This window comes from Thalia democratica, chromosome 3 (assembly GCF_965202585.1).
Source record: "Thalia democratica chromosome 3, ktThaDemo2.hap1.1, whole genome shotgun sequence".
Classification (NCBI taxonomy): Eukaryota; Metazoa; Chordata; class Thaliacea; order Salpida; family Salpidae; genus Thalia; species Thalia democratica.
In genome coordinates, this window is record NC_139167.1 from 48551968 (window position 1) to 48696146 (window position 144179).

The following is a 144179-nucleotide window of genomic DNA, read 5'->3' on the forward strand; positions in this document are numbered from 1 at the left end:
CTTAAAAATTATTCTTAAATAAATGTTTAATGTGCTTGGGTAAGGTGGGTTAGGGATAAGGTAAGGGTATAAAAAAAATTAAAAAAAAGCTTAAAAAATTCCTGACTCAGTTTTATTAAGCTCAGACTGACATTTAAATATTCTTTCCGAATTCAATTAGATTAGTTTTAGATATAAAATACAGGATAAAGTTAATACGAATCAAATGTTCCATTTTTAAGTCTACATTTTTAATGTATACACTATAAGACATTTATTTTTACTCAGTAAGTTAATAAATCTTTATATTTAGTAAATAATGGCTCTTTACCTTATTTTTTTAGACTTATAATTATGAAGATATTGTTAAAAATTAAATTTTAAATTTTAATTGGAAAAAAGAAAAATAAAGGATCATATAAGTTATAGTTAGAAAAAACTACAGTGTCAATTTTTTCATTATTATATTATAATAATATGTTTTTAAAAAATTACAAACTCTGTTTTATTACCGTTTTAAAAAAGTTAACAAAATATAGTTGCTTACTCAGAATTTATAATAAATGGAAGTTTACAAATAATAAACTCTGCGAAACACAATGAAGAAAACTAGTTATAGAAAACTACTTTTACTTATCATATTGATTGTTTTCTACAGTTAAAAAAATTGGTTTCTTACTCTTATAGTTTTCATTTTGTTGTAGTGTATTTTAAACTCAAAAATATCACATTCTAATCTTAGCGTACATGGGTAATTTATTTTAATGATGTTTCTAGTAGGGAGTTTTTTGGCCGGACAAGTTTTAGGAATTCTTTATTTCCGCTAATTTTATAAACTATTTACCAATATTGGTTTATACTTTATAGTAATATTCTATTGAAAAATTTCACCCAACTATCACTTAACATCTTATAATGTAGGTATATATATTGTTTATTGAACGACAGATAAAAGCCCTCAAAATGTTTCGTCCTAAGATCTAGTGCAAAAAAAAACCTTTTCAGTTATCGAGTCGCACACCACTTGGATACCTTTTAACGTCTTGTCCAGGTAGTCGTAGTCTATAAACTTTACTAAGAGTAAGTTAATTGAACAAAAAATAAAAATAATCAACATATTTTTGATAAGGGCCTGAGTGCACAAAAAGACATCACTGTCATCGAGTCGCACTCGGCACACCCAATTCAAGTCAAATTTAAAATGAGTTTGAAAATTAGATAATTTCAAAATTTCAAATAAAATTTTTAAATCAAAACGAAAAACTCTATGAAACTATGAAATTTGAGACAATGAAACTAAACAATATATATATAATCTTTAAATATTTATCAAAAACTAATAATCTGATTCATAAAAAAAATAAGAAAGGCTATCTGACCTTAAAAAAAATTTAAATTAAGAAATACAACTAAGTAAAGTACCAAAATTAGTGATTCAAAAGTTATCCCACACGGTTGTACAACTGTGCTTTTTTTAATAAAAAACTATGTTTAAAAAATACTCAGATGAAGTCCTATTTAATTAACTATCTCACCATGGTAACTAAATCTGTAAACTGGTTATAATAATTTTTCTAGGCAAATTAAACGAATTTCAGCCCGTAAGAAAACTTTAGTTTATACCGAGGTATTGCACTAAGTAAAAGCATTCTTACAGAAAAAAATAAAAGCTAAAAAATGGTCTACGAGACTGTATATCTAAACAGATCCTTAAAATAAAATTGGTTTAGCAACAACAAAATAGATTTTTTTGATTTATCACTTGAATTTCATAACTAATTATATCAACCGTTTTTATATTTAAAAAGCACAATTAAAACAAAATTATGTACACAAAAAATTAATTAATCCTGTATCAATCTAATAAATGGTTAGTTTAATGACAAAAACATTATTCTATATATTAAGTCTTTTATGGCCAAAGGAGGCGAAGTAAGCCATGTTTTTTACAAGTTGATATTATTTTATAGAATATTTCTAAGGTTTAAGACGTTTTTTATCGTTTAAAAAAATTCGAATTATTTTTGAGATATGACCGGTCAAAGTCGGGCCGCATAATATGTTCCCTATGGGATGGAAAGTTAAAACAGCGAAAAAAGACTAATTTGTTTAAAATCTATCTCCTCCTACATTTTTCAAGCAATCTTCTTCAAACTTTTACAGTCTAATCTTTATAAATTTACAAAAAAACGTTACTTGTGATCTAAAAAAATTTAGAGTAAATTTTTTTTTTTTGAAAAAAGAAAACTTTAAAAATTTTTGTCATAAAACTTTTTTTTTTTTAGTTATCAAATTTTTTAAATAACGTTTTTTTTCTAATAGTGTAAGGAACATTTTCTGAAAATTTAAAGAAGATTGCTTGAAAAATGAAGGAAGAGATAGATTTTTAGTGGTTTTTAAAATTTTGCTGGAAAATTGACATCAAAAAATTTGCGGTCCATTCATTTGTATCGGAAACTTTTTACAAAAAATAAAATATCTCAAAAGTTATATGTATTGTTAGTATTTTTCAATTCTACAAAAACTGGCTTATAGTTTGTATTTTAAGCTTTCATATAAACTCCAAAGTAATTTTTGTAAATTAGAGGTACAAAATAATAAAAAACATCAACCAAGATTGAGACTTATATGCCCAAAGAAAAACGTTTCAGATTTTAAGAATTCGATATATGTCTTTAATATTCGGTTTTAAATCTATCTTTATAAAAAAAAAAGATGCTTATTTAACAATGTTTGACAAGTCAGCTTTGTGATACCATGTTTTCAAAATTCTAATTTTTAATTGTATGTACAGTACAGAGTTATTTAAAATAATTTGTTGACTGTTTAATTTACAAAAGCTATTGTTAGTTAAAATCATTATATTAGTATGTTTTTATAACTTGTAAGCTTTTAATATAATTTCAAAGTTTTTTTTTTGTTATTATCAAACTTCTATTGACTCGGATAAAATTTAGACTAAAAAATTTTATGTTTAAATTTACAATTAATAATTAAACTTTTATTACAGTAATTTAGTTAAGCTGGTCATTTTAGATGGGAAAAAATTAAATTTAAATGAATGAACTAATAAAAAAAGTACAATATAAGAAAAATTTCCTGATCTAAAGAAGCATTTTTATTTAAGTTTTCTAATAATGTTTTTTTTTAGCTCCGATTAAATGTTGTTTTATTTTCAGATATAACAAATTGATATACACAAACTTATTGACTCATTCATCAAGATCTAGAGAAAGCATGTTTCAGATCAACTTATTTGTTGAAATTTAAAACTTTAAATTTTTATTTGCTACTATAAAATTCCATAAATTTTTGCTTGAAAGAGCTTTAGAGGTAAGCTGTCTATAACTTTATAAGTGTAAAATTTTATTTCGATATACTAAAAATACGGTGTTAATTTATAACATGTCAATTTATAAACTTACTAGAATTGATTGATTGTAGTTTTAAATGAAGTTAGAAAGAAAAATTTAAACACAAAGTTGTGTATAGAGAAATACACAAACAAAACATATTTTAAAGTGTTACTATTGTTACTTTTTATAAAATAGTTTTTTGACCTTAAAAGAAATTTTAGTTAAACCTAAACGGATAGCTTAAGCCAAAAGTAATGACATAAACCATAAATTAAGAAAATTGTGTACATTAAAAGCTGTTTCAAAAAGTTTAACATTTCTGAACAGGTATATAGGACCTTATTATTTTCGATGTCATTTCATTTAAACAATTTGCAAAGATCCGTAAAACTAATATTTAGAATACATTTAAGTTGGTAGATATACTTTTTTATTATTATAAATATATACTTTAATTTGAGATCAAAATTTACAAATAAACTTAAAAAAAAACGATTATAAATAGCAAAAGTATAAACCTTAATAAAAAAACTAGCATTAATTCAAATTGATAGAATTTGTTTATAATAAAAATATATAATTGGATTAAAGATAATTTGAGTGTTTGATTATTAGTAAGTAATGATGAAATTAAAACTTAACGCTGTTGAGATTGAAATATTTAACAAAGTAAAACTGACTTTTTAGAGTTGTATAGATAACTTTAATATCAAAAAGTAATTATTATTGGAATATGTGCATTTAACTTATTTATTTTTTCTAGTTTTAAATGGGATACCCTCAGTTCCAACCGGCAATCATTTTCAACTCGATCCAATTTCTGTCAAGTTCTACTGTTTTAAGAAAGAACTTATGTATGTAGTTAATTTCTTTATCTGTAAAAGTTTGTTTTTTTATAAAACGCGTTTTGCTAGTTTATACTTTTTTATTAAAATCAAAAGTAATCGCATACAAAACAATTTGACCTGTTTAAAAGACTGTTTAAAAACATTTAAGACACGCGGTAAGAGTTCATTTGTAAAAGAAATTGAAAAAAGTTGAAAAGCGATTCCTTTTCAGATTTAAGTGATCTGGAATTGTCTAAACTTATCGTATTTCTCAACTAAGAAAATACTTACAAGCTATAAGAGACTCAAGCAGGTTATTATCCTCAACTGAAAAGCGGAATTTTTGACGCTTGAACTCCGCAACCTTTTGTACCTCATAATAAATGAAAAGTTCCATGAATAGTGAATCTGTATCTTAGTACATCGGACGTCATTTATATTTTACAGACAATATAGAAATTATTTACGATAAACAGATTTCTATCTTCAGCTTATTTGGCATATCATAAGTCAATTATATTCAAGAACAAGTGAAAAACTCAAAAATAGTGGATTATCTATCTTTAACCGTTTCATTATATCAAAAGTTTAGTGTATTTAGTAAATAGTATCGTTATTCTTTTTCGTTTTTAGCTCATTATAATTTTGATTAAGTTTGGGTATGCAACTCGATGACCGAGAGGTCTTTTTGCGTATCCAGGTCATTGAACCAAAAAATTTTTGAGCAAATTTTTTTTGTTTTTGTTCAATAAACTAATATATAATATTATATATTGATCTCATAAACTCATTAATTTTAAACATATTCAATTGCACTTAAACGAATAAAAATGTCAAAGTTTTACCTTATTGACACACTGATCAAAGACCTGAATTTGAACTGACCACGACAAAACCAGAGCAAAATAAATAAGAATATAAAGAGTTTAACAAACTTCCGACTTCGACGGTAAAATATTTATACTTTTGAACTTATAATGACATTTGCAAAGTTTAATATAAACATATTGTTTATTGAACGACAAAAAATACGCTCGAAAGGTTTAGTCCAAAGACCTGGTGTACAAAAAACCTTTCGGTTATCGAGTCATACACCAGAACAGTTTAATGTCATGCCCAGGACTAGTTCTAAGATATTCTAAGTTCAGAAAATTCTAAGATATTATTTAAAAAAATATAAGATTTCCACTAACTGTTTTATCAATGTATGTACTTAATATGTAGTAAAAAATATAAATTATGGGTTTGTATAACATAAAATGTAATATTAATTAAAAATAACTTGAAAATATTTTTATAGATTTGTTTAATAAACGACAATTAGCATTAAAAATTTTATTTGTTTGTTTTGGCAACAAAGTACTTAGAGAAAAAACATTTTTAACAAACTAATCAAGCCTCATTAGTGTAGCATACAACCAAAGTTGATTTAAGCATCTTAAAGTTTAGCATCTGTCTATTACAAGAATTGATAGTTTGTAAAAAAATGTGTACCTTTTTTGGCTCATATTTTTTGTACTAGGTTTGGACTTGATTATAGTTAGCTTAAGCTAGTTTAATAGTACAATAGTTTTAATTACAATTTGTTTTAAAAGTATTTTAACTATAATTACAGTTTGAGAACATAAGCCTCAAGTTTATTAGACTTTGTTTAATAAAATTAATACTTGCAAGTTATTTAATATAAAAGTTACGTTTAAGCCAATACGAAAAAAAAGATTTTAGTATAGTACTGTTTGCCCGAAATATATTGTAAATGTTGTATAAAGCAATATTTAAATTAATTTATTATTTAGTTACAAAATGACTCTGAATGACGTTATTTAGTATTTTTGTTTGACAAGTAAGTCCATGATACTTTTAAATTGACTTGTATTGAATATATATACATTAAAATAAAACAAACAAATATTAAAAAAATAGTCGAAAAATATTCAAATATATTTTAATTTTTTTAATTATTTTAACAAGAATTAATGTAAAAATTTGTAGAAATACTAACTTATAAGTTTGATTTAATATCTTTTAGTTATATTTCAAGCGAAGTATTGAAAATAATGCAATATGTACTTTTTTTGTGAAAACTTAAATTGTCTTAAAAAATAATAGTTTCATTACACTCTTTTCCGAAAAATACGTTGCGTTGAAAAAAATATAGCACAGCAAAGTATATTTATTCAGATGTTTAAAACCAATTGTAGAGACTAATAAGTAGACAAATAATGACTATAGAAATAAAAGTATAAAAGTTTTTTTTAAATAGACCATCAATAAAATTTAAGAATCTGTTTTCCGAATATATTATTAGTAATAAAGCGTAAAAATTTTGCTTATAACTTACTTGTGAATAAAATTCAACTAATTTCAATTTAAATTAGCTTTAGAAAATTTTTTTGTTTGATTTTTTTTAAATTTTTGTAAATATATTTAAAATTTAGTCTATACTTTATTTAGATTTGTTTTTACATATAAACATGCAAGCTTTAAGTCAGAGTTTCTTTTACATTACAACTATAGTAAGTCATAATTTTTAGTAGTGGTAATAAAATAATTGTCGTTAACTTAGTATTGTCTTAATTTCACAAAAGACGATCGTGCAAAAAATGACTTCTGTGGAAAACTAACACCATGAAAAATTAACTATTTAACTAAAACAGATTAAAACTTTACCTTTTAACGTAGAGTTCAATATATACTTTACGTGTGTATAATGTTAGATACTATTATATAAAAATTCTTTTTTTTTTTGGATACTTTTTTAGAAAAATATTTAACTTTATAAATTTTAATAGCCTCATTATGAGGCCCTCATATTTCTTAGAGTTTTTCGTTTTAGATCTTAAATTTTAACTGTAAACTTTTTTTTTAATTTTTGGCTCATTATAATTTTGATTATGATGGTTTAATGATGACCGACTCGATGACCGAGAGGTCTTTTTGTGTATCCAGATTCCAGTTCCTTGAATCAAACAATTTTGAGCAGTTTTTTGTTTTTCTTCAATAAACCATTTGATAAAAATACTTCATGCCAAAGTAAATACTTACAAAAGGGACAACTCGTGCAAAGCGACAATGTGTATTAGTGACTGTGTTGGAGTTAATCGGGTGAAAATTAAACAGATTAGATTTCAACGGTTGGGATTCCGGAACTTGGGAAATGATTTCGAATGTTATTGATCAAGTAGAAATTAATTTAGCGAGTAATTAATTCTGGTGGGAATTAATTCAGGTAGAATTTTGTAAATATACCATTTTTAATGGTATCAAGAAAATTCAAATTCCGACATTAAAAATAAAGTTTCAGGGGCCTCATCTAATTCTTTTATGTATTTAAAAGAAATCAGAAACTATATTGTAGGGTAGGTTAGGTGTAAATAAATGATAAGATTATGATATTAAAAAAAATCTAAATAAATTTATAAAATAAGAAAAATAATATCTAATCATAACTTAAAAAATAGTTGAAATTAAAAAAAAAACACTACTCATATAGGTTTAAATACTAAAATCATCATAGTACAATAAACTAATTTTTAATATTGATTAAAAGAAACATTTAATAAAAACTCGGAACTAGTACCTTTTTTTTGAATTTAAAATCTGTGATTTTAGAAAATAGTACTTTTTAAAGATACTTTTTAAATGTTCAGTAGAGCATTTATAAATAATTAGGATAAATTATAAGCCATTCGGTGCCTAAGGGAGAGCTAGCAACTTTATAAAAGCTACTTTACCCTGGGAAACCAAGTGCCCATAACCAATAATGATTTGAGGCTGTAAATATTTTCAGAAAAATGCTTTATTTTAAAAAGAACAACTTAATTAATTTTTTTATAGTTTATTTGGTTATTGAGACATAAACCAACTTGGGATACAGTTTAATGTATTTTTTTAGGACAATTATTAGAACTACAAAATTACATATGTGAGATATAAGATCTGTAAATTTCTCCCAATTTCCCTAGATTAAATTCAACAGTTAATTGCTACAGGATAAAATATTAAACTGTAACTGTTTTTAAGTGAGTTGAAACAATCTCTTAGACCTTCTTTGTTTTTGATTGACCTTCCTTTCATCATTGCAAAAATTCTACCATTGAAGTCAGCACTTCTTCTCAATGGATAATCTAATTAACTGACACTTACCTAGGCTATTTAGGATAACTCTAGCTAGTTTAAAGTTTTTGAAGAACTCATGCTAACTCAGACCAATACAGGTAAGTTTAAAATGTTTTATAAAACTTGGCTTGTTTAAAATATTATAAAAGTCAGGCTAGTTTAAATGGGAACGGGACAAAATTGCACTAAGACAAAATTGCACAAAGGGTCAATATTGCTCAAATATATTTTTGCACGAAGACAAATTTGCACGAGGGGACAAAATTGAACAAAGACAATTTTGCACCAAGGGTCAATTTTGCACAATTTGCAATTTTGCACAGGTGGTCATTTTTGCACAATAGTAAAAAACAATATAATAAATTAATTAAAACACAAAAAAAAAGTTACTGACCAAGGGTAAAAGTTAGGGGTAATAGTGACAGAAAAAAAAACCAACATAAATTGTTATTAAAAAAATTAAGAAAAATTAAAAAATAAAATAAAATTAAAAAAATAAAAAAAACTACCGACCGAAGGTTAGGGTTAGGGGTAACAGTGGTAGTAAAATAAGATAAATAGAAAAACTAAGATAAAAAAAAAACTAACAAAAATAAGTTAAAAATAAATAATAATTCAACCAGTGCAAAAATGTCCCCTTGTGCTAAAGTGTCTTTGTGCAAAAGTGTCTTATTACAATTTTGTCTTAGTGTAATTTAGTCATCTTCTGCAAAAGTATCTTTGTGAAGTTTAGTCCCTTTGTGCAAATTTGACACCTACCCAGTTAAAATATTTTGTTCTAACATCTCAAGCTAAATTTAGTGGCTTTTTATCTATCATAAAAGTTTTGTTTTACTAAGTTCCTTGTTATTGTCTTTTTGGGTATTTAACCTTGATAACTATGCTTTTTGAATTTTTAATTAATACTTTTTTATGAACTCAGGCTAGTTTGATGTTACTTACAATAAACAACAGCACATCCTACTAAGCTATTTTTTTAGAAGCTATTCTGTCAAACACAACTATGCTAAGTACTGGAACAAATTTAATTTATTAGGGTTGGTAGCAAGTTTATCCAAAATCAATTTTCTCAATTATAAATCTTTGTAAAGTATCCAAGGCATACTTACTTTTTAACTTTAGCTTTTTCTTGTTTGTGTTCACAACCAACTCTTTCAAATTGATTTTTAAAACTTGTATAAAAACTATGTACCGGTATTCAAACACCGGATGACTGAATCTCTCTTAGCAAATTCATCAAAATTCTTTAAACTCAGTCCGCAGATCAAAAAAGCAATTGTTTTATCAGCCTTTATGTCATGTTGATGTATTTTTCTATGACAACCTGTCCAGAACTTCTTACACACATAAGCTTCATTATGTTATTATTATCTGGTTTCATATATATATTTCAGTCAACTTGCCACATAAACTGAGAATTTTTCTACCACTTTGATATTTACAGGGTTGCCAAAAAACCTGGAATTTGACAATTTGGACTAAAAAATCGGGAAAAATATTTGGCAACCCTAATACAGTGGTTAACAGCAACCTAGCATCACATACCATGATTCAGTATAACCAGTTGTCTTATTCTATTTTTATCACCAAGACTTTCTAACCCTATTACTTCCTTGGAAATATCCTTATTTGTTTACCAGTAAATCTTTTAAAATGATGTCTGTGAAGTCTACCACTTGATTGCAGCCATCCTTTCAACAAGTACAGGTGTAAGAGGGTGTAATATAATGGCCTAAAGTTTTAAAGGGCAGCAAATGATGAAGTATTCTTTGCCAAATCCTGTCTTGTACTGTTGTAGTCTATTTGTTGAACAATAACTAAAACAGGAAAATGACTGCAAGCTTATTGATTACTCATAAAAGCTCTTGCTCACTCAATTTATATGTTTTATGTCTTTTTAAGAATTGCCTAAATCTTCATCACAACATTAAGTGCATAGGGGGGGCAAACACCCTTTTTTGGTTTTTTATCTTATTTTATATTATTTTTACTAAGCTACAAGATGATTTTTACAGATTTAAAAAATTCAAAATAATTTTTGAGATATAGCCTGTCAAAGTCCTAAAAAATAGGTTCCTTATGGGAGGCGCAAACTAAAACGTTTAATTAGAAATCACTAAAAATCTATCTCCTCCTACGTTTTTTGAGATAACTACCTCAAATTTTCAGGAAATGTTCCTTGCAGTATTTAGAAAATTCTGTTGGAAGAAAATTTTAAAAAATTAAAAAAACAAAAATTTTATAACAAAAAAAAAAAAAAAACTGTTTTTTTGTATATTTTTTATATAAAATTTATATATTTTTTTAAAATTCCTTCCAACATAATTTTCTAAATATATCAAGGAACATTTCCTAAAAATTTGAGGTAGTTATCTCAAAAAACGTAGGAGGAGATAGATTTTTAGTGAAATAGTCTATTTTTGCCATTTTAGTTTGCGCCTCCCATAAGGAACCTATTGTTAGCTCAGACTTTGACCGGCTATATCTCAAAAAGTATTTTGAATTTTTTAAATCTGTAAAAAGCATTTTTTAGCTTAGTAAAAACTAAATAAAATAAGATCAAAATCCAAAAAACGGTGTTTACCCTCTCTATGCCCTTAATACAATTGTTAACACTTTTCTTGTTCTGACATCTCAATCCTATCGTTATTCAATGTCCTTTTTGCATAAATGTATTCCATACTCATTCATTACAATCTCACCCTATTTGACGACATTTTATCTTTGTTTTTGAAAAGTTGCACAAACATTTGCATTTGTATGGACATTGTTGTTATGATAAGCAAAGAAGCATCTACAGCAGCATCTTCATCTGGTAATAGTATGTACATTGTACAATTCTCAAATCGGTGAATAATAACATGATTAACCAAAATAATTCTCTCCTAAGATATTAATCATAGATAAGTATCTTTTTTAATAACATTTTAACTAACTAACAAAAATTAATTAAATCTGTAAACAATATTATAAATATAACATTTATTAAAATAAGATTAATAATAAATTAATAAATTAATAAAATAAAAATAAAATTAATAAATTACGAGCGTACCAGATGTCTTGCCTAGTGGAAAATGTTTTAAACGTTGCACACGGAAAACAACAATGCTGACGTCACTGATCATTGCTAGCAATTGGTTGCTTCATGTGAAAGCATGATAAACCGTTTGTAGATTGACGACTGCAAGTTTTTTGATTATGACTGACTGATGAGTCCTAATAAGGACAAAACTGGTCTCAGTCTACCGGAACTTGTGGTCTGATGATCAAATTGGTGTGATCAACCCTTTTGTTAAACTTGAGCTTGTCTCACGGCAAACGAAAGTCCAGGCTTCTGCTCTGCTGACTTTCGCCAATGTTTTTTGTTGATTTATTAAAATATTCACACTTAAAGTATGTAGCTAAGCCAATACTTATGCAATTTGTTTATTCTTTATATTAATGTTTTTTTTTGATTTTAATAGATTTTTTAGAATTAGTTTTAATTTTACTGTAATATTTAATTAAGAATAAAGTTATTTATTGTTTTTGTTTTTATAATATAGCTGTAGTGTTAATTGTTTAATAAAACATTACTTACTTAAAACTAGTTGCTCCATCTCTTCATTAAGGCCACTTAGGATTCAGGCTAGTTATAATAACTCTAGGTTCTTCAGACTAATTTAAAATGTTGATATACTTTGTTATTAATTTAGTTATAAAACTTTTAACTGTTTTAGGCTTAAGTTATTTCATTAAAAGTTTCAATGTTGATTAACTAGTTGCTTTAAGATGGTATAAGTAAAATTAAATTTTTACTTTTTAAATGCTGGAAATAAATTGTTGCTTCCTCCAACTAACATTTTGACACCAAGGAGTGATAACTTAGTTTTTGTTTTTTATTTAACAAGTAGTTTATGTTATTTTTTCTTAATTTTTTTACTTTTATATTCAAGTTTAATATCTAAAATAGGTTGAAACAATGTAACTAGACTTTACAATATTAACTAACAACTATCAGTATTAACTTTTTTTAAATAATTTTATTAATTTTTTTCATTTAAATATTGTTTTGAAAATATAGCAGATTTATAACAAATGTCTTCAAGTAGCAATTTAGATGAAAATTCTTCATCTTCCCTACAAAATACTAATGATTTAAAAAAATCAACTCTTTCTTTTGAAAAACTGACACCAACAAGTAATGACAGTCAGTTTAAGATATTTCCATCTTCTTCATCTTCATCAGCAAAAATGTCAGTGTCTACTGCTAGCATGCCAGCCTCTCAAGAAATAGAAGAGCTAGAAAACAAGCCAAGAGAACAGTACCAATGGGGTTTTTTAGAAGCTAAGAATTTTGCGTTCCATAATTTTAATTTGCTCTACCCTGAAAAACGGTATACTTTTGGCAGAGATCCAACTTGTAGTTGCTCATTTGATATTCCTTCTGTAAGAAAAACAAAAAATTATGAGAGATATGCTAAAAAGCATTTTAGTATAACTTTGGAAGAAAATGTTCTAGGAAATAAAATTTGGTTAAAGGCTTACCAAACAAAAAATTCAGTTTTTGTAAATGGAATTGTTGTTCCTCCAACTAAAAAGAAAATATTATACAAGAATGATGTCATTGCTTTGTGTACAACTGAAAACAAATTATATAGATTTGATGATACAAAAGAAAAGATAGTTAAACCAGCTTTGTATAGACATCCTAATAGTATAACTAAATTCTTTAAGTTAGATAAAAAATGCATTGGAACGGGTGCATATGGTCAAGTTTTTGAAGGACAAGATCTAAGTACTAAGAAAAAAATAGCTATAAAGCTAATAAAAAGACAGAAATGTCTTGGAGACCAGTTTATAAAAGATGAAGCTGAAAAAGAAGGAGAAATTTTGAAAACTCTTAAAAATGATTTCATTGTTGAGGTTTTAAAAACAGCTTACACAAAGGAGTTTGTATACATAGTAATGGAGTACGCTTCTGGAGGAACATTAGCTGAAAGGTGCTTTCATGAAGACGTAAGAAAAAGTTTGAAAGAGTCAACTGTTAAAGTTTATTTTTACCAGTTGCTTAAAGGTGTTGAGTACTTGCATTCAATGTCTATAACCCATAGAGACATAAAACCAACAAATATATTAATGATGTCTAAAAAAGAAATATGTAGGCTTAAGCTTACTGATTTTGGTTGCTCTAAGATTTTTGAAAAAGCACATTCAATGCACTCCTTAGTTGGTACAAAAATTTATAGTGCACCTGAAATTTTTGAGTGTGATGGATCATGCTCAAAAAAAGGTTATAGTCATCTTGTTGATATATGGAGTATGGGTACAGTTTTATATGTATGCCTTACAGGTAAAAAACCTTACTCGAAGAGTAGAACAGACACCAATAAAACATTTGATAAGCAGATTTCATCTGGTGAGTATATTAAGTCAGGTCCTCATATTGAAAAAAACACTTCTCTTGCCCTTGATTTACTGTTTAAGTTATTGGAGAAAAATGTTTCAAAGCGGTTGAATGTTGAAGATGCCTTGCGTCATAATTGGATAGAAAAAGAAAACACAAAGTTAAAGGTTGAACAAATCTCGTCATCACCTTCTAAAAAAGATGAAAAATTTTGTATTCCCAGAACTAATCCAGATGTTATTAGAAAGCGTACTCATTCAGGTTTTCCTATGTTTTTGTCAAGCAAAATGCAGTCCAGCCTTAAGAAACACCATAAAACACATCCATAAACGTGGTCTAGTAAGTTTCATACTTTGTTTTATTTTATAATGAATGCTATGTTAAACTTACTTAGCATCATTGATAATTTATGCAATTTAGTTCACAGAATTAAAAATAAGCCTAATTAAAATAATCTTAAAGTAGACTGAGACTGGTTTCGTCCTGATTAGGACTCATCAAGTCAGTCACTACCAAAAAGGTGTAGTCTTCAATCTACAAATAGCTAATACATGCAAGCATGAAGATTGAAGACTACAAGTTTTTTGGTTGTGACTGAGTGATGAGTAAATTTATTTTCTGTATTTTTAAATATAGTATAAATATGTCAAAAAAGTGAAAAACTAAATATTTGCCTCTCAATACAAACTTAAAAAGTTTATTTATTTTACTCTGTTATTAAATTTAGTTAGAGCTTTTTTGATTTAGTGGAGTTCGATAGTTGGCTAGCATAATGCCTGCTGTCTAAAAATATTGATAATGTGTATAAGTTTTATGTTTAAAAAATTATCTTTAAATATAAAGTTGTATTTAAAAAAATATACAATTACCAATATAAAGTAAAGGTGGTATAATATTTTTACTTTTTTTAGCCTTAATGTAAAACCTGCAATTTTTTGAAGCATTTTAAATTATTAATACATTCAAGAAGTAAACGTTATAAGAAAAAAATAATCTCTTAAATAAGTATGATCAGTTTAATTGAAAATTTTTTAACTTCAAAGAACACAAAACTAACAGTTTTTAGTAAACTTTAAATTTCTAATATTATAATTGTTATTGCAGGTGAATATGTTCTAAATATATATTATAATATATAAATCTACTAATATAACTTTAATCTTAATCAGGTGTAATTTTTTTATCAAAATGGTTTTGTGATTTTGATATGTGGGCTGCAGATTGGACATACTTAATTTAAATGTATCTTATGTTTTTGAATCAAGTTTAACAGGATTGCCACTTACTAAGGATACTCAGGATATTTTAAATTTGTTTTTTAATCTCAGGCTGATCTAAGATAGTTTTTTGTTTTGATAAAAAACTCATGATAGTACATGTTATGAAAATCTCAGACCAGTTTTTTCTAGATTTTGAATAATATTTAGTTGATTTAAATTGAATTTTTTGTTATTTTACCTCAACTTTATTAAACAACTTTGTTTTTCATGATGTTGAAAATTTTAAATATTTTTTTATAAAGATATGAAAAAATCAGGATGACTCAGGACAGTTTAAGGTCACTGGGACAGTATTTTTGACTGAAATAGTGGCTTCCCTGGCTAAACTAGAAAAGCTTAAAAATGTTTTTATTTTGTAAAAGTGCTTGAACAAATTAATAAAACTTAAATATTTTAAATGATAGTTAAAAAGAAGTAAAAGTCATGTTTTTGACTCCTGATTTATTTTTTCTAAGAGTTTTGTACTACAATAACTAAATTAAAATAAATATTTTACGGGAACGGGTCTAAATGGCACGAGGGGACTAAATTATAAATACAGAAAAAATAAAAATAAAATATAAACAAAAAAAACTAAAAATTAGTTTAATAAAAAAAAAAAGTTACTGACCGAGGGTAAAGGTTAGGGGTAACAGAGATAGTAAAATTGAAAAAATAACTAACAGTAATTATAGTAATAAAAAGTTACTGACCGAGGGTTAGGGGTAACAGTGATAGTAAAAATAAAATAAAAACTAATAAAATTTAAAAAAAAAAAAATTAACCTGTGCAAAATTGTCTACTCGTGCAAAAGTGTCTTCGTGCAAAAGTGACCCTTTGTGCAAAAGTATCTTCATGCAATTTTAAATCCCTCGTGCAAAAGTATCTGTTCAACTTTGTACGCTCGTGTAATTTAGACAGCTACGCATTTACTCCACTCAAAAAAGGCTTTAGTTTTTGTTACTCTAATATATTCCTTTGAAGTACTTATTTCTTGAACATTAAATTAGTTAAAAAGTTCTTTAAATGTATGTTGTAAAATTTTGTAATAATTTTTTACTTAAGTAAAATTTTTTGTCATACTGGTTGAATTTTTTAAATGTGTTAATTTATGTTTAAATTATTACATAAGTCAATTTATTTATTTTTCCACAGGATACAAAGTGAAGAAAAAGCAATTTTTTTTGATTAGACGAATTTAAGCTCTTGGTAACATTGAATATTTTATTTAAATTTAAAGCCAAGTATTACTTTTATTTAGCTGTAAGAAGTAACCGAAGAAAATTTTACTAAATATGTGAATTTAAAATTTAAATTTATTTTTTTGTTATGGAGAATTGTGTAAAAGTTATATAAAAACTGAATTTAAATATTTCGAGCTCTTCACTATTTTTTATGTGACTCAGTACTTTAAAAAAAGTTAGTTTATAAAAAAAGTTTACATTTTTAGAAAATCATATTAAGTGAAAACTTTAAAATTTTAAAATAAAAGTTAAAATATTTTCAAACACAATTTTGTTTTATCACTCTTAATATAAATGTTTAGGTATATTTTTTAATAGGAAACATGGAAGCTTTATTATTTATTCAATTTTTGAAACTTTAGCAAAAATAATTTTATGTCATTTTTGAATTTGTTGTATTTATAAAATTTCAAAACTAGTTTAATTCATTTGTTATACCTTTTTGCTAACTATTGATAAACAAGTTCCATTTCTATTACTATAAATCATAAAAAGTATAACATACAAGAAAAACTTTGTAATAAAATTATGAAAACTATCTTTTGATTTTTATCCTAGCTGTATTTTAAACTTTCAATTCAACATAAACGTTAACGTTTTTATTTACAATTATTATTTAACATTTTTGTTAAACCTACTGAGTTAAGCTAAAGTTTTACGAATTAAAAAAATAAATACTTGAAAATTTAAAGTTGATTTAACTAATTTTACTTTTACGCTTTTATTGATTTAACTATGTAACTATTTAAAATGTAAAAAAGTTTCGACTTCTACCAGTAGTATTGTTAATCTTTATAATCATGGTATAAATTGTATAGCAAAACTTTATTCTAAATTGGAATAAAATTAATCATATAAATAAATGAAAATTGCTCTTCTTTTAAATAGAGAACAGTTAAATTAGACAAGTCTTAAGTTTACTAAAAAAAATTATGTATAAATCTTGCTATTAGTATTATTATGGAAATAATTTGTAACGCTCTAAAGTTGCTTGATTTTGATTAATTGCAGAAAAAATGTGTAACAATCTAAAATTAAGAAAAAAAAAATTAATATATTTTGTTGTTCATTGATTTTTAGAACTGATTTAAGTATTATTTTAAATCCTAACTCAAAATTAAAAATTCATACTTATGATATTTTAATAATATTTTGCAAACCAAAATTTAAGGTTGGCAATGACTATTTGCACTTAATATTGACAACTGATTGATTATTAATGATATAATTTTGATAGAGGAACAGTTCTTGATGATAAACTAATTTCAAGTTTTCTTACTTTTAGTTAAGTATTTAGTTAGTTGACATTAAAGTTTGTAGAACTAATGTTCTGTTTTAGATAATTTATTTGTATGGTTTTGAAATTTTAGTTTTAAATAACGTTTTGATAAAGTTGAACTATTAAAACAGGTATTGATTCTTCAAAAAGTCAACTTAAAAGTATTTTGGTTTAAAAAACTCTAAATATTTGACCAAATCCGTGATTGCTTACTTATAAATATTTGTGAAGTGATAATCGATAGTTTAAAAAAAAAAAGATTATCCTTCTGTTTTAAAAATGCTTATAATATTGAAAACGTTTTTGTCTTCCGTAAACAAATAAATTAAATTTGATATAAAAACCTTCATAAAATATATATTGAAGTACCGTAGCAATATCAACTACTACTTTATTCCAAGGTCTCCTAGCTTTTGTTCAAGACTTGCTGAATGTTTATTATTGCTGTTTAAGGCTTGCTGTTCTGTTACTGCGCGCCAACCTGTTCTTAACAGATATCTACTTTATAAACTGACTGTATACTTACTTGAGATGTTGTAATAACTTAACCACTAATTTAATAACAATACAAACATTTGTGAGATCTTCTATTAAAGAATAAAACAATAACTAAAGTTAAATACATATTCAAAAAAACTTTAAATCGTACTAAGTGAGCATTTACTAACGTACTAAAAAAATCTTTAAAAACAGTTACTTGATTATTACACAAGCTCTTATAAATTAGTATTAGGTTTTAATGAAAGACTAAAAACTAAATAAAAATTATTAATAAAAAAGTTACAAGTAAAAGCATCTTTAAAATGCAACACACATAATGTTCGTAGCTGTTGAAAATAAACTATTTTTTGATTGTACCTGACACTGTAAGCGTTTGCGGCAGTAAAACTGCATTCTGAACACATTTTTTCTGTAACAAACAACAGTATGTGTTGTTTGCTTGAAGGTAGTTTTAAACTAATCTTTGCGGGAGGAAAATCATTCGTTTTACACTAGTTTACTGGCCCGGGCAAGAATTTAAAGAATCGATGGAATTTGAATAATTTTTCAAAACTAGCTGGTTGCACGGGCAAAAAATTATGTTTTAAACATAAACAATTACATAAATTTTTGAAATTTGCCATTAATGATTCAGACACACCACAGTCAAGTAAAAAATGTTAGCTTTAAAAGTGAGGATTTAACTTGCAAATAAATTAATTTTTATATAAAAGTATCATTCACTTAGTACTAATAAATGATTTTTAAGTCATGTAACTTAACTGTATAAAACAAGTAGATATACATATATATAAATTGTTGAAATTGGTAATTTTTTTTTATACTTCCATATGACATCTGCTACGCAATTAAATGTAGTGTGGTTATAATAAACTTGAAGAATTTTGATACTTGTGAAAATTTTTTCAATACTTTGTACATAGATTAAGTTTGTTAAATAAGATATGCTGTTAGATTCAACAAAACTGTCTTTAATTTTAAAAAGTACTTAATTGTAAAACTAAGTTTTCTCAAAAAATAATGAAACGGCTGATTTACATTAAAAACAGATTTTAAATCATAATGCTATCAGTAAAAAAGTGTAAAAAAAAAACTTTTAACTAAGTATTTTCTTAATCATTTACATCACTAAAAATATTACATATTATTTTGATTTTTTGCTGATAATAAACAATACAAATTAAGATATAAAAATCAAAATAAAATTTTTGTAGACATCAAATCTTACAAAATGTTACTAAATAAATGATAAATAAATAAATTTTCTATACACATAAATAATTTTTAGCAAATAGAACTACGGTTTATTTCTGAAACTAATTTGTTATAAACTAATAGTAGTAGTTGTTTTGTTTTCTATATAAAACTTCGTAGAGTAATCATTAAAGATGCTATATATATATTTTAGAATAAAATAAGAACAAGCTTTAAAAAGTCACTTTACCTTAGAATTCTAAACTATATTTGTATTAAAAAAAGAAAAAAAAAAAGGAAAGTTTTTCTATTTTCGTCAATTTCTGTCTCATTGATTAAAAGTAAATACATAAGCTTAAAACTAGTCAAATTGTCACTCTTATAAAATTTTTTAATTGTATGCATATACTTGTCATTAATTAGAATAAGATTAAAACTTTTAGTGATAAAACATAATTCTAGTATTAACAGTTTTTTAACAAGAATTAATAGAAAATTACATGCAATAACCACTATAAAAAAATTAATACATTATTTTTATACCATTTAGTAAATTTGTAAAACAAGCTATCTAACGAATCAGTTCATGTAAAAAATAAAAAAATATTTGCTCCATTCTGAGTGAATTAGTTTATACAATTTTTATTCATAAAAATTAATTTTAGAGTAATAATTAAATTAATTTTCAAGTTTTTAATATGACTGCATAAAATAAATTTAAACAACTTATCTAAACAATTTTATTTTCAGTTTAAAATATAGCACATAACTTTTTCATACATTAACATGTTTTAATTTTAAGAAGTCTTTTTATTTTATTATTGACACACGTGCTTGAGATTTTAGGTCAAGAAGGGTCGCTAGTCTTTTATAAGTCACGAGCCAATTTTTCTAAAAAAAAAACTCTTGTAGGCCGTACTTTGTAAAGAAAAGTCATACGCGGGTTACATTTATTTAAAATAATTTTAATAATTAGTATAAAAGAACTAATTTACATTGAAAATGTGATAAAATAAGCATTTATAAAACGTTAATTTCCAATATTTATTAAATTAAGAGCATAATTAAAAGTTTATATCACATAAATGTTTATATTAATATACTTAATTAAAAAGTCCATTACGAGTCGCAGTTTGCCTGTTTGAGTTTTTGTTTTTAAAAGTGTTGACTTTTTACTGCAACCATTATTTTGTTTAAACTTAAAGTTTTGAACATTTTTATGGTTTTATGCTTTATTTTAATCTATATTACTATAAAAAACTATAACTTTATTTTATTTTTAATTAGTTGAGTATGTTGCAGGGGCGTAGCGTGGGGAGGGACACTGGCGCATGCGTGCCACCCAAAAAAAGAAAAATGTAAAAAAAAGAATGTAATATCTTTATCCTTTATAGTTTATTTTTTCTGCTTAATTTGTCTTTTTTCAACTATGTTTATCTAGTATTCAAAAAGTTAAACGATATTTTGAATACCAATTAGTGACAAGTTAGGAAAGTACATGTTGTTACTCAATATACTGATTCGGTGCGTAATTGCAAATGCGCACCGATGTTGATGAAAAACTCCATAAGGAAAAAATTTATAAGTTCACTAACTTCATAAGATTTTAGACTCAAAAAGCACGCAATTAATATAGCGCACCGCTGTAGTATAACCTTATGGCAAATTATTTTTCTACAAAAAGTTTACAAAAATACGTCACGCTTAAAAAAAAATTAAACAGTTTTACAAATTTTTTTTTATGCTACATTGTTAAGACTACTGCTAGTTTTCTGAACTTTATTTTTATAAACATACAAGATAAGCGTGTCGGCCTATAAGAAATAAACTTTGTTTGTGATTTTTATTTTAAACAAATACAATCAAATGAATTAAATTTAAAAAGTATACTTTTAACTATTTTACAAAGTTGTAATAAACTGTAATAACAGTTATAAAGTTGGTCTATTTCAACTTCTGTGTAACTTTATTAAAATTATGTGCAATGAGGTGTTGTTATCACTGTTGTATTGTATATTAAGTAGATTGATATTTTTTTCGTAAATAAAACAGACACTTTCGTTTTATTGAATATATTAATTTTTAAAGATATAAAGTTTACTGTAAGTAGTAAAAACAATTTTTATTTAGTAAGTTTACATTTGTGCAAGTAGAAGTAATTCTAAGAAAATTTATACTTTTATCTAATTGTTTAATTTTGTAACATATAAATATTTTTTAAAACATATACGAACTTATTTTACTTAATAAATTTATTTCAATTATATTACTTATAAAAAGTTTTTTTATAGCTAATTAAAAAAGTTTTAATTTAGAGGATTTTTTGAGAAAAAAATTTGCGCACCCCCTGACCAAAACACCACGCTACGCCACTGGTATGTTGTATTGAAGTGTAACTTTATCTTCTTTACATAACATTTGTTTAGCATATATTGAAAATTTTTTTTTTAATATCTGCTGTAAAGACTTTATTTAGAATTGTTTTCTGATTAATAGTGCTTGTTTTAAAAATTTTGACATAAATTTTAGTATAATTTTACCTTTTTATACCCTAACATTTATAGCTAAGTTCTGATAAAAGTGAGAGCAGCAATACTGGTCGTTGGTAAGTTTAAATTTTGTTTTATAATCTTTTTATTTGGGAATTACCTTAAATGAAACTATTTGAGAACATATTTACATCTATTAACATCATCATTGCCATGAGCTATATTATACATATAGTTAAATTACATTTTACTTGGTATTAAGTCAATATTGACCATCACTTAATTTATTGTTGAACAATAAAAAAAAGTAACCTAAAGCATATTCATAGTAGAATAATATTATAAGACATCTGCATTGATAGTAGTTGTGATCTTAGTTGTGATGGACTTGCTTTTATTATAAGCTTTCATGTAAGATATAAATTTTAAGTCTAGGACATGTATAAGTGACTTTATTACTATTTAACTTGAAAAATTTAAAAACATGATATTTTTGGGGTTCAAATCAGTTTTTATGTTAGTTTATTAAACAAAAACAAAAAAAAAATTGCTCAAAAATTTTTTGGTTCAATGACCTGGATAGCAAAAAGACCTCTTGGTCATCAAGTTGCATACCCAAAATTAATCAAAATTATAATGAGCTAAAAATGATAAATAAGAAAAATTTAAACTTTGAAACGAAAAGCTCTATGAAAAATGAGACTATTAAACTTTACAACATTAAATATTTTTCTTAAAAAAATTAAATAAATAAATACCACAAAAAGTTTAAGAATTTTTAGACACACATATATATAACATTATTTATCTAATTATATAAAAACTATAATTTATACAGCTGTTTCACACATAAAATGTAAAATTTCATGTGATCCTTAGTAAGTTACAGTTTATTATAATAGTAAACAGAAATTTAGATTTTAAAATTTTTATAATAATTGTGGCGTAGTAATGGTACGGTTTATTGTACAATTAGCTGAATTTGAAATAATACGCTGTGCTTGTTAAATTATGCTTTTTTAGAAAAATTTAGAAAGGTTATTTTGGAAAAATGTTTTAAGCTATTAGAAAATTTTTTTTTAGACTTTTGGAAAAATGTTATAAAATATTCGTGTTTGCAGCTTCAATTTTATTTTGTTTTAATATTTAGTTGGTTTTAATTGGGCTAAAGAAGTATTTTTGATAATGGATGCATATGTTTTGTCTTTCGCTTTTCTTGTTTAGTGTTATGTTCTTTTCTGATTTTTTGATTTCTATTTTTTCTAAGTTACAAAGTTTGTCCTGTTTAATATTTCCCATTTAATTTTGTAGTCTGTATTGTTATCTTTTAAGTTCCATATGTAGTTCACTAGTTCTGTTGTGTGTCTTTTGTTAATATTTTTGAATGATGATTTGTGGTTTCTATATCTTTGTTTAAAAGTATTTCCTGTGGATCCTATATACTGCTTTTTCTTTTTATTTGATGTTACTGTTGCTTTATATATTATACTTGACACTAGGCATTCATTATTTAGATGGCAAGGTTCTTTACGGCAATTACAAAGTTTATCTTTTATGGTGCCTTATTGTCTATATTGCTTTTGCTTAATATTTTGTTGTTGTGAGCTGTTATTTTACTTCTGAAATTATTTGTGCAACTTTAAGATATTTTAATTGTGTTTAGGTTGAATATTTTATGGAATGGGTGGTTTTTGTCAAATGATGTGGTAATCAACAACAAAATGTTATACAAAAGCAATATAGACAATAAAAGCACCATAAAAGATAAACTTTGTAATTACCGTAAAGAACCTTGCCATTTAAATAATGAATGCCTAGTGTTAAATATAATATATAAAGCAACAGTAACATCAAATAAAAAGAAAAAGCAGTATATAGGATCCACAGGAAATACTTTTAAACAAAGATAAAGAAACCACAAATCATCATTCAACAATATAAACAAAAGACACACAACAGAACTAGCAAACTACATATGGAACTTAAAAGATAACAATACAGACTACAATATTAAATGGGAAATATTAAACAGGACAAAATCAAAATTCAATACCAAATTCGGCTGCAAACTTTGTAACTTAAAAAAAATGGAAATAAAAAAATCAGAAAAGAACATAACACTAAACAAGAAAAGCGAAAGACAAAACATATGCATCCATTATCAAAAATACTTTTAAAATTGAAGCAGCAAATACGATTATTTTATAAAATTTCTTAACAGTCTAAAAAAAATTTTTCTAATAGCTTAAAACATTTTTCCAAAATAACCTTTCTAAACTTTCCTAAAAAAGTATAAATTAACAAGCATAGCGTATTATTTAAAATTCAGCTAATCGTACCATTACTACATCACAATTATTATAAAAATTTTAAAATCTAAATTCTGTTTACTGTTATAATAAACTGTAACTTACTGAGGATCACATGAAATTTTACATTTCATGTGTGAAACAGCTGTAAAAATTATAGTTTTTATATAATTAGATAAATATTTAGCTTAAATATTTGTCGAGCACTATCGACAAGAACTTTTTATAAAACCTTTAATATATATAACATTATATACACATAAAATATATATCTAACTTTAGGTTAAAAGGTTAAGTTTTTATCTGAAATTTTTTAATTTTAAAATTCATCCAGAATTTTGCAAATGAATTAACCTTTTATATGATTTAAAAACAGGAAAAAATAAAAAATAAAAATATTTGATTTTTTTTTTTAATTGTGTGTTTGAGAATTTTGACTCTACTACCAACTTATTTAACTTATCAAAAAATAAGTAACAGTAAAATAAAGCTATAACATTATAAAAAAATAAAAATAAAATAAAGCTACAATGTTTAAAAAAATAAAAGTAAAGCTGTATCCATAAAAAAATTTAATTAAACTAAATAAAAAGTATAAAATAAATATATGCTTTTATTTGAAACTTTCTTTTTTTTTATACAAAATTGAATAAATGTCTAAATATATGAGTTTAACTATACCAAAATAATAATGTAAACAACCACAAAAAACACTGAAAATAGTAAATAAGTTTTTTCTTTTTGAAAAAAAAAAGAAAAAAAAGAAAAAATATAAAAAAACACTAATAATCATAAAATAAGTCAACCTATTACCAGTTTAAAATTTTATCAGTGATGTAGATTTATCAGTAGCTCATGATTTAAGCTTTTAACTTTCTTTGTTTTCTGGCAAAAATATATTTAGAGACTAATAATATTATTTACACTTATAATATGTAGACTATGAAATATAGTTGTTTACTAATACACTAACAAACTACAAACAGAAAAAAAAAATATATATTACAATTTTCTACAAACTAGACTGGACCAATGCTATTGAAACCCAGTTTATAACCCCAACTCAAAAAAAAAAAACTTACTCAGCTGAAAAATGGATACTAATCTACTGTTTATAAAAAAGAAAAGAAAAAAGTTCCTGTTCATCTTATTTAAACTCTATTGAATTAATTAATCATTAAATAAGTATTCTTTTAGTTCCTGGAATACTCCAAAATGGGTTTGATCTTTTAACTTAATAGGTAGGTCTGTCCAAAGTTTACTACCCTGATAAGCTAGTAATTTATGACCATTACTGCTATTAAATCTTGGTAAGAAAAAAATTGTTTTTGAGCACCTAGTTGAATGGCTATGTACATTATTTATATTTCTAAAGTAACACTTAAAATTTACCAATAAAAAATTATGTACAAATTTGAATATAAAAACTTGCAACTCATATTTAAATAAATTTTCGAAATTTAATATATTTTGTCACTTTCAAATTTCTTACACTCTCGTTGTACGTTTTATAGTGAATGCACCGCATTGTTTTATTTAAGAGTACATTTGAGACTTTTTGAAGTTCTTGTAAGGTCTTGTAAATATGTGTTTTTGTTAAATGTTTTATACAGTAAGGTATTCTAAGCAAAATTTATTACTTTTAAGCTAGTATTGTTTTGTAAGTCATTAATGTGTATGAGAAATATAAGAGGTCCTAGGACTAAACCTTGTGGAACTCCTAAATCAATTTTTTCACGTGTTGATTCATACCCACAGAAATTAACATACTGTTCCCTTTCAGTGGGTGCAAACTTGATTTTTAACTTTTTAAGGGTGCAAAATTGATTTTTTTAGAAAAATTTAAATGGTGTAAATACTACAATTTTTTGAATACTCCTTGTTTATAATAGTAGATACTACAAACTGTATAAAGTTTAACAATTTTTTTAAAAGCTTACTTAAAATTGTTGGTGGAAAAAGTTAAAGAATATCAACTAATAAACCATATTAAAAGTGAATATAAGCAGTAGCCTAAATGAGAGATTTTATAACTTTTAAAATCTGTGCTAAGTAGATAAGTAAACAGGGTTTACCAAAAAACCTAAATCTTCAGATGTAAAAAAAAAATATGGAAAAACCTGGAATTTTGAACAAAATTACTACAAAACCTGGAAAAATATGGAATTTTGAACTGTTTTTACAGGAAAAAAAGCAAAAGTTTAATTAGATACAAAAATTTTATAAAAATATTAGAAAAATATTGTATCACTTGAAAAATTTACATTAGAAAGCACATTCAAAGTGGGAACAGGTCACAAATGCACAAAGACAAAATTGCACAAAGGGTCAATTTTGCACCAGAGTAAAAAAAAAAAAAAACTAAACTATAAATTAAAAAAAAAAAGCTACTGACCAAGGGTAAGGTTAGGTGTAACAGTGATAGTAAAAATAAGGAAATAACTAATAAGAATTATTAAAAAAAATAAAAAAAAAGAAAAAAAAAATAAAATAAAAAATAAGTTACAGACTAAGAGTAAGGATTAGGGGTAACAATGATAGTAAAAAAAAAACCAAAAAAAAACTAAATTAATAAAAAAGAAAATTAAAAATTAAAAAAAAAAAAAAATTCAACTGTTGCAAAAATATCTCCATGCAAAATTGTCTGCTCGTGCAAAAGTGTCTTTGTGCAATTAATTTTGTCTTTGTGCAATTTTATTTTCTTTTGCAATTTTGTCCCCCTGTGCAAATTTGACACCTACCCATTTAAAGTAGCTTTTTAGTATCTTTTCAATGTTGTTATACCATTGTTAAAGACAATTTTTCATCTCAAGTTAAATTTTGTACTAAAAATGGACCAAAAACTTGTTCTTTAAAAACCAGGAAAAAGTTTGAAAACCTTGTCAACCCTGTATATTTTCAAAATACTTATCAAACAAATATTTAGTTCACACTAATTTAAAAACTGTTAAAGAACCTTTTAAACTATAAACATAAACTATTAATAAAAAAATAATATAGAACACTTGTAACATTTCCATTCCTTTTGGCAAGAAAAGGTTTAATAATTTGTGAAGGTTTATACTGGTATAACTTTTTTATTTATTGCGTACCAAGTTTTATTTAAATAACTTTTTATTTTGTTTTTATTTTAATACAGTTTCAAATGTCAGTTGATCTATAACTATTACTTTCAAATAAGCAGTATTAAACTTATTTTGTATGTTTTCAAGGTTTAAAAAAGATTAGTACTACTAGTGAACAATTTAAAATGTTTAGTTTAAATTGGCCTTAAAATTTTTTTTTTAATGCAACTTTATAAATTCAAGCTAAAATTTTATACAACAGATTACTATATCATTAACTTTGCATATGTGCACTGTAGATTACATGGAAACTAGTTTACTTTGCAAAAAATAATAAGTTATAATAAAGTTAATCATTAAAGGCTAGTCCTTAAATACTATTGGCTTATTTAGGCTTTACAATTTTTTGTGGTGGTTCTCAATAAATGCAATAATTTTTATACTTGAACTTGAATTAATTTATTTAATGATAACATATTTTATATAAACTTAAATAAAAATACTTTTTTGATGACCACATTTTTTTTAAGCATTGTAAAGTATGTCAGTAAAGAGATGAAATCTATAAAATTAAATTTTAAAAATATATTTCACCTTCCTTATGCCCCCTTATTTAAATATACAGTTACTTTCATTTAAAAAGGTATACCACTCACCCAAGCTAGTCAAATCATAAAGAATATTGATAATATTTCTAAATAGTTTAAAGATCCTTTGTAAAAACAGATGATAAGTAAAATTCTAGTGAAGTCATTACTTAAATTGTGTTATATTATTGCCTTATTATATCTATTTCAATTTAGTTTTTATCAAGTGTTCAAAATTTATACAAATTATGTTTTTATCAAAGTTGCTACAATACAAAAGACAAACCCATTTTATGCTACTTTTTATTGAGTCAAGCTTTGAAGAGTCCTGTTTAATATATTTACTATTTTTGTTGATAGAATTAGTTTTTTATTTCTATTTATGTATCTTTAAAGCAACTAAATTAATTAGATTTTGTTTTATTATTTGAATAAATTTTTGTAAATTACCTGTTACATAGCCAAGTATTTTGTTATTTTTCTAATCTTTTAATATTTAGTATGTTTGTAGCTACTACAAAGTGTTAACTTTTATAGTATTTTTCTCTGTAAGTAATAAAATTTTCAATATGATAAATTCCAAATTCATTACATTTCCAATAGATCAACAAAAATTTTTAAATATAAATAAAAATGGTAAGAACCATTAAAAAAATCAGTCACAGTCTTTTACAACCACTTAGAATAGATCTTTCGTTTATTAAAAAACAAACATTTTCAATTCTTATTCAAATAGAATCTATTTGAATAAGAATTGAAAATGTTTGTTTTTTAATAAACGAAAGATCTATTCTAAGTGGTTGTAAAAGACTGTGACTGATTTTTTTAATGGTTCTTACCATTTTTATTTATATTTATCTAAAATTCAATCCTGTCCGGTCTTTAAAATCAAAAGAGGAAGACTACCTTCATCCCATTTTAATTTCAAAAATTTTTAAAGTAGTTATTTCTAACTATATTGCTAAAATTATTGATAAATTGAAAAGTTTTGTTTGTTTTACAAAAATGAATAAATACTTGATAAAAAAAAAAGTTCATAAACAAAATGTTGCAGATAATAATGAGTGTCGTAAAACTTTTGAACTATTTGCGAACCAACCAGTGCACAGGAAGCCAGTTCCAAGGTGTGATAGAGCATGAGCGGGCCTCCTCCTTGGACCTCTCTGACCTTACGTTCAACCAACCCGTCAATGAAAATGGTGTCAGCTGCATGGTCTTGGACCCGGTTGAAAACAAGTTCCTGATCACGGCCGGCCAGAATAGGAACATCAAAATATACAATGTTCTGAATGAGGAGAAGGACAGCAAAGGGGGTCGCGTTTTTGAGAGCATTGCCTCTTTTGGCCACCGGACCAAGCACCAAAAGTACCTGCACAAGTCAACAGTGTCCTCTGTGCAGTGGTACCCCCACGACACTGGCATGTTCTTTACCAGCTCATACGACGAAACCATCTGCTGCTGGGACACCAACCGCATGAAGCGGGCTGAACAGATGAGGGTGAAGAAGCAGGTTTACAACATCCACGTGCGCCCGACTTGTTCCAAACAGCCCCTCATAGCGGCCGCCACCTCTAGCAACATTAATCTGGTTGATCTTTTCTCAGCTAACTTTACCCACCAGCTGACAGGCCACAAGGAAAAAGTAATTGCGGTCAGGTGGTCGCCAACCAACGAGAACTTGCTAGCTAGTGGTTCAGTGGATGGGCAAGTTCTGTTTTGGGACGTCAGAAGAGCTGGATTTCCAATGAAGACTCTGGACAAGGACACTTGGATAAAGTCAAAGTCCCAGAAAGGGAGAAAGAGGCCTCACTGTGGATGTTTTGCCCACTCGGGCACAGTCAACTCCATAAGGTTCACTTGTGACGGCAGAAGTTTGCTCACTTATGGAACTGACAACACTGTGAGGCTGTGGTCAACAAGCACAACTGAACTGATGCCCGTCAACTATGGCTACAACTCTAACACCTTCCATTCCCAAACCCTCAGTATGGACGTCCACAATGGCGGTCAGGACGATTCGCTCTTGTTTGTTCCTGGAAACGCTCACGTGTCAGTGTACAACTTGCATGATGGCAACAAAATAAAGTCATTAAGGGGTAGCATAGGCCAGGTGAAGTGCTGCACTTACAACCCCACTACCCAGGACCTGTACGTCACGGGAAGAGGGCCCAAGATGCTTGTGTACTCTCCAACCACTTACCCCAACTTACCGACGGTGATAACCAGCAGTTTTGCTGAAAATACTTCAGCATCAGACAATGTTGTTGGCAATTTGCTGCAAAACAATTGGAGCGACAGTGAAAGTGATGGCCAATCTGATTGGCTGTGATTTTTAACTTTAATAAAATGTCTAGAGTATAATTAAATTTATTTTATTTTGCCACATTTTTTCAATCATGGTTCATTTGCGCCCTTTTCAACTTTTGTTTGTTTAATAACTTAAATGTAAGTTTTTAATTTTATTTTTACAAGTACTTTTTTAGCATTTTAAAATAAAGTTGCTGCAATATTTGATGTAACTTTAACAAAATTTCTAGACATTGTATTATGATAATTTAACTTATACTATTATAGGAAGGTTTTTAAACGTATTTATGTACCACTTGCAACTAAGTATGTATAGGTAACTCATTTTATTCATATTTTTATTACAATAAAGTATTCAAAAGTATTGAGCTTATTTTTCAACTGATAAATATTAAATAAATTTAAATTTTTTTCGTTGGTAAACTGTTTAAAAAATAAGTTTAAATTATTACGTATGAACATAATATTTTAAAAATTTTTGTAATTTAGCAAAAGAAGAAAAACGGCCTAAGTTAAATATGCAAATAGCATTTTAAGAAAAAGCAAAACTATTAACAATTTACTAATTAACATATGTTAACATAAGTTTTACTTGCTAATTAAAAAAAAAGTTATTTGTTTAAATCTTATGTTTATATGTCATAACTTAAAATTATTTTTTAAACAGTTTACTAACCAAAAAAACTAAGCTAATTTAACATTTATCACTTTAAAAAGAAGCTCAGTGTATTTTTGAAACCTTACATGTAGTAATAATGTAAAAAAAAAAGTAACCTATTTGTAGTTATGCAAATGTACATAAAAATTTTAATTTATGTTTGAGGAAGTTATACATTTTAAAGTTTTTTCGTGAATTTTAAAAACTATTTAAAATAGAGAGGTTTATTTAATTAGTATTTTAGTAAAAAAAATGTAAAGCTACACTAAGTTATGGTTACAACTTAGTTTAATTACAAATCTTATAATAAAAAAAAAGTTTATGTACAGGATTGCCAAAAATCTGGAATTGAGACCCTTGAATTTCGAACAAAAATCATTAAAAACCTTGAGTTTAAACTAAAAAAAAAACAGTAATATATTCTTGTTTGGATACAAAAAAATATTAAAAAATAAAATGTTTTGTATCATTTTTTAAAGCATTTAGAGTAGCTTTACAGTATCTTTCAAATGATATTAGACTATTTATAAAGTTTTTCATTTTAAATTTAAATTTTTACGAAAAATAACAAAAAACTTGCTCTTTAAAAGTCTAGAAACCTGGAATTTTTTTTTTTAAATCTTTGGCAACCCTGAACTAAAGGAAAAATTTTGTGCACACTACGTGTTTAAGTAAATATATTTTGTTATAAAAATATTGATTCTAATGGTAAATATGTTTAGTAAATTTATTCTGTAGAAAAATATTAGTTTTAATGGTAACTATATACCTAATTCTAATGGTAACTATAAACTCAAATAATTATATAAATATTTATTTTTTTAATTATTGTTTTATATACGTAGAAAGAACAATTTGTGTTTGTCCAATTTTTATTACTGAGTAAAATGTCATGCATCTAGTTTTATTGATATTTATTTTAAGTCTGTTTACTGTAATTCGATCTGAAACAATTTAAGTTCCAAATTAGAATTGACACTGTATTGTACTTGTGTGTGTTGTTTAAATACTGTCTATATATAAAGTAATGTGTCATCTGCGAAGTTAAGAACTTATAAACTAATATTGTTCTGCAAATTTTTAATATTTATTAAAAACAATAAAAATTTTAAGACTGAACTTTTTGGAATTTCAACACCAACGTTTTTACATGATTAACCAGCATACAATATGATACACAAGACACACAATTCAGTTAGCTAAATATATTTCGAGCAGTTCTCAGAGTACAAAGCTAGCAAGAGTACATTTAGTTAATGAGTTTTGTGTCTTGTGTATCTTATTGTATAATTAATGGTCAGTGTAATGTTTCAATATTTTAAAAAGAAGGTTGATTCATACCCGCTAAGTACTTAAAAAGTTTTTCATAGATGAAATAGAATAGTTAAAGAAATAATTTCACAAAATACTATTTTAAAATATTATTATGTTTTATAGTACTTAGCGATGTTAAGTTTTTAATCATAATGATAAATTTCTTTCTCTAAAGAAAATATTACAAAAGTGCGATGAACGATTCAGTTTTAAGTACTGCAACAAACACTTACTCCACTCAAGAAGCTACTATGAGAAAACGTTGCAAACTTGTTTTTCATAGCAATAGGGGTTAGTTATAAGTTAGAAAATAATTTTATAAACATATTTTTTGAGTATGCTTTTAAATATAATAAGTATTGATACAAATTCAATGAGAAACACATTCTAAGTTTAAAATTTATTCGCAGACGACGTTTCGACTTTTCATCAGTTATTATCAACAAAATACTGTGCAAAATAACTAAAAATTAGTGTTAAACAACTAAGTATACAAAAATTTTAAGTAATACAATATATAAACATTTATAAATTAAAATTATAAACTACAATAAAATAACATGTTACATAAATATTTACACATTGCTAAACTTATATATATCAAACTAATCAAAAGTTCTTAGTGTTTGGGTAATACACGGCTTATTTAATTGTTTATTTAAAGTTGGATTATAACGTCTAATTAGCAGAGCTTCACTTATCAGGGTCTCAAATTTGTTGCTGCATTCTTTCAAAATTACAAAATTATTAACAGTTATTTTTTTCATTTTTACAATTGCTAATGTGGTCAGATTACAGCTGTTTTGCCTTTTAAATGTTCTTTAATTCTTTCTACTAATGGTCGTGAAGTGAATTCAATATACAGGATACTCTTATCATAAGAGCATTTATACTCATTGACCACGTTGGATCCACTTGGATTAATGCTCTTATGATAAGAGTATCCAGTATATTGGATTAACTTCACGACCATTAGTTTGAGACCCTGATAAGTAAAGCGCTGCTAATTAAACGTTATAATCCAACTTTAAATAAACAATTAAGTAAGCCGGGTATTACCCATACACTAAGAATTTTTGATTAGTTAGATATATATTAGTTTAACAATGTGTAAATATTTATGTAACATATTATTTTATTGTAGTTTATAATTTTAATTTATTAATGTTTATATATTGTATTACTTAAAGTTTTTGTATACTTAGTTGTTTAACACTAATTTTAGTTATTTTGCACAGTATTTTGTTTAATTACATGACAATTCAAATTCGGACAACTCAAATTCCGACAATTCAAATTCTTAAAAAAATAATTAAAAGACTATATCTCAATAAGTAATATAAATTTCACGAAAACAAAGTATACATATGTAGATTTTATTAATATCAAAAAGCCACTTTTTCTTTTTTGCAAAATCTAAAATACTTTTCAAGATATTCTAAAATTACTAAAAATAACTATGTTTTTTACTTTATTTAACCTATATCTCAAAAAATATTTAATGTTTTGCGAAAAGAAAAAAATGGCTTGTAGATATTAATATAACGTGAATATAGAATTTTTCTATTTGACATATATACATTACTTTTTTATTTGTGGCTGTTTCAATTTTTTTTAAAGAATTTGAATTGTCAGAATTTGAATTGTATGAATTTGAATAGTCGTGCACCCATTTTGTTTATATTATTATAATATAATTATTATATTATATTATAGTTTAAATTAAACTTTATTATGTTAATTTATCTATAAGAGTTGAAGCTGAGTTATCATAACCTTACAGTTATTTTATTAATACTAAATAAAATATATTTTTAAATAAAATTAAAAATGAGCTTTAAAAACAATGTATTTAGATTAAACAACATAATTTACTAACAAATAAATGTGAAAGTTATTAAACAAAAATTGATCAATTAACAATTTAAGTTATCAAACATTTTTGTAAAGTATTTATACTGTTTTGTATAAAATACAAGATGTTAATTATAATTCGTCAGTTAAGCATCTTTTTCTCACCTTTTTATATTTATTATTTTTTGCAGCAAAAGAAAAAAACTTTATAAATGCTTTTAAATCGAAAAAAAAGTTTAAATTATGATTTCATTAATTTTACTGTAGTGTGTAGTTTTGGCCTAAAATAAAATCAAATATCTCAAGAAGCACAAATTTTGATCAGGGCTTATATTAACTATTTAATTTGACTAAATATAGTTTAATCTAGTTTTTTTTTAAGGTATAATTGTAACTAAACTTTTCCAAAAAAATAAACATTGTTGTTTTATTCAAGCATTTTTTAAGCTCTTTAATAGTTATATAAATATAGTTTTCATAAATCTATTTTAATTTTCTGCTAAAATTTAGATGAGAATATTTTACTAAGTCCTACAATTCTTACAAAAAAATCACTTTTAGAAGAAAGAAGTTTTGTTAATGTAATTCAGTACAATGATGACGTACTGTGTAACAAACTTACATTTAAAGTAAGCAATTTATTTAGTTCAAATTTAACAAGTAAACAAAACTAACCTATAAATATTTTATTTCATTTACTCTTTGTCAGCAGTTAAAACAAGTTGTTGACTAATGGACAACATAAATAGTACTTTGGTGAGTTTACACTTGTAAAGTTAGTTAGAAACTTTTAAAAATTTTAGACTGAAAATGTATTTAATAAAATTTTATTTTTATTTGTACTAACTACTTATTTGATATATTAAACAAGTTTAGTTAAAATATTATTGTTTTTTTAAACTTTGCTATTATAATTGCTTATTGTTGTAGCAGCAAGAGATGTTTTATAGTGACATGAAGCTCATAACAACAACGACTGTAATAATTTACTAGTTTCATTATTAATAGACTAAAAATCTTATTTGATTTGTATTTTTGTAAGTTATTAATATTCTAAATATAATAAGTGTTTAAACTTGTTTGAGCATATAAATTTTATACTTAAACTTAAATTTGAAAATAAAAAACTTAATCCTATTTTTTCTGTTTTGTACTTTTAAAAAGTGCTCCTTAATTTTTTAAAAATCTTCGGCAGATAATTTTATCATTTTAACTCACGCTAATTTTTTTTTGCTAAATAAAACTGCTATCATTGAAATTTACTTAGATTTGCTACTACAAAACATAAATTAAAAGTTAAAACTATAAAAACGAAATAGTGAGGCATAATGCAAACTGAATTAGAAAATACTTTCACTACCTATCATTATTTCTGTGCATAGTTTGTTTAATTGTATGCACACTACTTGTGTACACAGGTTATCAATTTTAAAACCACTGGTATATAAACTAAGCTCAATAATAGTTTACTTTACCTTTATATTATTATCTTAATTGTTTGTCTACATGTGTATAAAAGTGGACTTGCATAATATGTTGCTTTGATTAGGTTTGATTTAAAGTACTCAATATTTTGTAGACAAAGCAGAGCAACAGTATAGTTAATATAAAAATACTGATTCTACATATGTTTCAGCTTGATCTTTTAAGCATTAAATCTTCCTCAGAAATGATGTTTATTTGGTAAAAATAAGTATGTATTCAAAATTTTTGAATGACATAAAGCAATAATCTATATTCGAGTTTGATGATACACTGTGAATGACTAACAAATTTTTTAAGCAAATTCTAAAACAGCTAGTCATAAAAAACATAACAAGCCGCAGATACGAACAGTTTTTATATAGTTTTATATTAAGATTTTGTTTTTGTTTTTTATTAAGTTTTTAAACAGTTTATATAATATATTTCTTTTATTACTTTTAGCTTTTTACCAATTTTCATAAGGGTTTTTACTAAATAGCTGAATCAAATAAAATGTTTAACAATTTTGTCTCAAAAAAGAAACATAAGTTTTAAAATGTACAGTGTATTATGAAATTCGATTGATAGATTATTAGATCATATCACTCAAAAATTTTTACAATTATTTTGAACTAGATTAATAATAATTTCGAGGAAACATATGTAAGTAATTTTTTGCTTAAAATTGAAAAACAAAAAAAATTAAAGTTTCGTTATTAAACGTTAAAAAAAAAATTTAACTAAGTATAGAACTGTGTTTTTACTGAGGTTTTTTGATAGAAGTTTAGTGAATGATTCTGTTGATAATCGATTTTTCAATAATTTTAATATTTTGATCAATTACAATAAAAATAGATAATTAAATTTACAAAAAAAAATTGCTAATAATATATTTACAATCCGTTTATTTCACGATGTATTTTATAATTTTTTGTAAACATTACTAAAATCATTTGTGAATTACATAAACTTTTGTATTTAAATTGTTTGAAAGAAGTTAAAATTTTCAAAATTTGTCATTTTAAATGTATTACTAAATGTATATGAATTCTTGCTTTTACTTTTTTTCTAAAAATAAAATTTATTAATACTTAAATTTAAGTTATTTCGTTTATTTTTATTTCCCAACAATGTATTGTATTAGTACTTGATGGTCTAAATCTAAAGATTAGTTGAACAAACAAGTATTTAAATATAAAAAAACTTATTCTTTCTTTATAGTTGAAATGTATTTGCCAAACTAAAAATTTTTAAGCAAAGTTTACCATTGACTACAATCTTTGTAGACATAGAACACTAGTACATTTCATTATTTTTGAGGCTACTATTTGATAAGCCTTACATTAAGCAGCTTACTTAAAAAAATAAGTTAAGACTAACATTTTTTATACAATAAACTAACTGCAGGTTAGATTCAACAATGACTTGCAAAAAGATACAATAAGTATCAAGAACAAAATAGCTGAACTATTCAACTTACAAAGCACATTTTACGATACCGTTGTTGAACAAATTAGTGAAGAGGTCAGAGTGATACTATATATTTATTATTTATATTCATGGTCAAACATGTTCATACATATGTTAGAATGATGTTAAATAATGTGCTTATACCATTGTTATGTAAAAATTTTGAATAATTTTGTTCTTCTACTTGTAAAGGACTTTTTATTGAATAGAAAACTTGCTGAAAAAAGCGTGTATTGCGCTGAAACAGCTGTACGAGATTTTTAAAAGTTTGTATATAAAAAACTTATGTATATGTATACTTAGATGATACTGTTATTATAATGTTTAATAAAGTTATGATTGCGTCTTAGTTTGTAAAATCAATTAGAAATTTTAGTTAGTAAAAGGTCAGATTTTTTTATTAAATAATTAAAACAATTTGAAAATTTAAGATGTTCTTAATAAGGGATAGGCAACATACAGACCATAAACAGAAATACCTGACCTGTTTTGAATTTTTTTGCCTTAAAAAATCTTGCGAAAAACAAAAAATATATGATTTTATTAAAACAGCAATCGAATTTAAACAATAGCATTTGAGTTGTGCTCTTAATTTAAGTTTTATTACACAGTAGTACTTCTTAAATGATTACTTCATTACAATTGATACTTTCAAAAAAAAAGTTTGCAAACTAAACAAATTCTTATCAATTGTCAAATAACAATATTACTTTATTGAAAGTATTGTAGTTATTTTTCATTACTCTTTGTTTAGATTCACTTCACCGAATTCATTTGTACGCCAGGATATGTTTTTACTATAACTATTTAACCCCTAGCGCCTTCTAATGGATAAATGTTACAACATTTAATCTACCGCGAAATTAAGATACTTTTTTTTTCTTGATCAGATTTTTTTCCACGCGACCACATCATTATAACAGTACATTTTATTTAAAGACTAAGCACAAAAAATGTTATATATCTTGAAGGAAGTGGCGATAGATTTGTTGGAAGTTACTTTTAAGGATGAATACATTAGCAGGAGTGACATGCTTAGATTGGTGAAGTATATGATGAACAGATGTGTGTATAAAGATGAGTACATCCAGTTTTCTGATATTACGATCAAAGTAACATTAGTTTTTACTCTGATATAGTATACTAATTTTTGTTTTTTAACTTATCATGTGTTAGTTTATATGAGTAGGTGTCAGAAAAGAATAGAGCGTCACTTTTGCACAAATTGATCAAGTTTAATCAAAAAAGTCAAAACTTAAACTGAATTAGCAAACTATTTTTAATTTATTGTAAAACAATCTTTAAAAGTATTAAAAAAAAAAGTTATAAAAGTTTGTAATTAGAACAGTTGAACTCTTGTAAAAGTGACGCTCCATAAATTTGTGACCCGTTCTCAGTTTATATATAATAGTTCATACGTCGTGCTTAAGTTTAAAATATGAACAGTAAAGGTCTGTATGCCACTTTATTGACTAATCTTTGAAATATATGTCAAGACACTATTTAAAAATTTGATTTAATTAAGTTTGATGGAGAAAAATTACTTTTCATGAATAACAAAGAAAGTTTAAAAACTTTATGTCATAAGTATCATACTTGAAGATTTTTATTTTTCTTAGATATTTTATTACTGCATTGAAAAAAAAAACTATAATTTATATTTAAGGATTCATTTTTTTAAAAACAACTAATCAATCTGTGGTCAGCCAAGTAGGCATATATTCGAGGTTAAAAAAAGTATGACTAGAGTTTTTCTTATACAATTTTCATTATCATCAAAAACACTCGAATTAGAACGGGAACATTTTAATCGTTTTCTAGAATTTAATTTAATTCTTGATATTGAAATTTTTTGAAAATCTATTGTTTATTGATCTTTTGGATTCGGATCCGGCCGGATTCTAAAAATAAAAATTATCCAGATTCGTATTTGACCGGATATTAATGTGAAAAATATTCGGATCCGACCGGGTCCTTTTTTAAAAATGTTAACCTAAACTGGCTAAATCCTAATATTATGGTCCGGTAGGTGACTGAATATACTTTATTCGTTTTAGTTTTTTCTGCAAAAAAGGTAGAATACTTGTTAGAACTTTTTGAATCTTGTACTAGATATTCTGGAGTTAATCAGGAAGAAAAAGGTCTTAGGCGTATTTCAGGGTAGCTTTAAAACTTATACTAAATATTATGGGAAAATTTTTGAAAGTTAAATTAGATATTACAAGAGTGAATGAAATTTACACTAGGTATAATGGAGTTCATGAAAAAAAAAGCAAATAAAAGGTCATTGGTTTATTTTAGGGTAGTTTTGAAACTTACATTAGATATTACGGGAAAATTTGAGAGATTTGTAGGATCCTGCCGGATCTAAAATTCAAGATATAACCAGGATCCGGATCCTAATATCAAAATAAGATTCCAGCCGAAGACTAATTTTTTTGATCTGGTAGATCACTAGTATTATTTCTTGCATTATTTGATATATATGTATATATATAATCTTTAAAACTAGTGCTAATTAATACTTAAAGTTTATTGTTTGTTTATTATATCTAACCACATTGCTAGTTTCTTAATTATTTTATTAGAATTTGTTTGTCAGACCTAAGGTTAGACATTTTTGTTTTGTAATTTACAACTTTGAAATTACAGCGGTTCATGAGAGTTTTTGTTATTAAAATCCGGTCCGTAGGTTGCTGGCCCTGCTAATAAGTGATAGGGGTCTTTCAGCTTTGACATATAACTTTTATGGTTTAAAAAAAAACCGGGCTTTTTGTATAAGACTGAGTCAGTTCTACTACAAATATAATGTTTTTTAAACTCTTAAAACTTTTAAACTTAAAATATAATTCAAAAATATCTTAAACTATTATTTTTTATTTAATTTTGAAGGTTTTAAATTGTTGAGACTTACTCTATACAACGTAAGCTTCATACATATAGATTGTTTTTAGTTTACTACTTTTTAATTTTAACTTAATATATTTTTATATTTTATGATTTTATTATAGGTTTAAAAGCATAAATATTTTTGTATAACTTGTCTTACTAAAAATTTAACAGCATTGTTAGTTTTATAAAGTAGTTTTCAAAAGGTATCTGCAATTTGGGTAAAGTCCAAAAAGAAAAAGAGTGGATACTTTACTGAATCATCCAAGCTAGTTTTTCGATCATTTACTGCAAAAATTTGTATCTTCATTCAAATGTCCATAGATATGTGGGAGTACGATCAATATGGTTACTTGAAGTATGAAAAGGCTGTTGGGGGTCTTCTTACTGTAAGTTGATAAAAAATAAATGTTTTTTTTAAGTAGTATTTGTAAGTTGTGTTGATCTAATATAAAAATATCATAGTTTTTTTGAAATTTAACACAAGTTTGAAGCAAACTACACTCGTAGAAAAACTTGTTTTACACACCTTGAATTATAACCTTAACAAATTTAGTTACACCATTGGATAGCATTAACAGAAAATGTTTAGTTATGTTTCAAGTAATCAATTGTACTGATATTTCTAATTAGTTTTATCTTAATTTTTAATAAAAGTATGATACTATTATAAGTGCTCATCAAAGTTATTTAGTATTAAGCTACTTTTTACTAATATCAATTGTTTAAAAAATTTTCAACTAGTTTCATAATAATAGATAAATACCGTTTAATCAGTATTTTTTCAATTTAAATAAGTAAACGTTACTAAAGTTTTAATTTTTCTACTTTTAATACCTTTGCTTTTCATTTTGCGTTTAGTAAAAAAGTATTATTCTTATTCGTATTTAATTGAATATTGGTAAAGTAGATAGATAATTAAAAATAACATTACAAATATATTTTGTCTAAAAATATTAAAAGTGAAATACCTCAAAAGGTTTTTTTTAATACTCGTTCTTATTTTTTTTTTCTGCAGTCTTTAATTCAAAAGTGGAAAGAAAAGAAATGTTGCCATGATGTAACCATTGTTGTTTTTTCAAGGTTTTTTTCTATAATTTTTAAATAAAAATTTAGAGTAACAATTTTAACTGTGCCTAAAAAGAACTAGTCAAGTTATTTTCGTATTATTTTATGTGTATTGTTATTGTTAGGTCATAACACTAAGTTGAATCATTTTTATTCTGACCTTATCGATAAATTCCAGAAAAAAAAAAGTTTACAACACATTTTTTGTTAAACTGGAAGGTGTGAAATTTTAAATTAAATATTAAAACAAACAAATTAAGTTAAATGATATAATATTGTAAAAAAAGATACAGTACTAAATTGATTAAAGCGTTAAATTAAAAAAAAAAAGTTCCAGAAGTTAAAAAATAAAAAATAAGATAAATACATTTACAACAGCATTTTAAACGAACTGAAACATTTTGTAAAATTTGTTCCATCTTTATGTATTTATTTTCATTTATCAAATTTCTTTATAAGATTTAGTTTTGTTTTGAACTTGACTTCATAATTGACTTTGTATTGTATAATTTTATCTATTTTAATTTAATTTAGATATTGACTATGCCATAATTTGCCGATAGCTATATTTTTAATATACATTTCATTTATTTGATAACCTTCTTCTTTTATTGTATTTAAATCGGTGAACTTAGTTTAAGAAATCAAAATAAAAAATGCTAAACTGTAAGTGTTTAGTAAAAGATCATATAATAATCTGATACATCTAGAAAATTTAGGTTATAGTTAAGCATGAAATTTTTGGTAAACATAAATTTAGTTAGCCTAAATACGTTTTATCAACAACTTATATATAAAATACGGCTACGTAATTGTTAATTTTTTAAGACTTTTTAGGAATAATCAAACACTAATATTTATTGTATTTAAAATTTTTATGCTAACGTAAATACACTAACTAGTTTTAGATTTTATTCAATACAAACTTATTTACCGTTTTATATTTGAAAGTCTTTAATTTTGTATCATTAACTTTTATAATTTTAAAGTTTAATTTTTATCGATTTTATAATCAAAACTCATTTTAAACTTCTTTATAGTAAAAAAAAGTTAAAAAAACAAAATAATCATGTTACCTAGTAAAATATTTTATATTTATTTCACAAGAATGATCTATGACAACTCAACTATAGAAGACTTTCCAGTAGACGTGAGAAAATCAGTGAGAGAGAATCACAGGGGAGAGTTGTACATCGACTTTTACAAATGCGTGCAACAAGGACTCGTTGAAGACGAAAATTTAATACAGGACCTCTACAAAATTATTCATAGTTGGTTGAATTTTGTTATCATGTACATTACCTGATTTGACGTGAGACACAGAAAACTTTTTCTTTTACTATTAAACAGTTAATTAAGTGTTTAGTATGTTTTTTTTTATAATATATATTGTAACAGATAGTTTAAGTTCTTTAAGAACTCTCACAAGACTAAAAGTTATCAGGGTTGCCACTTTACCTGGAAACCTGGAAAAACCTGGAATTTGACAATTTAGACAAAGAAAAAACCTTGAAAACCTCGAATTTTGAACAAAAATCACAAAAAAACCTGGAAAAACTTTGAGTTTTAACAATTTTCACATGTTCTGTAGTAAAATTTTGATTTGACTCAAAAAATCTAACATATAAATAAAAAAAATTTGTCATCATCAAAATTTTACTACAGAACATGTGGAAATTGTTAAAACTCCAAGTTTTTTCTTTGTCTTAAAAGTTGTGTATTTATATATGTTTTAATTTAGACTACGTTTTTTGTAAAACTATCTTTGTTAGTTTAATTTTTTTTTAATAGTATATACTTTATAAGATTATAGCATGTAAATTCTGATAACTGTTATGTTTTATTTCCAATAAGTAAAACATTTCAATTTCCATTTGTTCGATTGTTTTCAAAACTTATTAGAAAGTTTTCAAAAATGAACTTTTTTCTGTTGTAAAATTTTATAGTGTTTTTTAAGTAAGACGAGTAAGTAGAAAACAAGTTATGAACAAAGATTAAATGAACTTTTTTTCTTAAATACGTTTTACTCGAACATTACATTTACAATGACTTATAAATACTAGTATGGTATCTAAAAATTATTAAGTTCTATTTAACAGACTATGATGAGATTGTACAACTAGAAGGTTGTCCTCGGGGTAGAAACACCACTGCGGCCAGTGGTAATTTTCTTGAAGCAATAAACTTTTCACTTAACATGTTTGAAAAACATCAGGTCGACAGGAATTTCGATCGATGCGGGCAACTGATTGTGTGCATCACTCCTGGTATAAATTGAATACTTATTTTTTAATATTATATTCAAAAAAAAGTTGTAAAAACGTTTTTCTGATTCTTATTTTTACTTACGCTTTCAAATCTATTATAATAAGTGAATTTACAATGAAGGTGTCGGTGTTTTTGAAGTGGATCAGGAGCTGCAGGTGCTGACTTGCCAGCGAATGTTGGACAATGGCATTGGAAAAGACCTCATTTGCCTCGGTCAGCAGCCCCTTCACGCTGTACCGCTGTTTATACTGAACAATTTGCATGGAGATAACAAGTTAGTTAAAGAACAAAATTAGTTTCAAATAAAGTTACATTAGTGTTAGTTACATTTTTTTTTTTTTGATTTAAAGTAAAGTTTGAAAAACGTTTAGCATATTAATTACAAATATTAGTAATTTAAGTAGTTTTGGTCAATAGTTTTTTTCATAATTTATGCAAATTAAATCTCTATAATAAAAATACTGTGCACTAGTAAGTAATTAAATAAATTTTATTTCTACAAAATCTATTGTGTTATTTTTTTATATTTTTTACAAAATATATTAGAACTTTTAAAGATGTATTTTAAAGTAACCTTTTACAATTTAAAATAATTTGCAATTGTTACTTGCAGTACAAAATTTATGATTAAAATACTTATAAAAAATTACCTGCTTACAAAATTTTAGTGAACGCTACTGTTCACAAGTGCATTTTTAAAGACAAACTGGTTTAGTTTTCAGTTGTACTGTAATTTTGACGACAATATCTTTGTTGTAATTTGGTTATTTTGTTACAAGTAAACAAAGTTTTTTTTCAATCTTTATAAAAATGTACCTGTTAGATTTACTGTCTGATCATATTTTTTGTTTACTAGATTTACTTATAACATTCTGTTTTATTTATGACTATAAATAATGCATAACTGATGATGAATATGCAAAACTAAAAGATATACAAATTGTATAAAAAAACATAGGAAATTTTTTATTTTAAATGCCATAGGAGGACTCCAACATTTTTTTCATAAAAATAAACTGTAGCTTTTTTTAAAAGTTAGAATTATGTAATATTATTTCACTCTATGTTTAAAATTATAAAAAATTTAAGTTAACTCTAAAAAATAGTAGTTTTATTAATTATTTTCAGGTACAAATGTATTGAACTATGCTAACTTCAATTGTAATTTTGAAAGTTACAAAAAAATATCTTTTTAATTTTTAAGCAATTTTTTATCTACCTCAAGTTTTTAGGAAACGCACTCTTGCATCACAAAAAAAAAATGTATTGTAACGTTAAAAAAAGTATAAAAAATAAGAATTTCATTACAAATAGTAAAATAAAATTTTTAAAGTTTCTTTTTCTCAGAAACAAATAAATCTACTTAAAATTAATAAAATTCTTGTATTCTGATATTCGGTTATAAAGATATTTTTTAGTTCATCATTAACTTAATTAAACTAAGGTGCTTTTAGAACGATTTATAAATACTTTTTTATTATTTTTATAGTCTTTTTAGCTGTTTTCAATTGCTCTTTCTTTAGAAAATTTGTTGAAATTTCCCACTTGTACCGTTGTACCTCTAAAACTAATTTGAATTAAAAAATGGTAAAAAGCAACTACTAGCTTAGTTAAAGTTTTTTTTAAAATAAGATTAATTTGTAAAAAAATGTTCATCCTCTTTTTACTTCAATATTTGTAGAAATATGAAAGTTATCACTCTTTATTTTTGCACAGAAAATAACTCAAAAAAAGTTAAAAAAAAATTTAAAAGTTATATAAATAGTGAATAAAACTAATTTAATCTTCGATTTCACTTGTTATTATATACGAAATACTATATTATATTGACAAAGATTTTAGTATTTTTTTAAATTTAATATTCACTTACATAGGTTTTTGTATTAGAAAAACATCATAATTTTTTCAAGTTAGGAAAAAAAAAGAAGACAAATAAAATATATTTTTTCATCATCATGTAATTTGTTTGGTACTTATTTTTTTACAGTCGTTTGTGTAAAAAAAAAAATATACTTAGAAAACTAGTAATACCTAAATATGTTATACTTAAGTGTCTACTCAAAGAATTTTTTTTTAAGTATTTTTATAACAATTGCTCTCAGATTGCAAGTACCTTTGATTACTTATAGATTTAATTATTTAAATTTTAAGGAAAACAAGCAATGAGTTTGAAAAGTCAAAAGAATTTGAATCTCCAAACTGGATTAATCATAGTTTTTATACAGTTAACCCATATCCTGACAAAGGTTTGTTATAAACAATTTTAATGAACTTTTTGAAAGTTTATTGATGTAAATACTAAGATAAATTAGTTTTAAAACATTAACATATACTTTTGTTTTGAGTTGGCACATGTTCACACTGGTATATGTGAAAAGTTTTTTACAATATAGTAAAAAAAAATATTTTAAAAGGTTTTTAGTCTACCTACAATTAAGACAGGGGTCGGTAAACTGCGGCCCTGAAAACAAAAGTCTACGGCCGGTGGTTAAAACTTTCACTTTAAAAACATTGAAAAGAAAGCATTGTAATAAGAACTTACTGTTAGGTTCTTACTTATTTCATTCCTTTTTATTTTTGCTTGTTTTTTTAAAATAGTATTTTTATAGTGATTGATACAGTTATTACAAAATAAAGCTTTTTTATAGAATGCGGCCGCAAACACATATTTTTCTATAAAAATTGGCTCGCGACTTAAAAAAGAATGCCGACCCCGAACTAAGACGTGCTGATAATTTGTAGGTTATTAGAATCTGAAGTATATAAATAGATAATGAAGTATTGTAAACATACTAACAGCCTTTTTTGTATATTTATGTATTTGATGACGATATTTTAAAGCAGCTGTTCAAAATATAGATTTAATCGTTTGCTAACAAAAGATCATAGTGAAACAAGTTCACTGGAATATAAATAAAAACAAATTATACAGTAATTTTCCTTTATTGTACAATAAAAGAAAAAACTGTATAATTTGTTTTTGTTAGATATTTTAAAACACTTATTTTCATAATTTTTCATACTGATCAAAGTAATAAAAACCATCTTAAAATTAATGACTGTGTTTGACATTTTAATATTTTTCTACTCATTTTAAGATCTTGGTATTTGAAGTAAAAGTTTTTAAGGTAAACAAACAGTTTATAATTTTTATTACAATAGTTATGATATTTTTCATTGAAATATTATAAACTTATTTAACTTTGACTCTATAAATTTTGAACATAAATTTGTATGCTTGAAAGATTACACAATATTTAAATCAGTAAATAATCTCAATACTCTTGAAATTGTTGCAGTAGAAGGGTCTAATTTAATACCTTATTTATCTGTTCTTAAAGTTGACTCAAAATACTTTTTTTTGATATATTTTTTTAGCATTAATGATGAACTGGGTGCATCGCTACTCAAATTCTGACAATTTAAATTCCAAAAACTCAAAATCTATAAGTTTTAATATTTGTTAATTATCTTAAAAAAAAAATATTTTTTAAAACTAATTTGTTAATTATCTCTTTAAAAACATATTTTTTCAAACTAATTTTTATACTATTTCAACCTTATGGATCACCTACGAGAGCTTTTTTTATTTTTTCAAAATTTTTAAATTTTTGAGTAATGGCTAAAATAATTTTAAAATTGTAATTTTAGTAATTTTGAAAACTATTTTTAATATTTTTCTAAATACTTTTTTACTATCATAATCTTATTAATTAGACCTACATGGAAATTTTATTTTATTTTTTCAAATGTGTATTACTTTTTGAAATGAAGCCTTTAAACATTTTTAAGAATTTGAGTTGTCATAATTGAACTGTTGGAATTTGAGTTGTCATGTAACTAAAATGACTTAATAATAACATAACATTTTTGGTAAGCTATTGTTTTTTAATGAAAACTTGCTTTTATAATATAATAAACTGTAGTGAGTCTATAATGAGACTATAAAAAGTATAAAAGTATATAATGAAAAACTGCGCACTGCGCACTAAACTGTAGATAAAATATGTACCAACTAAATGAGTTTGAGCATTTCTTAATTATATATTTTTAGTAGTTAAGTTTTTTTTCTTAAAAGTTAGTTTAAATATAAATTTTAATGTTAAAGCCTTCTTTTGTTGTTAAAATTATGTAAATACTTTTTTTTTGCACTCAAAAAGTTTATGTAGCTCGTTTTATCGTATTTTATCAGCTTTATTAACTAGATCGTTCATTATTTAAAACTAAATTAACTAAACAAATTAAATAAGGATTTATTTATAAAATAAGGCAATAAAAATCATTCATAAAAAACAAAATTCTTTCTTTTAACTAAAGCTGATTTTAGGTAAAGTAGTAGTTAGTATTTAAATCATGAATTTTTTAAAGAACATAATAAAAGTTATTTTGATATTCAAAAATTTTTTTTAGCAAATAAACTTACAAAATTCTAATGAAATAGTAGATTCAATTAAAATTTAGAATTTTTATTTTGCATCACAAGAACAATAAATGAGAGAATAACCTTATAAAATTGCTTTAGGAACAACAAACATCAATTACATACCTCGAATTAATGTTCCAATGGAAGCTAGAAAAGAAAAGTGCAACTCAAATAAACAGACTCAGTTTTCTCAGACAGCATTAAAGCAACATATTGAAACATCACCAGCTACAAACACTTCTAGTTACAAAGCACTTGATTACAATGTATTTGAAACTTTACTATAGTACACTTTTACTGCAGCTTGTTAATATTTGCTGTTTTATTTGGATATTTATTGAAACCTAAGTTTACTTTAATGATGACAAGACAACTAATTAAAAATACAATTAGAAGTTTTAGTTTACTTTTAACATGATACGCTAAAATTGTAAGTATACTTCTGGGCATTCCTTGTTAAACAATTGAAAAAAGTACAGAAGTTAAACTGTTTCAATTAAATTTAGTACTTATTTTAGCTCTATGTTATAATAAATTTTTTATGTTTTTTACCACTTTAGTAGGTTGTTTTAATAAGTTTTTTAGTTATTAAAAAATAACATTATGTAATGTTAGTTTTTTTTTTGTCAAAAACTAACTGTAAAAAAGTTTTATGCTATTGTTGAGGCTCAAGAATTTTTTTAAATTGAAGATTAACTTGTCACGACTTGATAAAATGAAACGTTTTTAGAAAAGAATAAATACATTTTATAATTTACTTATGTATAACAGTTTTATAGAAATAAGTTAAAACAAAACTTTCACTAAACGTGGTACTAAAACTTAGAAAATCTTTTCATTGCTTTTGATTAAAATTAAGAAAAAATATATACCAAAAATTTGTCGTTGTTAAGATTCTGTTTAACCTTATTTATACTATTTGTTATTAAAAAAAGGTTGAAATAAAGTAAAGTAAAGTTTGTTTAATTTAAAAAGGTTTTCGGCGGTTTGAAAAAGGATAACTCATGGTTGAAGTACCAAAAAAATTTGCAAAATTCACAATTACTAAAAATTGAAAATATAGATGAAAATATTGCTGATAAGATAGGTTTTGAAAAAATGAATTCTAAAAAATTATGCTCACTAGAAAGACCAAGAAGCACTAAAATTTCTGTTAGTATCAAAATTAAGTAGTCTATTAATGAATATTAGAATTGTCAACAAAAACGTAAACATTATCATTTGACACAGTTTTTAGTATTTATTAAAGTTCTCCAGTAATTTTACACCTAATCTAAAAATTAACTCCTATACTACAAAATTCTAATTATAGCTCTAATTAATACTAAAAACCGCATTGAAAAATCAGATGAAATCTCCGACATTGCTCACTACCCTCCCCGTAAAAATACCCCAATCCGTATCTGCAGCACACCTTTCGCAGAGTTTCACTTCCAACAAGTTCATTGTTCCACGCAACTCGTCTGCTGCGTCTAACTCCGACATCACTGTAAGTATATTTAGATATTGATTTAGTAATTATTTCAGGTTTGTAACACGTTAAAGTATTTTGCAAGTATAAATAAAATTACTTTACCTATTTTCAGTTATTTAAAACAGCCTGTGTTTTCTACAACAAGTTAAACTAGTTCAAATATATGAATAATTTTTAAAATTGGTCATGGTGTTTTAAAATTTACAAGTTTTAAAATATACAAAGCAATGAACTTAACAAAAAGATAAGATTTACCGCAGAAACGACTGGTCGGGAGCGCTAACGCTCTGCTGACGTCATCACCGGTGATGGAGGTAGAAACGCAGCTTCAAACAACGTCATCAGCCGCATCGAGACGTCTGTCCATGCGGGGAAATTTGAGAACTAAGAGTATGTTTCAAGTGAGCACCAAAAAAGTAAAAGAAAAACAGGTGTTCAATCCCTTCAACCCAAGCAACATGGACACTCCGAAAAACTCCAACAGAAGAAGGTTGAGTGTTTTATTAAATAGTTAGTATTGTTTACAGATGAACTATTCTAAAGTTGTTATATATCAAATTAAAAGTTATATATTCCGCTGACAGTTATTTAGAGTCACATAATTACATTAATATCTATAATATAGATTCTATGATATAGATTCTATATCGTATGATTTTTTATATATTCAACTATCTTAGTGAAGTTTTAAACCTTCAATTGAACTTACACGGTAGAATAATGAATTCAAACTAAATGACTCGCATTTTTTTTTATTTTAAGTAAAATAAATACCTGCTGATCTTTTTTAGCTGTTAGCTGTAAAATAATTAAGTTAACTTGTGAAAATAAATTAAAAATGTAGTTTTTATCTCGTTTCTTGAATGGTACTTGTATTTCAAATGTAGTTTAAAACTATCATGAATTTTTCTTGTCTTAAACAATTTATGTTAAAGCTCAGGTTAAATACTGATTTGTTTATTTATTAGTTTTTGCCCTTTTTAGAATGGATATTTTATTATAACAGGCATAAACAGTATACATTATGGTATAAGAAGGTATATTCAACAATACAAAGCTTAGTGCAAATTAGCATAAAAACTTTATAAAATGCATCCTTATAATTCAGTTTTGAAGAAAAAAGCAACAACTTTTATAACTTTTGTTCGTCTGAAACGCAGCGTGGTTTCCCTTTTTACTACTGCCTGCCATCAGACGGTCTGACCACCTTGGCCTAGGAGTTTCCCTAAGGGAGGAAGTATCGGTTTTGCCCATATTATCTATCTGACTCTTTACACGTCAAAAGTTTTAGTAAATATTTTATTTTTCCGAACTAATCAGATGGGGTCACACTTATCCGAAGGGAAGCAACGGCCAGGCGATCGTGCTGCATCACCAAGACAAGAAGAAGAAAAAGAAAAAGGAGAGCAAGTACGGATCGCTGACGAGGGGAGGGAGCAGCCTGAAGAAAACCCACCGCATCAGTGAATCGACGACCGACGAAGAAGTTAAAGAATCGTCGTACAAATACAATTCTATCAAAAAGTAATCTATTTTCGTTTAATTAAAAGTTTAGTTTATTTTGTTTTACTTTGTTATTATTTTTCGTAATTCTAACTAATGAAATTCCTCTAATATGTGGTACAAATAGTTAAAAGAGTATTTTAAGCTCCATTTATGATTTATAACTTGTACTATAAACTACTAATATCCTGTATGGTTTTTGACATTAAAAGTTTGTTGAATAAACACATATGGACTAAGTTTTTGCTTTATCTCATTTTGATTTTTTTTAGATTAAGGACAAGATTAAGGTTAGGATAAAAAAATCATTAAAAAAAAATTTAGTTGTGTTGCATTTAAAAGATGTAAACTAAATTCCATCCGTTTATATAGTTATTGTATAAAATTTTAAAAATTTTAGATATAAGTTTGAAAAAAATGTTAATAACTTATACTTTTCAAGTGTTTTGCAAAATTGTTAGTTTAACTTATATTATTAAACATTTTTAGCAGTGACTTTTATTGATTTATATTCTTTTTATAACTTCATAAAAAAAAACTGGCCTGGATTTTTGAATATAGTTTAAAATGTGAAGCTTTGTAAGGAAATATACGTTTGTGAAAATATCCTACAAACTTTGTTTTTACACAGTATGTATAAATATTTTATTTAATATACAAGAACTTTCACAAATTTAGAAATTTCGTCAAAAACCGAAAGGCGGGGTCGAAACCTTCGAGCTTCACCACAAGAGCGTCAAGCCTTCAGCTGTCCTCGAGCCACGGGTCGAACCGGTCGACCGTGGTCAGCTGCAGGAGCACGAACTCGGTGTGCGAGAAAAGTGACGACAAGTTGTTGGAAGTTATTGGAAAATCAAGTAAGAGTTTCATTTGTTTCTCACACAAGTCATCTCAGTCGTGCACACATGCTTTTTTTAAACTTTTCATGTTGCCTTTTACATGTTTTAATCATAAAACTTGAAAAAAAAAAATAATTTGAAAAGTTTAATTTCTTCTTTTGTTTGGTTGTTCATGCTTTTATTAAAAACTTTGTTTTACTTTTTGCTTTTTAAAAGTCATAAGATTGAACTTTTTTTATATTTTTGTTTAACTTTGATGTTTTTCCTATAAATTGAAAAAAAAACATTTTGTTTAAGAATTAACTTATCAAAACTTGAGTTATTTTCAGAAAAAAACATTTTTCCGAAAAATTAAATAGCATTTAAAATAGAATAATGCAACGTATACTCTATTTAAATAACTTTTTGTTATTGAAGCTTAAAATACGCTAAAACTTGTTAAGATAAGTATAAGTTCTAAAATTTATATACAATTATCAATATCAAAGTTTGACTAGAATTACTCAATAATTTAAATTATCTAGAATTTAAATTTAGTTAAATATTTATTTTTTTGAAAAGTTAGGCATGATTGAAACATATTTTTATGTGTAAACTTGATGTATTGTCTGGTATTTATAAATTCCTATGGTTATTATCAATTTCTTTTGCAGTTTATCAAGATTTTTTACTTAAGGAATAATATTTTTTTTTAAGTTTAAAGTCATAGTTTTAAAATAGTTATGAAATTTGTAGTTGTTTAATTTAAACATTATGTAGGATTAAAAAAGTAAGGGTACTTTTAGTTTTTAATTGAAAATTCGTATGTGTCTATATTTTTTTTATAATATTTAGTTTAAAAAAGTCTAATTTCCAAATAAGTTTGTTAAAAATAAGAGTTTACATTTTTTACAAAACGTTTTAAATACAGTTAAAGACTTGTTACATAAATTTTCAAACTAACTATTGTCATAAAGTGAAAATTTAAGATATAAAAGTAAACTAATTTTTGAAATTTAATTACCTTTATGACTTCAAAATTCAATGACTTTATGATGTGTTTTACCTATAGTTGATTATCAAGTGTTTTACAAAAAAAAATCATGTCAACTATAAAGTTATAACCCTTTTTATTCAATAGTTTTTTATTATAGAACTTAAATTTAATTAAAATATTACCGAAATCTATGTTTAAGTACATAATGCTAATGCATACTAAAAAGGAAAAACTTTAAAATAGTCTAAAAAACACTTGCTTTATAATTTTTATTAGTCAAAGGGCAGTCTAAAGTTCCTAGTGTAGTAGAGTAACATTATAACGACTAACTTAGTTTTAAAGGTTTTTAAAAAAGCATAAAACAGCAAAAGATATCGTTTTTCTAAACAAGTGTTTTTGTTTTGCTTCTTTTAAAGAAGTGCTATTTTTTGTATTGAAGACGGATCTGATTCGAGAAAGCTAAGGGAAGGGATGTTGTGGGCTTGGGGATTGAGTGGCGACCTACAGTGGACTCCCGACATCGACACGGGTAACTAGATTTTAAAATATGTTCGTTGTAAATGTAAATGCCTCTGCTTATGAGCATAAAGACGAGTTTAGTATGTAGCAATTGTTATTTATGGTTGTTTCCACTTTTTTAACTGCGCTTGGTAATTTATGTAGATTTAATTGAGAATAAACTCCGTTGTTATATATAAAAATATAAAGTTTAAAGGTATTCTTAAGAAAATTATGGTAATAAATTTTACAGCTAAATTACAGAATTTTTGTTTTGTTTATTTAGTTTCCGTGTTAGATTAAAAAATTATATTTTTTATAAGCGACAAAAGTATATTTTGTTTGATATGTTATATTGATTTTTTGTTCTGGTATTCAACGATTTATTTTATTAAAATGCTATGCTAAAAATTATATTTGATTGAGATCAAAAAATATCTAAACGTATAGATATAGATAATTTTTGTAAATATACTGATTTTAGGTTGTAAATTGTCCAAAAATACTTCACCTACACCAAAGACTATTTTAAGCACGCATATTGATTAAGCATGAATAGAAAAACATATTAGAAATTAGCACTATAGTTTTTCGAAATCAAATTAACATTATAGAATGTTTGCATGCTGTAGAGCTTATAATGTTAGACTATAAATAACAATTTCTTTATGTACGCAAAATCTTACATTGAATATTTTATAATTATTGTGATTCTAAATAGAACAGCTGCCAAGCTTATTATATACAAACTAAAATCACAACTTGAAAAAATAGATCTTATAATTAATAATTGTTGTTTTCTTTTAAAATCTATCATGAAGCAGACAAATCCAGTTACAGTGTAGTCATTGATGATTGCATTTAAACGCAAGCAGATTCATCGCTTTTTACTTCAATTAGAGTTTATGACTGGCCAGAAACCTTTATTAAATTTTTGAAGCAGTTTTTGCACTGTTACAACGATTAAAAACTTTAGATTTCTTAAGGCAGGAGTCTCTTATATTAATTGTCAAATATACTTATCCTTAGTGACACTTTATGTTAAATCATAAACATATCACCTAACTAAAATATGAGGAAAAGAAAACATGAAGTTCTTATTTTCCTACATAGGTTTTTTTGGTTTTGCGAATGCTGTTTTTTTGAATAGGAATTGTTTTACTTTTCGCTTTAGAAATGTATAAAAATTTCCAAAATTTTGAAGAAATCAAAACTAAAATCATACTTAAAATCAGCATTTAAAAATATGTTTATATTATGTTAATAAAATACACCTTATCTGCTAGTATGCTAGCTGAAAGTTTTAAATGGTTTTTTGGCTAAATTTAAATAGAAAAGACTAACAGCATCATGGTAAAAAATAGTAAAAGATAGTAAAAAACCTATAAGTTATTGCTGATTTTTTCTAATAGAAGATCTGAAAGAAACAATTTTGTTACAAAATAATAATGGCTCAAAATTAGTTTACTGTTGTAATTTGAAATTTATTATGCCCACAATACCTTTTAGTTAAACTCTTCAGTTAATTTTATTTTTAGTAGGATATTTTTATTTACTTTTTTTTCTTAGTTTTGTGATAACTTTACTATAAGTGTACCAGTTAAAATTTATTATTAACTAGCTTTAAAATCAAGTGTTATATTTCCGACTACTTGTAATTAAAATGCAACAAAAGAGTTGATTAAATTTAATACATTTTCACTGTTTCAAGAACTAATTTTTTAACTTAATTTTTCTATTCCATATACTTTTCTGTCTTATAAATTTACAAACAATTTTTTCAAAATTAATCATATTATTTTATGGTTTCTCATTAGTTACTCTGAATATTGTATAGTTAAAACAAACTCGATGTTGTATGATAATAGTACTCATTAATTGTATGGAATATTATGATTAAAATAAAAATTGTCGGATACTTAAAATTTTAGTGAGGAAATCTTGTAAGCTTGAAATAAAATAGGAATAAAATAAATTACTTTACTTTTTTTGTAAAAACTATTATAGCAAGTGACCATGATTTTTTAATTAGGACTAGATTGGAAATCATTGCAAACCCCAGCTTGCCTGCCAATAACCACAGATCACGATCCTAACATAAAACTGTTTGACAAGTTTTATACTTATGCCCTAGTAATATCAGAGTAAGTTTATTGAAAAATTTAATCACTTTTTTTACAAATTATATTTGTAAAGTGTATTTTTTGGTACAAGGAAAAAAAACTTAGTGTAAACCAGGGGCGTCGCGTGGGGTGTTGCACTGCCGCATTTGCACCATCTTTAAATTTAGTAAAAAAAAATTATGTACTTTTAACGTTTCCGTTATTTTTTAGAACAAAATCTCTTATAAAACTCCAATTTAGAAAACGACCATTTTGCTCACTTCACTGCCGCAAACTCTTAGCTGACTGCCGCAAATGAACTCAAAAAAGCAAAAGTTCTTCAAGAATTACCGCAAAATCCATATCTTGCGGTAAGTAAGCTAAGTTGACAATTCCCTAAAATAGTACAGGTTTAAGTATCATTCCACAAGCTATTGTTACCAAAAAATGAAAACAAAGCTATGCAGAGCAGAAGCAACTCGAGCAGAGGCAACTCGAGTAGAAGCAACACAAGCAGAGGCGATTCGAGCAGAAGCAACTCGAGCAGAAGCAACTCGAGCAGAAGCAACTCGAGCAGAAGCAACTCGAGCAGAATCAACTCGAGCAGAGGCAACTAGAGCAGGGACAACTCAAGTAGGGGCAAATCGAGTAGGGGCAAACCGAATTTTATTTTTCTGCACCACCTAGGAAAAATACCACGCGACGCCACTGGTGTAAACCAGGGGCGTCGCGTGGGGTGTTGCACTGCCGCAACTGCACCACCTTGAAATTTTGTAAGAAAAAAAAAAGTATCTATAACGTTTTCGTTATTTTTTTGAACGAAATCTCTTTTAAAACTTCAGTTTTGAAAACGACCATTTTGCCCACTTCACTGCCGCAAACTCTTAGCTGACTGCCGCAAATGAACTCAAAAAAGCAAAATTTCTTCAAGAATTACCGCAAAATCAATATCTTGCGGTAAGTAAGCTAAGTTGAAAATTCCCTAAAACAGGACTGCTTAAGTATCATCTACAAGCTATTGTAAACATAAAATAAAAACAAAGCTAAGCTACTGCAAAGGATTAAACTTGAGTTTATGTACCCACATGATTTTTTAAATTTAACAGGTCACTTCTATTAAAAAATTTGCCATAAATTGCTTATTTTGAAAAAAAGATAAAAACCCTAAATCACCAAAGTCTTAAAAATTTGATTTTTTATTTTAATCTGCATACATAAACTTAACTATAACTGATTATTGTTATCATAAAGTTAATAAAATAAATAATAAAATTTAAGTTCTGAAAAAAAGAATTAAGAAGTTTATTATAAACTTCTAGTTCACTCTTACAGAAAAATATTTTAGGTTTATATTAAATAAAAAATAGTATTATTTCAACAATCACATATTTAAATAAAGTAAATAGCCTTAACTTAGAAACTTTGATTACTTAGAGTAGTTTAACATTTTAGGAAAATTTAGTCTACCTCAACTTTATATGACTTTTGGTTTAATTTTTTCATAAACAAAGCAAAAAGTTTAGATAAAATTGTTGAAACATGGTTGCCTTGCCTCATAATGAGGATAACTTAGAAATGTTAAAAACTCAAGATGACCCAAGATAAATTAAAACAGACCAAATTAAAAAAAATATTCAGGCTGACTAAAGCAGTTTTAATTTTTACTCTGAAAATAACAAGCTTATTTAAAATTAAAAAATAAGTGTTTTACTCCTATGGCCACATGAAAACTAACTAACCAAATTTTTACTTCTATAATGGTTACATATTTATAAGTTATCTTTAAAATTCATGAAAAGTTCAACAGCCTCACAACTAAACTTAAAAAAGTTGAGCTCCTGACAAAAATACTGTCATCAAAATGAAAAACAACTTAAAATTATGTAAAGAAAAGATACCCTTAAAAAACTATTGATTTTTAAAACTCCAACAAAAAACATTAAAATTAGAAAAAAAGTTTATAAAAATTTAAATGTTTGTAAAAAAATGTGCAAATTAGTGAGGGGTAAGGGGGGAGGGTGTATAGGCACTTTTTTACATGTTGTTCTTATCTTAACTTTTTCAGAAAGCTAATAGTTACTCTTTAATAAACTTGAAATTTCCAATTAAACTTTTAGTTACAACCAGTCAAAGCCAGAGAGTACAATGATTTATTATACAAGGAGCAAACCAAAACAGCAAAAAATACAATTTTACTGAAAACCTATATTTTCCATCATTTTTAAAGAAATTTTTATCATACTTTTTCATCCTAATCTTTATGAAATTTTATACTTTTGTTGAAGAGAAGTGTTAAATTTGTAACTATCAATATGTATTTATATATATACAAAAAAATATTACTTTTGTTATAACTTTTTTTTCTTAGTGTTTTAAATATCTATTTTAGCAAATTGTTTTATTTTATAAAAGAAACATCTAAAGATTTTGAGGCCAACTTATAAAAAAAGATATGATTTTAGTGATTTGATTTATTTGTTGTTTGAGTTTATATTATAAAAATAAGGATTCATTTGTACCTCTGACTGTGAATTACCATATCTCAAAAATTTTAATGAATTTTTAATATTGATAAAAGATGACTTGTAGTTAAACTAAAACTGTATAAAGTAATTTCAGTAAAATAATTCTAAAGTAGATGTTAAGGGCATAAAGGGAGGAGGGGGGGGGGGGGGGGGTTAAAACATTTTTTTAAACACTGTTTTAGTTTGTGCCTCCCATTATGAACCTTTTGTTGCCTTTGACTTTGACCGGCTATATCTTAAAACATGTACTGAATTTTTAAAATCTGTGAAAAGCATCTTGTAGCTTAGTAAAAACTACATAAAATAAGATCAAATTGTGAAAAAAGTGTTTTATCTCCCCTATGCCCTTAAAAGCAAAGCTTATCTTCAGGTGTAGCAAAAGTTCAGTTGTTTTCAAACTTGACAGTAAAAATATATTTTTATTAAAATAATTGATTTTTTTTTAAATTCTGCACCACCTAAAAAAAATACCACGCGACGCCACTGGTGTAAACAGTTAAATGACGATATAAATTCTTAAAAAATTTTTTGAGGGGCCACATCAAAAAAATTCATATATACTTGAAAAAAAATTAAGAATGCTCATGTAGGTCGAATTAATAACCTTATGATAATAAAAAAGAACTGTTAAAAAATAATTTTTAAATTTACTTAAAATTACTATATTTAAAAACGTATTTTATACATTTCACATTTTTTTAGATATTTATTTTACAAAAATAAAAGTTGCTCTTGTAATCAATAAAGTTACAATAGTATAAAAAATAATTATAAAAAAAGTATATTAAAAGGTCTAATTTAAAATATACTAAAATTATTAGAATTTAGGTTGTCGAAATTTGAATTGTCAGAATTTGAATAGTCGTGCACCCAGTGTAAACAATCATATTTATAAAAAAAGTTTACGAATCTTAACTTTATTAAACTCTTAACGCTAGTTATGTTAAAAATAAATCATTTACAACTTGTATTTTTTTGAACACTTTTAGAAATTAATTATTTTAACTAAAGTAATAAAGGTCGAAGCTCAAAGTTTAAAAGCATGCATGTTTTTACTTTTTAGGGATTCCAGCTCAGATGTAAGGTCGGTCAAGGAGTTGCTTTTAGAGATGGTAAATCAAAGGTCGGTTTATAAAAAAGCCATCAAGTTGAATTTGTTAGCTTTCAGAAGCTTTTAACGTTGTTGTTATTTACATAAGTTTTATTAGGTTTATTAGGTTTTATTAAAGTAACAAAAGTAGATGTATTAATAAAACCTAAACTTTAAAAAATTGATGATGAAAATTTTTACAGAGTTTTAATTTTTGTAAGAAATAGCTTATGACAAATAATAATCATATTTTAAATATTTTAATTTAAAAACGAGCTACAACAGGTTATGTCAGGGATTTCAAATAGTGAAAGATCCTGAAATAATAATTGGCAAAAAAAAGCGAAACCGAAAAGAAAATTTCGGATCCAACTCTACAATTGTGAGTCCTAACAATATAGTAAAAAGTCACCCCAAAGATGCAGAATACTTTTGGAAAAGTAAGTAAAAGTATTTTTATTTTTTGTTTTTCATATATAACTAGATTTTAGTTATAGTTAAAACTTAAGCTTTTTTTCTCATTAATATTAACAGCTTTAAAGTTTAAATCAATAAATGAAATTTTTAAGTATATTGAGTTTTCATGTGTATTCATGGAAATCAAATAGTTAAGTATTTTAAGTCATCTTAACTTTAAACTACTTTTTTTTGGACAACTTATTTTGATCGTTAAGTAGCATTTAAATTTGTTATCAAGTTATTTTTATAACAAAAACTATTTATAGAAATTACTAATAATAATCATTATATGTAATGATTTTAATGAAATTAAAATTAATCTAAAAAGAATCTTATTATCTCAATCTCATAATGCTTTTGTTTTTTATACTAAGTTTGGAGAATATCAAAATATTAACGAGCTTATATTGATCAACTAGTTATTTGGTTGAAAAATAAAGCCATCGAAATTTAATATTTGACTACTTATTTTTTTTAATTACAGCATCAACATAACATTTTTTTGGTAAAACGTTATAAGAAGTGTAAGATATAAGTGTATATTGTGGCTATATACTTATTTTTTTAAGACTAAGAGATACTATTTTACTTATACTGGTTGACCTTAAATTAAAAAAAAAAGATTGTAGAAGAAGGACATTTTTGAGAATTCAAAATCTTTTTTTAGATATTTTTATGAGTTAACAAATTTTAGTTTATGAAAATAAGTTTTTGTTAAAAAATCCATAAAGTAATAAATAAGGGCATATCTGAAGGCTTATATTCTTAAAATAGTTCAACAAAAGACTTTTATATATTTATAGATAAACAGACTCTAGTATAAAATATTAGTTAAGTTTCAACTCGTAGATTATAAAAATAAGTTTTTTTTTTCCATTATTATTTTTTTTTTTTGTTATTACAACTTAAATAAAACAGTATTATTTAGCATTTTAGAACATTAATGAGATATTTTACAATAGTTACGGTGTTTCAAATAATTCTTACGGTTGGTTTTTTTTTAGTTGTAATGTAAATTGAACACAATTAAGATTCACTACCTTATATATAATTTAAGATTTTATAAAAGATTACTTTTTTAAATACTAGCAAACTAAGCTTACAAAATAATAGGAATACAGAAAAGTTATTGATAGTCTAATATTTAAATTAATGACTAACTTAAGAACGACTTTAGCTTCTAAGTGTTTAGTTACTGAATAACTAAAATTCATAAAATAAAAATACAAAACTATGAATATTTTTTAGCTTTTGAAAATTGAACTTTTATTTGAGATTGATTAAATTAATAAAAAAACTCATAACAAAGAAAGCAATTGCTGTTAGTGATTACAAAACTTGAGCAAAGTTCTGTGAAATTTTAAACAAACTTAAAACAAATAGGTTTTTAAAATTGTTTCTAAAAAAAAATTGTTATGGTTAGTAAAAATTATCAGTATGCTTTTCTTACAAAGTTCAATTTATAGCTTGTGACAGTGATGTGCAATTTCCTAATGCTTTCAAAATGACTCACGAAAGAAGTCTTTGTCATATGCTGTGGCTGGACAAAGTCAAAGATACTGTAGAAGTTCGATTTTGTTTCATATAGTTTATTTTTGTAACCATTAATATATACTTTTGAAATTAGTTTTATGTGATTAAGTAAATTAGAGTTTATTATAACGTTTTACATACGTTTATCACGAAATAAACCAGCTATTACGCAATGATGTATTAAACGTTTTAAACATTATTTTTATTTAATTTTTTTGGTTTTAAAGAAGTACATTAAATGAGATTTTTTTTTGAAAAGACATTAAAACTACAAACAGATAGATTACTTTTTAATGTTGTACCTTAAATAGGTTGTAATTTACAAGAGTAATATGAATAAAGACAAAGAAACAGAAAACACGCAATCTTTCCATCTCACTTATACATACATGATGTGGCCGAAACTTCGCGATAGATATCAGGCTGACCAATGTAATTTTAAGTATGAAAAGCTAAATGAGCATTATTGGAACAGACATGATTCTTACATAACTGATGGTATTGACAACTACGAAATAGAAAAAGTTTGTTGTCGATTCAAAAAATAGAATTAAAATAAAACAGATTAAGATTTTAAACGGAAAATATTCAGTTGGTTTTAGTAGTTAAAAATTTTCAAATAGTAAAAAAACAATTTAAAACTGAAAATTGTTTTGAATTGAAGTTTTATGAAAAATCTAAGATGTAATAAAACGTGAAACTAACAACAATTTGTTAAGTAAACTTAAAAAAATAAATGTTTAATAAGAATATTTAAAATGAAAAAAAAATATTCCTTTATTTAAGAAATGCATGTTTAGTAGTTGCATATTGATTTCATTCATAATTTACTAAAAAGGACCTAAAATTCTGGCAATCAAGATTTGTAGTAATTCCGAGTCCCCAAAACAAACTGAAATTGGTAAAATCAAAGGAAAATAACACGTCGTCTTTGCGAAGATATGATATTTTCAACGATAAGTAAGTAGTTTGTTCTACTTATTTAACCGGTAGTTTCCATAGAAAATTCCTTCAATTTAAATACTTTTTAACCAATTGGGTTATTTTATTGGTTTTTATGTTTTATGTCTTAACTACGTGGTCTCCAGTAACTTACTGACTGCTATACTTACGAGAAGTAAATAATATACAAACAGTATAAGTTACAAAACTATTTCCTAAGTTATGAATAAAACACACTTTGAATAAATGCAATTTAATTTATTTTCAATAATAATTCTTAGTTCTGAAGAAAGAAACTATTAAATCACGACACAAATAAAATCTATAAAAAGTATCAACAATCGTAAAGTTACATAAATACTAACATCAACTCCGCGATGTAGACGTTTTCTTGATTCTCGATAATTGAAGTAAAACGTTAAACTTAATCGTAACTAGATCATACCGCGGAATAACTTTGCAACTAACCTTTATTTGAAAGACAAAGGCAAATTTATACGCATTGAAATAAAATTAACTCCTTTAAGTAAACAATATTGTTTATTGTTTTAGAAAATTGTTTTAAGAGTTATAAAAATTGTTTTGGAAAAGCTTATTTTGAAAATAATGAAAAATGTTTTGGAAAAGCTTTTATTGTTACAAAAAATTCCATATTTATTCACAAGCTTTAAAATACTAAAATAAAATGTTAGTTTCATTACAACTTCATTTTTGCGAACAGACCAACTTTTGACGGCAGTGAGGTCGGATACAATGAGCTGTTGGAAAGTTTTATAAAGTTTTTTCACGATATGAATGACATTCGTCAACCGAATAATCGAAACAAATCAGCTTTGCGCAAAACATGGACTGTAAGTCTGTTTGATGTTGTATTCGATTTCTCTAAATTACTTATTTTAGGTTTGTGTTATTTATACATTTGTTGTGACAAATTCTTAACCAAACAAAAAATTTAACGTAGATTTTTTGTTTAAAGTTCTTACAGCAGAATTACTAAACTACAGCAAAAATCGATGCTCAACCTCCACATCGGAAGCAACCAGCCATCAAGTAGATCTTATATGACGTCACCATTGCTTCCGAACACGTCACCGTCGTCAACTACTGAAAACCAGCACAAACTCGCCACCAGATGTCACTCGTCGACGCCCAGCAACAAAAATCAATTTCAATTGTCTCATTTTTCTCCCAGCGGCGGTGGGGAGGTGAAGAAAAGTTTGGCCGACGGCAACATAAAGCAGCCGGTGCCCATAAGGAGCAGAGTCAGTTTTTTTACCTTTCGCTAATAAAATAACTTGAATATTGTTATTGCAAGTTTACTGTCCTATTTTATTTGTTTTGATTATTTTTCTCAATAGGATTTTCGATGATCATGAGATGTGAAAAGCTAGATATGCTTAAATTTATTTTTAATTTTTTAAGTGTGTTTCTTCAATTAAAAAAGTTACAAGTATATATTAATTCACAACATGTTGCACTTAACTAGTAAATTTTGAAGTTTCGACAAAGTTATTAAAATTAAAACTATAAAAGACAAAAAAAAATATAAATATCGGTAAAGGTTGTAAACATTTTAGTATTTTTTTAAATCTTATATATTTTAATTTTATTGAAAACTATACAGCATCACACAGCTGGTGCAACTGTACAGCCAGCGGTTGGTATTGAAACGGAGGAAAAATCTATGCTGCAACAACAAACTGGTCTTATGAGTTCGAACATCGAGCTTAGGAGTGCCAATGACGAAGACTCTTTCACTGCAGCTGTAGCAGCTATGCTAAACGACAAGTGAGATGACTACCACTTAGTTTGATATAAACTTTATCTTCAAACAAAATACTTAAATTTTTAGAATGTTCCTTGTTTTTTATTTTAATAAAGTCATTTTTTTCTGAATTTTTTTATCAAATCTTATGTATTGTATTATTAAATAGAACAGGGTTGAAGTTTTTACCGAGCAACAAAGATCTTCCAAGTAAAAGTTTTCTTGCAATTGATGCCGTTAGTTGGGCAGTTGACAGAATTGATGGTGTCAAAAATGTGAAGCAAGCTTGTGGGTACTTTGAAGTATGTTGCTATAGTTGTTGTTTTTTTTATCAACATTAAAAACCTACTAGTTAAAGAATAATTTTTAGACTGCTTTACTTGATGTTATATGAGTAAATTAAGTTTAAAGAAAAACTAACTCTTACAAGTTTATTTATTTTCATACTTTTTCAAAACTTAACAAGTTAAATAAATATATGCATAACGCATCACATAGATTTAATAATTTTTTTGATAACTGATAATTACTTAACTGATATTTTAAATAAAATTACACAGTTAAAAATAAAATTAAAAGGTTTGATAAATTAATTTTTGAGTAATAATTCTATTGTAACTGAGGATCTCATTAATCTTACTGGTTAACTGAGTGAAACATTGCTTTATGAAAGAGTTCTAAAATAATAAGTTTGTATTTATCTTTTCTTGGTTCAAGTTCAGAACTTTAAATGTTGCTCTTAGTATAAGCCAGTAGTATAAAATGCTGTTTTGAACTTAAACAAAAACTTATTTTTAAAATTATTCTAATTAACTTTCATCATCTGAATTATTGAATAGTTCAAACAAAAAACTTTTTTTTGGTATAAACTAGCAATATTTATTTTAGGAAATGCGAATAAAGAATCTTATAGTTCATGTATCTGGGGATAAAAAACGTGAATTTAAAAATGGATACATTCTGTTTTCAATTCAAGAAACTACTTCTACTATCAATGAACGTGCGTTTTGAATTATAAAATATTACTTAAACAACCCAAAAAAAAATCGAACACATTTAAGCAAAATGTAAAACTTTCTTAAAATGATGCTAAATTACTGCTTTGTTTAAGTCAACGTAAGTAATGTTAATATTTAATTGTTTATTTTGGTATTTTTAGTTGAAGATCCTTCAAACCATCAATATGATCGACCAAAAACTATTTGCGAGAAAGAATGGGTCGAGGTGGAATTTAAAACTAAAACCAGGCTCATAACCTCCCAGTTAGACAAAATGTCCTCGTTTAAAACCAACAAATCATTCATTAGAGTTAAAAACAAACTTCAGGAGAGACCAAATAAAAACGTAAGTTTTGAATTTATAAATAACTGGAATGAACTTTTTTTTATAGTCACCTAAAAACAATCAACAAACTTTCAGCAGTTTCCAATTATAAAGTGCATTAACTTGCGACTGAACAACAGAAGCAAAACGTACAGGAAAGAATGGTGCCAAATAAAACACAACACTTGTATTGACCAACCAGATACCGGTATGACCTCGTTCAGCCAATCACAAGACGACATTTTGTTTTCGTTCGAACTTCAATGGATGGTTGCCACCGCAATGTATCTGAAAAATCTTGTAAGTTCTAGTAAAGCAATCTTCACTCATTTGCTTAAATATATAAGTAATTCAGTTTGTACCAAGTATTTTGTAAATAGTAATATTTAAAAAAAATTCTAAACTGCTACTGAAATCATTTTTTAAACAATAATTTTAATTATAGACCTACCTGTTTGTTTTATCCTTCTATAAGTCAAAGTTTTTATCTTTTACCTATGTTTTAATCCGTTTAATTTAATTATTTTCTAATGAGTTGAATTGATTATTTATAGTTGTAAAAAAATGGTGTATTTAAAAAAAAAAATTGTATGTAATAAAACTAAGACTTTATTTTCATTGATAAACACTCTTTAAAGTTTTTGTACAAATAATAAGTATAAATAACAAAAAAGTGTTTTTTTATGGCACATTTTATACGGACATTTACTTTTCAAACCGGCTCAGTTTTTTAGTGCAGTTTTATATAACGTTACAACTGAGTTGTTGTATCTGTCACAATTGTAAAACTTGTCACTTCAAAAACTTTCATGTTAGATTTCGTTTTTTTTTTCAAAGCTCTAACTATCTATGACAAAGCTTTTAAAAGTATGAAATATAAACACAGCTGACAAACTGGTCCAGGTCTGCGATACGCCACAACCTCTACTTGGTACCTGTCCCGAAAAACCCTTTTCCGCCACACTCGCACAACTTTGACCCAATCAGAGCGCCGAGATTCGTTCCTTTGAATTTGGACATAATATTGGCCAATCATCCCATGCTTCAGCAAGGTTGTTGAAATTAAAATAAAGCTTTGTAAAAAACTTAAATTGAAAAATGTTATTTAACGAAATGGTAAACTTTTTTATAATAATAAGTCTTATTAAAGTATTTTTTTAAAATATATTTTAATAAAAAATGTCGGCAAATTCATTGCATTTTTTTATTAAGTAGTAAACAATGAACTTTACCGCAAGATCAACAACAACAGCATCCGAGACAATCCTACGACCGGTTTTGTCCTTATTAGGACTCATCAGGCAGGAATAGTCGCGAGAAACCGCTATTGTGATCTTAAACAAGCGGGCTTAAGTACGAAGTACTGAAGCGACCGTTTGTGGGTAAAGTTAAAAAAATGACACAGCTAAATCATTCACAGCCCAACGTCTCAGACATTGTCAGCTTGTTGTGAGATTGTAGTCTGCGCTCGTTTGATCAGTTTTAGCCAGTATTTATTTCGGCCATCATCAACGAAGCTGAGATGTTTTATGCAATCGATAATAAACAATGAACTTTACCGCAAGATCAACAACAACAGCATCCGAGACAATCCTACGACCGGTTTTGTCCTTATTAGGACTAATCAGGCAGGAATAGTCGCGAGAAACCGCTATTGTGATCTTAAACAAGCGGGCTTAAGTATGAAGTACTGAAGCGACCGTTTGTGGGTAAAGTTGAAAAAATGACACAGCTAAATCATTCACAGCCCAACGTCTCAGACATTGTCAGCTTGTTGTGAGATTGTAGTCTGCGCTCGTTTGATCAGTTTTAGCCAGTATTTATTTCGGCCATCATCAACGAAGTTGAGATGTTTTATGCAATCGATAATAAACAATGAACTTTACCGCAAGATCAACAACAACAGCATCCGAGACAATCCTACGACCGGTTTCGTCCTTATTAGGACTCATCAGGCAGGAATAGTCGCGAGAAACCGCTATTGTGATCTTAAACAAGCGGAAATTTATTAAGTAGAATTTTTTTTTCAAAAAAACACACTTATCAACTACTGCTGTGTTTAACTAAGCTATAAAATACGATAATACGTGTATAAAAGCTAGATAATGGATACGTCATAATGAGTTTAAATAGAAAAGTGGAATAAGTACTATTTAGAATTAACTAAATTCTTATAATTATATTCTACTTCAAGCGTTTTCATAGCTTTTTTATTATTATTTACGTTTATATAGCTTCAAAACTTATATGTAAATATTTTATTGTAATTTCCTTTCACCATCTTAATTTTTTTTTAAAAGTAACCTCTCGCTTATTTACGCACATTGTGTCCACAAAAAAAAGCGTAAAGATACGAGAGATCTTAAAGATACGAGAGGTACCAAATATACTTACTATAATGGATATTTTTTGATATTGCTTCACCTTAAAAGCAGACTGGGGACTTTCCCACTTTTAACGATTTGATTACTTTATTTATAATTATTAAAAGAAAAGATAAAACTATACATGTATTAAAGTAAAAAGGATTTAAATTTATATAAAATAATAATACTTGTAAAAAAGTTTTACTAATTTTAATAACAATAAATATATTTAACCTTTTTCTTTATTTATATGTGCTGGTGAGCATTACGAAGAATTAAAGACAACGTGCGAAAAGTTTTAACGCTAGCAAGTGTTACAGAAAAAGAACTTAAACTAAAAAAACGTCAAATTAAAATTAGTGGTATGTTTTCTAAAAAACAATTTAGATTTGTGTTTAGTGTAAGCTCTATATTTATTAAGTATCACTCATACATTTTGCTAGGAAGTTTCATTAGATTTCTTTTTTAGATGTTTATTCATATATAGGGCAAGAGTGCTGTATAACTTATTTGTGTTTTAAACTCTCATTATTTCATTATACTTTCATTATTTAGCATAGTCATATTTCTTTTAGAATTTTAATTTAATCTCTTATTGTTAACAAAATTTCTGATGTACTGAGGTATAACTAAATGTTTATCAATTAGTCAAGGAACATAACTTCACAAAGTCTAAATATATAGAGAGGTGAGTTAGCATTTAAAAACATATTTTAAATTAAGAATATACAATAAACCCAATTTGTGCAATATTTAAAAAAATGTTTTTTGAACCTTTCAGAATTCTAAAATGCATAACTAAACGAGAGTGCGTAACGTCACGAGTGCGTAAAGATGCGAGATGTTACTGTACTTACTTCAGCATAAAAGTCTTGTGTATTTAATTTTTACCAAGTTCTTATCTAAACAGTATTTATTCGACGTTTTTTATTTAAACTTATTATGACGTATCGATTATCTAGCTTTTAAACATATTAATATTATATTTTATTTAACACAGAAGTAGTTAATAAGTGTGTTTTGAAAAAAAAATTACTTAATAAAACAATGCAATGAATTTATGGACATTTTTTAGTAGAGTTTGTACCCCAAAAAAGTTAAATATATTTTAAATTGACTAACTTTTCAGAAAAACAGCCATTAAGTACAGAAGTGAATTTGGTTCTCATCGAAATTATTGAAAAAATACTTTTCAGGTAGTTTTGTTTTTATAACTTATTTATTTCTAATACTTACTTGGGCTGTGAACGATTTGCCTGGGTCAATTTTTCGGACTTTACCCACAAACGGTCGCTTCAGTGCATTTGGCCTTAATCCCGCTTGGTTAAGATCACAACAGCGGTTTCTCGCGACTAAGCCTGCCTGATGAGCCCTTTTAAGGACGAAACCGGTCGTAGGTTGTCTCGGATGCTGTTTTTGTTGGTCGTGCGGTGAAGTTCATTTCTTATTATTTATATAATACTTACTTAAAATTCCTCGTTTCTTAAATAATTTAGTGTTTTAAACTTAGAATAGTACACTGCTGTGTTCAAAATAGTTTGATCAATCTTATCTTTTACAATTAATCTTGTAGGTACTAAAAAAACTGCAAATTTTTCAATTTTTAAAAATAAAATAACAATATTTAGGCTAGCTAAAAATAGATTAAAGTTTTTGGAAGTTTTATGAAAAACTGTGTCAAGGATAAAAATAATTTAATACTTGCTTAAAAATGATGTAATCCTGTTTTATTTTGATTTTTACAACTATATTTTTAGCTTTTAGTAATTAAAAATAAATTCAATAGTAAGTTTTTTACCTAAACAACTTTATAATGCTTTGCTAGTGCGTTTAACTTTTGTAACACATTATAATACTCTGAAATCGCATTATGGTTTTGTGATAACACAATTGATTAGTCAGATTTTGTGTTTAGCTCGGGATAACTTGACCGAGTAGGTTTACTAGTACCTAAATCTTTTTAGCTATTTACTTACGCGTGGCGTGCTTAATAATTATCTTAGAGAGGCTTAACTTTTTCAAATTTATACTTAATTAGTATTGATTGAGCTGATATTCAGTTTTTCACATTAAACCATAGACTTTCTTGATATCAAATAGATTGTACTGCAAGTCTATTGCAAAATATTAACTTGACAACTAAACTTAAAACAAAACATCGATCAGGTTTGGATTCTTGAAATTCGAGCTTCCATCTTCATCTGACTTCAAAGATTGCTACTCAACGCAGATGCACTGCGGAGAGAAAGTTTCCCCGAACAAAAACTTGTCTACCAGGGACTACATTCACTACACCGGCCAGCTGTTGGCCGGAATTCCGGTGAGAAACAACCGAGAAGTTTATCGGCATTCTATTGGGGCAAATTTGGTTTGTAGTTGTAAAAATAAAGTAAATGTTTAAACAAAGTACATTCTTTCATTTAAAATTTATGACAGCATCTTATTTTATTTATTTACGCCTTAACTTAGGAAAACGAAAGTTCCGAGTTTGAAAATTGCACCGAAAACAAAAATCGGTCAGGAGAAAAGTTTGCTGGAGTTTACTGGACCCACAACTACATGCAGACCAAAAACTGGACGAGTCAGTGTCCACTGCTGGAAGAGTGTCCGTGGAAATTGGTCACTGAAGATTTTGTCCGATTTTGCGAGGGACAAGACTCACGACTTGAAGAATTTGTTACTAACTTAGTTAAAAATAGAAACTTCCTAAACTTTTTGTGATTTTAAACTTTTTTGCTCGTTACAAAGTTTTAAAATTTCGGAAAAACTATCTTTTTTTGAGCTTTTTTGAAGCTTATTTAAAACGTTTAACCAAATCATACATCAATAAGATAACCTCTTAAAATCAAATTAAATTTTTTTTTAAATAATTCACCTGTACTTTTTAAGTAACTTAAAATCGAGTTGGTTTAAAATTTAAAACTGTTAAAATTTACAATAACAAATCAAAGGATAGATTAAATTTTTAGGTAATTCATTTTGTATTTTTTTCAGATAACTTAGTTAGATAACAAGTTTTCTTATTATAACAACCGATAACAAATATTTAAACAAGTTAATAGTCTTCATAAAACATAAAAGCTCTAAATGCGTTAATGTACAAAAGCATTTGGTTGTAATATATCAGTTTTAAGTAGCTAAGATTTAAAGCTAAAAGTTTCAAAAAGTAAACTAATCGTTTCAATTTATATTTGCAACGTTTGTTTAATAGATTTCAGAGTGAATTTTGTATTATATTAAAAGTTGTGCCTTCCATTCCAACAAAAGTTTAGTTTATATTTTTACTTAGTTCAATATTGAAATGTTTACTACAATTGTATTTAAACTGAACAAAAATAACTTTTTATATAATGAGTTTTGTTCTAAACTGGTTTAAAATGCTCCATACTTTTAGACATAACAAAGCAACTTATATTTGTTACTTAATAATGGAGGTTTCTTTTAATACAAGGGTTGGCTGGCATTTAGTGGTTGCGGGCAAAAAATAAAATTACTCGCGGGTCGAAGTTCTTGACATATCTGATGTAAGTTTTAAATATCCCGTAAGCTGTGCCGGAGGCCATTTTTACTCTTTATTTCAAACTCCAGTAGATCAAGTGTCAAAATATTCTTTCGCGTGATACATTTTACCTTTCACTGGCCGCATCAAATTTATAATAAAAACATGCTCTCGAATCGCAGTTTGCCGATCCCTGGAGTTGTGAACAAACTAGTTGTTAACAATGTGTCTTGTTATATTAAAACTTAAAGGCCGTTATTTAAATTGATTTTAAGTATTTCTTAAAATAAATTATAATTTTAAAAATTAGAGTTCATTAAAAAAATTAATTTCAAACATGATTTTGCACTGTTACTAGTTTTAACTTGTTGTAGTTTTAAAAACTTAAAATATAACTTTTTCTACTTTAATGTTTTATAAATTTATGAACTTCAATATATTTTGACGCCAAAACTTATGTTTAAGTCTTGACCTCTAAACAAGTGTCAACTAGACTTATGTACTTTCTTATAGAGTTTAATTATTTAAATATATTACTTAATTTATCACTTTTTGAAACAAGCAATATCTAAAAGTCAAAATTTAGAAATATCAAAATACGTTTTAACTTCTCATATTAATGCAATACTCCTGTGTGACTTTTAGTAGATGTAAGCGAGTTTATTCACAGTTAAATAAAAGATGGTAAATAGAAGTACCCTATAAATATATTTAGAGATTTAGCAAGTAAATAGTGAACTTTTAATTTATTTAGTAGTTAACTGAAGAATTTTACTATACCATAAGTAATTAATGTGTTAAATAAGCTCAATTTTAGTATGTGTTTTAGATATACAAAGGATCAAAGTTTTCCCGTTAACTAACAAGTTGTTAAATATGCATTCAGTTCTTTATATATGAAGAACGACAAAGTATACACTAAAGTTCTTCTAAACTCACCAGATTTAATGTATTCTATTATGAAGACAAAAAAATACTCATCAGTTATGTAAAATATTGTTTTAATAACATATAAGTTGCTAATATCTACGAAATTACAAAGCATGACAGCATTAAGTGAAACTTATTTATTACTAAAAATGAACAAAAAACGACCAACTAACAAAACTTATAAACATCAAAAAGGTCAGTCTGCAACCAGGAACGCATAAATTTTGACGTCTCTGGTCCTGCTAAGTTGCGACTTCTGATACTTTGTTGCGTCATAATGGTGCACGAACGCGGAACAGTTTCTGTGGAGAAATTCTTGCACCACAACGCAATTTTTGCTGCCTTTAAACGACATCTTGTAATACCTGTCGCCTACCATAAGCTCTTCAGCATCGCAAAACGGAGAGTGTTTTCTGACGAAGCGTCTAAGGAGCAGACCGAACAGCTGCTTCACCGTGTTGTCCTGCAGCGTGCGAGAGTGCGGCTTGAAAATGTACTTTCGCTTCCTATAGAAGATTCCTCCGTTGCGCAGAGTCACAAGCAGAGAAAGATTGAACTCGAAAGTGAAGCAGTGCATTGGATTCATATTTATAGTGCTAGAAGACTAAAGTATTTCTGTATTTTAATTAAAAACTTATTTTTCAGCAAAAACAATTCACTTGTTCATATTGTTTGTTTTAATCAAATTTGTTATAACACTTTGAAAACTTAATTGATTTGTATGCATAGCATGATTGTAGAAACATCTTAAAAATTAAACTTTATGAAGAACTGAATATAATACTAAGATACCAAAGCAAAAAAAAGAAAATGATTCTGTTAACGATAAAAACTGAAAAAATTTTTTGTTCAGTTTAAAAACTCTTCATTATTTAAATCTTTTTAACATTAAGTAACGAAGATTACTTTTAGTAAAGTTGAAAAAGAACTTTATTCATTTTGGCTCCTACTTGTAGTGAAAATTATTTGCAACACAAATCTTTAAAATTATCAAAAAGTTTTAAGTTAATTAATCTAAATTTTAAGTATCTTAGACTTTACTAGATTAACATGCTTTAGTATGTAAGATGTAAACTAAGAATTCTTTTAATTTAATTTGCTACATACTAAAAATTTCTAGTAAAATAGTGTGATAAAAATAATGGTAATCATTGTTTTTTAATTACTATGATTTTAAGTATCATCAATCAAAATAAAAAATATACGTAAATTCAATCTGATTGAGTATTCAAAAAAAATCAAGGCTTTTAGATATTTTAAGCTTGGTAGTTGTACATTTTAATGGCAGACTTTTTTTTAAACTAACTATAAGGTTTTATAAAGTATACAACTTGTATAAATATATATAAAAAACTTTAAGTTCTTCTTAATCACGTTTGAAAATTGAAAATTTTTTGTTTCAAATTTTTTGCTCTACCAAAACATCTGAGGTTCTTTTTAAAAAGAACAAAATACTGTGCATAACTTTATTGCTAAATTTAGTAAGATGAAAAATCTTTAACATAACATTTTCTTTTTTAATCTTTTTTACGAACAAATACTTGTACATCAATTTAAGTTTTATTGGAAATGTAGTTTAGGTTAAACTTTTAAGTATTTTTCTCGATCACATAGATTCTAATAAAAAACATACAAAAAAATTAAAAGTAAAAAATATAAATTCAACATGTATTATATTATATTTATATATATTTATAATATAAAAAAGCAAGTATTTTTCGAATAGTTTACTTAGGTTCTGCAGAGTATTTCCCATTTTAAATTGTAGTCTTTTTTTTGCGTCTTTTAACTCCCAAATATAGTTCGATAATTCGGTATTGTGCTTTTTTAATTTGTTAGTAAAGCTTGCTTTATGGTTGCTATATCTGTTTTTAAATGTTGTACTGGTGGAACCCACGTAAAATTTTGTTATATTTTCTGTTTTTATAGTAGCTCGGTAGATTACATTTTTTGATAGGCAATCATTGTTTAACGGGCATTTTTCTTTCCTGCAGTTGCAGATTTTTTCTTGTTGTTTAAAGTTTAGGTTGTTTAATATTTTTTTATTGTGTTTAAGAATTTTTGTTTTGAAATTTTCCGTACAGCTATAAGAAATTTTTAGTGTTTTCCTGTTAAAAATTTTGTGGTATGGGTGGTTTGTGTCAAAGTGTTTTATTTACCAGGTTTAAGAATTCTTTGCCTATTTTTGTTGCTACAGTTAGGGAAAAAGGTGGGTTAAAATAAATATTTTTTTTTTTCTTTGCTTTTTTGTTGCATTTTCATTTGCCTTTTGGTGTGTTAGATTGAATTTATAGTTGGCGGATTTTAGTGCTGATTGATAACTATGTGTTATACTGTTAAATGATTCTTCGTTGCTTGTGTTTAGTCTTTCGTTAATAGTTATAGGTAATTGTTTTAATATTTGATTAATATATATGTATATATATATGATTATCATGGATATTTAAATTACTAAACTACTAGAAACTAAAAATTTCAGTTATACACTAGAAATTTTTAACCAAAAGATTACCCTAAACTTACTATGATCTTACCTTGGAAAAATAGTTTATTGAACGACAAAAAAAATAAGCGCTCACACTATTGGGTTCTAGTGTCTGGTGCATAAAAATCCTTTGAGTTATCGAGTCACACACCACTTTGATACTTTTTAATGTCTTGTCCAGGACAGACTTATATATACATATATACAATTTATTGAAATGGCGATTTTAAAAATACTGGAACATATGTTTCATAAAGACAAAAAAGATTCTCTTTAATCTTCAGCCAGTTCAAATTTAAAATAAAAAGCTTTTGGTAAACAAAGATGCAAAAGTTCACAAAAAAACAAAAACAATATGACGTAAGAATTGAACATTATACATTACAAATATTCAGTACAAAAATTTATCTACCATCTAACTAATCAAACAACTAAAATTAACGAAAACAACAGTTAATTGACTATAAAATACTTCAAAATTTGTTGTATCTTAAGAGGAGCTTTTTCATATGTCGACAAGACGATATGAATGCACTCCTCTTATTTAAACAACCTTCCTTTTTTAACGCATACATAACGGCTGTTGATTCTTTTAAGCACATGTTCCAGTATTTTTTAAATCGTCATTTCAATAAATTATTTAAAAGCCCTTCAAGTGGGCTCAGTAAAAGGTGTTCAAGTTTGAATATTAACCTTATTTTATATATGTATATATATATATATATATATAACTCAAAACCTGGTTTCTTATAAAAGTCGGCTTCCTTAGATAGCTTTAGACTTTTAGTAAAATTTTATATTTTGAAACAAATTGACACTCCTGCTTATTTCTACATAAAACTCAAATACTATAGACTTGAAAATCAACTATGTTATACTTTAAAAGTTATTTTTTGTTTAAAATAATTATAATAGTTTAAGGATTAAATTTATTTATCATCATAAGTTTGGAATCACCAAACTATATATAAATTATTTCTTATTGTATGCTATACTGTGGATAATAAAACCTTTTATTTGTTAAATATGTTATATTTTAAAGCTGTGAACGTTTGCAAAAAATAAACTTGAATTCAACCTGTTTAGAGTTTATGCTTTGAAAATCAGTTAAACGCTTAATTTCTAAATGAGTACAATAAAAACTATTCAAAGTTTTAAGTTATAAACCCGACTTTCTATTTCAAGAATCGGCAGGAATTTGGTAGTGGCGGGCCAAGTTAAAAAAAATATTCGCCGGCCGCAGTCGTAGTTTTAATTTTTGCTCTTCACTGGGAACCTCAAAATTTCTAGTACAATTTTCAAAACTTTTTATTTTCAGGCCAAATCTTTATGGGCCGTATCCCATTTAAAATAAAAACATGCTAGCGGGCCGCATTTTTACTCTTTATGGGCCGCATCTGACTCGCGGGCAACGGACTACTGTACACGACTATTCAAATTTAGACAATTCAAGTTCTTTATAAATGTTAAAGAGGATATTTCGCAAAAAATAATATAATCATTTATTAATAAAAAAGGTGTTATAAACTAATTCAATATCTAAAGACGCTATCGTTATTGCAAAATTTAATTTTTTTTGAGGTATAGCCTAAACGAAAATGGTAATTTTTAGTAGTTTTTAAAATTCTCTTATAATATATATTTTTTTTACTATTATAATCTTATCAACTAGATTTACAACCGATTTTTTTAGTATGTATAGCTTTTTAAGATACGGTCTTTAAATTTTATTTTTAGGATTTAAGTTGTCCGAATTTGATTTTTTATTTAACGCAGGCTGCAGTTTGCAAATATCTTTTTTAATAAATAGTATATTGGTAAACACTAAATTAAAAAGAAACTAAAAAACAAGGATATATTTTATGTTCATAAAGCTATGAGAATAATTTATAGTTAATAATAATTTTTGATGACTACGAATTCGTTTGCTAGTTAATTTTAATTGAAAAAAGTAGTTAAATGAATTAAAGAGTGAATAGATTCTAGTGAATTAAATTTTATAGTTGTGAGTTAATTTGATTTTTTAATATAAATGACTATTCTACTTAACAAGTATGCTTTCTATTTAAAATAAATTAAACCAGTTTGTAAAATGTCTGCATAATAATGTGCTTAAAAATAATTTTAAAATTTTAGTTTGATATTGTATAACATTTATTGTATGCTATTTTTTCGTTAAACTTTTGTTAAATGGTTTCAAAATGTTGTACAAATAATTTCAATAATTAATCAAACAAATAGCACCGTTTTATTTGAATGTAAAATAACATGTAAGAAATCATGTAACAACTTTAAATACAATTACTATTCTTTATTTTCTATGAAGTACTTTTAAATTTTAGTTTTATAAAAATATAACAATTTTTTTTGGATTAAAAGTAGTCTCTTTTATCGATTCCCAGAAAGTCTAAAGCATTTAAGAACAGCATCTTTTCCTGAAAAAATAATTATTAATATCAACTATTTTCTAAGAGTAAAGTTATTAGTTTCTAAATTTTGTCTTAGTATACTTTTAAAAAAGTGAAAATATAAATAAAGTAATGAGGTACGAAAAGTTTCTTGATGATATTTTTTTAGCCTATTTCAGTAGATATTTCTTAAAATAAATTAGATAGAACAATTGTGATTGAAGTTTATTTTGAATATAGCTACGTCATCAAGAATTGGAAGAAAAGAGTTATAAAACATCTAAATTCTTAGTAACTCCTACATTTTTATGCTTTAGTTTTTCAGACATTTTTGTAATAATGTTTGTTTTAAGTTAAAATCTTTTTTCTCACGTCTAAAAAACATTTCGATAACTTATTATTTAACATAAAAAGAAAAATTACTCCAATGCTGAAGTTATTTTTACTGCAAAAAATTACTAATTACAAAAACAACAATTTTTAATTTATGTACATCTTACCCTATAAACCACGTATTGAAGACTAAAACTAAACGCTACGTATACTCGTTTTTTACGCATCTATAAGTAAGTTTGTAGTACTAATACCTTTATTGACTGTTGGATAGTTGGATGATTTTCGATCAATTTTCCTGCTTCATCTTCGCCCAAAGGAAACGGATAGTCAGTTCCCAGCATTATCTTGTCCTTAATTGATAAACACTTTCAACAACTTTCAAATAAAAGTATTAAAGTTTGTATGTATTTTGTATTTATGGTTTTTATTTGGTTTAATTATAATTAGGTTCAGTATAACATGAATTTTCTTTATAATGTTTAGAAGTTTGTTTTGCGAAACAGTTTTGTGCGTAGTTTTTAATTTCGAAATACATTCAAATGTATAAGTTGATAGTTATACTTTTGTAGCCAAATTAAGTTAGAGGAAATTTTAAGTTATCTAAAGTATTATATTCTAAAATTAAATATAATCAAAGTTACTGAAACTATAAAATTTTAAAAATAAAAGTTTTTTTTTAACAACTTTGAAAGAAAACAACTCTAGTAAACACTTTTTAAACAATAACACAAAAAAAAGATACCAAGCGCTATTTGAAGTTTATAGAAAAATCTTTTAAACATTTTTATAAGTAAAAGTTATAAGTACAACAACTTTAAAGAAATATCATCGTTTTATGGCTTTAACAAACCTTATACTAATTTTATTTGAAAGTTAAAAACTTGTGCTTAAAAGGTTTTTTAATACTGCATCAGAGAAATTTTACATTTAAAATTTTTTACTTAAAAAATACACTTCTTGCATCAAAAAAAAATATTTAATCTTTAGTTTTTGAGTATTAAAAAAAATTGCTTTTCAGTTTACTTTTAAAAACCTTATAATTTAATTTATCATTTTCAAAAGGTTTAACATACCTCTCCTATAACATCCACAAGTAATTGAAGCGACTTTTCACTATGAACTAAACTGTCGGTGTAAAAACTTCCTAACTGTTTTGTCGGAGGAACTTTTGTGTCAGTTGCACACAAATCTGGCCTACATTTAAAACCCTTTTCAAATCTTCCCACTGTAAATGGGAACGCTCCACCTCCGTGTGCAAAACAAACCTAAAATATTTTAAAAATTGTATGGAAATTGTACAACATATTTATTTTTCATGTCGTAGCAGAATACTTTTATGAATTTATACAAAACTATGAAATTTATGTTTTTCTGGATAAGACTAACTTTTAGTTTTGGAAATCTTTGCAAAACGCCTCCGAACAACATGCATTGAATAGCGTGAGCAGTTTCTCCCGGCATACCTGTCCCGAAAGTGTTTTTATTGACGCTGCTTTGAAATTTATATTTTAGTACCTTCGAAATGATAAATGTAGTCGATAACTAACCGACGAGCCACGGTGCCCAGTATTTGCTCATTCTACCCCCGAGTTGCATGTCCCAAGGATGAACGAAAACTGCACACTCCAAGTCGTTAGCTTCCTAAATTGTTTATTATTAGTTTTTTAAAAGATACCTTACGATTTTTATGGATTTACAAGTACTAAAGATAATAAAATTTGTTTATCAACGCTAGATGATACAGTTTTGTGAAAGTTATATTTGTTGTACTTATAACTAAAAAATAAATTTATACTGAATAAAGTTGTAATGCGAACTATCTAAGTAAGAAATATTAAAAATACTATTTAAACAAAATCTAATCATACTTATTAGTTTGTAGTTTTTAAATAAATTTGATTAATCTAAAATATGTAAGTGCAAAGGATTAACTTATCAAACAATACTTTTTAGACATGCTACCAACTTTAATTTACTTTTAAATCAACTAGCTATCGCATAAAAGACCTCTAATAATGTCGTGAATTTTAATAGCTTACCAACTATTTTATGTTAAGGTTTTATCAAAGAAACTTTTAGTTGTCCTTAAAAAATTACGTTCTGATTAATAGCTTTCTGAAATAAAAAATGAGTTTAAGTTTTTGAATTCTGAAAAATAAAAGCTATAAGATATTTAAAGAAAATGTTTAACCAAAAACTAAAAATATCAAGCTTGTATAGTATAAAGTTAGACTCGTAAACAAAGATCTTGTAAAAATCCTATGTTTTTAGTATAAATTACTTTTAATTTTATAATAAAAAAGTTATATTTTTAATTTATTTTTTATATATTTGGATTAGACGGGTTAGGGTTGAGGGTATAAATTAAAAATCTGGTTAAAGGATAAGGGTATAGATGTTCTTAATATACTACTGTATTGTTGCTTTAACACATAATTTTATAAATAAAAAAAATTTTAAATCCTTACAACTGCAGCCGACCCCCTACTTAAACAACGTTTTTGTGCATTAGAATTGTGTTGAAATAACACTAAAAATGCTACATCTTAAATATTTTTATACTAAATTATATCGTATTACTTTAATTTCTTACTAAGGTTATCTTAAACATAATCAAAGTACTTTTTTTTTCAGTTTTAAATTGTAAGTAAAATACTTTTTAAATAAAGTTTTTTATACTGTCTGAACCCTATTTAGGACATAACTAAAAACTATTTCTATCAAGTGTACAAAAGTTTTTTATTAAACTACTTAAATGTTTTTTCTACAGCAAGTTTTGTTAAAAAATATTTAAGTAATGTGGGATTAAAGTCTTTCGATTGGTACACATCAGGGGCGTAGCGTGGGGAGGGACACTAGCGCATGCGTGCCACCCAAAAAAAGAAAAATGTAAAAAAAAAGAATGTAATATCTTTATCCTTTATAGTTTATTTTTTCTGTTTAATTTGCCTTTTTTCAACTATGTTTATCTAGTATTCAAAACATTAAACGAAATTTTGCATACCAATTAGTGACAAGTTAGGAATGTAGATGTTATTACTCAATATACTGATTCGGTGCGTAATTGTAAATGCGCACCGGTGTTCATGAAAAACTCCATAAGGAAAAATTTCATAAGTTCATTAACTTCATAAGAATTTAGACTCAAAAAGCACGCAATTAATATAGCGCACCGCTGTAGTATAACCTTATGGCAGTTATTTTTCTACAAAAAGTTTACAAAAATACGTCACGCTTAAAGAAAAATTAAACAATTTTACAAATTCTTTTTATGCTACATTGTTAAGACTACTGCTAGTTTTCTGAACTTTATTTTTGTAAACATACAAGATAAGCGTGTCGGCCTATGAGAAATAAACTTTGTTTGTTATTTTTATTTTAAACAAATACAATCAAATGAATTAAGTTTAAAAAGTATACTTTTAACTATTTTACAAAGTTGTAATAAACTGTAATAATATTTATAAAGTTGGTCTATTTTAACTTCTGTGTAACTTTATTAAATATTATATGCAATGAGGTGTTGTTATCACTGTTGTATTGAATATTAAAGAGATTGATATTTTTTTCGTAAATAAAACAGATACTTTCGTTTTATTGAATATGTTAATTTTTAAAGATATAGAGTTTACTATAAGTAATAAAAACAATTTTTATTTAGTAAGTTTACATTTTTGCAAGTATAAGTAATTCTAATGAAACTTATACTTTTATTTAATTGTTTAATTTTGTAATATATAAATATTTTTAAAAACAGTTAACGAACTTATTTTACTTAATAAATTTATTTCAATTATATTACTTATAAAAAGTTTTTTTATAGCTAATTACAAAAGTTTTAATTTAGAGGGTTTTTTGAGAAAAAAATTTGCGCACCCCCTGACCACAATACCACGCTACGCCACTAGTACACATATAGTAATTTTTAAAGGTTTTAATTTATACTTTGGATTATGAAAATTTTGAAAACTTCAGGAATTTTATGTTAAAAAATTCAAAAAGTTGTAGTTGTTCTTAAACTACGAAAAGCAGCTTTTAATCAAAACTAGTTTAAAAAACAAAGTAACTTAAATATCTTGTTTTCTGTATGGTATGAAGATCAAATCTGGATAAAGATGCTTACCAACAATGATCATTTTTAGTATTTTTTCAGCTCACTTACTTTAGTTCAATTAATAATCTTTTTTTTTTAAGCAATCATACAAGTTTGTTCTAAGTATTTGAAAACTTAAAATCGATTGATTAATTGATTAAATTATATCATGAGTATACTCTTGATCATAATAACATAAGTATTTATTATAGCCTAAAAAATATTAGCTTTAAATGTACAACGCTTTTTTCCTGCTTTTTAAAACATGCTTTGATTGCATAATACTTTGATCGAAAACTCCTTTTTTTTGAACAGGTTTTTGTTTCCAAACTTATTTCTACGTTGCCTTTACAAACTGTTAGGCATTATTTTTATTTTTTTTATACCTTCCAAAATGGTAACAGCTCAGGAGCATCAAGATTCCAATCGTTTATGTGAGATCCAATTTGAATTCCTGAAAAATTGTACTCTTGTACACACCTGCGCATTTCAGCTGCTGCTAAACTTGGGTCTTGCATCGGAACGTTTCCTAAACCAACAAACCGCTTTGGGTGTCTGATAATTTTTTGCACGACAAATTATATTAAATTGGTTTATTTAAAGATGTACATAAATGTTTTAGTAATTATGAAGTTTCTTTGAAAATTATCTAGCAAAATAATTAAAAAAAGTCTTAAATTCACTTTTGTTTGCGACAATTTAGCAAAGGGGTGAGTAATATAGGATCTATGGGCGAAACCGGAATATTTGTCCTTTGACAGTTTGCTAAAATATAACTTTATTATTAAATAAACTAAAAATGTAATTTTAATTAAACTTTTAGTACACAGTAGTACTTATTAAATGACTACTTAAAGAGTTTGCCAACGAAGCCTTTTTTAACAAGTCTTGTCCGCAATAGATATTCTGCTACATCTGGTACGCCAAAATTTAAAATTGCTCGCTCTTAATTTAGCACAGTAGTTTTAAGTTAATTTACATACTTGTTGCAAAACTGAAATGGATAACCTACTTTTTGTTTTAATTTAATACGGTTTTTAATTAGTTATGCCTACGATTAACACTAAAAAAGTACTTTTTTATGCATTCATTTAAATCTTTGTTGATAATTTGAGACACATCGAGAGCATCTTGAGAATTTGCCCAGTACGAGAACATCACAGGGACTGTAGACAGTGCTTGTATAGTTACACCTGTTTGGTTAATTAAGTTATATTGAGTTAAGGTAGCTAATTTTAATTAGACATTTAGTTGTTTTGTAACGTTTTAGTTTTTATATCAAGATATGGAACCTGATTTAAAACTTAGTTTTTAAAAACCGAACTTTATTCGCTTTAGGTATTTTTTAAGTATTTACTAATTTAAGAAAGTTTTATTTTTCAATGTTAACTGTTTACCTTTAATTAACAACTTATTTTTTTTTACATGCTTCCGTTTAAAAAAATATTAATGAAAACAGTTATTAACAGTTTTATTTTTCTTAATTTTTTTTATCGCTTAGTATAGATTATTATATTATCAAGCTAAAAACATTAAAGCTGCATTTATTTAATTTTTAAATAACTAACTGTTGTCAACAATATCAGTGCTTTAAAATTATTGAAAATTTTGAATATCTAAATTAAGTAAGTGTGTTTTAATTTCACATTAAAGAAAAACAAAATTTCCAATAAAAAAAAAAGTTACTAATATAATAAAAAAGCTTGAAAAGCTATTGATAATTTTAGGTGTACAAACAAGTTTCAAATGTTAAAAAGTCGTCGGTTCTTTAAGTCGTTGCTGATTAAACTAGGCAGAAATTATGTAAAACCCATTTTATCCATTTCAGAAATTCTTGCATCCGCATTCCAACAGTTTTCTTCAACAATTCTAAAATGTTTTCCATTCTTTTTTAGTTCTATTTTACCTTTCTGAAAGATTTGTTTTTGTAGTAAATCTATTTGGATAAGTATAAAGTTTTAAATGCTTCAGTTATCAATTAATATTTAAAAAAAATATTTTTACGTGAAAGAACCTATTGTTAACTTTCTGTATCGCCTTTAAAAGCTCTAAATGTAAAATAATATTTTCATAAGCTAAATATACTTTTTTTTTTTTTTAAGTTTAGTATTAAACCTTCATTTATTTTACTGGAAATAGAGTTAATATAGTACATGAATAACAAATGTTCTTATTTAGTTTTAAAGCTTTCAAAGAAACCTATTTAACCAACAGAAACGTTTTAAAAACCTTTTTTTTTTGATAATCATCACTTAATATCTCTCTAGTTACTTAGTATAAATATTGGTAAAACTTATTACAATGTTTTAATTAATTTCATTAAACTTACTGAAATTTTGAAAAAGTACCAATAATAAAATTTACTTGATCACACGAATGGTAGCTGAGAAACCCTTGGCAGCCGTACCTCTGAAATTAATATTTGTTAACGAAAGTAGCTTACACGCTAACAAACAAGTTATTACTTTTTCTAAATCAGGAAGGTCCCTGGGTAGTATATGGTTGTGAATGTCAATTTTCATGATTATTTTTAATTAATCTGCTGATAAAATGTTTATCATTTTCTATACAAGTTTAGTGATAAGCTTTTTTTTATATTAAACTGTTTAGCATCTGAGTAAATCACAGCATACTTAATTAAAATGTATATATTTATCTACAAAGTATATTTTAAACAAAATATAAAAATCAAGTTTTTAGGGACAGAAAGCTAAAGCCGAAAAAGACTACAAAAATTTTAATTGTAAAAAAATAATATTTCATAAATTTTTACACGAGTACTAAAAATTCTATAAATTTTTGTAGTGTTTGAGAGTATTTACTTTACTTCATAATAATAGCTTAATTTGCGTTTTGATATAGTTTTTGATAACTAATTTTGAAAGTAAAAATTTGCCGGATCCTAATGGCTAAAATTACAAAAAATGAAAACGCGTTGTACATGTTTTCAAACTAAAAAATGAATAGTCCTAAATAAAAATTTGTATTTTTAATTACATCTGATAATAAATCTCAATGCGCTGCGTTAACATAACTATTTACGATTTTTAGCCTTAGTTTTATCATAATGCTCTTAAAAATTTAGATCTGTCTAATTATGCATCTAGAATTCGTTCTACCTTTTATGATTATTTTTTAGTTATATTTAGGTGTAACTGTTGCTTTTATCAATTATGTTTAGTTTATATCGCTTTCAAAGTCATAAAATAAAACTTAATTGCATTAGATATTAGTATAAGTACTTTTTTACAACTTTCACGTGGGTTTTTTAATTGTTATTCTTTTGAGTTTCTAGACTATTCTAGTCATTTACAAAATTTTCCAACGTTAAATGACACGGATTTAAATCAAAGTAGTGTTATATTAATTAAATAAAGCTTACTTTTGTCAATCACTGGGATTTAATCAATTCAACGTTAAACTGAATTCAACTTTATTTATTGAATATTTGTTCTATACTTATATTGTTTTACTTTTCACTTAAAATGTTAATGTAACTACCAGTTTAAGTACTTTCTCTATCCTAACAATAACCAAAAAAAATTTACTACCGTTTGCAAAATAAAAAACTTCGATTATACCATTATAACGAAATTTTTCTTCTTATCAAAATCCAGTATGCAAAAAAAAAATCAAGAAATACAATAAAAATAATCATTTTTTTAAGATTGAAAAAACTCATAGTTTTTTAGGATTTAGTTACTTTTAGAGTAAACATCAAGTTAAAAGTATATCAATATTGAATAAAGCATCGCTGATGATATATTTTGTTATACAGTCTAATAATAACCTTTAAAAGTAACAAGTAATGCATAATCTTTGTTCTTTATACATAAGTAACATAAGTATAGTTTGATGATATACTAAAATTGTTTTGTATTTTTGAAGTAGATAGGACAACGATAGAACTATTTTAAGGACATTTTTAAAGTTAGTCAGTTTTGGATATCCGATAAATAACAACCTTTATTTAGTTATATAATAGTAGTTAGTTAATTTGATATAATACAAACGGATGCATTCTGTAACAACTTTAGAAAGAAAAAACAGTATTATAATAACTTGAAGCAAATGTACACTTATCAAAAACACAAAATGGTAACATTTTATTATTACTTTAAAAGTAAAAATCAAAAACTCAACTAGATTGCTAATATTGAATTGATTGTTAACAAGAATAAAATATATACAAAAACTTCAATTCAGCTTTGATAGTTAAGTGTTTTGTTTTTTTACTTGGAAGTTAGTAAAGTAACTTAGTTGACAGTTGGTTTCCTAACATTTTTTAACAATCGTAAATCAAATACCTTCATCACTTTTTTCAAGTTGATTACATGTGCACAAAAAATTCTTTAATGAGAAAGTATTTATAATTATCGTTAACTTATTATAGTTTTTTTTTATAGTTTGTTTTTACGTTTTAGTATAACTTGTAATGATTAAAGATAATTAAACTATTTAAAGAGAGAATGCTTATATATTTTGGTTATTCTGAATTGCATAGGAGTTTTTGCACTGATGAGCTCTTCGGGTAATATTTTATTTCCTGAAAATAATTCTCCAGTAAACGAAATAACTCACATTGTCTTTTTACTAAAATTACTTTTGTCTTTTATTTACAACAGTAATAATTATTTACTTAAATGACAAACTTTTAATTTTAGAACTTAATAGCTATTTCTGACTATTAGCTAATTTTCACCTTATATTTTTTATAAACAAGGCTAAAAACTTAATATTTAAACAAACAAAAAAAGTTCAATATAAGTAACTATTAAACACATAAAAGATTGACGCTAATGAATACGGTCAGTATACTTGTTGATCAAAAAGACCTTACGGGCATCAAAAAATACACAACTTATTTTCTTTCGCTACTTTAGGCTGTAAAAGTTTTCAAACAGTAAAAAATACTATTTGAAAAAATACGCATAATCTAAAACAAAAGCGACAACGAAATAGGACTTAACTTCATGACGTTTTGCATGAGAATAAAATCAAGATTGTTTTTTAAAAAGATGTTGAAAAATATAAAATCAGGAATTTTATTTTATTTTAAACAAAAAAGAAAACTTTAAAAAATTTTGAATATTAAAAATTTTACTCTCAAAAAATATTCTTCTACTAGCTTTCGTTTTCAAACATCTTTAAAATTATATATATAGCTGTATCTAAACATAAAATTATAATTATAACTAAATAGACTCTGTTAAAACAAACGAAATAACTACATAATAGTAAATGTATCAACAAATTCTTCTAAAGACCATATTTTTAGTCTAACAAAAAAGTGCTAACAAGTTAAAACAATTGCAATAAAAAGTTGAACATTAGTTTGATTGCAGGGTACTAAATAAACATTTGCACACGAAATATTCAAGTACTTTTAAATTTCTAAAACAATACTTATGGAAATAGTTATTGTACATAAAACTTACTATCACTATTGCATAGAAACAATAGTATTAGAAAGTACAACTACAACTTAAGTGTACTATTTTTGTAAAATTTATAAACTAATATAGTATTTTGACTAATATTACCTGAAATCATATTAAATTCATGTATATTTTAGTTAGTCTTTTTAGTATATTGAAAAATATCTTAGTGAACTAATTCAATTAACTAGACTAAAAAAGAGTTCATAGTAGTGTTACGAAAACATTTTATTCTGAAAAACAATATAAATACATGACTAAGTTAGTTGTTTAATAAATCTGAAATACTTTTTAAACTTGCTTGTTAATTGAATACAATATAATATATACTGATTTGAAATTTCAATTTTTCAGTTATCTTGAAAAGAAAATTGTTTTAAATGTAAGTTATATCTGCTAAAACCTAATAAACTTAGTATGAAAGCAATAATGTTTTTCTTAAAACATGTTATTTTCATGAAAAAAAAAACTTAGTTTAACTTAGTTGTCAAACTACAAAATTATAAATGAAAACTATATTACAATTTTAAATAACTGATAAAATAAAATAGATAGAAATGACTGTTTAAAATGATAGCAAATTTATAAAACATTACAAATCAACTATACAAAGAAAAGATGCAATAAAAACATTTTTTTCTAATATTTAAAGTAATTATACAATAATAAGTTCCAAATAAACCTGTTTGTTAGTTCAGTTGTCTTCAGTTGCTATGAGGCTTAAGCATCAAGCTTTGAACAGAAGATAAAAGTTTGTAAAGAGTAGTAAAGCTAAGAAATTGCTTATGAACTTCTGTATTAGTCCCTGTAGAATGTATTAAATCATATATTTCTGCCCCGTGTTTACTAAAAAGTATCCTTCCAAACTCAATAATAGGACCATACAGAGATAACGGACTTATAGCTATAAAAAAGAAATTTAGCAATGTAGAAATAGAAATAATAAAGAAAAATATGCACAAGCTTACTAAAAGCATATGTATAAACATAATAATAAAAAACCCTCTCGGAAGACTGACTACTTAGATGTAAATTTTAACCTCCTAAGCCATACATTTTACCCATACCGAAAAGACAACAAGAAGATTAGTTATATAAATTCAAACTCAAACTATCCACCAACCATACTCAAACAAATCCCAAAAATGGTAGAGATCAGACTTTCTAAAAATTCAAGTAATAAAAACCTGTTAAAAACACAAAAAAAGACTATAATGATGCTTTTAAGATAAACGGATACAATTATGAAATTAAATACACAGAAGAATGAAAAAACAAAAAAGGAAGCAGAAAAAGAAAATTTTTTCGGTTCAAACTTACATGTTGCAAATTAGAAAAAACAAATATAAGTAAAGAGTTTCTTAATTAAATAAGCAAATTTTTTGGAGAAAACAGTAAATTAAAAAAAGTACTTAAACAAAATCAATAAAAAATAAGTTACAGCTGCATGCCGAAACAGTAATAGAAACCACAACAAAAAACTAATAGACAACAACAAAAAGGAAAAAGGCAGAACACATCATTTACCAGGCAATGGCAATTAAAAACAGATAACGAATCAAAAATATACATCTGGCTAAGTGCTAATCAGCTAAAAAAAAACTAAAAAATAGCAACACACAATACCTTGTCCTGGACAAGACGTTAAAAGGTATCCTTGGTGTGCGACTCGATAACCGAAAGGTTCTTCGTGCACCAGGTCCTAGGATCAAATATTTTGATCGTCATTTTTTTGTCGTCCAATAAACTATAAAATCACAATTAATAGCAAACCAAACGACAAAACTACCTCCACTACAAACAAAACTAACACACAAATTAAAAAATGAAAAAAAGAACTACAAATTAACTTGGAAAATACTAAAAAGGAGAAAAAATCTAAACCAGGAACAATAACATGCAGGTTGTGCTTAAAAGAAGCTTTATTAATACTTGAATCCGATACGAATTGCAACAACAAAAGAACAGAATTAATGAACTCATGCAGGAAATACTTTTATTAGTAAATTGGAATGCAGATAAGACTTAAATAAGTATACAATACTAGTACAAAACAGGTTTTGACTTTTTCATTGAATTTTTTTTGATACTTGGTTTAAATTGAAACTTTTAATTAGCTCTTCATTAAATTTAGATATTTATAACATTTTAGATTTTTTTAAAGTGTTTTAGATAGTTTTTAATTATATTTAAATTTTGACTAATACATTTATTTAATACAAAATAAGTTTTAACTTTTTTATTGATTTTTAAGTTTTGTTAATGCTTTTGTTTATATTTATTTGGTTTAAGTTACTGTTTTTATATAGTTTTAAAATTTATTTAGATAAAATAAAATATATATTTTTTAAATAGTTCTTATTTCACTCTAAATTTTGACTTATTGCATCAATTTGATTCAGCTTATTTTAAAGTTAGTACTAATTTTACCAAATTATACTTTTATAAACTTGAATTTTTCGAACATGTAATATTTTAGTTTTTTTTTAGATTTTCATGCATGAATAAGTTTCTAAATAACATTATAGATAAACAACATTGGTAAGTGCAGTTACTATTTTTTATACTTGACAAGGTCGTAACTTTCTTTTTGTCACCGAAACCTGGTAGTGAATAAAATACTTTAGTTTGCACTGATGTTATTATTTACTATTTTTCGAAATTAAAGTGGCATGCAAAGAGTTTTTTATAAATTTCTGGTCCATGAAATACTATTGTTAATGACCTGGCCTGTTACTTATAAAGATTTCTGATCTGGTATACTTTGCTGAAAATGTGATCTATATAAAACTAAGTTTAACGATCTATAGTTAATACCAGATCACTTTATTGTATTGAGAAAATATGTAAGAAGTTTAAATTTTGCTAACTTAAGTAAATTATCACGTTATTTAGAATTTGTATTACTGATATTATATATTTCATAAAGAATTTAGTTATGGAAAATCGTTGATTTTATAACTTACCTATTAAATACTTTATTATACAACTTAACTATCCAATATTTCCAGAGTATTTTAAACTAAACATTGTTTTTTTACTCGTAGCTTTACTATTTTTAATAGATATAAAGTTGCACGTTTAAAAAAGAGGTAAACAAAACTCCACTGGGGATCGATTACTGTGTATTATTTGTTTTAAACTCAACAGTTAAACTTCGTTGATACCATGCTTTACAAAACAAAACAAAAAAGAAGCTAGTTCGAGCCGACTTTTTTAGCAGCGAAAAAAACAATTTCAATTCCGCCAACGCGCTAATTCTAAATGAAGAAGGCCACAAATAAGGCAGTCAGCAAGTCAGAGGAGCGACCAATTTGTTCCGGCTTTCTTGCCATCCGTAGTCGATTCCGGCTTCAGTTGCGAGTTTCGTCTGGTAGATCACTATTATCCACAAATGTTTTACTATGCTTTAGTTTTAAAACTTTTTAAGCAGTTTGAAAGCTGTTGCTAAACAATAATAAAAGTTTTAAATCAATCAAAATTAAAAAATAAAAACTAACGTTCTAAGTCATGCGGTTTTTTGTAAAATATGAATATTATAAAAACACAAAAAAAAAATTAATCAAGCTTGAAATTTAAAGAAATATATGTATATTAACTTAATTTACACTAAAAAAAAATGTAATTTATTAAAAATATTCATTCAAATTTTGCTTTTTTTTTTATTAATGTTTCAAAAATAAACAAACAAAACACTATTTGCAAGGTAAAAGTTTTGTTTTTTAAAGTTAGTCTGTTCATCGGTAGTTTAATCAGAAAAGCTATATAGCTCAGAAATAAACTGTCAAATAAAATATAAACCAATTTATTTACTCACAAAGCTTTCATCATTTATTTGACATTATCAATGTAGTAAACGGCTTATTTTCTTTGTGAATGTTCTAATTTCTAGTTTTATTTTACTTTGAGGAAGACTTTATTAATAAAGCATCAAGTCGAAAGACGTGTAAAGGAGTGTTTTTTTTTATGGCTATATATACACTTAAGATTAGAACTAGCTAAATTTTAAAGTGATATTTGAAGTGGAAAATCTGATTTTAAGCACTGACAAGCTCTACAGGCAAAACTAAGTTTGCCAAATGAGCTTGTGATAAAATTAAAAATCATAGCTAGTTTGTAGTAATTTAAAATGTAAAAGAAAACTGTAACATGTGTTATTTATAGTCAACTTAATGTTTATATTAGTATGTGGATCTCATTGTTAATATGGTGAAAAATTTATTTATATACAAGTAGTTAAAACAATATTTTAGATGATTTTTTAATCAAAAACGTAGAAACTAAATATTTGTTTTTTGTGTTACAAAATAAAACTTTCTAATAATATGTTAATAAGTAAAACCTAATAAAACTTAACATTTAAGACAGAACATTTCAAAAACTTGAACCTTTAATTTTTATAAGTTATAAGTTTATAATTAAAATAATCTAAAGCACTGATGTTCGAAAGTTTGTAAAAAAAATTTTAACTTTTTTGTAGTGTTGAAAACTGCTGATAATTAGTAGTTATTAAGAAACTTGGAATATGTGTTTGGTATACAGCTCAATAGGATATCGTACATAAATAACTAAATAGTTACTTTTTGTAAATAAACAGTAAACGTTGAATAAAATTATAAGCATTTGTAAATAAATCAATTGAATGAATTTTCTATTATTTCATAGTTTTTGTAACTAATACTTTAAATATTTTGCACAGCCAGGTAACTAACTTCTATAAGTTATAATAGTTAAATAGTTTTACTACTGGCAACTATAATAAAGTTTCTTACTCATAAAAAATGATCAAAACATTAGAGCGGTGCCTTTTTATCATTTTAAATTGTACTATGTCATATTTAAAACCTTTTATAATCAGTTTTAGAAACGTTTTAAAAAATCTCGATATAATTAATATCATATATAATGATATTGTTATTAAATGTACATCTTGATCAAATTCAAAGCAGTAACCTAATACGTATTGTCAGAAATACTTTAAATAAAAGCCTTGAGAACACTTTATATACTAAGACACTAAATTTTAATTAAACTTTATACTTTTGATAGCATATTATAAATAACCGATTACATTATATAAAAAATAGCTAGAAAGTGATTGTTAAAACAAACAAAAGTAATAAGTTTTTAGAAATTATTTCGATGTGCATTGCTGTTTTTGATTAAAACAATAACTACATAAAGAAATCCTCGAGACATAATTTATACTTGTTAACGTAAAAATTGTTTTTAAAATTAAGACAGACCGGCAACATTTCAAACTAATCATTGATCAAAGTTTCAGGCTTCCCCTTGTTTATCTTTATGGTCTTTACTATACTTGGTAGTTATATCATTATTTTCACTTCTACTTTGAGTAGAATATTCATCTTTAGGTTTAGAAACTTCTCTTGTTTTTTGAGTAGAATATATAGATGCAAAACTGTAAGTTTTAGTTTTAGATAATACTTCAAGAGAAACTTTACATTTAGACTTGTCAAACTTACTTCTTTTTTGAGTAAAATACTCACTTTCATGTTTAAAAGTTTCACTTTATTTTTAGAAGAAGAGTTTGTTTCAAATTCATCACTAGTTGCTTCAAGTCGGTATAAATTAAAACTAACAACAGCTAAGTAAGTTTTAAATAATTTTTGAAGTGGAATGAAATAAGTTTTTACTGACTTGCTACAACATAAATTTTCCATAAATATTATGAGAAATTTAAATTTACTTTTGTATGTAGGAAAATGATTTGCTAAGTTAAATAAACATTGTATTTTTAAGCTTTTGTAGCTGTAACAAATGTTTATATACTTTATTTTACTGTTGTACAGTAAAATTATCATGATTTGAAAAAAAAATTACAGTGTTCAACCGCTTATGATTATTAAAGTTTTTAGTAAAGTTTTTTATGAAAAATTTTATTTTTTGAATTAACATGTGATTAGTACTCAACAAATATATTTTTCTATGTTCTAAAACCTTTTAAACAAAGTTTATAAGCAAAGGTATATTTTCTTTTTAAAAATTAAAATAAAATGTCATTTTGATGTAAAACTTTAAGTACATATTCTATTCATTATTTTGTACTTTAAAGTTTAGAAACTTTAACTTTAAAAAGTTTAGAAAGTTATTAAAGTTTTTAGTTTTGTTAAATCATCATTTCAATCCTACAGAAACATTAAACAAAACTTTATATGTACATACATAAAGTGTTTAAATGTTATTTTTAACTATCAAGATCTTGATTAAGTTGTATATCGAGACGAAGAGAAAACTTACTTGTAAAAGTAAAAAAAAGAACTTAAAAGCAATCATTTGATTTGAGGTTTATCCGTATATTTGATTTTAAATAACTATAAAAGTTTAAATTTCTTCATTTAATATATATTTAAAGTTTACTGGGCAGTTTTTTTCTTTATAATTGTTAGTAAATTCATAAGAAGTGCAGTTAATCCCAGAATATAAAATAACAAAACATCTCTGAGAATACTCAAAACTATTATACAGAAAGTTTTTGTTTCTAATTTGTAATTTTTTAAGTACGTTTTCTACAATGTTCAAAACAAGTTATTCTTTTTTTTATAAAAGAAATTTATGCTTCCCTAAATATAGTGTTCGGATCAAGGATAGTCATAAATAAAGTTTGCTAAAAGCTGTCTTTTAAAATATCGCTCTATCTAAAGTGTACAAAAAGACCTTTCGGTGATTGAGTCATTATATTCTAGTTTTAACTTTTTAAACGTTACTTATATAACTGCCTTCTTTTTTATTATACTTTTGACAATTTTTTATATTTTTTATAACCGAAACTTTATTAATTGATTATTGTTAAAATGGACAGCAAGTAAATTATTATTTTTTTTTACAAGATTACTTTAAAATCCTATTGTAAATGTTTAGATCAGCAAACATATATTCAGCTTATATTTTTTATAAAGATTACTAATACTAAATAAGCGTATAAAATTTGTCGATATATATCATGGGAACAGGTAAAATTGCACGATGGGACTAAATTTCACGAAAACAATTTTGTACCAAGGGTCAATTTTGCACGATTTACATTTTTGCACGGAGGTTCATTTTTGTACGAGAGTAAAAGAATATATATATAAAAACACGAAAAATAAAAATAAAACATAAATTAATAAAGAAAAAAAATGAAAAAAAAGCTACTGACCGAGGGAAGGGTTAAGGGTAACAGTATTATTATGAAAAAAATAACTAATAAAAATTATTATTAAAAAAACAACAAAAATGAGTAAATAAAAATGAACTAATTAAAAAGAAAAAAAAGTTACCGATCGAGGGTTAGGGGGTCACGTTCAAAATCCACCCGATCAGAGGGTAAGGGTTAGGGACAGGAACGTAGCTTGGTACGTTTCTGCAAATCTGCAAAAAAAAAAAATTGCTTTTAATTCAGCTTGAAAAGACTCTGCTTTCTTGGCTTTTAGTATTCATTTTTAGTTATGCACTCCTGAAAAATAATTTTGACATATATGTACTCTCTAGCATTTTTAGTGTCGTAAAAATTAAACAAATGAAATACATCAAAATTGTATACATTTAGCGCATTAAAAATTTAATTTGTCAAAAAGCTGCATTGCGAAATTGATTTTAATGGAAGCTGTAGCTTTTTCTTCAACAATCAAAATCAAACAGTTTTGTGTTACAAAAATTTGTATAATTTAATGATGTTTCCATTGACTACCTTAAATGTTTGATTTTGAAATCAATACAATTGTGTTTGAGTAAGATTTTAATTTTCTTATACTTATTTTCAAAGAAAATTTTTTGGGTTTACACAAGTTGCAACACATAAAGAGTCATAGAAGGGTGTGGAACAAAATAAATTGCATTGTATATTTACTTGTTATCACTCATACTTCATCACTTTATTTTTAAATAATTAACATAACTGCATACTTTTATATTAAATTCAATAAAATAAGAGGTTTTTTAAATTGCTGTTTTTCCACTAGGACGTTTCCCGCGTCATTTCAGGTGTTTTAATTTTTTGCAGATTCGTGACTTTTTTGAGCTAGTTACGTCCCTAACTTAGGGGTAACAGTGATAGTAAAAAATAGATAAAAATCTTGCAAAAATATACAAAATAAACTAACAAATAAAGAAAAAAATCGAGTGGATTTTGAACGCGGGTTGATTTTGATAAAATATAGGGTTAGGGATAACAGTGATAGTAAAGATAAAAATAAAACAAATTAAAAATTAATAAAAAAAAGCTACTGACCGAGGGTAAGGGTGTAGGGTTGAAGTGATATTCATAAAAAAATTTAAAAACAAAAATAAATAAAAATTCAACCCGTGCAAAAATGTCTCCATGCAAAATTGTCTTCGTGCGAAAGTATCTTCGTGAAATTTAGTCCCTCATGCAGTTTTGTCCGCTCGTGCAAATTTGACACATACCCATATATCATCGATCACTTCAATACCCTTTGTAAATATAAACAATACCCTTTCTCAGTAGCCAGCAAAGTGAGTTTTGCCACAGCAAGCACGCAATAACAAACTAAAAAGTAATTAAATTAGAGTTTTTCGTAGAAAGTTTGTAGCTACAAAGTCAAGACTCTAGCGCAGTTAGAATTTCAAACAAGTTAAAAAAAACACGGTTTAAAACAAAATTTATGCCAGTTGGCGCGAGGCGATTTGAAAGATTTTGCCTAGATAAAATTTTGATGTAATCAAAAATCGAAAATCAAAAGTCAAATACATGTATATAAAAAACTATTTTACCTTAAAAGTAATTTATTGCTTTCTTAATAGCTTATGAGTTATACTTTTAAGCTTAGTGTAATAAGTTCACTTAGTAGTTTTAAACATTTTTCAAAGTGTATGTACTTCTAGATATTTTTGTCGGCGTATATATAATTTTTTAAAGATTATGGTATTTTCTGCACATATGAAGTTTATTATACATTTTTACTTGTTTCCTGAAGTCAGTCTAGCAAGAGCTTGTGGTATGATGATCTAAGTTGTATGATCAAATTTTTTTAATTTGAACTTACCTCACGGTACATTGAATTTTTAAAGAACATGGTATTTTCTGCACACATAAAGTATATAATACATGTTTACTTGTTTTCTGAAATCAGTCTAACGAGTTGTGGTATGATGATCTAAGTTGTATGATCAAAAATTTTTAATTTAAACTTACCTCACGGTACATTGAAGTCCAAACAAAATGAAAAAAAAGTTACTGACCGAGGGAAGGGTTAAGGGTAACAGTAAAATTATGAAAAAAAATAACTAATAAAAATTATTATTAAAAAAACAAGAAAAAAGAGTAAATAAAAATAAATTAATTAAAAAGAAAAAAAAAGTTACAAATCGAGGGTTAGGGGGTCACGTTCAAAATCCACCCGATCAGAGGGTAAGGGTTAGGGACAGGAACGTAGTTTTGTACGTTTCTGCAAATCTGAAAAAAAAAATTGCTTTTAATTCAGCTTGAAAAGACTCTGCTTTCTTAGCTTTTAGTATCCATTTTTAGTTATGTACTCCTGAAAAATAATTTTGACATATATGTACTCTCTAGCATTTTTAGTGTCGTAAAAATTAAACAAATGAAATACATCAAAATTGTATACATTTAGCGCATTAAAAATTTAATTTGTCAAAAAGCTGCATTGCGAAATTGATTTTAATGGAAGCTGTAGCTTTTTCTTCAACAATCAAAATCAAACAGTTTTGTGTTACAAAAATTTGTATAATTTAATGATGTTTCCATTGACTACCTTAAATGTTTGATTTTGAAATCAATACAATTGTGTTTGAGTAAGATTTTAATTTTTTTTATACTTATTTTCAAAGAAAGTTTTTTGGGTTTAAACAAGTGGCAACACATAAAGAGTCATAGGGGGGTGTGGAACAAAATAAGTTGCCTTGTATATTTACTTATTATCACTCATACTTCATCACTTTATTTTTAAAGAATCAACATAACTGCATACTTTCATACATTCAATAAAATAAGAGGTTTTTTAAATTGCTGTTTTCCCACTAGGACGTTTCCCGCGTCATTTCAGGTGTTTTAATTTTTTGCAGATTCGTAACTTTTTTGAGCTAGTTACGTCCCTAACTTAGGGGCAACAGTGATAGTAAAAAGTAGATAAAAATCATGCAAAAAATATATAAAATAAACTAACAAATAAAGAAAAAAATCGAGTGGATTTTAAACGCGGGTTGATTTTGATTGTATACCGGGTTAGGGATAACAGTAATAGTAAAAATAAAATTTAACAAATTAAAAATTAATAAAAAAAAGCTACTGACCGAGGGTAAGGGTTTAGGGTTGAAGTGATATTCATAAAAAAATTAAAAAACAAAAATAAATAAAAATTCAACCCGTGCAAAAATGTCTCCATGCAAAATTGTCTTCGTGCAAAAGTATCTTCGTGAAATTTAGTCCCTCATGCAGTTTTGTCCGCTCGTGCAAATTTGACACATACCCATATATCATCGATCACTTCAATACCCTTTGTAAATATAAACAATATCCTTTCTCAGTAGCCAGCAAAATAAGTTTTGATACAGTAAGCACGCAATAACAAACTAAAAAGTAAATAAATTAGAGTTTTTCGTAGAAAGTTTGTAGCTACAAAGTCAAGACTCTAGCGCAGTTAGAATTTCAAACAAATTAAAAAAAAACACGGTTTAAAACAAAATTTATGCCAGTTTGAAAGATTTTGCCTAGATAAAATTTTGATGTAATCAAAAATCGAAAATCAAAAGTCAAATACAAGTATATAAAAAACTATTTTAGCTTAAAAGTATTTTATTGCTTTCTTAATAGCTTATGAGTTATACTTTTAAGCTTAGTGTAATAAGTTCACTAAGTAGTTTTAAACATTTTTCAAAGTGTATGTACTTCTAGATATTTTTGTCGGCGTATAAGTAATTTTTTAAAGATTATGGTATTTTCTGCACATATGAAGTATATTATACATTTTTACTTGTTTCCTGAAGTCAGTCTAACGAGTTGTGGTATGATGATCTAAGTTGTATGATCAAAAATTTTTAATTTAAACTTACCTCACGGTACATTGAAGTCCAAGCCTTAGCTCTGATGACTTTTGCTGATGCTCACTTTTATTCTAATGTTTTCAATATTTTTTTTGTTAGTTTCTTTTTAGTTTTGATGAGTCTAAACTAAGGGAGTTTGAAAAAAGTATACAATAGTTAAAATATAATAAAAGCTGTAAAATTTTAAATAAAAATGATTTACTATTATCGAAACTAGTCCTTTAAACTAAACGTTTCACTTCTCTGCATTTAAAAAATTTTAGATCAAGTATTGTAACCCTTTCTAGCCGGTTTTACCTTTTTATATTCGGGTTTGGCTGGGTCTTAATTTAGAAAAATATTCGGATACGGCCGGATCTGAATATGAAAACAGATTCGTATCCGCTAAAATTTTTAGATCTGGTAGATCACTATTTTTTATACAGTCTTAGCTGACGTTTTCTTCGAAAACACCTGAGAAAGCTTTTCTTTTAACTTTTAAAAATAGTGTCTGTAAAAAGTTTTCTTTATTACCAAAACTTCATGTTTAATATCTACTTTAAAGTGCTTACATAACGAAAACAATCAATGTACGAGTCTAATTTGCTTAGTTTTACCAAACATTTATTTCAATATTAAAAATCATGACACAAAAAGCTACTTCATAAGTATGATAGCTTTTTATCTAATAGAAATTTAATTTTCTTGTTTAAAAAGTTCAAAAGATATCCTTCCAAAGTATATTAAAAATGTTATTTCTTAAGATTCATAAATATTTATTTTCTACAAAGTGTCATTCCTTATTTCGAGTTAAAAGCTATTTTGGCCCAATGTGCTCAGTTGTATGAACATTGAATCTTAAAAACTTTTGAAATTTTCAGCTTTTGCCTCTTAGCTTAGTAAACAAAAAAGATTCTAAAATAGTTATTTATTTAATTTTACACAGTTAAAGTGTACAAAGTAGTGTGCGGATAATTGGTTTTAGTGTGCACAAAATGTTTAAGTAGACAAAAAAAAATTCAAAATATGTATAAGCAACTAAATTTAGTTTATGACAGTAGGTCTACTTTTGAAAATAAAAAAAGGGTTGCCAAAAACCCTGGAACTTTAGAAATTTTAATAAAAACCTGGCATTTTTAACTATTTTAACATCTTAGTAGTGTTCATGAAAACAAATGAGTAATTTTGCTGGTATTGTGTAACATAGCAAAATTCTATTTCTATTGCAATAATATTGTATTTTTAAATGTTACATTACTCAGGGTTCTTGCGCGTCAGGCTAAGTCAGGCTAAATCAGTTTTTTTTGAAAAAAGTTGAAAAACGTCAGGCTAAATCAGTTTTTTTATTTAATAATTTGAGAATCTCAGTTTTTCTCAGTTCAAATGCTTGAAAATTTTTGATAGAAAAAATTGAAAATTCTTTTTAAGACCAAATTGAGATGTGGATTTATTTCTAAAAAATATTTAGTGAGTAAAGACAAAATCAGTCAGTTTTTGTAAAAATAAATGCTTAAAACCTTTTGTTGAATCTCTAAAAAAAATTAAGAATCTTCATTATTTTGTTTTGAGTAGATTATATACGTCATAGTTATGAAAATTCATAAAAAATACAGTTTAAACATTACAGTTTAGTTCAACTACTAAGCTGTTTGTTTGAATATGTTTACAGCAGCTATGTTTCTCAGAGCTTAGTTGGTTGAACTTTTTTAATTTCTAGTTTAAAGGCTTTGTACCAAATAGTTTTTAGATTAAATCTCTTAGTAGTTGATTCATATATTTTACTGTTTGTTTAAAGTTATTAGAGATATTCATAACACTAAAACTTAGCTTTAAGATATAAGTACTAAGTTTTCTGGGAGTACAAATTTTAGGTAAAACTCATTTTTATTTACAAGAACAAAATATTAAAGGTTATTTTTATTTAAGTGTAAGCTTTTTAAATCTGATATGACATCAACAATCACTGTATTTATTTATAGTTTAGGAACCATAATTATGTATCAATTTTAAGTATTAGTCAAAATACTTTAATAAACATTTTTTACTAATTTTAATACTAATGTAAGCGTTTCATTTTAAATAAAACACGACAATGCACATCGTTTTATTATAAATCTTCTAGTTATAATGTGTTTACTTAGTGCTTAATAATATTGAACAATTGCGTTTAGTAGTATTAAATTTTTACACTAGTAATATATTATATATAACAATTATTTTAAAACTTATCACTGAATTTGTTATGTTAAAGGCATAGGGGGGTAAATCACCTTTCTCACAATTTAGTCTTTTTTTATTGAGTTGTAACTAACTTATGAGTTGATTTTTGCAGATTTTTATAGCTCAAAATATTTTTGAGATAAAGCTGGCTGAAGTCAGTAAATATAATAGTACTAATCAAGACCCTCCAATACCTAAATTGACTTCTAAAGAGGATTTTCCTTACTTTGAAAAATGTCAGGCTAAATGAAAAAAATTTTGCGCACGAACCCTGATTACAATAATAGAAGAATTAAGCATAGAAGAATTAAGCTTGTATTTATTTGTGTTGTTGTACTGACCTCATGTAGAGATAATGTACACAAATTTTCATAAATATTAAATAAGTAATTGTGCTGAAATTGTGTTACATTTTTTTACACTTTCCACTACCAGAAGAACTATATATTTGATGTTTAAAATATATCATGTTTTTACATTTAAAAAAAAAACACATTTAAATTAGCTTTACAGTATCCTTATAATGTTTTTATACTATTTAAAACAGTTCTTTACCTTAAACTTAAATTTATACCAAAAAAACCCATAAACTTATACTTTTGAAAACCAGGAAGAAATTTTGAAAACCTCAAAAAAAAATTACAAAAACATATGACAACCCTGTTGAACCTTTATGATTTATATCAAAAACAAGTAAACCAGATTTTAGTATTAAAAAGTTAATCATCCAAAAAATAAAACAATTTGTTTTAATCTTAAGTAGCACATTATATTGAAATAACTCGCAAGGCTATAATCTGAACTACAAAGTGTAGGAAAGTTCTTAGCATTAAATTCCTAAGCATTAGAATCTGAGCAAGATACTCAGTATATTCAGGGTGTTTTGAAATTTTTAAAAATCTCAGGATTACTCAGAATATTATATTTGTTTTTAACTCAGGCCAACTCATAATAGTTTTATTTTTTTATAAAAACTAAGGAAAGTTTTATTTTTTTTTAAACCTCAAGACAGATTTATTCTAGGCCTTGAATGAGATCTAGTTGATCCAGTTTAGATATTTTGTTATTTTAAATAAATATATGTACTTAGTTATAAAATGTAGCAGCATATATTTATTTATGTATGGCTTTTTTTTATCATTTAGAAAAAAACATTAAGATGAGATATAAGTAGTTAAAAACTTGTACTTTCAAAAACTGGGAAGAAAATCAGATAAGCTGGAAAAAAAATTTCAAAAAACACTTGGTAACCCTATGAAATGTTCACAAAAACTTTAACCTTAGAAGATAATATTTATGTAAAAACTACAAGGCTGATTTTTCATTTAAACATTTTTGAACTCAAATTTTTTTTCTGTGCACTGAAAAAATATTATATGCATACTAGGGTGAATCTGTTAACCCTCAAAAATGAAAATTTTGGAATTTTGCTTAGTAATATCTTTTGACGTTGGTAAATCACATGAATACAAAGCACAAAAAAGTTAGCTTTCTTGCTTGAATTTGACAATTTAGGCATAAAAAAACCGAAAAAACCTGGAATTTTAAATAATTTTGACATGTTAAAAGGAAAAATTTTGAATTGACACAAAAAAGTTTTTGTCAACATCAAAAATTTTTCTTATTAAAAAACACATTTGAAGTAACTGTACAATATATTTTCAATGTTTTTTTTATACTATTTAAGGGCATAGAGTGGGGTCCGATATTTTTTTTTACTAAAAATAGCATTGGATCTTATATGAAAGCTTAAAGTACAAACTACAAGCCATTTTTTATAAAATTGAAAACCTTATTTAACTCTTGAGATATTGTTATTGTTATAAAAAGTTTCCCATACAAATATATAAACTGCAAATTTTTTGAGGTCAATTTTCTTGGAAATTCAATAAATCACTATAAATCTACCTTTTTGTTCATTTTTTGATCTAGAGACCTCAAACTTTAAGGAAACGTTCCTTTTATAGTTTAAAAGACTTATAATGTTGAAATTTTAGGATATTAAAAATATATAAAAAAAGTTGTACTTTTTTTTAATAAAAGTTTTACTTTTTAAAATTAAAAAAATTCCTGCATTCAATCTCTTCAAAATTTAATAATATATCTCTGTGAAAATTTGAAGAAGATTGCTTAAAAAATGAAGGGGGAGATAGATTTTTAGTTAAATGGTCTTTTTTCGCGTTTTTAGTTTGCGCCTTCCATTAGGAACCTATAGAGTTCACAGACTTTGATTGCTCATATCTCAAAAATTACTTTGATTTTTTTCAAGCGGTTAAAAATGTTTGATAGCTCAGATAAAACTCCATAAAATAAGATCAACTTATAAAATCTATGTGAACCCCCCTATGCCCTTAATATAGTTTTTACCTTAAATTAAGTTTATACTAAAAATAGACCCAAAAACAAGTACTTTTATAAACCTTGTAGAAATTTTGAAAACCTAGAGAAAATTTGCCGAAAGTCAGTGGCAACCCTGTTTATATAATCATATTATTTTCAATATATATTTATATATGTGGCATTTTTATTATTTTGCAGAAAAATGAACATGAGGTATGAGTGGTTTGCGGAGCAAAAATTTTTTTTTCAAAGATTTTGAAAAACTTAAGATGACTCACAATAGTTTGAAGTAAATCAAGATAGTTTTTTTTGACTCAAAGAGTGACAACCCTGTAACATTCTAGTTTTTTTTTTAAATTTGAGTTAAACATTTGTTAAAATTCCAATGAATAATAAAAAGAAACTGTGAAGAGATATAAAAGCTTAACAATGAATTATAAATTATTACTCTGGACAGTTTTTAGTTACTCAGGAAAGCTTTTTAGCTCTAAGAGTGGCAATCCTGTCAAAGATTGGCAGTCATGCCAAAGCAAGCGATGTAATTGTTACTTCTATTCATAGTTAATTTGTTTAATTTTTTATACTTAACTGATTACTTAAGTTTAATAATGTCTTTTTCTAATATTTTAACCATTTTAACTCTCCCTACATTCTTTTTTTAGTGTTTTGCCTTAGTATTTACTTTTAAAATCTGTCTGGGAATAATTTTTGTATAAAAACTAAGAAAAAATAATTGAGGCAAAAATTTTACTGTGTATGATTAATTTTTCAGGTTGAAAGCTGTTAACATGTGTGTGGCTATATATACTCACCTATTTATACTGTGGAAATGTTAGAAACATTGTTATAAAGTTTTAAACAATGCCCACTTAATTAAGCTTTGCTATTGAAAATTATCTAGACTATTTTTTTCTTTGCCAAGAGTTCTTTTAATAACAATATGTCAAAAGCTTTTATATATATTATTTGTCTAAACTATTTTTATTTTATTTTTTATTATTTTAAAACTTTAAAGCTTTATTGTTATAATAGTATTGTTGAAGTTAAAAATAGCTGAAATGAAATCCTCAATGACTAGTAAACATATAAGAGTTAGAACTTGATCAGTTGAAAAAGTAAAAACAAAAATATTTGAATGCAAGTATATAATTGAAAATTATGTGTGAGGCTGTTTTAGTATAATCAATAAAAAAACTAAATCAGGGTTTCCACATATTCAGACTAACTTGGCTAGTTTAAGTTTTTTAACATCAGGCTGATTTTAGCTAGCTCAGGCTAGTTTGGAAAGCTGAAGACAACTTTTAATAGTTTGATTTTCTTTTGAGAAATTCAGACTGGTTTTAAGGTTTTTGAAAAACTCAGGCTAAATTTCTATTAAATTTAAAATTTTTTGGAACTATTTCATTTTAAAATATTTAGATTTTTTGTATAATTTTTTTTTATTTAATACTTTTTGTTTATTTTACTTAATTCCTTTCAAACCATCTGTCCTAAAAAAAATTTTTACCTGATAATTCTTGTCAAAAATAAGTATTTAAGCAATTTTTTTTTTCTCAAAATATTGCAAAATTCTAATGTAAATATTAAGAAATAAGTAATTTTATAAAATTTTCAAACAAATTCCTTGTTGGTACTTAATTTGTGTACTGATAATATATTGTATTGGTTAGAACATTTAGTATTGTAGATTTTATAGCATAAACTTTTATTCACATCCTCATTATTTGAAAAACAAACAGAAGAATCATTTTAATTTTTTGATCTATTTTTTAATAAGAACTAAGATTGAAAATGATTACTTATCTTACTATTGATATTAAAACATAATTATTTTCTGCGTTTTTATTTGATTGTTTTAACTAAGCTACAAGTTGCACTTTTTATAATATTTAACAATTAAAAAAAAAATTGGGTTAAATTCAATAAGTTTTTTATAAAAGAAAATAAAACAGTTGATTAATAAAAGTCACTAAGAGTCTATCTCCTATAATTTTTGTGATAAAAACCTCAAGTTGTTAGAAAATGTTCCTAGCAAAATTAAGAAAAAATTGTTACAGCACATTAAAAAATAATGATTCAAAAAAAAAGACCATAAAATAATAAATAAAGAAGTTACTTGCTGTTTTTTCTGAATAATGCAAGCTAAACTTTCTAAAAGTTTGAGGTAAATATTTCACAAAATGTAGAAGGTGAATTTTTCTATTTATTCAAAGTCTTAGTTTTCTCCTCCAATAAGAAACCTCAAGTACCCTAACTTTAAACACCTGTAAATAAACAATCAGTTTAAATATTTGAAAAGTTAAAAAAGCAACTTATAGGTTATTTTAAAAACTACAAATTAAGATCAAGTTGTAAAAAAATTAAATTACCCCCATGACATTTATGATGATTTTTTTTTGCTTGAGTTGTTTTTTTAATATTGAATATAATTTTATATCAATACTTCTGCCAAATATTCTTAAACAATTTTATTCATAGAGCACAGTTTCACTGTTTAAGTGTTTGTGACTTCATTTCCTTGGTGAAAATTAAAAAAAAAATTTAACAAAAGTATATTGTACAAAATTTTTATAAGTAACTCAAAATAAAATTTATCCCTTTCCAAAAAAATTTAGAAAAAAAAACCTGGATTTATTTTATAATTGGGTGGGAACCATGCATAGGTTACCAGTCTCACTCAGTTTTTAACCTTTGCAGTTTACATTCAACTTAAATTTACTTCTAGTTTGTTAAAAAATATAATGTGTAATGATTGATTAGACTTATTTTTAAATAAAAACTTTTATACCATTCAGTGTCTAATATATACTTAGATATCATACAATTAAAAGTATGAAAAAAAGAAATAACATTTATATAAAAGATAAAATTGAATTAATTTCAAAATGAATTTATAGTTTATCAAATTTTGTGAAGAGAAAATAAAAAATAATTTTATTTAGTTTATTGAACAGAGGGGATCTCTTTGAAAATTAAAGGCATATATTGTTGAAGCATAACTCTTAAAAAAGTTTAGAAACACTAACTAAATTTTATGTAAATAAAAGAACCCAAAAGTATTTGAGAGTATTACTTACTTTTCAATTTTGTGAGATTAAATTATTCAGGTTGTTTAAAAATTTACACATTTAATATTTCTTTACATACTTAGTAGATTGAAGTTTAGTTTTTAGTAAATTAAGTAGTAATAATTAATTTAATCTTATTTGTTGTAACTAGACAAATATTAAATTATTAGAGAAATGTTGCTGTTGTTAAATATAAATTTTCAATAAAAAGTTATATATAGCAACATAAGTTAGTAAAAATGTTTATTTCGTTCTAATAATAAGTTTATTTTGCCCTTTTTCTTTATTAAACTAACACATCTTTTTGTGTGTTAACAAGTTAAAACACTTTAAAGGAGCTCTGTAAAAAAATAAATACTGTAAGGAAAGAATAGTAACTAAAGTAGGTGTATATGTGAGTTTTCTAACAAATAAGAGTAGTTATTCTCTTAAAAAATGTTGTTGACCTTAATTAGATGTTTTTAATAGTGGAAACTTAGCGCATTATTAAATACATTCTTTTTTCAGGTTTTAAACTTTTTGTAGAATTGTGTCATAATTAAACTAAACATATAAAAATGTCTTCAAATGAAAAAGTGAAGGCTATGCAGTATGAATACAAGGCCAATTCTAATTTAGTTTTGCAAGCTGACAGATCTCAAATTGACAGAAGACCTAGAGATGAAGCAACTGGTGAAGTTTTGAGCTTGTCAGGAAAATTACAGAGCTACAAAATGGGCGACAGGTCACAACGCACAAGGCCAACACAAATGGAAGATAAAAGGGCAAAAAGGCAGAAAAGAGATGAAACTAAAAGCCACATGAAAATACACAACTCAAAGTCTGTGCTTGATGTTGATAGCATGGGTGATGTGCAATTAAACTACAGTTACAGACCCAAGTCATCCAACACTAAAGACTCCTTTGACTACATGCTTGTCATCATTCAGAAATGCTTAGGAGATTATCCTCCTGATGTTTTAAGAGGTGCCGCTGATGAAATTTTGATTACCTTGAAGGATAACAAAAAGCGCGAAAAGGAAAGAAGAAAAGAAGTGTATGATTTGCTAGGAAATTTAGATGATGATACATTTCAAACACTAGTCAATATTTCTAAAAAGATAACTGATTTTGATGCTAATGCTTCAAAAAAGTACGTTGAGAAAGATCTGGAACACGAGGGAGTGAATGTTAGTATTGTTTGCTTTTTAGATAGTTTCTTTTAATGAAGCTAGGTTTAAATAAATAGTTTTTAAATGAAGTTATTAATTTAATTCAATACAATATCCTAACATGTATTACAAATATTTTTTGATGTTTATATATTTCTCCAAACACAGGTTGATTTCGATTCAGACAGCGAAGGTGAAGGAGAAGATGATGTTCATGGAGAAATTCGCGATGATGATTCAGACGAGGATGGGGATGAAGGGGGTATGGAAGCTGACAGCCATATGGTGGTTAGTGGAAATCTCACTGGCAATGATGGCGAAGTAAACATTCAAAAGTCCAAAAACTTGCATCCCAGAGACATTGATGCCCATTGGCTTCAAAGAAACCTTGGAGAGGTTAGCTCAATTATTTATTTTAACCAAGGAATAATTTTTACTCTGACATGCTGCTTTTTCAATGAATCCAGCCATTGGGTTATGAAGATAATTTTTGCTTTTGTCTATTTATTTATAAAAAAAGTTTACAATTTTTATGTAACTTAAGCCTATAAAAATAATATAACTTCTGCATGTCTTAGTAATTATTAATCTTTGTGTTTAATCGTAGTTCAGAGTGACATAACAGTTATTTTTTTGTATGTTTGATTTACAGACTTTGATGTTTTGCAAAATGAAATAATTCAAGTATTCCAATTTCTTCTGCTGAAACACATTTACTTACTGTTTGGTAGTTTTTGTCATTAAGTTTGACATAATATGTAAGTTTTAAAGCTTAACTATTAATTATTGTACCACGTTTTTTTGTGTTTTTATCAATATATTATTATTTCAATTTAAACAAGAATTGATACAAAATTAAGTTTAAATTGCCTTGAAAAACTCAGGCTGTTTGTCATTTTTATTTATAATAGAGTCCATCTTCTTTTTCAAAATATGTTTTATTTTTTGATGAAATAAAATTTAGTCAATTAATTTTTGATCATATTACTCTATTTGAGCTCATTTATCAGCCAACTGTTCTATCTTGCAGATAAAAATATTTTAAAATTATTTTGTTTAAGTTTTTGAAATAATTTTTATGTTTACATCACTTTATATCAAGTTTATCCTTCGCTCAATTTATTTTACTTGTGTATTTAAAACAGTTGTGCTTTTATATTTGTAGTTAAAATTTTTAGTATTTATTTAAAGAGAAAAAAAAACGGTTACTGAAAACAACTAAATTTTGGAAAGTTTTAAAGCTTATTTTTGGAATATTTCATAAAATAATTGAAATTTGAAAAAAAAAAATCAAAATAGTCATTTAGGTCTAGTTAATAAGATTCTGATGGTAATAATATTTAATAAAAGAGATAATTCAAAAGAACTAAAAATGTTAGAACAGGATTGCCACACACTCAGCATATTTTGAAGTTTTTGAAACTATCAGGACAGCTCAGGATATTTTGAAGCTTTTTTTCAATTCAGGCTGACTCAGGATAATTTTGTTTTTTGTAAAAAAGTCAGTATAGTTTTATAATTTTTTTTTAAATCTCAGGATATTTTTTTACAGATTTTGAATGAGATTTAGTTGCAATATTTTGTTATTTTAAAACCGATTTTGTTAAAGAACTTGATTCGTTTTAATATTTAAAGGGCAATATTTTCTTTTTAAGGTTTAAAAAGCTCAGGATGACTAAGGATAGTTTAAGGTCATTCAGGACGGTTATTTTTGACTTCAAGAGTAAGAATTCTGTTAAAATTTGAATTTTTGTGATTAATAAAATTAAGTTTCTAGCTTTTATCTAACAAAGCTAAGTTATTTTCTTTAGTTGCAAAATGCTAGTTTTAAAATTTACTATTGGCTTAATTATTTTGGTAAAACCTATCCAGGGTTGCTAAAAGACCTAGAAAAACCTAGAATTTGAAAAATTAAAACCTGGAGTTTTGAACAAAAATCACTAAAAAACCTGAAAGTTTTAACTATTTTAACATTTTAATTAGTAAAATTTCGATTTGACACAAAAAAAATATCGTATAGATAGCAATTTTTTGTTATCATCAGATTTTTTTTTATTCGAAAACACAATTAAAGTAGCTTTACAGTATCTTTTCAATGTTTTTGTACTATTTAACACAGTTTCTTACCTTAAACTTAACTTTAAACTAAAAATAGACCCGAAAATGTGTTCTTTTATAAACCTTGAGGAAATTTTGAAAACCTGGAGAAAATTTGCCAAAAACATTTGGCAACCCTGTCTATGCCTTCTGTGTTCAACAAAAAAATAAATATAAATGATGTTTTTTCTCTTATTTTCCCCTAAATTTTTAAATGTCCATTAGTAGTACCTATAAGGAATTTTATAATGATACCTTATTTTTCATTGTACTTATGTCATTTTTTAAGTGTCTACCTTTTAACAAAAGGTAGCAAAAAACTATTTTTTATTATGTTTTATTTTAATAACTTTGATCTTGTCTCAAACTACTTCTTTTTGTAGAACTGTAAGTGGTTCTATGACGATGAATAGTAAATGTAGACCTATTTAAGCATTATTTTTATGGTTATTAAAATTACAGTCATTAAATGATTTTTGAGATTTAAAAAAGAATTCTTTTTAATTAATACATGTTGTAAAGTTATTGCTTTTAGTTTATGTTAACAAGGCAAGAATAAATACAAGAGCTACGAAGAACGTAAATATAGCTTTGCTATATTTTGTTAAATTAATTTAAGATTAGCATCTTTTTTAACTAAAATAAGTCTGGTACCAACCATTTAATAAAGTTTGATGCCTTTTAAGTCAATGAAAATTTGCAACTTTATTTTTTTATTCTTGTTTTGTAAAATGCATACAATGTTAATTAAAGTTCAACCTATGGTAATTATTTAAAGTTTTTCAAAAGAAGGATTTTGTTGGCTTTAGTTTATCTAATGGTTTTAGTTAAAGTAGGCTAAATAAGCTAGTTTTAAGTTTGGTTAATATGACGTTTTGTCAATCTGATGTTGAATGATAATATTAAGATTTAAATAATTTATTAGAACTTATTCGTTGTTCGTAATAAATCATTATTAGTTACACTTGAAATAAGCCTACTTTAATTTATAAAAGTTTGTCATCAAATTCTATCATACAAAAAAAAAAGGTTATTGATATTTTAAAATCTGCATTTGAGTAAACTTATAAAAGTTACCATATTGTAAACGACGTATTCGAAAATATTGGGAGGGTTATTTGACAGCAATTCTTTGAAGCAAACTCGGGATGGTTTTCGTACCTTAAGCAAATCAAAATTCTTATGATAACCATCACTAGTTTAAAATTAAAATAATTGGTTTTTACTTTAAATCTGCTTAGAAATGTAAAGTTTACTTTTTCACACTTTTTAACCCAGTATATACGCAATTTTAATCAAATAATTTTTTGGATTATACCTTTATATTAGAATACATCTTAATTCTCACAATATTTTAAACTGTCAGCAAATTTCTTTTATCACTTAGTTTCAAATATAAAAAGGTATATATTATTTTTAGTAGTTATAAACTTGAATTAAAATTTATATAACCCTAGTATTTTCACTTAACTAGTAAAAAAAGTTATGTGCATTTAGTTTATGTAATGTGAGAACACAAAATAAACTAATTTAAAAAATCTTAAAATATTTTATTTTACTTATTTATAAGAAAACGTTTGAATTTAAAATATCTGTATTTCACTCTGAACTACTTAAATTAATATCAAGAATATTTTACTTACATATTTTATGCAAATAAAAACTCAAAAATTATAACTACAACAATATTTTATCGCAGTTTTACAAGGACGCACACGAGTCTAAGAAAAAGTCCACAGAAGTGTTGAACTTGCTGGAAGAAGCTTCGACCCAAATGGACCTCGAAAGCAGCCTGGTCACCATCCTCGGCTTCAAGCAGCTCAACTTCATCAAAGTGCTGTGCAAGCACCAGAAGATGATCTTGTACTGCACCAAGCTCGCCATGGCCGCCGACAACCAACAGAAGAAGGCCATCGAAGAAGTCATGCAGGAGAACTACGAGTTAAAGGAAATCTTGGAGCAGCTCTATGACACTGGAAAGGACGATCTGGTGAAGCAGGAGCGCGAAAGAAAGGAAAAAGTGCGCGAAAAGCGCGTTGAAGAAGGGCTGACGGCAGCAGAGCAAGATTTTGATCAGCGCGCCGTTTACAAGTACAAACCGAGTGAGGAAGTAATCGATCTTGAAGACTTGCAATTTACTGAAGGATCGCATTTGCTGCACAAGAAAAACATCAAGTTGCCCGAAAATCATTTCAGACAGTCGCGAAAGGGATTCGATGAAGTTGAAATTCCTCCTCTAAAGGCAAAAAAGTTTGACGAAAACGAAGAACTGAAACCAGTTAAAGATTTGCCGGCTTATGCGCAAGCTGCTTTTGATGGTTACAAGAGTTTGAACCGAATTCAAAGTAGACTGTGGAAAACTTGTCTTGAAAAAGACATTAACATTTTGCTGTGTGCCCCGACTGGTGCTGGTAAAACAAATGTGGCACTTATGACGATTTTACGCGAAATTGGAAAAAATCTAGATTCTGAAGGCAATGTAAAACTAGATGCATTTAAAATAGTCTACATTGCTCCAATGAAGTCACTTGTACAAGAAATGGTAGGAAGTTTCAGCAAAAAACTGAAACCGTACGGAATAACAGTTTCGGAACTAACAGGAGATCACCAACTTTGCAAAGAGGAAATATACGCTACTCAGGTCATTGTTTGCACGCCTGAAAAATGGGATATTATCACCCGCAAGGGCGGTGACAGAACGTACACAAAACTTGTGAGACTCATAATAATGGACGAGATTCACATGCTTCATGACTCGCGTGGACCTGTCATTGAGGCTATTGTTGCCAGAACAATGAGATCTAGTCAGACAACAAAAGAAGAGGTCCGTCTGCTTGGACTGTCCGCTACGCTGCCTAATTATTTAGACGTAGCAAAGTTTTTAAAGGTAGATAGAACAGAAGGGTTATTTTTCTTTGACAACAGTTTTAGACCTGTGCCTTTGCGTCAAAACTATATTGGAATCACTGAGAAAAAACCGATTAAGCGCTTTCAAGTAATGAACGAAATAGTTTATGAAAAAGTGATTGAAAGAGCTGGTGTAAATCAGTGTTTAATTTTTGTTCACTCCCGAAAAGAAACCGCCAAAACAGCTAAAGCTCTCCGTGACATGTGCATGCAGAACGAAACGCTTGGTAAGTTTTTGCGTGAAGGCTCGGCTTCAACGGAAATCCTGAGAAAAATGGCGGAAGACGAAGCTAAGAGCAACGATCTAAAAGACTTGTTACCTTACGGGTTCGGCATTCATCACGCAGGGATGAACAGAGCCGACAGGTCGCTTGTTGAAGACTTGTTCGCAGAGAGGCATGTGCAAGTTCTAGTGTCCACCTCCACTCTCGCTTGGGGTGTGAACTTGCCTGCTCAAACAGTCATTATCAAAGGTACGCAGGTTTACAGCCCCGAAAAGAGCAAATGGGTTGAACTGGGTGCGTTGGATGTGCTTCAGATGATGGGTCGTGCCGGTCGTCCGCAATTCGACAGCCAGGGTCAAGGTATTTTGATTACAGCCAACAGCGAGTTGTACTACTATTTATCTTTGCTGAATCAGCAGCTTCCTGTTGAGAGCCACATGGTGTCTGTGCTTCCCGACTCAATGAACGCTGAAATAGTACTTGGAAACATACAAAACATCAGTGATGCAGTCGACTGGTTGAGGTACACGTACTTGTACATACGTGCCTTAAAAGATCCGTCCTTATACGGAGTCCCATCATTAAAAGAAGATCCTACCCTTGAACAATGGCGTATTGATCTTGCACATGCGGCCTGTGCTACCCTTGCCAAGAACAACTTGATCAAATATGATCGTAAAACGGGACAAATCCAAGGTACAGACCTTGGCCGCATTGCCAGTCATTACTACTGCACCAATGAGAGCATGGCTACTTACAACCAGCTTTTAAAACCGACTTTGACTGAAATAGAACTGTTTAGAGTTTTTTCATTTTCTTCTGAGTTCAAGTATATTACTGTTCGCGATGAAGAAAAACTAGAACTAAAGAAATTACTCGAAAAAACACCGTACCCAGTTAAAGAAGGTATTGAAGAGTCATCTGCAAAAGTAAATGTATTGCTTCAAACATACATATCTTCTTTAAATTTAGAGTCTTTTGCTCTTATGTCAGACATGGTTTATGTTACTCAGAGCGCTGGGCGTCTAATGCGCGCTATTTACGAAATTGTTCTGTATCGTGGGTGGGCCCAGTTAGCAGATAAGTGCCTCTGTCTTTGCAAAATGATTCAGAAAAAAATGTGGCTTTCCATGACCCCTCTTCGCCAGTTTAAGAAAATTCCAATGCCTGTAATCAGAAATATTGAAAAGAAGCATATTCCTTGGGAGCGCTTGTACGACTTGGGTCAGCACGAAATAGGCGAGCTTGTTAAAAACGCCAAGCTCGGAAAGTCGCTTCACAAGTACATTCATCAGTTTCCAAAGATGGAGCTGAGTGCCCACATACAGCCGATCACTAGGTCTACTTTGAAGGTTGAGCTAACCATCACACCTGATTTTCAGTGGGAACCAAAAGTGCACGGCAACAGTGAGGCCTTTTACATCATGGTGGAAGATGTCGATGGTGAAACCATCCTGCATCACGAGTACTTTCTGTTAAAAGCAAAGTACGCAAAAGAAGAGCACGTTGTAAGCTTTTTCGTTCCTGTCTTCGAGCCTCTGCCGCCACAGTATTTCATCAGAATTGTCTCAGACAAATGGCTGCACTCGGAAACCCAGCTGCCAGTTTCTTTCCGCCATCTCATTCTGCCTGAAAAATACCTTCCTCCCACTGAGCTGCTCGATTTGCAGCCGCTTCCCATCAGCGCGCTTCGAAACCAAAGGTACGAGGAACTATACAAATACGAGAGCTTCAATCCCATTCAAACTCAGGTGTTCAACGCCGTCTACATGGGAGACGATAATGTATTTATTGGGGCGCCAGTCGGCAGCGGTAAAACTTTGTGTGCTGAGCTTGCTTTGATGCGTCTGATCAACACCAATAAAGACGGCCTCTGCGTTTATGTAACACCCGTGGAAGCTCAAGCGCAGCTCGTTTATTCAAAATGGAGAAATAACTTTTTGCAATTAGTTAGCAAAGATATTGTGATGCTTACTGGCGAGACCATCAGTGATTTGAAAGCTTTGTCGAAGGCATCAGTAGTTGTAACAACAACTGAAAAATGGGATGTTATTTCTCGCCGTTGGAAGCTTCGAAAGAACGTTCATAATGTATCTCTGTTTGTCATTGACGAGATGCATCTTTTAGGACAAGAAGTTGGACCTGAATTAGAAATTGTTTGCTCACGAATGCGTTATATTGCTTCTCATTTGGAAAAGAAAATCAGAATAGTTGCTTTGGGGTCATCGATGGCTAACTCTAAGGACATTGCCAGCTGGCTTGGATGCAGCGCCTCCCATACGTTTAACTTCCACCCCAACAACCGACCGTTGCCTTTGGAACTGATCATCCAAGGGTTCAACATCAACCACAACTACACGAGGCTGCTGGCAATGGGCAAGCCGGTCTACAACGCCATCCACCGTCACTCCCCCGAAAAGCCCTGCATAGTTTTTGTGCCGTCGAGGAAGCAGTGCAAAGTGACCGCCGTCGACCTGCTCACGTTCGCCGACGCTGACGACAAACCGGGACGGTTCTTGCACGTCGACGTTGAAAACCTGAAGCCCTTCCTCGAGCGCCTCGAAGACGAGTCTCTGAAAAAGACGCTCGCTTGCGGCATCGCGTTTGTGCACAGCGGCACGAGCCAGGTGGACAAGGAAATCATTAAGACTCTTTTTGAGAGGGGAGCCGTGCAGGTTCTCATTGCGTCCAGGACGATGTGCTGGACGTTGGACGCGTCGGCCCACCTGGTCGTCATCATGGACACCCAGCTCTACGACGGCAAGAACCACGCTTACCGCGACTACGCCGTCACCGACGTGCTGCAGATGATTGGAAGGGCGAACAGAACGACGTTGGATGAGGACGGGAAGTGCGTGATCATGTGCCAGAATTCAAAGAAGCAGTATTTCAAGAAGTTCATCTGCGAGCCGCTGCCGGTCGAGTCTCACCTCAACCACTCGCTTCACGACCACTTCAACGCAGAAATCGTCACCAAGATCATCGAGAACAAGCAAGATGCCGTCGACTACCTGACCTGGACCTACTTGTACCGCAGGATGAGCCAGAACCCCAATTACTACAACTTGCAGGGAACCAGTCATCGTCACTTGTCCGACAGCTTGTCCGAGCTCGTCGAAGACACCCTGGCCGACTTAAAAACTTCCAAGTGTGTTGTCATAGAAGACGAAATGGACATCACCCCGCAGAATTTGGCCATGATATCCGCCTACTACTACATCAGCTACACTTCCATCGAGTTGTTCAGCCTGTCACTTACGGAAAAAACAAAACTGAAAGGCCTCATCGAAATCATCAGCAACTCTAGCGAGTACGAGGTTGTGCCGATCCGTCACATGGAGGACAACCTTTTGAAGCAGCTGGTTGAAAAGGTTCATTACAAACCAGGACGGATGAAGTACAACGACTCACATCTGAAAACAAATATGTTGCTGCAAGCTCACTTCAGCCGGCTGCAGCTTCCTGCCGAGCTGCAAGCCGACACCGAGCTGATACTCGGCAAGTCGCTGCGGCTGATAAACGCCTGCGTCGACGTCCTGTCTTCCAACGGCTGGCTGCAGCCTGCCATAACCGCTATGGAGCTCGCGCAGATGATAACGCAGGCCACGTGGTCGCGTGACTCCTACCTCAAGCAGATTCCCCACTTCACGTCTGAAGTGATCAAGCGGTGCGAGAAGCAGGATATAAAGTCGGTGTTCGACATGAGCGACATGGAGCCTGAGGACAGGACAAAGCTGCTCGACATGACCAACGAGCAAATGCAAGACGTAGCCGAGTTTTGCAACAGCTACCCGAGCATCAACGTTGACTACACGGTGAGTATTGATTGTTTTATTTGTCAAATCGTTTTGTTCATAATATTTAAGGCCATAGGGGGGGTCCGATTTTTTTTTTACAAAAAATAACTTTGGTTTTTATATGAAAGCTTTAAATACAAACTACAAGCCTGTTTTTATAGAATTCAAAAATATAATTTAACTTTTGAGATATTTTATTTTTTGTAAAAAGTTTCCAATACAAACGTATATACCGCAAATTTTTTGGGGTCAATTTTCTCGGAAATTTAAAAATTCACTAAAAACCTATCTCCTCCTTCATTTTTTGACCTAGAGACTTCAAATTTTCAGGAAATGTTCCTTTTAATATTTTGAAGAAACTGAATGTTGGAATTTTTGAAATTTTGATAAATAAAAATTTTATCCACAAAAAACTAAAAAAAAGGGTAGTTTTTTGACAATAATTTTTTTTTTACTCAAAATTTAAAAAATTCCTACAATAGATCTCTTTAAAGTTTAATGATACACATTCTGTAAAAATTTGAGAAAGATTACTCAAAAAATAAAGGAGGAGATAAGACTTTTAGTGAAATAGTCTTTTTTAGTTTTCGCCTTCCATAAGGAACCTATTGAACGCCCTTTCTTTGATCGCTTATATCTCAAAAGTTACTTTGAGTTTTTTTAAGCGGTTAAAAGTGTCTGATAGCTCAGATTAAATTCTACAAAATAAGATCAAGTTGTAAAAAACAAAGTGGACCCCCCCCCCCCCCCCCCCCCCCTATGGCCTTAATTTATTAGTTCAGGTTTTTATAAAAAGTAATAACTTCAGCTAATTACCATTTGAAATATATTATTAGCTATTTTCCCAATCTTAATTTGATAAATATACGCAGGTCGTGGACGAAGACAATCTCGTGCAAGGAAAACAAATCAAGGTCGTGGTCGAGTTGGAGCGCGAAGACGCGGAAGTTTACTCGGTTCAAGCGCCGTTTTTCCCGTACAAACGCCAGGAAGGATGGTGGCTCATGATTGGCGACCAAAAATCAGGCAGCTTAATTTGTATCCGAAGGTTTGTAAATTTTGATTCAAAAACTGTTTGTGTTAACAAATAAAAGGAACTACACAAGAAATAGTTTTTTTATTAAACTGACCCAACTATATTATAACAACCCTAAAACTTTGGTTTTTTTCAATCAGGATTGCTTTTACATGGCAATAGTGTAATTAAAAAATCTATTTATACCATAAATAAAAGTATCTTTTTATTTCGTAGTTTATTTTAAATGAATTGAAAACTTCTAACGTTTATTTATTAGTATAAAACTAAAATTCTTATTGAATAATTTGATTATGGAACACTCAAATATTTTTTAATTAGCTAAAAGTAAACTATGAAAAATTAACCTAGAATTATTTCAAAGGTCAGTAAAATGCATTTCAATGAAGTTGTGTTGCTCTACCTTTTATTTTTTTTACTTTTTTAATAACCTAAATAAAATTTAGAACTTATTCTATTAATGTACAAAAAGTTTACTAAAAATAAGTTTATTCATTTTTGATATCTTTTTAAAAAAGGCCCCATCATAATATTTTATCAATTCAACAAACAGGTTGACGCTGCAAACTAAGGCGAAGGTCGCACTGGACTTCCGGGTGGTGGACGTGGGCAAGCACAACTACACGCTGTACTTCATCAACGACTCGTACATGGGATGCGATCAGGAGTTCCAGCTCAACTTGAACGTGCAGTCAGATGACGAGGAGAGCGGAGAGGAAGAATCGTCGGATGAAGACATGTCCGAGTAGATTTGTTTTTTGAAGAATTAATTTTCGATCAGTGTATTTTCTTTCAACAAAAATTTTATTTTCTGAATTTCCTTCAGTTGTACCAAAAAAACTTTTTTAATTTTATTGTGAGGCTACTTTTATTGTGCGCTGAGTATACTCTGAATAGTTTTTAAAGTTTAGTTGTATATATAGTTGAATTTTGTGGCTGAGCGAGCCAAGCTAGTGTAATTTTTTTTCTTTTGTAATAAACTAAAATCGTTTACTTAAGTTAAGAAGCGTTCTATTCATATATAAAATTTAGTATTACATTGCTAAGTGTAATATTGAGTTTTATAATTTGTAAACGTATAAATGCTTACATTCTTTATTAAAAATCAAATTAGATACATCCAAACTCCTGTATATTGTAAACTTATGTTTGAAACACATACCTAAAATTTATTTGTGTCTAGTTACCTTTGCGCTGCAGAAAATATCGTGTTTCTTATAAGAAAGTTTATTATTAAAGAAAATAAAATATATCATCCAGTACTTCACATTTACCAACAAAAAATGATACTTAGTGTTAGTCGAGCCGTATTTTAGACTTTAACTCTTAGGCTGTGCAAAGTTGAAATGTTGATAGCTTTGAACAACTACATTTACAATTATTAAAATATTTGAGTTTAAAACTTATTATTATTACGTTCTTTGTGTGTTGATGTAGTAATATCGATTTTGATTTAGAATTATAAAGAATATTTAAAATTTTTGAAACAATGCGCTTAAAGAATTTACAAGTTACTAGAAATTATGTCATAAACTATAAACAGTGTAATTTAAAATAAAGAACATACTATACTTTAAACCAGAGACAATAATCATTGATGTAAAACAGGGTTTCCCAAACCTTGTTTTTAAAGGCCCTATAAAGAAATCAAAAAACTATTGCTCCCTCCAACAAAATTTACCCCTGAATACTGTTTTTGATGATGAAGACTTTTTTGCTCTTCATCATTAAATCCAAAAATTATGGTGTAAGTTTCAATATATGATCTCATGGCCCCATGAATTTCTTTAATGGTCCCCAAGGGACCACTTGGCTCAGTCTTGGAAACTCTGATGTAGAACAAATTTATTTTACAAAATGAATAGTTTTCCAAAAGAACTTACTTTTGGAACTACTGCTCACTTCTGAGCAAGATTGGCAGCCTTTTTATAAGGAACGGACCAAGTTTACTGAATAAAGTTCTGCATAGTCCATTTAGAAAAAGTAATTCTTAGTAGACTAGTATTTCTAAAAAAGTTAGTTCAAAGCAGTGGTCTTCACTTTGCACAAAGAAATTATTTTACTGTGCACAGAAAACTTTGCAAGGTTAAACAGTAATGTTTAAATTAAGTTGGGTTTGTTTTTTTATACTATAAAAAGTTAGTTATAACATAAATTAACAGTTGTTATACGTTACTTATATATTAAGACTTCATTGCGTGAAAAAATAAAAACTAACATTTTTAGATAATACTTCATACCTTCTAAGTCTATTGTGCATGGAATTTATTTTATTAAATTTTGTGCGCGGTTATTACAACCCTTGAAGAACACTGGTTAAAAAATATATAAGCAATTATGTAATAGAATAGGCAGCCTATTTGGCTCATAAGAAAATAAAGAGCATAATTGTAAACCAATACTATTAAAAGGCTTAAAATAGTTTATTTTATTAAAGTTTATTGTCAATACGATGGACCTAGGCCACTTAAACTGAAAGACACATAGCGTAAAGATGAAAAATAAAACCAAAAGTTCATTTTGCCCAAAAGAAAAACATTATTAAACTTTAAGTTTATAGATTAACATAAGAAGCAACAACACACAAACTTATACTTATTTACGCTGTGATGTAAAAGGAGTTTGTCTTTTCTCCTACTTAAAAACAATTTCATGAAAAACTCTTTCAATTATCTATTAGAAAAATCCAACAACAGCAAAAAGAGTCATTTAGTTTTCAACACCAATTTCTAGCCTCTCACCAATAGAAAACCTTATCTGCAAATTTTAGAAAAAAAATACTGAGAAGCTTAAGTCAATCATTTCAGTGATTTTGTTGCAAAATTCGGCAGCTTACGGAATCACTCACATATACATCAAAATATGATCACTTTCCTCAAGTCTTAATTTCAAAATACAAAACAGTTATAAAAAATTCAAGACTCATTTTTCTTCTTTAACAAACATAAACTCGATATACCAAGTTTAGTTATTTTTAATTATAAATATACGTCAAAAGTTTTTGTCTGACTGCTCGCAATTTGCTGACTCCTAATTTAGAGTGATTACTTATTTACAGAAGCTTTTATTATATACTGAACTATAATATTCGTATATGAAATCTTTTATATTTTGAGTAAACAATTTTACATTTTAATAGTAACTTTCTTAATTAAATTGAGTCTCAAATAAATAAAAGTTTGAAATAATTACTAACTTTGTTTAAGTATCTTTTGATTTTTGATTAAAAGATCAAAAATAACTATAAATTAAAAATGTATTTTTTTTTTTAATGCATATAGTTTATTCAAGAAAAAAAGTTAACCTCAATATATAATTAATCTGTTTTTTATTTTTACAGTTTATTATCAACAAAACAATGTTACACTCCTATTTGGGATATAGGAGATCATCAGTTGTTATACACAAATCTGAAAAAGGTTTTTGAACAGAATAAATGGAAGTTATGTAAAAATATAAAGTAAAATAAAATAAAAACCTAAGTATTGTGATTGAACTGTATACTTAATTGTTAAAAAATATTAACTTAAACGCTTAATAATTAGAATAATTTGAAGGATACCAGTTGAAACTATTTTCTGTTCTACTTTAACCACATACCCAATTATTTGTAATTAACACTTAAATAAATAGAATACTATAAAGAAATCGATGCTGAAGAATAGGGTAAAAGGACCTGGATGTATATAAAGACCTCACGGTCATCGAGATACAAACTGATTATTTACTTTAACTAATTTAAGCCATACTAAAACTATTTAAAATTTAAGAACTAAAATTTTTAAATGGAAGAAAAGTACAACATTTCAAATAACCAAGTATTGAAATTAACTCAGATTAATTTAGCATTAAAAAATAGATGGTACTTAAATACTATAAAAAGTTATTACAAGTAGTAAACTCCTGCGTAAAAACTTACTAAAAAAAAGCTTGAAATTAAAAGTGTATGTGCTTCTTTTTTAACTTTCTTAACCTATCAGTTTTTTTAAACTTTAGTGTATGTTTATTTATATAGATTAATTTATAACGAGATAGAGGACAGGTCAAATATGCACGAATCTATTGTGCACGAGAGTAAAAAAATACTGACTAATGGCAAGGGTTAAGGGTAAAATTGACAGTAAAAAAATAGAAAACCGACTAAAGGTAAGGGTTAGGGGTAACAGCGATAGTAAAAGTTAAATAAATATATAACAAGAAGAATAAAATAAAAGTTACAGACTAAAGGTAAGGGTTACAGGTAAAATTGATAGTTAAAAATACCGACAAGGGTTAGGGGTAACAGTAAAAAAACTAACAACAACAACAAAAAAGTTTCAACCCGTGCAAAAGTGACCCTCAAGCAAGATAGAATCCGTGCAAAAGTGTCCCTTTGCGATTTTTTGACACCTACCTAACACGATAAGCCATATAAATTATAAACAGACATAAAAGAAAATAAACACAGTATTAATCTTTTGTAAGAAAAAATAGCTAAGATACTTTCGACTTTTTTTCATAAGAGTAATATAAATATTAATTTAACATTTCTGAAAGTAGTTTTAAAAAAAGACTTATTAATTTAACTTAAACTGAAAAATTTAATTAGTTTTACTTTATAGTCTAAAATATAATAATAATTACTACAATATTGACAATACCAATATAATTAAAACCAAACCAACAGACTCAGTAAGAACTTCTTCATGTATACATACAATATCATTACTTTTTTAAATAATATTAAAAATAATGGCTACATGCAACCTGTTTATACTTTATTTTTTTCAATCGACCTTTTAGTAAAAAATATCTAAGATAAATCGAGAACCTTCCACGATAGAAATGATCTTTTAAAACATTAAAAAACTCACTCAGTAAGTTAATATCTTGAAAAGCTAGAGATTTATATATATTTTTACTATTAAGTCTTTGTAAAAAGTATTTTAATTCTGTTATAGTGTTTATAACAATGGTGCTTTTTTGATAAAGTTCTTAGAACTGATTAGGAATTTACTACAAGTGTTAAGGTCTGACACTTATTTAAAAAATTAGTGTATTTAACAAAGACATTTTTCTTTGTTTTTTTTTTATTTACAAATATATTTAAAGTTAAAAGTGTCCGAAAAAATAATTAGAAGTATAAAAAACCGATAGAAATAATGAGCTAGGTGATTTTTTGATTTTGATAAAAAGTAGACCTTTAGTTTTTAATTCAAATATTAATACATTATTTCACACGTAAGCCTGCTATAAAATTTAAAATGTGTAATAAATTATTATTATTTTAAATACAAAAAAATTACTAAACAGTTCGATAGTTAGCTAAAAGTGACGTTAGACCATTTTTAATAAAATTATAGATTGTTAACAAAAAATACTTTGCTGTTTTGACTTTGACTTGTTCAAATTTTGTGACAGTAGTTAAAGAGTAAAATTTTATTTTTTAGTCGGAAAAGCTTAATAATGTTTAACTTACTTAGTTTTATTGAAGCCATGTTTTTAATATAAAGTAATCTTGTTAGACATAACTAAAATTATCAAAAATAACTTTACATAATTAAAAAAATTTTAAACACATAAACTGAATAAAAAACAGTTATTAATAAAAAGAATTTCATTTAAAATGTTAAAGAATCTATACTAAGAAAAGAAATATCTTATATCAAATTTGAAAAAAAAAAAGTTAATAGGACTTTGTAATAAATAAAAGTAAAATTAGAGTAAAAAAAACAGACATATTTGTTATTCAAAACCTAAGACTTAAAGTTATTAAGTATGTAACCAATATACTTACAAATATATACAGGCCAATATTTGTTGAAACAAAGTTTTACATGAGTCAATGTAATTAAAAACAGCTACACTATATAAAAAACAAAAGATGTCTTGGAGATTTTGTAATCAAGAAATCATTAAATAAGTCTGTTTAATTTGTTTTCTTGAAACTAAAATAAAGGCATATTTTCAAACTTACATTTTAATCAAATAAATGTTTATGTTTTGCACATTTGTTTTGGGTCGTAGACCAGAAACTTTTTCTTTGCAGGAATTTGGTCCGTGAGCGCAGTGAGCTCAAATCGCTTTTAACTGGAAAAAGGGAACGAAATTTTGTAGAAAATAAATATTTCTTAACCTTTAGAAATGATATTTTTAATGTATTTCAAGATTGTATCTATTATTTTTTTTGAACTAACTAGAGAAATTTCAGTTAGAACAAAAATTATTAGATTTTTAGTAGAAACTTTCTAAAATGCTTTTGCGTTGTGCTTTTTAATATTAAAAAGTTTTTTAAATTGAATTAAGCAAGTAAAATCATACTTTAATTTGTTCCTTCTGTAACAACATGTAAATGTTTAGTAGATATAAAATATAAAGGTATGATAATAAAAAAGAACATTTTTAACAAAGTTTTTTTTAGTAAAATTAAAAAAAAGTTTCTAGAGAGTTTTCTAAAAACACGTCAGCTTAGATTATACAAAAACAAAATTAAATACTTAATTTTCCTCATTAATAGAAAATGGTTTTTTAAATCTACTTAATCTGAAGACTTTGAAAGTATATTTTATTGTTTATTGAACGAAAAAAAAGCTCAGAGTATTTGGTTCTTGGACCTGGTGCACAAAAAACCCTTACGGTTATCGAGTCGCACTCCATTTGGATACATTTTACCGTCATGTCCAGGACAGTATATACATATATGTTTAAGTTTATTCTGTTATACAAACTTAAAGTTTTCAACTATGTAAAGTGGATAGGACCACGGACTTTCATCTAAGGACTTCACAAAAAAAGTTACATGTATGTATACATTTATTGAACAAAAACAAAAAATTTCTCAAAAATTTTTTGGTTCAACGACCTGGATACGCAAAAAGACCTCTAGGTCATCGAGTTGCATACCCAACTTAATCAAAATTATAATGAGCTACAAATGAAAAAAAAACTTTACAGTATATAATATATAATAATAACATATACATAATAATAACAAGTTATACAGTATCTTTTCTTAATTACACTAAAACATGTTTCTGTGTTGGACGGATTAACACACTTCATCGGAGCTCTGTAAAGTAATAAATACTGTAAGGAAAGAATAGAAGCTAAATTAGGTGTTTTTTTTACAGATCTCCGTTGAAGTGTGTTAATCCGTTAACACACAGAAACATGTTTAAGTGTAATAAAGAAAGAATACTGTATAATTTGTTATTGTTATAAATTCCAATGAACTTGTTTCGCTAGAATATTTTGTTAACAAACGCTCAAATTTATATTTTTGAATAGTTATATATATATATATATATATATAATTTTTTAGGAAAATGCGATTTAAAAAATTCCAGATCATACGTTTCATAAAGACAAAAAAAAGATTGTTTTTAATCTTCAGCTGGTTCAATTTAAAATAAAAAGCACTTAGGTAAACAGAGATGCAAAAGTTATACGAAAAACAATATGACGTAAGAATTTAATATAGTACATTACAAATGTTCGGTGCAAAAATTAATCTTCTATCTCTGTTTACCAAAGTGCTTTTTATTTTAAATTGAACCAGCTGAAGATTAAAAACAATCTTTTTTTCTCTTTATGAAACGTATGTTCTGGAATTTTTCAAATCGAATTTTCCTAAAAAGTTATTTAAAAGCCCTTCAATTGGGCTCTGTAGAAAGTGATTGAGTTTAAATAATTACCTTATTTTCCAATATTTCTATATAAAAAAGTTTATTTCAATATGCAAAAACTTGCAGGACTCGAGTTTCGTGCCTATGCACTCCTCAACTGCAAAGGTCAAAATAAAGCACAAAACAAAACACTCAAATGATTGTTTAAAATTTAAGCATTAATAGATTAGGTGTAATTTTGAAACTGTCAAAAATCATGCAAACATTTTGAATAAACTAATTTATAGCAACTAATAAATAACTAAAAATAGCAATTCTTTGACAAGTAGCAAAACACTTCACTTTAAAATAAATGAAACTAAGGTCCTGGAGAAGTCAGTTTAATTTAAATTTAAACTGTAATAAGTAGATTTCGTTACAAATCATACAAAAATTTTATTTAGTGACTAATATTTAGAAATTTAAAAGAGAATTTTAGTAAGATTAGACTACTCTTAAGCGTGAGTTTAGATTAGATTAAACTTAACTAGATTAGAATCTAGAATGAGCGTAGAAATAAGTCAATATTAAATAAATATACATCTTTAAGACTAATGATGGACTTTTGCAAGTTGAGAAACATTGAAAGGAGGCTAGTCTGCATCATGTTTATTGGTCGGGAAGTATTTGAAACTGACACACCAAAATCTATCGGTTTAAAAGAAGGGGATAAAATTGATTGTTATGAAAAGTGATACAAACTCCCTTTTAATATTAAGAAATATAAAGTAACTTCTAAGTTATCTTTTTTAGAGAATATATCTACAAACTCATATTTTTTAAGTTTTACAGATGCGACGTTCATATTTAAATATAGTCTTTGTTTTTCATTATTACTAATAGTTATAAACTTCAAGTTTTAACCAACAAAGCACATAATCCGCATACCACTAAAAAAATAAATCTAATTAAACAACAAAGTGACAATACATTAGAAAAGAAAACGACTTCACAGCAAGCTGTTATTCCGATCGCCGATTTAAATTACGAAACCTCCGAGGTCGGCAGAAAAAAAAAGTTAATTCATAATGTGACTGGATTTAAAAACAACGATCTTGAAAAAACCGAGGCTGCAAGGGTTAAAAATATAGATTTAAGCTCAAAATCTGAAAATGTTGTCGATCCCGATAACAACTTAATGAACACAACTACTAAGCCATATGTCACAGATGAAACTTGTTCAGATCCGAAGTTGTTAAATAAACATGCAAACTAAGATGAAAACTTGAAATATAAGATAAATATTAACAACAGTTTGGAAAGGTTTGTTTAATGACATAAGAAAGACTATTCAGCTAAAAATATGTAAACGTCGACGGATAATAGTTAATCTTCCATAGTTTTCATTCACATACACACACACATTCATTTAAAATACATTGATATAATTGTATAAATATAAGTGGTGTATAGTTTTATTCATTTATTATTTATATATCTATTTTACACATGTCACTTTCTATTCTCCGATATTTCATATATTCACATTAACCTCCGACTATAAATTCTTCACACCTTTATGTGTTAAGTTCTAAGTTTAATTGGAAGCATGTGTTCAAGTCACATATTGCTTTTTTAACCACTACGCCCAAGAGAGCTAGTAGGTTTTTTTACTGCAGGTTTATACTTAGCATATGACCACCTTGTTGTTTTACATTTCAACTTTCATACATAAACAGTTTACTTAACAAATATTTAAAATATTTGTATGGGATATTCAATTTAAACACCCGACTGCTACTTTATCATTCAATTATTTTAATAACTATTAAATACAATATATATGTAATTTAAGTCATTGTGATTTTATGTATGTCGCTGTAACTTAATTATCGGTAGGTACTTTGTAAGCTCAATAACAAGTTTGGTTTTTTTTGTGTTTTGTTTTTCTTAAATTTTAAATTTTTCATTTTTGATTTTTATATTTGAACTAAATCTGCTTCCTAATTGTATATAACTTTGATTTAATCATTACAAGCATTTAATATATAATATACACGTTACATCGAGTTTCTGTGACTTTTATTGTCTTCGCCGTTGTTAAGTTTTATTAAATTTTATTGACTCACTAACTAATGGTTGATGTTTTATTTTTGTTCAAAATAGATTACAAACATAAAAACTATATTAACAAACTTTGCAATACAAATTAAATAGTTGAAATAACCTCATTTATATTGTGACGTAATTATTAGATGTAACGAATGTATTTTGTTCATTTATTGACAACAGTAAAATTTGAATCAGTTATTCTTCCCATTAACGTGAGTGGTTTGTTTATATTATGATTTGTTGTTTTGTTGTGTATTTTAGTTTATTTTACTTATTTTAGACTTAATAGTTACAAATATTATATATATTTTTATGACAGTCGGATTTAATATTAAGTATTTTACCTATTATTAACTATTATCTGTAGAAAATATCTTATTTTAATGAAAACATGTATACACCTACTTTATTCTATGCTTCTATTCTTTCATTACAGTAATTATTTTTTACAGAACCCAGTTGAAGTGTATTGATTCGTTAACACACAGAAACATATGTTGGTACAATAAAGGAAGATTACTGTACAATTTGTTTTTATTTATATTCCAGTGAAGTTATTTCACTAGGATCTTTTGTTAGTAAACGATTAAACCTATATTTTTGAACAGTTAAAAAAAGTATAAAATGTTATATTTAGTAAAATGAGCAAAAAAAATAACACTTTGTTTTGTAAGAAAAAAACAAACTAGAAGCTAACACATGAGTCCATAAGAAAATAAACGAATTCTCATAAGTAATTTTACACTTATCTCAAATACTTGTAACGCAGGCGTGTCTAGGCTTTCTCAAGTGGGGTAGAACTTTTTTTTTCTTTTTATTATTCAAGTTTATTTTAATTAGCTTTAAATAAAACACTTTAGAAAATGAAGTAAGTGAATGTCATTTCGTAATAGAATTTATAAATAATTACAACCTAAGTAAAAGTATCTAAACTAATGTCAAAAATTTAGAGTCGCCATTCTTTCAATTTAATTTTAGAAGTTTTTCTTCAAAAAGAACTTTTCAAAAGAAAGTGTTTTAAGTTCTTATACTGATACAGAAATTATGATAAGTAAATAATTAAAACTGTAACAACTGTTTATAGTACAAATGTAAGCTAAATTTAGTTTTTAGATATTATTATAGTGTCCTTAAAGTTATTTATTAAGAAGTCCAACTCTTTTATAATTAGATATTTTTTGTTAATTTATTAAGTCAATTAAGACATTTTAACTTAATTTTAAAAATTTGGAAAATCATTATAAAAATATAATGATTTAAAACACTTAGGAAACGAAGTATCGAAGTAATAAAAATAATGATAAAGAAAGAGAATTTTTTTAAGTCAAATAAGTTTTGAATAAAATGTTTAAATGCCACTATATTAATGACATGTTCAGTGAAATACAAGAATCTAAACTTAAAAGTTAAACAATACTATATATGTATGTTATAATATAACTCAATTATCAATTGCTCTATAAATAAAAGTAATAAAAATTTGCTTCATATAAACTAATTTTCTTCGAGCAACTAAGTGTAGTTAAATTTTATGAAGTAACATTGAATACTTTTAATTTAAAATTTAACTTTTTAAATCGAAAACAATGCACTACAATCATTTTTCACTTATTTATGTACTTTAAATTGAAAACTTTAAGCAATTTATAGAAAATAGATTTCTTTTGAAAATAGGCTCATTAAATGTTTGAACTTGTTATGGCATCACGATTGAATTTTTGTTTTAGATATCTTCAACTGATAACTATGTACATAAGCAATTTTTAAAACTTCGTTATTATTTTAATTTTATAAAAATTGTTTTCATTATTTAATAATTTAGCAAAAAAGTAGAATCAAATACACTAACATATGTAAAGATTCTGATTAAACTACGGTTTTAGTAAACTATTAAAAAATCTTTTTTTTTTTCTTCTTTTTTTAAGGGGTGTATACGAAACAGCAAACCACTTAAAACACGCTCCTGATGTATACTTCATTTGTGCAGAAAGTACCTTATCATTTGAAAGTTTGCTAACAAGTTTATAAAAATAATGTAACAAATACATATGTTTTTTTTTTCAAAAAAAAATGTTATAAAACTACTAATTGAGTTTAATAAACTAAGCCTTAAAAGTATTTTTTTGAAAAAAGCAATAACAACTTTTAAATTAAAGTATTTTCTAATTGTTTAGTATTTGACTGTAAATTTTGGATTTTCAAAAATATAAAATTTCGATATAAGCTAAAACCCTTCAAACCAACTCGCGCCAAGTGGAATATTTTTTGTTGTAAACGGTTGTTTTAGTTAGGTTTGAGCTCGAAAGGCGCTAGAAACTTACTTGGCTTTGTGGTCACAAATTTTCAACAAAAGTTCCAATTTATTTTTTAAATTCATATACCGCGCCAACTGTGACAAGCCGTAATTTGCTGACCACTGACAATGGGTAATTAGCAAGAAAATTAGTAGTTAAATATAAAACTTATTAAACTATTTTTTACACTTGTTCTAAAATTATGATAACAAACAGTTCAATCTACTAGAACTTTCTCCTTAAGATTTTAAATAAAATTATAGATGAGTAGAGTATATTAAAATACAAATCATGCACTAATAAATTTAAATAAGCATACACTTAAATCATATTTTGATTAAATAAAAGAAAATACTCAAATAAATTAAAATTTTATTTTTTTTTAGAAATCAAACACAACTTTAAATTTGAGTTTAAAACAATTGCACAAAAGTAGAAAGTAAAATAAAATTATTTCATCAGCCCATACCTTTTTTAGCTCCATAAAAAATCATTCTTATCATTCATAGAACTCGTCGTGTACAAGTAATTTAAAACCAGGCACGTTATTATATTATTTATATTTGGTAGTCAAGTGATCGATGCTATATATCGACAAACTTTAACCGTTCTTTTAAATAAAAAAGCTAATTATATGTTTCCTGTGATAAATAATTACAAAAGTATATGGTCAAAAACTAAGTATAACCTTGTAGGGACTAGTTAAACAAAATTACTTGCTGTCTATTTTAACAATACTCAATTAATTAAATTTCATTTATCAAAAAAAAGCAATACTAAAAGTTGTCCAAAAAATTATGAAAAAAGAAGGGAGTTACTTTAGTAACGTCTAAAAAGTTACAAAACTATAATAACATGACTCAACCACCGAGAGGTCTTTTCGTACACCAGGTCCTTAGACTAATCTTTTTTGTGCATTTTTGTTTTTTTTTTGTTCAAATTTATTCCAAGAATATTTATGTAAAAACTAGTGTTGGTCTTACAAATTAAACTAAATTGAAAATATTAAATTAATGTCTCATTTCATACACTTTAAAAATTTGAACATTAAGTCTTTTTTTTAGTCTTACCTATGCAAGTATTTATGTTTAAAGATTGTAAAAAGGTAGTAGTAAAATAGCTTGCTAAAAAAGCTAAAAATTTTAATAACAATAACAGTTTTTAAATATGTTTAGAAAAATAGTTTAGTTATTGTTTATTAAAATATTTGTTTTAACTAAACTAATATACTTTTTCGTTTTTTATTAGACTAGTTTAATTGTAAACTATGTAATTAGAATATGTGAACACTGCAAATTTATGAAAACAATTCAAAAATAATAGTAACACTCGGTAAAGATTGTATTGTGCACTGAACTGCTGAATGAAATAATTAAAAGGTGTTGCTTTTACGAAGCTTTAAATAATTTTTAATAAATATTTATGTTTTAGTTTACATAATTTTAAAGTAATACAAGTTACTTTAATAACGTGAAAATAAAAATTTTGTTAATAAAATTTCCAATTACACTTTAAATGGGTTACAGAAACTGCTATGGTATTAAATTTATATTTTCAAAAAACTTATTTTTATTTTGTTAAACTAATACAAATCTTAAAAGTCCGATTTAAGTTACGTAAAGATATTGAAAATAACTGTATTAACAAAAATACAATAAATATTTGATGTTCGAAAACAAGTTTTTTAAATTTACATAACTACTTTACAAATCAATGAAAACTGCTTAAAAAAGGAACTTATTTGCGCACTCTAGTTTATTAAAAAAGGTCATTTCAGTCATATTTAACCGACCTTTTTAACACTTAATCAAGTTATACTTAAAAAAAATTAACATTGATTTATCGTATAAATGAAACGTTTTGTGATAAATATTAAATATAAGTACCTTATCTTAATTCTTTTGGTGAATTTACTTTACTTTGTTAAAAAATACTTTTAAAATATGGTTCAGACTAATGAAATAACATTTTTAAAGTTTATTTACAACTATACAAGTATTTCTTAATAAAAAATAGATACATTGGGTTAAAAAAATATCTAGCAATTTATCTATTTTTCAAATCAGGAGTCGGAATTCTTTTATTAGTCACGGTTAATGTTTACTAAAAAATTCTTTTGCGGGCTACAGTATTTAGAAAACAGTCATCATAATTTCGAAAGTTATGCTAAAAACAGTACAAAAAACTCTTTATACACAAGTTTAGAGTGAAAATATCTTCTCATAAACCCTACCGTTCACTTACAGTTTGGTCAAGAATTAATTCATTACAATAAATCTTAACTTTATTGCTGTGCACATGTTTTTTCAATTTAAAATACACGCCGCGGACCACAGATTTCTGCTTTCTGGATAAAAATTTTTCAGAGGGCTGAAACTTTCTTAAACATGTTTTTAAATATTTAACTAACAAGTTTCTTACACTATTATGTTTTACGCAACTTTTAAATCACTTCATAAAAAAAACGTGTGCTCAAAGTAAACTTTAATGTAAAATCTAATTAAAAAAAAATCTAAATAGATAAAGTTTTTTTTCAGGTATATTACTTTTACTAGCTGTTTATTTGAAAAAAAAAATTAATATTTTTTAAGTACAATAACAATGGCTGTTTATTAAAAAAAAAATTTTAAACCTTAAAATTACTTAAAATATATTTTTTGAATTATGCTTAGTAAAATACTCTTAAAAGATTTCACGTAATAATGGTATAAGTTGAAAAGTTATTGAATGACATTTTTATCAGCAATTGTGGCAAATAAAAATGGCTGATCAGAATTCTTCAACCTGTATTATTATCATTTAACTCTTGTAAAAACCATAGGGAAGTTTATTTTACTCTTAAATAATTTTTGTTTAAGCTGCAATACCTTAGCTTTTGAATTTTGATATAAACTATCATAAATCATTCCTAAGGATGACAGAAACAATGTCAAAATTATAATTGATTTAGATCTAGGTATAAATCTTCAAATATAATCTTTAAAAGAATAAAATAAATTTGTGCAGAATATTTAGTTTTCATACATACTCTACACAAACTAATTACTCAATGAACAGAAAAATTAAATGATTTAGAAATACATATTTTTTAAACCACTAACTTGATTTAGTATGCTGTGCTTTTAATATTGTGTTTTTAAAAACTTTTAAATTCTAACTGCTTTTTACAGCCTCTAATTTTTAAGCCTAATAATTTTAGCTAATAGGTTTGAATTTACAGGGTACACATTTTTGATTAGTTGTTATCTTCAGTAAATATTTTATCTTGAATCTTAAATCAATCTCGACACTTAATTCTATGAAGTAGTAGACTCCGTTGTAGGAATAATTTTACTTGATTGTAAATAAAAAAAAGTAAACATTACTATAAAAGATGTTTTTAAAACCAAAGATAACCATAAAATTTTATATATAGTCTTAAAATATAAGGTAAATTTATCATTTTTTAATTTAAGCTACTAAAAGACCATGACTAAAGCTAAAGAAACACACTAGTAAGAATTTTCCCCTTAAGAATAGTTTAAATATTTTTAATTGTATTGCTTATTATTACGTTTGTGAAAAGTAAGACGTATTTCCTACTAAATATACTTTTACAAACTAAAAATTTTTTTAAAGCACACTGTTAATACAATTGGAATGTTAATTTATAAGTTTAACAAATATATATTTACTACTTTTTATTTTTAGATTAGTGAAATTTTACTTTATTAGTAGTTACTTATTACTATTTGTTTATTCTTGAATCATTATCACCATAGAATAGTTTTAGCTTGAAGGCTTGTTTACAAAATGTTAGAATTTTTCCTCATAAAAAAGTTACTCATAACTGGTATACTACTGCACTACGTAGCTGTGCAGTTTTTGGGTCTAAATTCTTATGAAGTTTATGAATTTATAAAGATTTTCTTGCCGAAATTTAGATCAAAGTCGGTACACAATGATGTTTACGCACCGAATCAATATATTTGGTATTCCAAAAATTGTTTAACTTATCGAGTACTACACAAACATAGTTAAAAAAACAAATTAAGTAGGGAAATCGAATTATTAAAGGATAAAGATAATACATTTTTTTTTTTTTTTTTTTTTTTTAAGATGGCACGCATGCGCCAGTGCACCTTCCCACGCTACGCCTTTAATATATACCAAACTTTCTTCACTTAAAAACTTGAACACCTTCGTAAAAATCTTAAAACTAAATAGATTTTTACCTTAATCGTCGCTTGAGGACAAGGTTTAAGGAGAATTGGTACTGTACATTTTGTATTAAAAGTTAAGTAAAGTTTAATTTTAAATTATAAATCCTTGAAAAATAAAAGGCCCGTTTAAATTGAGTACCTACTTGTCTGACGAACGCCGGAAACATTCTCAAAATTTAAGTGAGAATAGAATACTCTATAAAGTAAATTAAACTATTTTATAATTTTTCTACATAATGTTTTTAAAACTGTAAAGCACCTTTACTAATTAAAACACAATATTAGTAATAAACAAAAAATAATATCAAATAAAAAAGCACTTCAAATATTTTAGTTATATATGATAAAAGAAATTTACACACATTATAGTGAAAAATCGAAGCTTTTTTATAGCATAAAGAGTTATTAAAGAAATAATAGTAAAATTATTGAAAGTAGTATAGAAACTAGTAATAGGATAGAAAATTTAAAAGTATACAATTAAAAATAAACAAGAATATAAAAAAGAAAAATTAAGCGTTTATAATCGATATTACAAAAAATATGTTTTAAGTAATATCTAATCAGTTTGTTATAATCAATTTTTTTATCAAAGATCATTGTTTACCTACTAAATTACAACGGAAATTTGAGAATAAAATAAACAGCAACTAAAATTCAACTTTGTTTAAATTTTGATAACATATGTAAAAAATACCAAATGTTGAAGATAGTTTAAGTCATTAAATAACGTGCTGGTATATTGATTTCATATACTAATTAATGATTATTATTACTGATTTTTAAACATAACAATAAACCAAAACATATCGAATAAAGTAAAATTATTACTTAAATAACATAGTTCTCGTAGTGACCATCTGTTTAACATAGTTGTAACCAATTTTAAAAGATCTATTTCTATCTAAATTAATAATGTTGACAAATAACAAGCTGTTTTAACCGTTTTGTTAACTAAAATTGAAAATAATAATGTATTTTAAACTACATGAAATTTATCTTTTGGCTGACATAAACAGTTGATTTGAATCAATTGAAAATATCAAATGACGCATGAATTGATTACAATAATTGATTAATTACAAGACTGACAATTTGTTATTGTTATTAATTTTAACAAACGTTTTCATTCTACTGTAGTAACTACTGCGTTAAAACTTATCGATTTGTATTATTCGACTTTTCTTAAAGTTAAACATTATTATGATAATATATACTTACAAAAGTATTTTTTTAGCTTCAAGTGTTATGAAAGTGCACAGTTTAATGTAACTGTTATTAACGTAAATGTTGCTTTTTTTTTCTTTTAACCCTATAAAAGTTAGTTAATAAACTTTAAAATTATATGTTTTTTACTTTTATATTCAGTTATTTAGTCTTTATAAATATTAAAAGAGGATAACTGAATTTAAAAGTCTATGAAGTTTGCTAAACATTACAAACAGTACTAAAACTTTTAAATTTACTTTATCATCTAATATAAAATAGCTATTTATTTTAAAAGTGAAAAAACTTTTATTAAAAAATAATTTAAAAAAAAATTCATTTAACTTTTTGTATGCTTAACGATTATGTAGATGTTTATTTGTAATACAAATTTACAATTAAAATTTTAAAAACGAACATTACATTTACTCGATTAAGTCTAACAATAGATCATTGTTTATTAATATTATTTATGTGCCAACAAAACCAATACTAGTAATTAGTAAGTAGTATTGTACTAGTAAAATATTATAAACTTGTTAGCATAACTAAATCACTAAAGCATTCTTTTTTAATTGACACAAACTAAATAATACTTTAACGATAATTAAAAAACATATTTGATTTTTTTAGTAGCATCTAGAACCTGTATAATTATTTATGAACTAAGCTTCTGTTACAACGTTACTCAAAACTGATGACTAGTAAAAAAATAAACTTTATAGTGCATTTTGGGAACTTTTTGTTAGTAAATCTAGTTTTTATTTCCGAAAATTAGCAGTCAATCATTTTTGGAGAAAATAATAGTTTTTAAAAGTAACGTATTCATATATAAATAAAAAATTAAATTATCAGCTAAAATTAAAAATAAGTTTTTCTAGAAAAATTACCGTACTTTTCTATAAATACGATAAGAATGGTTATATTTTTGTTTTAGATAAAAACAAAAAAATTAACAGTTTACGTAATCATTTTATATTTTTTTATTAATAACTTTTAAAATTTTTGTTGAAGTATAAAACTTTTAATACTAATTTTCTAAATCAGTAACACTAAAGTTTTTGATAAATGTGCACACTTTATCACTTTAAAAAAAGATTCTATGCAACTAGATAATTAAGCATAATCAAATCAAGCTCTATAAGGCTATTTTTAGTTTACAGTGCTTATTCATTTATCCGGACTTCACTTATCCAGACGCTCACTTACCCGGAAAATTTCAGTCGAGAAAAAAATTCAAAAAAACTTCAATATTAAACACGAACATTTTTTCTGTAATACATACAAATTTAAGCTTTCATGCTGTAAGAAAACTTTAAGTGTCTTTATAAATTCTGCAATTTTATTCATTAACATGACGTTATAATACTAGTAAAGCTTACATTCAAACTTTGCTCAAAACTAGTTTAGTTATTTAAAACCTTTATATGTAAAGTAAGTCAGTTTAAAAAAAATTTAAATAATGTCTTTAAAATAAGTATTTTAGAAAATTAATATATATAAATTATTTTATGTTTGTTTTTAATTCAAACTACATTATTGAAACTATTGATTGAAATACTTTTTATTTAAGACGAAGTGCGTGACAGATTTTCTTTGTTTTTTAAGTTAAATAAGTTTGACACACATACCAGGTTTTAGAATTAGACAACATATCAAAAAAAAAAAGAATACGAGTTGCACTAACCATTAAAAATAAACTAGAAGTTTATAATAATGTAAAAAAAAGCAATGTATTTAAGTCTTTTATGATAGAGCAGTTTAGGATAGGCGGGTCGACTTTGTACGATAAGTGAAGAAAATTTTAAAACAGAAAAAGAAGAGCTTTTATTATTTATTATGAATTGCATAATATACAGCAGTTATATTATTTTTAAAAAATGATTTTTTTTACTTATCCAGACATGTTTACAGAAAAATTTTGCCCAACATGTCCGAATAAGAGAATAAGCATTGTACTAGCTTTTGTAGAATACTAAAACAACTTTTAAGATAAAATTAAAACTAAATACCAGACATATGCTTAGAATTAAAATAAAATCCTAAGTTAATTTCTTCACTAAACTTACAATCTTTAATACAAATATCTATACCAACATACGAGTACTTTTTGTAGATAACTGGTGCAATAAAAGCATTTAGTTTTTGAAACTAATTCTTTTTTTTTTCGTTTTATTATTATTATTGCAAGTTTATTGTCCATATGATCGCCCTAGGATCAAAACCTAGGCAACTTAAACAGAAAGACACATAGCGAAATAAATTAAAAATAAAAATGACACAAAAAGTTCACTGTTTAAAACAAAGATAAAAACATATTTCAATATAACATATATAAATTTATATATTAACATAAAAAGCAATTTTTTAACCACAAACTTATACTTATTTACATTTTGATGTAGAAGAACGACCATGAAATATTTAAATGGGTTGACTAACAGCAAAAATAAAAATTTAAAGCCCCAAACACATAAAAAATAGACTGGCCAGATAAATAATCATTTAACATATTGAAAAGAACTCATGATTAATAGAAAAGGCGCTGCTTTAAAATTTGAACTCTGGACTAAGTTAAATCTCAAAATTAAATCAACGCTGATAAAAATTACTTATTAACTTTACTAACAAGCATTTTATTTAAATTAAACATTTTAATTATAATTGAAATTTTTCAATTTTTTTGCAAGAAACTAATTAATTTGGAAAATTGTTCCATTTTTCAACTGACCGATAGAAAAAAGAATTATGCCAAGCCTCATTATTGAAATGATTTTTGCATGTAATTTTTTTGCTATTTCCTCTCAGTAAGTAGTTAGTTCTATAAGGTTCAAAAATTTATTGTATATTAATTGTAGTTTCACCGTTAACTAATGTTAACAAAATGTAATAAGGTCAAATTCAAGTCTCCTGTATTCTAAACGTTTAATATTAAGTTTTGTTAGTTTATCAAAGTAAGACGTATAAGAAATATTGCAGTGGTTGATGAGTAATCTGTTAAACGGTGCAATTTAGTCCCCTCGTGCAATTTTTTCTTAGTACAATTTTGACCCGTTCCCTTCTATACACCAGTATCTTTTACCATACTTATTAACTTCAATTTCTTTATCCTGTTTAATAAACTTACTTATAAAGTTTTGATAAAAACAAATCAAGCAAAAATATCGTAAAAAGTTGTTACCGTTTCTTGTAACTTTATTATGTTTAGCTATCTATATCGATTTATAAGTATTGTTTAATGTTTTTACTTTTATTTTTAAAATAGTTTGAAAGGTAATTCCGATTTTAAATTCATTTAATATATGAAAAATAAAAAATAGTAAACGCTTTTTGTTTCCAGTATGAAAGAAAATACACAAATTTAACATACGTTGAAAGACTTAGAACTGTTACAAAAAAATCTCATTTATACTTGCAAATAATCAAACTACATGCTTTATATTGTATGATAACATTTTTTAGCAGATAAATTTATTGTAAAAAACAAGATGAAAAAAACTAGTACACGTTAGAAAATGAATAGTTGTGACAAGTTTTCAACTTGAATTCACTAAAAGCTTGCTCGATAAAGGTACAAATTTTAGTTTTAAACTTCTTTGCCATTTTTTTGGACGATAGCTGAAAAATGTGACATACAGGACCACAAGTTCTTTTTGAAACTATAATAAAAGTAGTTGGATGATCCGGCACACTGCCGCAATACAAAATGTAGTCATAAGCTGTTGTGCTTTTTTTATTATCATTTGTAAGCTCATCACAAAGAGTTTTTTCGTGATTTGGTTCTGAGTCAGGGTTTGTTCTTGGTGTTGGTGTAAATGACTGAAAAAAGCATTTTCTATCTTTTTTGTCTTGAAACTCGACCGATAAATGCTTTTTGTTAAAATGAACTTTGCACTTTTGATTTAACTTATGATTTGCATTTGCAATGCGGTCAATTGATTTTCTGTAGCACTCAATCATATTTCTGGACTCCAAACGAAACTCCGCAATCATTCTATAGAAAGTTATTTACGCATAATTAAAAACACAAATTTATTTTGTTTATGAGCAAACATTTATAAAACAAAAACTAATTAAAAATAAAAGTGTTTATACCTCTGTACTTTCTCATAATATAGAAAGTTTTACAGATTATTTGACAAAATTATTTTTTATTTGAGTACTATATCAATAAGATATTATTAGTTGTTTTGTATTTAATACAACTGATAAAAATCAAAAAATTTTACTTACTTGCATTTATAATTTTTCCTTTCGAAGCTAAACTTTGATAAGTCAATTCGTATGTTTTGCATGTTTAAGTCCCATAAAGGCATGTTTTTAATGCACTGCTGGTGAAGCTCTTTTTCAGTTATAAAAGTATTGGGACTTTTTTTGAAAAATTTCATACTTTTGGTTCAAATTTTAGTCACTAATATAATATTATTTCACTGTTGTTTGCTTTTAAATAAACCGAACTGATTTCGAGAAATCTCTCCAAAAAAGAAAAAAATGTCATGTGCTATAAAACAAAATTTTCGAGTTAGATTGCAGTAATGAGTGAAAATTTTAGTTATTTTTATTCTCGTTATAAGAGAAAAAGTAGAAATTTCTATAACTTTTCAAACTTCTTAAAAATAGACTTCAATAAACAAAAAATATTTAGCCGTTTCTCAACTAATTTAAAAATAAATCAGGTCAAAAACTATTCTTAATAATTAAATAAAGAATTTAAAAGCAGTAATTGCTTAGCTTCAATATGTAATGTTTGTATCTTAAAAGTAAGTTTAAAACAGGAATTAGTTTCCAAACATTTTTATCAAAGATGTATTTACGAAAATTTTAAGTAATTAGTTGATTCGAACTCTAAAAATTTATTTGCAGTCTTTTACAATTTTTTACTGGAAATATTAAACCTAATATAAAACCTGCATTAAAACTAGAACTATATTAAAGCTAAAGATTAATTATTTATAGCGTATAGATACACTACTAAATAAAATTAATTTATATAAAATAAATAAAGTACATTTCGTTTTTTTTTCAAGCATTTTAACTAAACTTTTATCTTAGTTTAATTTTTATAAACATATTTTTTTTCTAATTGATATTAAAGCTTTTGTATTTTAAAATTTCATTTACATCTAGATTTTAGAAGCTTTTCATTAATGAAAAAAAATATAGTATGTACCAGCATACTATATTTAAATGAGTGAAACTAGAACAAGTATAGTTTGATACTATTTACATTATACTTGGAGAATGGATAATTTGTTATCCTGTGTAATTTTAAATTTTAAGAACCAATTAAAGCTTTAAGTATAAACTCAGAAAAAATACTACTTTTAACTTTACAATCATTTGGCTAGTAAGTAAAAAAACTATACTTTTTCAAATACTTTTAAAGAATCTACAATATTATTTAATTTAAGGAAAAAATAATTATAGTTTATAAAATAGGTATAATACAAAAATAAATAAAAAATTCCAAATAAAAAACTAATTAAATATAGTTTACAAGTTTCAACGTTTAAAGAATTCTTAAGTAAAAAACTCGTACTAACTTAAGTAGTTAATTTAGATTTAAATTTGTATTATTAGTATTTGTTAAATACCTTAAAATAAAGAAATTAAACTTATTTTTTATTAAGGAGAAATAGTATAACTACTTGAAAGAATTAATAAAAGAAGTCCTAATAAATCTAATACAAATTTTAGTTAAAATAAGAAGGTAAAAATTGAAAATTCTTTTAAATTTACAATAAAAAGTATTCGTTCAAACAAAACAAAGTTAGTGCTTGTTGTTTAGTTTTTATAAATTAATAGAATAACTTCCAAAAAATAATAAAATCAAGTTAAACTATCTTTGAAAAAAAAATTTACCTGAAGAAGTTAGGTAATTAAACTAAATAAAAAAATAGTTAGTTAAGCATAAGTTAGTTAATAAATAATAGTTTATAAATGAACAATAATCATTTAAAAAGACTTTATTTTCCACTAAAACTATTTAAAATTATAAGAAACGTCTCTATCTAAAACAGGGGTCGGCAGTCAATTGGTTCTAACGGACTAAATTTCAAGTTTCAAAATTTCCCGCGTGCCGCAGTTTTAGTTTTAGTCATTTTTTATATTTAATCGGTTTTAGTCACACTTAGCTACGTATAGGGGTCTGGTCTGGCCTATAAAAATGTATATTTATTTTAGAGTCTAAAATTAATGTTTGATTAAATAAGATGTTTTAAACCATAATGTTCTTTTATAGTTACTACTCACATAAATATTATGAATAATTATACATGCATTTTTTCTAATCTGTGTTAATATTCTATAGACTCCGTAGATCTGTTCTTAAATTTATTTGAGAGCAGTGAAACGTTTTTAGTCGGAATAAAGTTTTAACACAAAAACATCTGTGATATTTAATAAAATATATGTCCTTATATTATTTCTATTATTATTTATAAATTTATTTAATAAAATAACGATTCTGTTCTTTTCATTATCACCTAACTCTATAACAATAAAATAAGCAATCTATCAGACGTTTTGTGTTTGAAAAAAAATTCACGATACACAACAATAAAAGATCAACTACAAACACAGTGATGCAATAAAACAACTAATAAAATTTGATATCCATATCCTCTTCTAGTTCGTTTTCATAAAATGTTCTCTTTCTTCCAGTCTTTTGCATTTTGTAGATAGCTATTTCACGTAGTCATTTACAAGCAACTCTCACTGACATTTGTAAAAAACTAAGCTCAATAAACAAATTTTGATCACTTTATACACTTTTTATATACATAATCAATTTCTATTTATTTAGTTATTATTTTGTTTTAAGTTGTTGAAAATAATCTTTATACATTCAATACATTGCACAGCACATATTCAAAGTTTTAGTTATTTTGTTAAGTTTAGTTAAATATTTATAAAACTTATATTATTAATTTTGCTTTAAACAGCGCAAGTTTTTCTTTTAAAATCCTTAAATACTTTAATAATATATCTAAAGTTTTCTTAGTTGCAACTTTTTAACAAAAAAGTTATAATCAGTTACATCAAACCAGTCAGTGTTTTTAAAAGATAAGAAATGTTGAAAAGCCAATATTTAAAAACTTTGCCATTTAAACAAAATAAATTACAAAAAAAAAAGTTTAGTTTAGCAAATAGTTTTTGATTTCTTTAAAATGTTTCTTTGCAAATTTCAATACAGTGATAAAATAATTATGAAAGAAACATTTTTTATATCACATATTAAAACAAAGACCTAAATTATAAAAAATTGACATGTTAGTAAAACACTGTAATGTTTGCATAAAGTTTGTACACATTAAAACCTTTATACTAAACAAAATTACTTATTGCATTGTCAACTTACTAAATCTAAGAAACATTCCAATCCAAGTATGTAAGCTTTTGTGTACACTCCAAGATGTTGTTGTTTGAAAGGAAAAGCAAAATCTAGACTTTAAAGAAAAACTGCTAGAACTACTATATGTCTTTTTTTCACATACTTAAGCTTAAGCAGTGAAGATAAAAAATGGTTTTAAATGATATCCAGGAACTTAAAAACAAAACTATTAAAACTTTTTTTTTTTGAAAAAGTAAATTTAAAATAGAATTTGTTTAGCAGGCCAAATTTACATGCTCGAGGGCCGCAGCTTTTTCTTTCGCGGGCCGCATTCAATTTGAATAAAAAACATGCTCGCGGGCCGCAGATTTACACTTCGAGGACCGCAGTTGGCCCGCAGTTTGCCGACCCCTAATCTGAGATATATGTTTTTAAAAATATTAAAAAGTTTAGTCTTTTTAATGTATGAAATCAGTAAAAGTTTAAAAAACCTATTTTTTTCGTTTTACATTAATAAAAATTGTTAAACAAAAATAATTATTGTAGTATTAAAAAAATTATAAATCTATTTTTTTTAGTTATAATCAAAGACACTATTGAGGCTAAAACTTTTCATCAAAAAAACTAACTTTATAAGTTTGCTTTTTTGATAACTAATAAATAAATGAAAATCAGCCTAAGTCTACAGAGCCTAAGACTGGACTTTCGTATGCCTTGATACAAGCCCAAGTTTAACATAAGGTTTGATCTATCAATTCGATCATCAGATCACAAGCCTCCGGTAGACTGAGACCGGTTTCGCCCTTACAAGGACTCATTAGTCAGTCACTACTGAAAAACTTGCAATTATCAATCTACAAACGGTTCATGATGGTTGTGTTGATCATTGATGTCAACATTGTCTTTTGCCGTGCAACGTTTAGTACATTGTCCACTAGACAAGACAGATGGTACGCTCGTACTGAATATGACCAACGAAAACACCGGCGAAAGTCTTTAGAGCATTTTGATGAATAAAGAGAAATTCATGTTGCTGTTTTTTATATTGACATTATATCTAAGTATACATTTAAAAACAGGACTTTCTTAGTTTAAAAAAGTGTTTTCTTAAGAGCGTTTAAAAAAAGTTCACCAAATTTATACACACACTATCATTTTTTAGTTCAAGCAAGTATGCTCCTTATGTACATATTATATCAAACTTTAATTTTGAGTTCATTTCTTTTTTTGAGAATTTAGTTGTTTTTCTTAATTGGCTTTTTGCTTTCTATAAAGAATTTGATTAATTTGTGGAGTAATAAAAAAGTATAAACTACGAATGATTAATGATTTTTTTTTTCGAAAACACTTTAAGTAAATTATTTAAACAATTTACTTTTTTAATTGTTCAAAATTAGATGTACTGTTATTTTTATGTTTTTATTTAACCTTTTATACATTTAAATTTTATACAGTACAATTAAAAAAAAACTATTGGAAAAAGTAAAAATAAAGTAGGTTTATTAACATCAAACTTTATAACATAGCAACAATTACAATTGAAGTAATTTATAGGTTCTTTTTAACTAACACATAAGATGAAGTTTTTTAAAAATTACGAAATAGATGTAAAAAACCAAGTTCAAAGTATACCGAAAAAATAATTTTGTTTCTTCAGTTAAATAAGTATAAAAAAAGATAATTCTGATTTAAAAACAGCTTCAACATTTAAAAGGCATTACTCAACTCTGACGGCTAGTATTTTAGTTTTTTTATGTCTATGGTTTTAAAATTCAAAAAAAAATCTGATTCTTTATGTATTCTTGTAATATAATATAATTTTTTTTTAATCTTAGTACTTTTTAGATTTGTGCACAAAACTTTGGTTGTTTTTTGTAGAAAATTTATACAACTGTAAGCTTTATATTTTCTTCTTTGTTTGAATTTTTATTATAAATATGCAGCAGCATAAGTATGTTTTATTTAAAATAACAAGAACAATGTTAGTTTTGTCTTCAACAGTCTTTTTTTGTTATTTTCATCTGTATTAAGTTCTACGAACTTTTTTTTGTACAAATAGACTGCAACATAGTATAAAAAAACTTATAAGTCAGTATAAAGCAAAAACATTCGTAAAAATATCAGCAAGAACTAGGTATTTTGTTTACAAACATTTTTAATTTAATTTTTAATTGGCAATATCTATATGATTTTGTTTTAATAAAGTAAAAACTTTTATGTTTTATTCAAAAAAGATAACTTGGATTTTTCTTTTCCCCGAAAATCATAAAAAAAGGCTTTACCAACTTCAACAAAAATATTTAAATATACTGAAAACATTTCACTAAATTAAACTTGTTACTTTCTAAAGTTACTAAAAATAAAAACTTTTTTAAGCAATACGCTTTAACGGTTGACGCGTTTGGAAAGTTAATGTAAAATTATAAAAAGAGTTATATATATTATTAAAATTGATCAATTAAAATTAAAAAAATAGTTCCTTCACCCAAAAACCGTGATTAATTCTAGAAGTAAAAACTATCTTATGAACCTTTTTAGAAAAAAAAAAGACTTTAAGTAGCGTAAAAAAATTTTTAGCTCAATCATTTAAGTAGCATTTTAATAGACCATCAATACAAAAAAACTTTAAAAGATCTGTTTTGTGTTAAAGTAACTACAAAAGTATAGAGCTTTAATTTAAACCAAGTTGTCAACCATATCTATACTTTTTAGTACACAATAAGAATATCTATACAACTCATTCAAGTAGAAAGTATTTTATCAAATCACAGTCTACTACTATATTAGTTAACAAAAAGCTTCTAAGGAAAAACATTATGGCGGTGTTTGCATTAAAAAAAGTAAAACAGTTTACAAGGTTTTCTTTTGCTGCTGATGGGATATCTGAAAACAAATGCATTGTTAAATACTTTTTATCTAAGCGTGTTTGTGTAAAATCACAAAATATTAAATACCTGATGAAAGGCGAAACTGGCGCCGGAAGGTTCCCAAACAGTGCGTAGTATTTTGTCAGGAATGTTCTTGTGGGAGTAGCAATGGTGCCAATCTTGCAAGTCCGAGTTGCAATCTGCCGTGGACGAGGGACTTCTAACTTGCACCTCATTCACGCATCTGTAAATATTTAATGTTCTCTTTTTTTATTAAACCTTCTAAATATTAGTGTTTTAGCTTATATTAGGTTCTAATAATGATTTCTTTTTTCATTAAAATGTTTGCTTGATAATTTTTGGCAAAAAAGTTAATATGTAACTAACTTTTTAACGGAGCGATTTATTTTAAATTTTGGCCATAGCGGGCATTTATGAAAACGAGTATAGGAAATCCTAGACTAGACTTTCAAAATGTTTATATTAACTTGCTTTTTATAAAAACTGGTTAACTTAAAGGTCTATTTTGTAATATTGCAATTTTTTATAGTATTGTTAATACGGTTTAATATGATTTTTATCTTAAAAACATTAAAATCTACATCAACAAAATTATAGAAAACTGTATCAAAAAATTTTATAATTGCAACAGTATTTTGTATCATTATTATGTTATACTGTAAATTTATTAATAATCAAACCGTTTGCAGTTTAGTGTTTGATGAGTGTCGCTTCTCATCTTGCGCATTTCTTCGGTCATTGGTCGAAAAAGCTTTCTCAGCTGATCACGTGAGAAATGCCTGGCAACGTCAACTTCTTGGTCGACTACGCAACTCGACAGTGCC

The 144179-nt window shown here is 26.2% G+C and overlaps 6 protein-coding genes across 10 annotated transcripts in view; 4 read left to right on the forward strand and 2 right to left on the reverse strand.

Moving 5' to 3' along the window:
* Positions 1–12379: 12379 nt before the first annotated feature.
* On the forward strand, positions 12380–16332 carry LOC145832339 (serine/threonine-protein kinase Chk2-like). Its single transcript, XM_082939657.1, has 2 exons — positions 12380–14009; positions 16085–16332. Exon 1 carries the CDS (start codon positions 12518–12520, stop codon positions 13997–13999), a length of 1482 nt encoding a protein of 493 aa, XP_082795783.1. The 5' UTR covers positions 12380–12517; the 3' UTR covers positions 14000–14009; positions 16085–16332.
* A 12325-nt stretch (positions 16333–28657) lies between these two features.
* LOC145832340 (DNA excision repair protein ERCC-8-like) lies at positions 28658–30012 on the forward strand. The gene has a single exon (XM_082939658.1). It carries the CDS (start codon positions 28658–28660, stop codon positions 29924–29926), a length of 1269 nt encoding a protein of 422 aa, XP_082795784.1. The 3' UTR covers positions 29927–30012.
* A 1995-nt stretch (positions 30013–32007) lies between these two features.
* Positions 32008–69572, forward strand: LOC145831233 (GATOR1 complex protein DEPDC5-like). Of its 5 annotated transcripts, none has more exons than XM_082938382.1 (34): positions 32008–32167; positions 34241–34359; positions 36602–36718; positions 37636–37776; positions 39760–39942; positions 40572–40636; positions 41729–41892; positions 42721–42888; positions 43010–43163; positions 45041–45135; positions 47412–47578; positions 48288–48464; positions 48661–48801; positions 49047–49276; positions 50107–50310; positions 50968–51146; positions 52544–52633; positions 54635–54746; positions 58293–58352; positions 58605–58759; positions 60245–60345; positions 60623–60835; positions 61150–61271; positions 61975–62104; positions 62258–62515; positions 62878–63041; positions 63188–63320; positions 63907–64018; positions 64178–64362; positions 64438–64641; positions 65228–65393; positions 67837–67903; positions 68874–69075; positions 69177–69572. In XM_082938382.1, the coding sequence occupies exons 1-34, from the start codon at positions 32071–32073 to the stop codon at positions 69426–69428; spliced, it is 5127 nt and encodes a 1708-aa protein (XP_082794508.1). In that variant the 5' UTR covers positions 32008–32070; the 3' UTR covers positions 69429–69572. The 5 variants fall into 5 exon arrangements, with proteins under 5 accessions (XP_082794508.1, XP_082794509.1, XP_082794510.1 ...); XM_082938383.1 differs by having other exon boundaries at positions 64441–64641; XM_082938384.1 differs by lacking the exon at positions 48288–48464.
* Positions 69573–75850: 6278 nt separating this feature from the next.
* On the reverse strand, positions 75851–83002 carry LOC145831348 (2-amino-3-carboxymuconate-6-semialdehyde decarboxylase-like). Its single transcript, XM_082938577.1, has 10 exons — positions 82924–83002; positions 82823–82867; positions 82269–82368; positions 81534–81651; positions 80845–81013; positions 77913–78006; positions 77752–77828; positions 77439–77630; positions 76617–76715; positions 75851–76056 (listed from the first exon to the last, which is right to left on the reverse strand). Exons 1-10 carry the CDS (start codon positions 82978–82980, stop codon positions 75994–75996), a joined length of 1014 nt encoding a protein of 337 aa, XP_082794703.1. The 5' UTR covers positions 82981–83002; the 3' UTR covers positions 75851–75993.
* Positions 83003–105039: 22037 nt separating this feature from the next.
* On the forward strand, positions 105040–116730 carry LOC145832722 (U5 small nuclear ribonucleoprotein 200 kDa helicase-like). The gene is made up of 5 exons (XM_082940044.1): positions 105040–105694; positions 105845–106072; positions 109473–114719; positions 115574–115749; positions 116291–116730. The coding sequence occupies exons 1-5, from the start codon at positions 105083–105085 to the stop codon at positions 116484–116486; spliced, it is 6459 nt and encodes a 2152-aa protein (XP_082796170.1). The 5' UTR covers positions 105040–105082; the 3' UTR covers positions 116487–116730.
* Positions 116731–143317: 26587 nt separating this feature from the next.
* The window catches only part of LOC145832732 (DNA repair and recombination protein RAD54-like), a 17409-nt gene continuing 16547 nt past the window's right edge, over positions 143318–144179 (reverse strand). The window contains exons 12-14 of the mRNA XM_082940055.1: positions 144036–144179; positions 143422–143578; positions 143318–143350 (exon numbers count right to left, since the gene is read on the reverse strand). The exon at positions 144036–144179 is cut by the window's right edge and continues 57 nt beyond it. Coding sequence (XP_082796181.1) covers positions 143318–143350; positions 143422–143578; positions 144036–144179 — 334 coding nt within the window. The remainder of the gene's footprint in view (positions 143351–143421; positions 143579–144035) is intronic.

Coding starts and splice junctions, on each gene's coding strand:
- LOC145832340 (XM_082939658.1), top strand. CDS start 28,658: ATGAGTGTCGTAAAACTTTTGAACTATTTGCGAACCAACCAGTGCACA.
- LOC145831348 (XM_082938577.1), bottom strand. CDS start 82,980: ATGAAAATTGACATTCACAACCATATACTACCCAGGGACCTTCCTGAT. Junction 82,868..82,923: donor ACCTTCCTGATTTAGAAAAA/GTAATAACTTGT, acceptor TATTAATTTCAG/AGGTACGGCTGCCAAGGGTT. Junction 78,007..80,844: donor AGCTGTTACCATTTTGGAAG/GTATAAAAAAAA, acceptor TAAACAATTTAG/GAAGCTAACGACTTGGAGTG.
- LOC145832339 (XM_082939657.1), top strand. CDS start 12,518: ATGTCAGTGTCTACTGCTAGCATGCCAGCCTCTCAAGAAATAGAAGAG.
- LOC145832722 (XM_082940044.1), top strand. CDS start 105,083: ATGTCTTCAAATGAAAAAGTGAAGGCTATGCAGTATGAATACAAGGCC. Junction 106,073..109,472: donor TTCAAAGAAACCTTGGAGAG/GTTAGCTCAATT, acceptor ATTTTATCGCAG/TTTTACAAGGACGCACACGA. Junction 115,750..116,290: donor AGCTTAATTTGTATCCGAAG/GTTTGTAAATTT, acceptor TTCAACAAACAG/GTTGACGCTGCAAACTAAGG.
- LOC145831233 (XM_082938382.1), top strand. CDS start 32,071: ATGAACGATTCAGTTTTAAGTACTGCAACAAACACTTACTCCACTCAA. Junction 50,311..50,967: donor AAATACAATTCTATCAAAAA/GTAATCTATTTT, acceptor TCACAAATTTAG/AAATTTCGTCAAAAACCGAA. Junction 61,272..61,974: donor TATGATATTTTCAACGATAA/GTAAGTAGTTTG, acceptor TTTTGCGAACAG/ACCAACTTTTGACGGCAGTG.